Source organism: Poecile atricapillus, chromosome 3, assembly GCF_030490865.1.
Source record: "Poecile atricapillus isolate bPoeAtr1 chromosome 3, bPoeAtr1.hap1, whole genome shotgun sequence".
In the NCBI taxonomy this organism is placed as follows: domain Eukaryota; kingdom Metazoa; phylum Chordata; class Aves; order Passeriformes; family Paridae; genus Poecile; species Poecile atricapillus.
Window position 1 is genome coordinate 54,740,624 of NC_081251.1, and position 114,415 is coordinate 54,855,038.

Sequence of the window (114,415 nt, forward strand, 5' to 3'; positions counted from 1 at the left end):
AACATACACCTGATCTCAAGTGATCTCAAAGAATTGATAAGGTAGGTCACTGACACTGAATTATTGAAGGCTTTAAAGAAACAAACTGCGGAGAGCTTCAGACAAACCTCATGATACTGGTGACCTCATGACTGGTGAAAAAATGGCAGATGAAATTCAGTGTTAAGCACACAGCAGCTGAGAAAATGAGAAAAACTCTCGTACTGCATTCACAGTGACTGAATCTGAACCACCACTGGACATGAAAGATCACTGCATTAATAACTATGCAACTGTTGACCCAGTGATTAAAACTGGAGAAAAACAAAACAAAACCAAACAAATCAAGCAAAACCGAAAAAACCAAGCAAACTATGAAAAAAACCACCAAAAAAACCCAACCCAACCAAAACCAAACCAAAGCAAACAAAAAAAAAACCCCAACCCCCCCCCCCCCCCCAAAAAAAAAACTCCAAGTATCAGAAGTCATCAAGGTACAGAGAAAAAGAAAATTTTTGTCCCACCTCCTGGTAAGATGTGAGTGCAAGGTATGTTTCTGATTTCCCCTTACCTGAGAAGACAGAAGAGAGTAAGAAAAGGTTTAAGACGGGCAACAAAAATGACCAAAATTCAGCAATGGCTTTCAAACACAGGACAATAAAAAGAGCTGTTATTCTTTGACCAGGGGCAAGGACAATCAAGAAGATCTGTGAAACTGTAAGTACCATGGTAAAGGTAAACATGTAGGGTTGTTCCTTGAGCAAAGAAATCCCTGCCAAAGGGACAATTCAGTTACACTGTGAAACCTACTCCCATAGGATGGAGTGAATGTCATGAGTTTATAGGGATCCAAAATTAAGAAAATTAGTGGAAGTAAATCTCATTAAACCTCATTACCTCAGTAAACCTCAGGCACATGGTGTGATTCCTGTGTGTCCCGTGCAGTGCCAGGAGTTGGACTTTGATGATCCTAGTGGATCCCTTCCCAGTCAGGATTTTCTGTGCTTCTGTGACGGCTATGGAACACAGGGAAGTGACAAGCTAACCAAGAAAGTGTACTAGGGAATTACGATCATGTTCTTGTTCTATGCTTCAGTCCTTCCTCAAGCATCCACTGTTGACTACCATCATAGACACAGGTAACAAAACTAATCAGAATTTGAAATTGGCCAGAGGCAGTCTTTCTTACAGCCTACACATTTTGCTGACAAACTCCAACTTTGATTCAGGGATGAGAGGGTGAGATGGCAAGTCAAAGCGCATGCCTACACACAAGTTGAAACCTCAAGAAAGCTTTCCAAGTCCAATGACATCATGCTGAAGCAGCCAGCACTGATCACTCTGCCAATCCTACTAATGGCATGGATGAGGTAAGTTCTCTCCAAAAATAAGCAGCCACTTCACACTCACTCAATAATGCTGGAGAAGCATTGGGTCATCCTTCAACACAGCATACAGACACACTTCCAGCAGCAAACGCTCCTACACACAGACCAAAACTCCCCATGCTCAGGAATGCCTTTGGGAGCATCCCTTGAGAACATCAGCTCCTCTTTAAAACACACTTGTTAGGAACAGCTATGCCTTCTGGGGTTACATGGATGAATATTACTTCTGGCCTTTTCCTCTGTACATAACATAGGTGAAGCACGCTGGTACAGATGGAAACACCGTAAGGGTGGACTTTTTTTACTGACTGCTCAAATAATGCTAAAGGGCTTTATAACAGAGTAGGAGGGCTAAAATTACCTAAAAGTAAGAGTATAGACAAGTTAAGAATAGCTACTCTAAACCAGATTGCTCACACTCTGCAATGAACCTTCAGGAAGTTATTTTGTAAGCTTAAGGACATTTCATCAGTACACAGATTTGTAAATCAGTGCCTAATACATGGACCTGGGATCCCAGTCCTGTCATCATCAGCATATCGAATTACGCAGTTTAGTAGTACAGTTCATGCACTAATTATTTTTTCCTAGAACCAAGTGTTTTTAGAATTTACTGTGCCACTGCCATAGATGCATCAGCGGGAAAAAAAAAATAGTTTGTTCCTAGCATTACCAATGGTTTATCACTGGTTGAGCACATATTTCTGTACTTGTTAAATTCCTCTTTATAATGATCCAAGAGGATTTGTTATAAGCAACTTAGAAATTCTTTGGAAAAAAGTCAGAGCAGAGTATTGCAATCCTGTGTATTCTATTCATAAACTCCAAACACCCATATTGTGATTGTACAGAAAAAAACTATTTATGCTGAGCTTTCACGATAATTTTCATTATTCCCAACAACTGCAGCATTCAAAGAGAAAAATTAGCCAATTTAAAAAGAGAAAAAAAGGAAAGAGAAAAAAACCCACTCAGCCTCACGCTGTTCTCCTTGCCTTTAAGTGCCGGCAACACCACCCACAGGAGATCATCTCCACATTCCAGGGTGGGGAATTTGGATATTTTCTTCTGATTCTTCCTAGAAGACCTGTGGTGTAACTGGAATGGACATATTTGTCTGCATGGAATGACAGACATATTTGGTCTACAGACTTGGCTGCCACATTTTCTCAACTTGTAGGGAACTGAAATAAATAAAAATCCTCTTCTGAAGGATTTCATGTTCATGTACTGGCCTATCATTATCTTAACAACACTTTAACAATATGACTTTTATTAAGCAAAAACCCCAAATATCAACAGAGCAAATCTCTCACATTTCCTTCTACCATCTAGCCAAGGCAAAAATGTAGGAAAATCAGGATAACCTCTCAGCAAAGATCTATGAAAAATGAAAACACATGATCTTGGTGGAAAAAATTAAACCATTTAAAAAGTATCTGCACAGTATGATTTCTGATCTACTTTTTTTCAAAAACATAACTCCTAACTATGTCAGAATTGTCTGTTCTCTCATTGCTAAACAGCATGAGAAGAAAAATACTTTTTTTTTTTTTTCAGCTCACAATGGCACATTAAAAGCACCAGCAGACATTTTTGCCAGTACTCCAAGGTTGCAGAATAACGCTTCAGCCTTATCATAATCAAAAAAATGCTGTTTATTTCAAGATCAACAGTATTCCAAATGGATATCACCTGGCTGCATCGTAGGATTTTGCTGTCATGGAAGCAAAATGCTGCACTGAACGAGGCCGATACACAGCAGACAGACAGGAATACTGCAGTGGACACCTCTCTGCTCTGTCTCACAGCCATGCAAAGCCCCATGACAGCCTCAGCACTACTTCACCTACTCAGGTTCCTGCTGGAAGAAACTCTCTTTGTGCAGGCTGAAGGAGACTCATGAATAAAGACAGCTTCTGGCAGACTGTAGCAGAGGAGGATCATCCAGAACAAGGGCTCAGAAGCTCATTTGCCTTATAACTAACAGAGCACAACATGGGAACATATTAGAATATAATCAAGACAACTAAATCAGGTAATACACACTATAAATTTTAACCAAGCCAAAAATCAGAAGGCAGCAGGACTTAAACCAAAAAATTCTCCTGAGACTAGGGGGAAAAGTGAGTAAGCAAGAAACCAGTTTCCAGCAGCTCAGGGTTTGGGACCTCAGCTGTTTCCAAGAAATTATGTGTTCCTTCATTTATTCTGATTATTTGGAGCGTGTGGTACATCTGCATCTTGATAACCAGCAGGAGATATCCAGTAATGCAGCCACGCCTGTGATTTTCTGCTGCACAAAGCTTTGTCTACTTTGTTTCGCTGTGTCCAGAGAACTCGACATCGCAGTTGTCCCTGCCTGATGCACCGTCTCAGATACATGAGTTGTGTACTGCATCACCAGACACTAGAAAAACGCATAAACTAAATACATGACGTGGTGCAGCTGCCAGGATGGATGGCGTGAACGCGGACAGGCGCACAAGGTGACCACTTCTCCAAACGGAACCTCCAAACGCCCTGACACCAAAATCCCTCCGGCTGGCTGCGAGCTCCAAGCACAGCTTTTCTCCCCGGCCAGAGCATGGCCAGCTTCTGCTCTGCTGCCTGAACAGAAGCGGCTCTTAGGCTGCCACCTCCCCGCGGAGCGGCGCGGGCGGAGCGCGGCCCCGCTCCGGCAATGAGAACCCGGGTAAAGCGCGGCGGGGGCGGGCCGGGACACCGCGCTACACTGCCCGCGGCAGCTTCCAGGGATTTCTGTCCCCGAGGCCGGGACACCGCGCTACACTGCCCGCGGCAGCTTCCAGGGATTTCTGTCCCCGAGGGCGGCCCTCGCACACGGGAGAAGCGAGTGCTGTGGGAATGACCCTCCGCTTGTTCCCGGCAGCGGACGGCAAACGCACATGGCCGCGTGTGGACAAGCGGGTGGCGGTGTCACCGCTCGGAAGGCACAGGGAATCCCATGGGAAAGCAGCACAGAGCTGGCTGCCCTGCAGGACCTGATCTAGCGACACAGCGTGTGAGCAGATTGCTCGCGGGAACCGAGACAATTTGTTTTCGAGAGTAACCGCATTACAGAGGCACAGGGCTAACACAGAGGGCAAGGCTCATTCGATAGGTGAAATACAGAGACTGTGGCTCTCAGTGCTAATGAGGGTTAGTTATTGTTTTTACAGTGCTACGGGGAGAAGGAAGGATCCTTTCTGTCATCCCAAAACGGACTATCAAGGAGTAATAATATCTGCGGGGCTTTTGAACCACCACCACTTCCTATGATTCATGATTGGCAAGTTGTATGCCCATGATGGTTTAAAACCTGCAAGTGAAGGCATTTGATACTGCCCAGTTTTAGATCTGGTTATTCCCCAGGGTGAAGGTAATTCCCAAAAGCCCTACAAGCAGAGAGGGGAGAGGTATTTCTACCCACCTCCTCACCCTCCAGCTGTGGGTCCGGCTCAGGCTGGAAACGAGCTCAGTCCATAGGGAGGGTACGGGCATGAGCTGTACCAGCCAGGAGCTGCAGAGAGGCTGCACCCCCAAAGCCAGCCCAGGAGAACATCTGCAGCTTCAGCAACAATCACCCACACCATGTCAACAAAGAAGATTCAGAAAGCAGGTGACAACACAAGCAAATGCTTTCTCAGGCCTCCAAAGGCCTGATGCCAAATCCCACTGGCTGGCTGTGAGCTCCATGCCTTCCTCCACGACCAGAGCATGTGTATGGTTGCTTTCACACTTCTGTTCTGGTGCCTAAATAAAAGTGGAGCTTATGCTGTCATCTCCCCATTGAACAAAGGACTCCTACTACCTAGTTTTATGAAGCTCATAGAAGCTTAATTATTTTTTGACACACGCCTTCCCTCCCACTGCATTTGCCAAAAATTACTAAAGTCTGCCAACAGACTCAAAAGTAATTAGGGGAAGACACACACAAGGTAGCAAGATTACCCCAGACAAATTTCCTTTGGAAACCAGGCTAAAAATTACAGCATTGTATTTATTAAAAGAATTCCCTGAAGCCATACTTGTAATTGCTATACTGCTGTTACTGGCAATATAGCAGATTTTTAAAGCAATTGTTGGAGGATCATATTTGGTTTCTAGAAATCAGATTAATTTCAACCTTTCTAGCCAGAAGCCAGCCATTTATAAACACTTTTCCCATCTGTTAAATGCGGATGATAGGTACTTACCTACCTCAGATGTGGTTTGTGTGCAAACACAAACAGTAGTATAAATATCTTTGAAGTATTGCTCTACATAAAAAAATATTATTATAAATACTGCTTTAAGACTAGCACATACACATTTTATACTTTTTGCATGGCTGCAACCTTTTAGAGATAGAAGCACAGCAGAGAACTAATCCTAAAATTCATTTAAGTGTGATACCAAGGAAATAATTTCTCTAGCAACTTTTCACCAAGGTAGCCTGCTGCTGTAATTTAACTCAATACTTAGGAAGACAGTGTGTTTTACTGGAGTTACATTGCTTTTAAGAATGTCTGACAAAGAAATAATGGGCTGGGGAAAGTTTCAAGCAGGCCTTTCTCAAGGTGCTAACTGCCAAAAAGTGCATCTCCTTATCCTTGAATTCATCTCAGTCATGCCACTGCTTAGTGAAAGGCCTGACAGAAATTCAGCCAATATTTCCAACACAACCAGATCCACTGACCTTCCTGCTCCCTACTGTCTTCTTGAAACCTCAGTGGAACGCTCAGAGATGCTGCTTGTTGACTTGCAATGTGAGATAAACCTGTCTCGCTGCTGCTCACACAGGAGGCATGGGATGACACCTTTCCTCCTGGCACCCATGGATATCCAGGGATGGTGCATGTGCTTCACACAAGGTGGGGAAGAACAGGAGGCTATGCAAAAATGAGTGCAAACCCTGCAGTCTTTGAAGAACAGGCAGTTCGAGAAAGGTGTCTACACCTCACAGAAGCATTGGAGACCTTTTCCCCTCCATCCCCCAAGGGTTTTTGAGAACAAAAACATCCTTACATGCTCCACAATATCCAGGCAGTGGTAAGAGGGACCATCACCTGCTTCCCCACTCCCTCCTCTCCCCACTCCCTGCTGCTCTGCCTGCACAGGGTTGCACACAGCATTAATCTGTCAGCTTTCAGGGTGAAAAAACTCCTGCATACATGTTTCCCAAGTCATCAGTCAAAACAACGGTGGCCTGCCAAATCACCCCAAATAAGCAACTAATACAGCATTGTCTTTTTAATTATAAAAGATTCTTACCAGCTTACCTGAATGCATTTTGGACTTCCCACTTGTGCCCTAATTTAATTATGAGGAATTAAGAGCCAGTATTTTCAATGAGCACTGAGAAGTCTCCTGCTCCTTTGCATATACCCAGCAACTGTTATGTTACAGATTTAGCAAAGGTGTATTGCAATTGCAGAAAAGTTCTAAATTTCTAGCCAGTTATTTATTTTTCCAGCAGGCGTTCGTTTTGCAGGACTTTAACTTATCAATGTCTCTTGTCATACACAATACTACAAGCTCTCTACAAAGATGTAAAGTGTGAAATCACAAAATAATTATCACTTAGTGTCATTTGGGTACGTTTTATGCACAAATATAAGAATTTGAATGAGAAAAGAAGTCAGAAAAAACAACATTTAATTACAAAAGAACATTAAAACATTTAAATTTTAAAAAAACCCAAACAATGGCACTAAACCAAAAACAAAGTTATTTAAGAGATCGTAACCACCACAGGTTGGTTGCAATTTTAGACTGAAACTGTTAGGAACAGCTGTTCCTATCATCTGCACTTTGCTCCTGATTAAAATAACACCTAGAGTTCCAGTAACGAGTAATCTTTTACAGAACTATAATGTATTATGGAAACACACGTCATTTTTGTATTACATGTCAAAAAAAACCTTGTTTTTATTACTTTAGGTTCATAAACATTCACCTAAGCATTGTACTGTTTTGTTACTCTAATCCTTACATTTGAAGAACAGGGGGTTTGTTCTATAGACGAAAGTAATTTGTCTTAGAGAATTTGCCCATAGTGGCACAGTGCTATTTTACCATGTGGGAATACCCAACAAGATGGAGCACCAAGGGCAGTACAGTCACATTAGAACAATTTCCTCTTTTACTCATCCTGCTTTTCAGAACCAACCAATGCAGTGCTTCCTCTTCATATGAAGACAGCCTTTGACTTTAGGAAACAATAAATGCACATGGCCCCAAAATTGTTCATATGCTGTGGATAACTAATCAGCAGATGTGCAATTTTTCTATGACCTTTCAGAGTTTTATCTTACTGCTTGTATATGTAAAAGGGAGAGTTCCAGTGGTTACTTTGTCAACACAGGGCCCATGTCCAAAGCTCAGCAGAAAGGTCCTTTATTCCTATAATCAGGTTTGATCATGTAAAAGAAATCAAATTCAGTCCTTGATTGTATGGAGAATACTCCCTATGAGGTCAATATAAGTATCTGTGTGCTTTGAAAGAAAGTATTTCATTCAAAGGATACAATTTCACAGTAGTTACTTCAGGTAGTCAGAAGGAAGAAGTAAGCACTTGAGCACAGCTGAGCTAGTTTACAAACAAATCGTGAAATAGTACACAAGCTAGTGAGCCCAAAGTGTTGCTGTGAGACTGGGGCTCTGGAGCTCCAGGCCACTGTTCTTTGTGTTGCAACAAGTCTCCTCATTCTAAACCATTATCAGTGAATTCCACAGGGAGCTTTCAGTCCTCTCTTGAAAAGGGATGGATTTGCAATAGTTCTCTGTTGGACCACTAATTTTTGAAGTGGTTTAGACAGCATCTATCAGCATCAGGGAAATCAGAAGTTGATTTCTAGCCTTGTCCAGTATAGACCAGATACATCAGCTGATGGTAGGTAATACCCACAGTAGACCCTTACACTGTTTTTGAGTGAAAGGTTTAGTGGTTTGCTACCTATGAAATTTAGACTAGCTTCTTTCCACAGTTATTTTATTTTTCCTTAAAGTTTTTATTATGCTAGTAATAAAAAAGTTTTGGCAGTTCACAAAACTCAGTCTAACAGATGCCCAAAAAACCTGAAATCAGTGTATTATAACGTGGCTCCATTACACTGTTGAAAAACCGAAAAGGTTTTTTCTAGTGCATGACAATATGCCAGTAAAGACAGTGGCAAGAGTAGTGAGCTTTAAAAAGACTCACCTTGTCACGTGATCCTTTCTTTTATTGTTCCTTTTCTTTGTAATAATCTCAAGAGCACAATCAACTCGAGTAAAAATAAAATTACTTAAAAGATCTAGCAAAAAAGCTGCATAGAAAGCATTTTCACAGTTGTTTTTAAATAGTTTTCATCAAACTTTAAATTAGGACTTCCAAAGACAAAATCCATTGCATTGCAGTTTTTTCCTGTGAAATTCACACTATTTGGGAAATTCATATGACTGGGCTAGGTATTTTTAATACTGTACCATTAAGAAGTGCTGATCAGGATTTGGTTCTCTATTGTACTAGCATTGAAAAGACCTATATGAACACAAAATGCTACACAAACAGATTGTAGATCTCTAATATAAAGCGTTTAAACACCTGTTTGAAAAATAAATTCTTCTTAAACAAGACCTACCAGATGGGAGGTAGCTTGGTGCCATTAAAATATTTAAGGTAATTATATATAAAATATGTAAAGTTCTCATGCTCATTTCAAACATGAGTGGGAAAACTGTGCTATCTTCCAAAACTTTGCTGCAAGTAAAACTGAAAGTTTACTGGTCGTAACTGTTGGGTCACCACAGCTTTATCTTTTTCTTTCTTTTTCTTTTTTTTTTTTTAAAAACTAGATGAAGTTCTATTAATATACATAATGGTTGAATGTTGAAAGGACACATTATCCCTTTGAAACATTCAGCCGTGCAACATAAGTCCACAGGTTGGAGGTTTTGCCATTAGCTGTGATCTTAGCTCTGCTTAGGTTTTATAACCCACTCAGCATTTGGGTTGAGCTGGTAAAGGTCCTTCATGTAGGTATCATCATCAAGGCAGCGTTCTCCTAGAAACAGAAAAGACATGTGGTTACACCAGAACCAAAGGAGAAAGGAAACAACTTCCAAAGTTTCTGTTACTGTTTTACTCCATGTACATTTTCTAAGTCTCTGTGGTGTTTAACAAAGGACAATGCACATAAAATTTGGAGGTGCTCTTACCCTTCCCATCTGCCTTGAGGAGGAAGAAGGGGCTGTTTTACCTTTGTGACACATTCTAGGTCAGATTCTTCACACAGACCATGCAGATGGGAACTCCCCTCTCCAACTAAAAATGGAGCAATGTCCTGATCCTCTCATGATTATATCCTAAACTACATTCACATTCACACAGAAGCCCATTAAAATTTGAGGTTATTTCCCCCCTTTTTAAATGCTAAATTTGTGCAAGGTTTCTCCTTGCTAAGAAGGTGTTACTCCCTATCCTCCTCCTCTTAATTCAGCTGTTCTGCATAGCACTTATAATAGCTGCTGTCCTAGGAAGGGAAAGTAGTACACTGTTCTTGGTGCACTATAGGCAATTAATTTATATCTAGTAGCTATGATGAAAATAGCATATGCTGATCCATCAAGATCTGCACATTCTTCCTGTTCCCCTACAGGCAAAGCATTATCTCATGCATTTGCAGCTTTACATCACAGCTCCTCTTCTGCTCTGCTATGCAATTGCTTGGGGTGGATGGCTCGTGCCAGACAGACATTTCCAGTACTTGCCTGACATGGGAGGCAAACAGAGGTGGAAGGTTGCAGTTGAGTTTGTATGCCAGCTCTTTGGATACCCTGCACAGAGCAGGCAAGAAGGCAAGACTCCCTACTCAACCAGGCACAGTCTCCTGCTCTCTCTAAGATTTTAATCCCAACCTCTGTGACCAGTGCTGCCCATGTTGCTGAATTAGCTCTTCTCCTCTGCACAGTGCAGCATGTTCAGGCAGTGAGAGCATGGGGACAGCACTTTGCCATGTCCCTATCCAGACAGTCCCAAGCACAAAGCAGTGGCAGAAGTCTCATGCAGTGCCCTGAAGTCCTACAGTTACTGACTGCTAAAGAAATGCCTGCAGATTTCAGCAGCTGCATCTCCGCAGGGACAAGATCACACCATAGCGCTTGTTACAGCTATGAGTGTAAGTGTAAGGACATGAGTGTGTCATGAGCCCCTCGAGTCTTGCTTTGGGCTCCCTCTACATGAGTCAGGCACCTCAGGAAGAGAGACAGATGGCAAAGGTCAGGACTGCAGGTTTACTTAAACCTGTATGGCAGGTTAAGGGCAGGGAGTTTCTCTTGCCTGAACTGAGAGTACTAGTAAGGATTAGTAAGGACTGATTAAAGTTGAAATTCTCTTGAAGGAAACCATTCAGATAGAGAACATCTAAGCTTTCTAAAGCATGTCACAACAAAACAAAACAAAACTGCACCTTCTCTAAGAGAAATACAATTTCTGTCACGGTTAAAGTAACAGTAAGTTGTTCCAGTTTCATTGGAATTCTGTTACAAAACCTTTTTTCCTGTAAATACTGCCCCTCTGTAGAATAAACAAGATATTCTTCTCCTTTAAAAAAGTCTTATATCTGGGACTGCAACCTGCTTTAATGGGCATAGGAAATGTACATAGATACTGGATTTGGAAGAGAACATGTAATACATTCATCTGGCACCCAACTATGTTGGTAAGTTATCTACCAGACTTAGTAAAAACACTAATACATACCTGTTGCAGGAAACATAGGTAAGTGCTATTTTTCATTAAGTCTTTACATGCAAAAAACATGCAAAAAAATTTTATAATAGTGATTAGAATAAAAGATAAATGCTAGAAGTAGCAATTTACATACGAAATTTAAATTGGCAAAGGAAAGAAGTACTGCATGTATTTTTATATCGCCAAATACGTTTAACAGGTCACAGTTAACGAAAAAGGTAAATGTAAATCCAATCTACTACTGCTTTCTAGTTCTCCTTTTGTTTTCCTGAGTATATGAAAAATACTGTGATTAGAAACTGATTTCTAATGCAAAAGTACTCTTGCATTTTCTTGCATAGAAGAAAATTTTAGAACTGTGTTCAGAATTATCCTTGGCATTAACTTTGCTGATCTGCTATTTACTTTAATCAAAAGGGTCTGAAATAAGTAGAGCAGGAAAGACTAATTTATCACATGGTCATCTTTCCGGCTGAGCATTTCCTTCCCCCCAAAAGAACCTGCAAGTGACACTCAAATGCAGAACATGAAGGACTGTAAGTTCACTTATTGTGCCTCAATACAATAAGATGAACTTCAAGCATCTTTGTATCCAACCTCTCTGTGCTTATTCACTGTACATACATATCAGGAACATCTATTACAGCTGCCAACTTCCTCTGGGATAGATAATAAGATAATACTGATATAATGATAACACAAACATCTCTGCTGCCTTCTCCACAAGGTTAACTGGCTGCCTTAGTGTCAGGGAGAATGAGGGACATGAATAAAAATGCAACCACAGTGAAGCCCATGGACAATGTGCCAAGGAATCTTATTCTAGGAAAAGTTGTTCAGAAGCCATTCTTACCAATATTTCCTCCTATTTCATAAAGAAAAACCTCTTCTTTCTTGAGTGTTTGGACATTTCCACTGTGGGGAACAGAACACAATGAATGAGGATATTCCAAAGGTGCTTGTGGATCAGCCACCTAGACATGTCTGGGAGAGGTTATGCTAATTAAGATCAGCACTGCAGCCATCACAAACCCTTTGTGTGCATGCTTACTGACAAAAACAGTGAACAAGAATACCCCTGCATGCTACTGCAAATGAACAGTCCTGCAAGTGAGCAATGCACTAGAAAAAGTAAAATAAGATAAATATGAAGAAACTGCAGCTTTTAGGAAAGAATTTCATTGTTATTAGCAAGTAGCTTGATATTTACCCTCTGATTTTTTCTTTTACTGCTACTGCACAAATAAGTATTTCCCTCAAATATGCCATGTTTCAGAAAAAGCCTTATGGTTGGGAGGGAGGAACCACATTTCTGCTGGTCTTAATTTTTCTGCAACTAAAAGAAGTAAAAGACAGTGGAAGAATAAAGTCCCTGTATTATAAAGGGATTCTATTATTCTCACTGCTAAATTGTAATAATATATACTAAAGCCCAGCTGTTGCAGCGGCCTCAGGGAGGCAAAGAGTTAACATTGTTCCACCCCAAACCCCTTGTGAAGGGCGGCCCAGGAGTTCTGATTGGGTTTGAGTCCCTGGGGGGTTCTCCCTTGCTGTGTTTCTAATGGTCCCTGACCCTGAACTCCACCCTCAAAGGTGTAAACCCTCGGGGGTTCTGTCCCTCAAAAACCCCTGCTGTGCCTCTGTTCGGGGCTCTCTGTTCTGGACCTGAGTTTGTTCTCATGCTGAATAAATGGTTTCATGAACGGGAGCCCGTCTCGTTGGTGTTTCATGCTGGTCCCCAGAACCCTGCTGCTTCCCTGGACAAGATCCTGAGGTTGCAGGCTGCAACAAATGGTGAGAGAATGCGTGGCATCCAGCGAAGCACCAGGAGAACAGCAGGACCCGGCTCCATGGACACCTCGTAAGTCCCCGGCTGATGGCTTGAGAGCCGGCGAGACCCCCGCCTTGGAAAGGAGGACTCGAGAGTACCTGGCAGGGAGACTGGGTTGAGAGTGCCTAGGGCATGGGGGAAGAAAAGGGATTACGGAGGTGTGGGAGCCGAGACCAGACGCTGGGACAAGCACCTAACATCACCCAACGAGACGTATTATGGACGATATCAACATTATGGACGATTCTATTAACACTATGGACGATTATGGACGATATCAACATTATGGACGATTATATCAACATTATGGACGATTATGGACGGTATGGATCTTCCGGTGGACTGTTTCTGTCTTCTGTGAAGTTCCTTTTTTTTTTTTTTTTTTTGGTGTATACCTTCCTGTACCTTCCCCTTTCCTCTGTTCCTAAGGGCAGGACAAAGGGTGAAAAAAGCTAAGATGGCTCGGGGTTGCTGCCGTCTGCCCGCCGTTCCGTGTCCTCCTTCACCCCCTGTCTCTCCATATTCCCCGTTCCCTGTCCAGGAAAGCCTGTCCCGGCCTCCCCCCCCATCCCAAGATGGCGCTGGCCACGCGGTCTGGGATCCCTGGTTTCCCGCCTTGCTCCTTCTTTTCCGGTCCCAAACCTTCCCTTCCCGAACCTCCCAGTAACCCCTGCTTGGCCCCATCCCTTTGTTCGGTGCTCCACCCCTGGGGGCTGTGCTTTTCCATCGTGGGCAACACCTCCTCTGGGGAAATCGAAACTGTAACCCAGCTCCGAAAGCCAGTGTTTCACCCAGATCATCTAAAGAGGCGACGCCCACATGGGAGCCGGAGCCGAAGCTGGAGATCGAAGAATTCTGCCCCTCGTGAGAGGAGATCTAAGAGCTGCACCCTTCCTAACAAAGAATCCTAAACTGGAAGAGACTGAACAAAAAAAAATATTATGTTTGTATTAAGTACCATCACCGTTTAATTTGCCCGGCGTGGTCCAAGGTTTAAGTGTTTCTTTTTAATTTTGTTTTTTTTCTGTTTGCCTAATGTGTTTTGTGATTGAGCTATTGGTGTCCCACAAAGCAAAGTGGGTGCTCTGTGGAAGAGGTGAGATTTTAAGGTGTATGTTTGGAAACATTTTAAGCTCCTAATTAAAATTTGGAAAAAAAAAAATAAAAAAAAATAAAAAAGGAGCAGATGTTGCAGCGGCCTCAGGGAGGCAAAGAGTTAACATTGTTCCACCCCAAACCCCTTGTGAAGGGCGGCCCAGGAGTTCTGATTGGGTTTGAGTCCCTGGGGGGTTCTCCCTTGCTGTGTTTCTAATGGTCCCTGACCCTGAACTCCACCCTCAAAGGTGTAAACCCTCGGGGGTTCTGTCCCTCAAAAACCCCTGCTGTGCCTCTGTTCGGGGCTCTCTGTTCTGGACCTGAGTTTGTTCTCATGCTGAATAAATGGTTTCATGAACGGGAGCCCGTCTCGTTGGTGTTTCATGCTGGTCCCCAGAACCCTGCTGCTTCCCTGGACAAGATCCTGAGGTTGCAGGCTGCAACACCCAGCTAGAAAATAACTCTCTTACAATGGTGTAAAACTCTAAAAACCGCATTTAGGAAAAAGCAGCTTCTTAATCTCAACTAGTGTACCATACTATTGCTTTAGCTGAATAGTTAGATATGATGAACATGTGTGTTAATTTTTTTTTTCAAAAGATAGATTAAAATTTCTCCCTTTCTAAATGGATCTGAATGACTAAAATGTAGCTTTTGTTTTAAATAATTTTATGTGCATGGCATTTGCACATCATTATACTCCAATACCTATTATGCTGTTATATATAAATGTATTATTTAAAAAATAATTTTCTTTCTTCTTTCCTCACTCCTCTGTTTCTTGGAGTTCCCTTCTGACTTGTCCCAGAAAATTACAAAACTATTCCTGACCCATCAGATTAAATAGCAATTAATTTTATACTAATAGCACTCATGTATTCCGGAAGGCTTCCTGAGCTTTAACAACATTTAAAAGGACTAATTCCTCAAGTGTGTATTTTGATGGCTAAATTCAGCCAAAAAGTTCATGAACTGACCTAGACTTTGAGTATTTTACAACTTTTTTCTTGATGTAATAAATGAAGAGACACTTTTCCCGACATGATAACAAAACAAAGACATGTTTATACCTTTTCTGGCTGAGAAACCTGGCTACTATATCACCAGCTTTCAGTTCTTCTGTCAGCTGTATTGCCATGGAAACTTTGGAAAGATGAGGCGCTTGCACCCGTATCACTCCCTGAGGAACATCAGTCTGCAAAGCAATAAGAGTGTTGGAACAAAGCTGCTAGCAGCTGGCTTTGATGAGCTTCTCAAAATACAGTATGGAATAAGTAAGGAAGTACAGTGCTCTGCACTTCACTATCTCCCAGACTTCACTACAAACATACGGTAACTACGCAGCAGTTCAGTAAATTACATCTGACCTTCCAAGCTCTTTTTAACAAAGGGGAGAACTTCAGAACAAAGGAGCAGTAGTATTTAATTATTTTTCAAAGATGTTAAGAGTAACAATAACAATTATGCTACATTAAGAACACACTTTGGCATGATAAGAGGCATGTGACACTGATACGGAAAATTCTTGCTGCAGGCATGAAAACCAGGCAATGCCCCTGCACCGACCCTCTGCTAAAACTTCTGGAAGAAACCTGTCCAGTTTTATTTAATCTGAACTTCCTGCCAAAAAAAATAAACAAAACAAACCCCAAAGTACTCATGGATCAGTCTACTTTAAAGGATGCTTCTTTCCTTTTTGTAAATGTCATTTTTTAAAAAAACGTATTTGCTACTGCAGATTTTTCTCTCTATTTCTTATTATCCACAATATATTCAGCTAGCCAACCTGCCCTATATAATAGTCTGACTATAAAACAGACTTGCATTTTATTTCAACTCACAAGTCCTTGATGATGAATATTAATCATATTAGCTATATATCTAGCATATAGCTAGAGAAGGAGGACAAAGGAGAGCTTCTTTGTTCAACTTGCAGGTACATGACATTTGAAGTTACAAAAGGCATAATTTATTTGTGAATAAGGTCCTAATCTCTGTTCCTTTAAATTTTTCTATCCCTATTACATTATCACTTACCTAAATATACTCATTTTGATAGGAAAAGAAAGTAAGAGTCTCTGTACTCAAGGTTGATTTTGACAGTTCATTCTCTCCTTTCCCATCCCACACCTCTCAATTTACCCAACTGCAAGGCTGAACATTTCTTCTTCCATAATCAATGAATAAATCCGGGCACCTGTAAATCTAGAATAGCTTCTCTGAAACCATCAGAGTTAAACGAGTATAGAACAAACGTGAGCAGCACAAACATGAGCAGAATCAGAAGAACAGCTTCCTGAGAAAGCTGTAGGCTCATTACTATTCAAATGATGAGTTATGATAAGGAATTTTAACCAAACAATCATTTTGCATCCTGTCTTACTATTTATTTATTTAAAATTACTATACCTCATAACTGTTTCTGTCTAAAGCAGTAAATCATCCTATTGAGAATTTGCTTTGTAGTCATTGTGGAATCAAAGATTCATAAGATTGCAAGAGATCTCTATGAGATTTCCCCTAGATTTATCTCTAAATCTGTCAAATCTGTTCTTTAAGGCCTCCACCTATGGAAACAGTGTCTGTAGCCATCTGCTAGGTAGTAAATTCCTAAATGTTTTTGCCTCTTTCCAAACTTTTGGGATCCTGGCAAAAAGAAATTAAATTTTTATGAATGAAATTATTATTTATAGATGTCCCTAACTGGTCTTCCATCAAATTCAAACTGGTAAATTTAAACTAGCTTTCATTTTTGTATACAGTTCTTTATCATTTTGTCTCAGTTGATTTTAGTGGAGTTACTCCAACTTTCAGCTGGATAACTTTTTTTTGCTACACAGCAGGCATATAATAAATTATTTAAAAAGCAGTCTGCTTTGAATATATGAGAGAAAGAACAAGAAACGTCCACAGAGCTCTAACATTATGGTCACAGATCAAACAGAATAATTACTTTGTTTATTCAGAGAGAATCATTATTAGCTCAGCTAATTAATGCATTTTGCCACTTTCACCACCTACATTTCCAGGAGAAATCATGCTCAGCTGCACAATATGTTCATGCTGCCAAATTACAGAGAGAACAGAACCTGAGCATCCCCTAGCCCATACACTGTGCAAGTTGGTGGGAAAGAAAATGTGGCCTAAAACCTCTAAGAGCTGTATGACAGAAGGACCTATTCTCTGCACAGCACAGTTCAAAATACTCAAGTGAGGGGCTCTGTATCACAACATATCAAGCAATGAACCTATGAGAGGATTGACAACACACTGAAGAGTGGGTCACCTATGCTACTCAGTTTGCAAGTTTCCTCCCCTGCCTCACAGGCCCTTTCAGGTCAGATTTAAAACACTGCAACCCCTGGCTGAATTAGGTACTTGCATTATTAAAAATACTGGAGACGGTATGTCCTTACTTGATGGAAAATCCATTGGCCTACAACATTTAGTCTGTAGCAGGCACAGCAGTCACCTGTGAGGTACTAATCTTCAAACCCTTCCTTTTCAGGGGGACTTGGAATCCATATATCACAAAGAAGAGCAGCTGCCTGGCTATAGGATCTGGGGTGGGTCTCTGCCAGTTTTTTCTAATCCACTTTTCATGACCCACTTAAATATTTTTCACTCTAGGTGCAGAGAGAAATGTGACTATGCAATATTTTCACTAATGAAGGAATATTACACATACTTATTAAAGATGCAAATTAGACCAAGCAGTTATGGGGCATGAACCTCATGAAGAACAAAATTGATTTTTGAAAGGTTCTTGCTACATGGAAGCAAGAAAGCTTTTTGAAGGCAAAGGCTGAAAGAAATACAAACCAGTTGTTCTCTTTGGGCTGCAAAATATTGCACTTAGTTTGGGACCAAAAACTAGAAAACTATACGGAGAGAAATTATTTAGCAGGTAACAATTTTTTTTAGTAAATAATCTGGCACTGCAGTGAGTGACATTCAGCAGGAGTCAGAACAGTTACTCTGTGTAAATTCAAACAGATCATACAAACAGAAGGGTCGTGGGATACAATGGTTTTTATAACCTGCAGTAGCTCAGCCCAGTGTGTTGTGTGTGCTGCTCACATGATAGCTCCCTTTTTTGGAACAACTGCACTATACACAGGAATACAATGACAGAGGGTATGAATGTGGCTAAAGGCAGTAGGTAAATTTCCAGTCCTGAGGGCATCTTTCTTTGCCTGTCTGCAGCATTATTCAGCCCAACACCAACATAAAGACTTAATCCCCAACACTGACTTGGTGCCATAGGTATGCATAACGTTAGCAATTAATCCTCACAAGCCCTCTAATAGTAACCACTCTCAACACTGTAGAGAGATCTCACCTGCAGTTTGCAGTAAATGTTTTTTAACCTGTCTCAAAAGGGGAAGTGTGATTGACAGAGAGGCCTCATCAGAGCTAAGATGAAATTTTATCCAAAAGAGCTGCTATTAAGACTGAAGATACTGAGTTATTTCTGGAGAATATGGAAGTGACTCAGGTTCTGTCCATCTATGCTCAATCATGTAGGGTGCTACAGCAAGTGTTAGAAAATAGAAACTTTCCCTCAGCTTTTATTCAGCAGCACACAAGGTAATTGGGTATTGAAAGTTTCAAACAGGTTTTGCTAAAGTGGGAAATTCACCACAAGTCTGGGTGCCTCACTTACCACCTGGAAGTGACATAGAGTTCAAGAACTGCACAGGAAAAGTCACCACGTTTTTAAATTAAAGCAGTATAAATTGAAAACTGGGGAGAAGGAAAACCCAAACAAATAAATTTTCCTTAAAGAATGAGACATTTTTTTACTTGAAAAATGTGTAAAATTGTCATTCACAATGAAGCCTTATCAATTTGTGAATATGATTTTAAGAGTATTATGTTCTCAAGCACACAAAATTACTGAATGCTTGCAGGAAGCATGAAGGATTTGTAAAAAATTGTACCATTTAATTTTGATGAAAATCTCCACAGAATTCTAGGGCTTGAAGAAAATGATTGAATAGTAACTTTACACTTGAGTAAGAATATTACACAAGGCTTCAGTTCTATCTCCCCAGTGGATTAGAAAAGCATAATTTACTCTAAAAGACCTCACCCCTAACCCCCCAGTGGATTAAAAAGACACTTTGCACTGAATTATAAAAAAAATCTAATATCTGAACTTGAAACAGCATTTATTTTTTTCAGTGTATTTGCTGTTATTTCAGTGTTGGACACAGGATGGCAGCATTAAGTATCATCACATCAACTCCAGTGAATTGAATCCAAAGAATTATTTTCTTATTAGACCAAGAAAATCAAATTCCAGTATTTAATTAGCTTTCTTTTAAAATTATATGTAAGTCATTCTGTGTAAAGAGTCCTTTATACAGACAGATGCAAAAGTAAGGCAAAGTGATGCCAGGGAATTAATTAATTTTGGACATTAAGATGTGTGTCAAATACTGCATTCAAAATGAGGTAGGAACGCTGAAATTTAAGTCTCCAGCAGATTCTGGATATATAGTATATTCATTTACCACATTCTATTTTCTTTGGCTTAAAAGCTTTCAAAATGCATTTATAAGAACATGACAACCCTTTTTTTGGTAACAGTCTGACATACACACACTTGGTAAGAAAACCAGACTGCTCAGAGCACTGCATTTCTACCAGCAACCACAAGATGACTCTACCTCACCAGAATATTTACTGCGACTCCAGCCCACAAGGGGGGACTTTCATACCACCCAAATATGAGATTCTCACACCACCCAAATCTGGTATGTTTTCATTATGGTATCAGAATACTTGTATTTGGAATTGCCTGTTCGTGTATTTAAGCTAACTTTGGAATAATGTACTTCAAATGCTTTATAATTAAGCATTTACAATACTATATTGTATAGGTTAAAAAGTTTCCAAAAAATCATAATTCTAAAAATTACCAACAATTCCAACATGCACAAGATGTATTTTTAAATTTTTGATGTCAGCGGGAACAGTTCAGCTAAAATCTTTCTGAACTACAGGAAAAATTAACACTATAATTCCCAGGATTTTTGTATTTGTGAAGACTGTTATGCTGAAATTTATGCCTTGACATCACTGATGGGTATGGCAGAAGCCAATTACCTAAAGGAGAGATATTGAACTGTGGGTTATATGCATTGGGGTAAGCTGGCAGTAGCCACTTGGACAATAGCTGTGTAAGAAGCAGTTCATCAGTTTTTCACCTTTGTTTCATCCTTTGGGGTTTCTTGGGATGGGCAGGTTGTCCATGCTCTAGGTAAAGACTGGGATAAAGGGTTCAGTAGTTTTGGAACTGCTGTAGATGGAAAAAGAATTAAATGCCAGATTTGTTTCCAAACACTTTTAAATATCGAGTAGGGAAATCTAGATATTTAGTTTTTAGGAAAACACATGGTCTGCTGTGATTTCCACTGGGAAACAACACATCTAAATGCGGGCTCAGTAATACTGAGTCTTGTCACAACACTTGCTCTCTCTACAGATACAGACCTAATGTCTATTTATTTCAGGTGCCCAAACTGAAATAACATGTGGGATATCATTTTTCAGTTCAGAAATATTCTGAAAAATATGTGAAAACAAACAAAAAGCCAGTACAATCCTCTAAATGTGTCATGTCACAAACTGTCAAAGCTACACCAACTTGCTATCTACTGAAATAAATTCTCAATTAAAAAAATGTATAAAACCCCTCTGCTATATCCACTTTTTCACTAAAAATTATGATCCTATTAATAAAGAGTTCCAGATGTACGTTTCCTTACATCATTAGAAGTCTTCTCCTGTTTCTCATGCTTTTCCCGGTCATATGCCATCTTTTTCAGAAGTTTCTTCATAGCTTTGTCCTTTTTCTCCTTCTTCTGGCTTTCAGTGTTTTGTTTTCTCACTTGATTAACAATAAACTTTGGAATCTAGATAAATACAGGGTAAGCATGAATAAATACATAATTTTCTTACCAAAACTTTGTAAATGGCCAGATTATCAAATTATCAAAAATAGTGTTTCTTTCCAGTAATAACTAAAGATTCAAATAATGTAAAACCATTTTAAAACCATTCCATTTGTGATAAAATATTCCACTCTGTGACTTCTCAGGGGAAGAGAGGTGAAATCATACAGTGCATTTACTTTCGTCAGCCAAAAACATTTATTAGACATTTACTGTGTAAAATGGTGATAATTACTTTTTCTCACATGCATCAAAGGTCAAAATTGTTTCAAGTTGCTGATGGACAACACACCTCCAACTTGTTCAGTTTGTCTGAGCTAGACCTTTGCTTAGACCATGAGACAACTTCATGCTTTATCAAAACATGTTTCATATAATATTAAGTTTGGCCCAAAAGGGCAATGAGTTCAAACACTGTTTCCTGCTAATATCTCTGAGCCAAAAAGAATTCCCCACAGAAACGTATATTGATAGACCAAATACATACGTCCCCCAAGGACTTATTTTTGAGTTCACTTGTAGTACGTACAATATTAAAACTCTGACCACCAGAGCTTAACATCAGAGGTAATATTTTTGTTTTGCTCCCTCAAGAGTTACCTATGAGCAAGAACCCAGCTGGATCGGTTTGATCCTTTTTTCAATCATGGACGTAATTTCACATGACTTCTCTATTTAGATACCCTGTTGTGAAATTTATCATTCTCTGCCCCCCATCCCCACCCCCTCAAAAACACACTTACTGTCCAGAGAAGTTTTTGGTACTGAATCATAAAGCGCATGACATTTGCTGTCCCGGCTGCCATAGCAAACTCGCTTGGTTCAATAGTCTTTGAGCCAAACCCATGAAACGTGAAAAGGTTTGGGGCCATCACCATCGCAACATTCTTTAACGTCATCTTATTTTTGTCTCGGTGATCAATTACCCTTTGGAGGAATTCAAGCAGTACCTGAAATAAGAGCAGAACTTTCAGCTAAATTCTGCATGTGAAAAGTGAAGCATGTGAGGAGCTGAAAATGAACATATGAGTGAAACATGATGTTGCATATTTTTTTGAAAAAGCTCTTAATTCCTAATAAAACCACATTAAAAGCAATCACTAATAGAAGTGTGATTATATTTATTCACAGAACGGTAATGCAAGTTTTGTTTCCTTCAAGTAATGAAGTAAAAAAAATTCTTGGTTTTGTGAGTAACATTTTCAAAAGCATTCATGTGACTTTGAGGCCCTGCACAGTAAGATTTGTTTCAAAACCTTTGTTATGTAGGTGCATAAGCAGCATCCCACAGATGCTTGTGAAGACATTACTGTTGGCATTTGTTAAACTGAAAGTGAACACAATAGTGCAGGCTGTCATGGTTATGGAAACATGGAGTGGCTAATTCTTTAAGGTAAGCAATTCACAAGTAAAGCACTGCATTGTGAATGACAGACAGCCAGTCAGAAACTGGCAATTTTCAATTAATTCGGTTCCAGGTATTTGTAGCTCGACTCAGGAGCCTTCTAGACTGCCTCCACACAATAAACAAACTCAAAAAGAAAGTCTTTGAACAATAAGACCTACTAGCACTTTTTGCCTGTAATAGATGATGTTCTGCATCCTACACAATTCCTGCATTCATTCTTGATTGTAACAGCTTTAACAGGAAGCATATTCTGAAAAAACATTCATAGCTTTGCTACAAAAGGACAAGCACAAATTGGAAGAATCCATGTACAATGTTACAAATAGTAACAGGAAGATTTCTGGTTTCTGGTAGATTTCTTGTTTCTGTAGATTTCTGGTTTATTGAGAGTACAAAAAACAGCACAGAGAAAAGTGAGGAATAAAAACGAAGAGCTAAACCCACTTCGTAAAAGGAAACTCACATTTATTGTATTCTAACACTGTTTATTTTTTGCACTGGAAATAATGACTGATTAAAAAAAAAAAAAGGGAGCAAAAACTTCTAAGAGAAAAGGTTGCTCACTGGGAGATTACTATTGCAATCCTGGAAAAATGTCAAGACACATTCTTAAAAGTCATTTGGGAGGAATTAGGGCCCTAAGTTGTTTGGTTTTTTTCCTCCCAAAGTTATGTGAAATATGGGGGAATAAAAAGAATCACTAGTTTCAGCATTAACTTTGAACTGAAAAAAAAGAAGAATGTTAAAAAGACAACAGCATTCATTACAGTGGATTCACAGAAACAGACAAAATATTTATGCAGAAAAATAGTATTAAAAATTCTAACCTTCAGGGTGTCTCTGTTTGCTTCAGGTAGAAGGATAACCAAAAGATTCAAAGCTTGCAGTTGCTGTTTCCTCGTTGGGAGATCTGCCAATAAAGCACACAGACCTCAGTATTTTGAAATTATTATTTATACTCCTCAAAAAGCATGGTTTCTAAGCTGAAACTTCTTGCAAAATGCTGAATGCATACACATGACTAATTATCGTAGTATGACAAAGGACTGGCAGATCCTGGTTTTCTGATACTCATTTCCAAATGTTCTCTTAGGATTCAGTTAGTGTGTGACTCAGCCGTCTTTTGGCAATGTTTTCTAGATGCCTTGTGATTCCTTCTTTATTTTGCAAAGCTACGAGAAGGAATAGCTGATGGTTCTTCCCTTTCTGAGCCTCTGCCCCAACACATCAAAGGGTATACTCAACACTGCTTTCACAGTTTCTCCGGTTGCCTTCACAGTTGCGCGATCTCCCGAGTCACCCCCACAGAATGAATACCACGTGTAACTGAGTAAGGCAGGTCTCCAGTGACATAACCAACACCGCTACAATGGCAAACCAGCGGGGATAAAACCAGAAGCAGAGAAGCTTAACACACATCCACAGCAGAGAGTGCTGCACCAAATGAGGCAAGCTGTAATTAAAGAAAAGTAAAGTTGCTTCTGCCTTTTACCAATTGCTCAGTGGTGCATCATTCACCCAAGCAGCACAATGAATGCTCCTCCATCACCTAGAAGAGCTCCTATGGTCTGGCAGTGCAGAAAGCCCCAACTCTCTTACATTTGTCACTTGTGATAAACTTCCTCCTGTCATGCTTTAAAGGACATGCTCTGGCTAGTCTTCTCAGGAGATTCCTAATGAATCAAGCCCTATATAAAACAAGTGAAAAAGGAGGTACCTGCACAAGATAGTTTTATCACACTCTTTCAAAATTCAACAGGGCTGTTCTCATGCATCCGGCTGGGATTCCAACTGAATTGCTATTTCAAATACATTTCATCCAAATCAACTTATGAGACACCACCAAACAAAAATAAAAGTATATTGATAAAATTTTAAAAAACCCATCCTGCTGACTACTTTTTACCATACTAAAAATTAATGATCCAAATAAATGAGTGGCAAATTGTATAGGCATTTAAAAAATCAAGTAGTGACAGCAATGTATCTACCTGCTTTAGAAAGACACACATTAAAAATAAGGCTTAAATTCAGTTTCAAAACACCCTATGTCACAATGCTCAAAAAGCAATGAGAATCAATTTTTCCTAGGAAAGTAAGCAAAAATACAATTGCAAAACAATTAAAATTCATTACTTAAATGAAGAGGTTTTTTCTGCTCACCTAAGTAACAACTGAATTTTAGTTCCTTACATTACATAGATTAGGAAATTAAATTGTTCAAATTATATTCTTTAAATATTTAATTCTAACCACACTACTTAGTCACAATATCACAAAAAACACTGATTGCTGTCACAAAGATAGTCCTTTTTCTCTACCATCTAATCTTATTGCATGTAACCAATAAGACAAACAATTTAAACAATAGGAGTCTATGCAGTGCTAAGTCTGTTTTGAAGCAAATCCTTTGGTTCAATATAGAAAGTGGTTTGGATCCTGTCACCTGAGTATTTCTGGGTAAGTAAAACCACATAAGCCTTCAGACAGCTCAGGAGCACAAGCAGAAACCCTCCTGGCTACAATCACTATCCAGTAAATGGAACAACCTTTTGGAGCTCTTTGCTGCCAGCACCATCTCAAGCATTCTGGCCAGTTTTAACTCGACACTCAGTATTGCAAAACCAACAACACTGTGTAGCAGGCCAAAGCTCCAGCTCCCTACTCCAACCAACCTGACAGCACTGAAAGGCAGCTCAGACCTGGGAGACTTGACACAGCTCGCCCTTTTTGAGAATATTTGTCAGTCTGCCTTTCTATGTGAATTCTCTGACCCTGAGTTTAGCTCAGTTGGTTGAAACATAGTGCTAATAATGCCGAGGCTGATGGTTTGATCCCCATATGGACCATTCAAAAAGCTAGACTTGATAATCCTTGTGGATTCCTTCCAACCCAAAATATTCTGTTATTCTATGAAAGCCCCTATTAAAAATGAGTCATTGCTCTGCCCTCAGAAAAGGGAAATAGAACTTGCAGCCCCGTGCTGACTGGGGAGTTAATGTATGTGGGTTCTCACTCTGGATTCATTATCACCAAACCACTCTCTTCCCGTCACAGCTGGTATGTTTGCTGTCTTGGTGACCAGTTGGCAAAGAGGACATTTGCACGAGAACTTGCTGATCTCAAGGGACCATGGATGATCAGTGCAGTTCTGACTATTCTGCTCTAATGTCTCCTCTTATAAATGGATAAAAGACCCTAAACAGTATAAATTATCATTTGTTTTACTTCCCAAAGAACTACTTATCTTTGTTCTGGTTTTCCTTTGAGGCAAATACTATTTATAAACTGATACTGTCATATACATTTTCTGTGTAATCCTTGTGTACCTCCTGACTACTATCAGAAACATTAGTAAGTGAAAATGTGCTTTCATTGTATGTGTAAGCTATTAAAATAGCTGTTACATGAAAGACATTATTCGCACATTAGCAAAATTATGCCTATCTTTTCTCAGGAGAACTCATATTGTTGTTATTCAATTTGTTTCTCAGCAAAGGGGCACTTCTCTGCATGGATATCAATTCTTCCAGCAGAGACAGAAAGGACACTACTCACTCTGCACATCTTGGAAAGCTTTGAGATATTCTACAGTGAGGAGCGGCTGAGGCAGTTCGCGGATGAAGAGTTTTAAAAGACTTGCTGCATCATGTTGCTTTACGTTTTCCCAGTTGAAAGTCCCTTCATAAAATTTTGCTTCCAGTTCTTGGCAAAGACCCTGAAATGCAACGGATACAGAGAGCACCAGTTTTTTATTTGGTTGCTGGAAGTCACGTGTTATACACACAGCAACACTTTCCACACTTTGAAAGGGGGGGAAGGATATCTGAAATATCACTTAACTCCAATTGCTGCTGGTCTTTTTCTACAAAGCAGGTAAATGTGGGATCAGAAGTACTGCAAGTAAACGCACATTAATAGGCAGCAGTCAAATCTCATCGGCCTGAGTCAGGGCCATATGGAATAAATATACAAGAAACAGATATCATACTCAAGCACATAAGGGTCATGACTTCCCCTCCACACAAATATTAAGACTTGTCTGATATACAGAGCAATTCTGAAACTGCTACCCAAGGGTGTTGCTGTAATGCATCCATGGCCATTTTCATTAAAAATTGAGGCAATTATGTGTGTTGACACACAACTTCTTATCAAAATACACACTAAGGTGAGGCTGGTTCTCTTTTTAAAACACGGGGAATGATTTGTGTAACTGAATAGCTGAACATCTTGCCTTCTACAGGGAATTCCACATTGCTGGGTGGATACAGCTTTGCCTAGCACAGGGTGTCAAACTTCATGTGGAAGTGGACTGCCCCACACATCACGAGGTTATGCAGCAGAGTAAAATAAAGAGCTCTAAAAGTCTCAGTGGAAGGTCATAACTCTGGGGCTGGGAAAGGATGGGATACTGTTGGCAGCAGACATTACCATATCCCTGCCCTGGTGCCATGGCAGTGCTACTACTGGGCTTTCACAGATGCACAAATTGAAACACACTGCAAAGACCAAGTCCTTCTTAGTCTATTGTGAAGTATCAGCCCTGATCTCACACCCACTTCATTTATTTCCTAGTCTGGCAGAGTGAGAAGCAAATTCAGCACAGGGCCAGTGGCCCTGAGGCACCTCTCACAGGTCCCTTCCTTCTTCTATTTCCTTCTTCAGTTATTCTGGACAGAAAAGGAGAACAAAGACACTGGCTTGTTTTGTAAAATATTTTCTGTGGAAAAATATGGCCATCATTATTTATCTGGACAAGAAGGGCACATTGAACAGATACTAGATACATATTTAAGATATCCTTCTCATTAAATTTAACTTTGTCCAAATGGAAAATAGATCTATTTACAAAGAAAATGTGGACACTCAGTTTGATTATAAAAGTGGGATATTCTCAGCTGTCCTCCAAGGAGATCTTCTTTGTCCACTGACTGTATTTATTGGACATTCAAAGGTGCAACAGTCATAATTCAGATGTCTAAAGTCAAGTGGGTATGATTTCCTGATCATCAAAAACAGCAAGCTTCAGAAACAGAGATGAAAATTCTCCTCCAGACTCATCACCTTCTCCATCCACATTCAGACCAAATCACTGCAGTAAACGCAGTATTAAACATATAGATACAATTATTATGTATCTATTATGTACATAATTGTATTATAGATACAATTATGAGAGGCAAAGGCAGAAATTTCAACTATGTGTCCTAGTGCTCCAATGCCTACATTTTAAAGTAACTGTATTTGACCATGGGCTATATCCAATGCATTTTTAACAATAACCCTAAAACCTATAGAAATAATAGCAAAGTATTTTTCTGTGTCTTTCTATAAAACTATATAATGAGGAATTTTTTTTTGTTTGTTTGTTTAAGAAAATTAAGGGAAAACTTCAATCCTTTAGTGTGATAAATTCCTTCGTTTTTAAAACATTTTCTATTGGAGTAAGTAAAAGAACTTAACATATTCACTAACAATTTTATTGCTTAATTTAAAGAAGTAGTTTCTGCAAATAGAGAGGTTAAAAATAAATGAAAGCCAAATAGTGAGTGATCCACTGTCTGGGAAATTGTATTAAGCTAATAAAATAAAAGAACAAACAAATAAAGAAAATCACTAAGAAATTACTCCTGTTTGCAGAACTGATGTGAAACAGAGAATAAAGAATGGATGAAAACTGAAAAAAAAAAAAAAATTAGTATCTTAGTTACTGGTAAATAAACAAACCCAATTTTCATAATATTCCCTTCTTTTAGTTGTTTCTAATGAACCAGCAGCTGGACCAAGTCCTATACAACAGAGGCTGGCAGACGTCTTTGGACAGCTGAATCCACTTAAATGGTTCTTTCCGTTTAGAGTTTAAGGCCAGTTCAGACCGTCTTTTTAACACATTGAGTCTTGGCATGAATCACACTGTATTTAGCTCCCTGCATTAAGGCAAATACTGGGGAAGAGTCTGCATGTAATTGGCACTCACTCTGCAAAGTGTTGGTGTGCACAGACGCGCCTAACAAGATTGCGCTCGGCGAGCCGAGCAGTTACATTGCTGTTCATAAAAATAAATGTGAGAGGTTCTTCAGTGCATGCTGCCTGCCTTACCCTGTAACACAGGTTAAGTCTAGCTATTAAAAAAGGCTCACAATGACAGAGAAAAGCTTCCTCCTGGGGTAGAAAGACCGTGTATGAACTGTTCAGATGATTGAACTGGTTCAGGGAAAAAGCAAAAGGCTAGAAAGCTCATGCCAAGAATTAATGAGACTTTGGCACAACTGAACTTGAAACATAGCTTTGACTCTCCTTCGAACTTGGACTCCAATCTTTCCCCAAAACTACACTAAGTGAAAGCATCATTTCCCTGGCTAGTATAATTTAGTTTTCTTTGTAAAGTGATTTTACTTTCTATTTTTGAAGATTTTCATAACAACGGGATGCTAAAATATGTTTGTATGACAAAATAAATTCAGCAACCACACATACATTTTGGGGGATACTAATAACCTGTGCAATGTTTTACCTTTACTCTTGTCGCAACTCCTGGTATTCTAAGAAGTCCCTCTGTTTCCAGAGTTGTCTCTTCTATCTGGGCAATCAGCTGTCAAACACAAACCAAACTGGCATAAACAAAGATGCCAAATAAAAATTACTGGCAGACAGTTCTGATATATTGAAGCCTTTATGCTTGTATCTCTCTCTCTCTGTGCATATGCAGTTGTGCACACAGATTTGTAACAAGCAGAGGTTGAAACACAGTTTGCAAATGGATTACAGTTGTTATAGAAGAAAACTTTAATGTAGTTCTTGCTCTTTTTTATGAATACTATTAAAGAGGAGTTTGTTTATTTTATTTTAAAAAAATGATGTTTTTTACCTCCTTCAAGCCCCCTCTGAAGACTGAAGAATTCTTTGCAAAAATTACTCTGGCCTCAAAATTATACACCAGTTACTACCCTTGTTAAAATGTCTCCAAATCCAAATAATTAAGGTAACATTCTCATGAATACTCTAGGACTTTTTAAGAGAACTAAGAACTTCTAGGCTTTAAAGAAGCCTCTGATTTGCAAATTCTGACATTCTCCTAACAGATTCAAAAGTTTGCAACCCTTCACAGGGGTTGCAGAATTTGCAGAAATTCCATACAAATACTTAAAACCCATATAATAATTTTTTCCTCTAAATAATATGCCTAGAAATATTCACTGAAGGATGGATTTAAGAGTATTTAAAACAAATCTGTAAACATCAAAAGCTGATGACATAATTTTAGCACAAATAGTTCCCACAATGTTTAACTAGGGCAGTGCCTTTGTTACATGCCTTCCTGCACCAGTGCTTGAGTGATAAAAATTATGCAACAGAGCTGTGCTTTTTCCAGTTACAAAAATTAAAGGGAGTTTACCTACCACTGCATTTATATAACAGATAAATGCCATAAAAAGGATTGGACAGAAAACCCCAGGAAGTTAGAAAACAGCACCAGAAGTGTCATCCTACTGCATTTTCCATGGTTAGAACAAATAAATAAGCACTAACTGGCCCCATCCAACTCACCCTGTACCCAGCCTACACCACATCACTGCCTGACACTCCCATCTGCTGGGCACAAAGGTGCTGTGGGCAGTGTTTGAGCTGCCATCATCACCACTTCTGGGGAAGGCAAGGTCTGGTGGCACAACTGGTGGCCACAACTCCTCCTTGGCACACAGCTGCCAGCCACAACCAACCTCCTGCCTGTGGGAAATCCTCTCTTCATCTCTATCAGGGCTGCTTTGCTTGGCTTCATTAGCAGGCCAGAGACTGGAATTACTGTTAGCAGAAACTTCTGATGACAACACATGAATTGGTATTACCACCAGATTTTCCAGTTGGAAAACGCCTGACTAAATTATGCCATTACTTTTAATTTAAATTTCTCAGTGAAATAAAAACTAGGTGTATTTTTATTTTTAATTAAGCAGCCTTCCTGTTAGCTTGCTTTGCTTCATTTCAGTGATAAACAAAATAAATTTAAAAAGCAGAATTAACAAAACTGCTCTCTTACACGTTATATAAATCCCCCATTCTTGGAAAGCACGTGCTAAAGAGAACAAGCAGAAGAAATGGAAAACTTTTTATTTTCATATTCTCATTTGAAGTAAAACCATACTCCAAATGATGCCTGTACCTTGCAAAACAAATCACATCTATAAGATATTAATGTTTATGTAGAATTTTTGATGTTGCTAGGACAGCAGAGTGATCAATGACCGTTTGCAATTTGATTTCTCAGTTTATAGATAGCATTTTTCCCAGAAATGTGTTTTTATGATCCTGGGGAAGCAATTTCTGGCATGAATGACACAGCAGTAGTTTTCAGACTGTGATGCAAAACTGCTTTGAGATTTCTATTTCTCAAAAAGCACCAAGCACATCTACAAACAGACTGAAAAGTTGATGATAGAGAACTGAGCTTGTTGGTATTAGGACAGGTCAACACAAAGTGGCTTCTTTTCTTCTCATGAAATGAGATGTGCAATGCGTGGGTAGTAAATCCAGAGTCTCCATCTTCTTTCCAATTATCACCCCCATTACCTTGACATGATATAGGCCAAAGCATACCCCTCTGTACTGCAGCAACAAGACTTCTGGAAAAGCCCCAGCCTTGTGAGTTTATTTCTTCAATTCAAAATATGTCTCATACAATGCAAAATATCACATTTACTGAATTAGTAAGTAAAGTTGCAAATAAAAGTTACAATAACTTAGATGGATTAGAGCATTACACCGAAAACTGCTACAGGAAGCAAATAAATGCAGGACAAAATGTTATGTTTTGGTCATTTTGCATTTATGTAAAAAGTTAACTTCTTCATGCCTATTTACCTTCTGAAAAATCAGTGGGATCTTGGTTCCTGGGACCTTCTTCTGATCTTGTTCCAGTAAAAGTGACAGTGGGACACCAAACAAGCCAGAGTCTGAATAAAGCAAAGAAAATGAGATATTATCCACATCTTTTCCAGTACATGTGATAGTGGCATAAACCCACATTTCTGAAGCAGTAAGTCTATTCAATATGTTCAGAGCTATTGACCTTTTTTTTTAAGTGTTTTAATGTCTTTGCCAATCAAGTTATTACACAAAACATCCTGTCTAAAAGGATTCATCATCTCTTTGTCAGGAGTCTTCTGTTTTGACTTCAAATTGCCATCCACATATTCTGCAGCACAGTAAATTGACCTGCATAAATGAACCAGCTGTGTAGTTCTGGTCTGCAGAATGGATGTGATGATGACCCTGCAACGCAGATTTTAACCACTCAATGCAACTTACTCTACTTGAGATGGAAATGGAATGAGTAGAATACCCAGAACTTGATCACTAAAATAAGACAAATACAATTATCACCCAGAGTTGCTGAACACTTCTCTCTACGAGGGTTTGTAGATAACAGCTTTTTAACTCCTGTAATTTTGAATTATATAGCACCAGCCGAACAGAGGATAGCCAGCTCACTAAAGGTTCATTTTTAAAAAAAAGCAAAAGTACAGTTAATTCTTGGTTAGAAAATAACTTTTACAATAGGGGTAAGGCAATTCAAATTTCTTTTTTAAGAGGAATTCAGTCACAGTTAATTTAGTCCTGATGAAAAACTAACCTTAGTCTTCATGTAAATGTGACTTTTATGTGTTATGGCCCAGTTGAACAGAAGTGAATAACCATTTAAAGATAGCTATGCTAATAATGACTACCCCAAAGTTTGCTGACACAGAGCTTCTCTGTCAGAAGTACTGATAACTGCTGTATGTGCAAGTTTTCTGGAGCAGCATAGAACAATACATGTAGTTAAAAACTGCTGCTTGGTATGATGCCACGCCAATACTGAACACAGAACAGATGCAATTACTAAAAAAAACTGTCAGCCCTTGAGAAAATGATATACATCAAAGAAAGATCAATTTCAGTGCCAAACCAAAAGTTCTTGTATCTCTGTCAGCATAAAAAAATCTACCTATAAAATAGAAGGGACTCATAAATACAGGCAATATCCATACTCCATAGCTTTATTATCTTGAAATTCTTGTCAATAATAAAAGTTTCCATTGAAATATAGTTAAAAAAAACAAACTCCAGGAGGACAATAAAAAGGCAGCGCTGGGCACAGCACAGCATTCTCCAGAAGAACGATGTTTTCATCATCTTTACATCCTCATGCACAAAGGTGAAAGCAAATAGACCCACCACTGGATAGATCAATTGGCCAAACAACACTTAAGGTGTGAAGAGGTAAGGGTCAGACACAGCAACATGGCACTGAAGGCAGTACATTGCAAAAGCAGATTAGCTTGGCAGAAAAGGTGATGTCATTGCCCACTTCATACACATTGCCATGAGTCTAGCCTATCTTTTTTACCTTTTAAAAAAGTTTTTAATCAATTCAACATTTGATGAATGCCTGCCCTTCAGATAATAATGCTGGAAGTGAAATTCAATTAACAATTAATTTTGTAAGAAGAAACAGTTATAACTAAGACCCAAAAAGAGAAGAAAGTGCTTTGTCTCTGTTTATCAGTAACAGCACAAGTACTTCTGCTAGAAAATGCATTCAAGCAATCAAGGTCTTGTTGATGTTTCTGTGTATGCCTTTTGCATTAAAAAAACTGTTTACTACTACAGGAAAATGAAGAACACATTCTGAAGAATCTATTGTACCTTGTTGTGTATCTCTCTATGCTCTCTGTTGCTTTCAATTATTTAAAGTGAGCTATTGCACTGTCACATTCACTGAACCTTGTTGAACAGAATTTCGGCCAAAGTAGTCTTGCGGTTAACTGGTAACACATCTCAAGCTCTTGCAAAGCATTTAGCAGAAGACAAAAATATGAAAACCAAACAAAACATTGAAAACCTCTAGCATCAAGAAATTGTTTTCCATGTTTTCTATGCTCCCTAGCAAAGCACTGTGTTTAAACAAATGCTCTGATGGCTTGCAGAGGAAAGTGACAGGTTGCAGCTGTCTCTGCCTCCTCTGCAACAGTTTAAATCTTCCACTTTATATGATGCCGTTCAGCATAACTGCATTACAGCCTAAGTAAATACTGGATGGGCAAGGCCTATATGACACAGGAACCATATGAATGTTTGTGCCAGACAGAATAGGAAACAGGTGACAAAGGCTCCCAGCATCTCTCGCCCATGGCAACAAAAGCACAGTAGCCAGGTAGACTCACCTGAATGACAGAATTGTAAAGGCTGAAAAGGACCTTTAAGATCATTGAGTCCTATTTTGAAAGTAGGACCTACTTTTAGGAAATCAGGAAAAGAACACCCACAAAGAGCACATGCTCATTCTCTTTGGGAATAAATCAGCACATACAAACTTCTGTGAAGGAATTCCTGCTGCACAAAATGTTACTAAGATAGTTACCCTTCACTCCTTAGATTATCTGCTCAGTGACTGTCTTGAGTTCTAATTTTAGACAGAGTTGGAGACATTATGCCAGCGAACTTGTTTAAAGCTTGCCTTGAGTTAAGGCATAAAATTAAATGTTATTCAGGTCCTATGTTAGTGCTTATATATTATAAATTTTCTGCTGGAAGATCATAAAGAAACGGGTGAATTTGTTTTGCTGGATTGAACGGATGTAATTGGTTGAGAATACAAAACACCTACTTACCTTTGGTTTTGATTTTTACAGCTTTTTGCTGCTTGAATTCTGTCCCAAGTATGTCATAGAGAGCAGTTAATTCAATCAGTGCTAAAGAACAGACTTTCTTCATATCCTGAGGGGCTAGGTCACCAATCTTTGTGGTACCTGTTTTGTCCTTCGGCAGTCTGAAATTCTAAAAGCAGAAATTTGCAGCAGGGTGAATAATCCAAGTCATGACAAATTACTTAGCTCAAAGGCTGTGCTTCCTTCAGGGTACAATCTTTCATCATGAAGCCTGCTGTTACTGACTAAATCAAGGGAGAATCCCACAAATCAGTTAAAAAGAATATGATCTTAAAATGATAGGAAGATTTAGGTTCCCAGTGGCTTCTGCAGGTCATCTAATTCAATTGCTGCTCAAAGCAAGGCTAAATTCAGTCTGATTGGATTGCTTGTTGTTGCTGCTCAAATGCATTTTCAAAATTCCCAATAACACCTGTGGGAACCTGTTTCAGTGTGGAATGCTCTCATGGGGACTTTCTTTACTATGCAGAATGAAATTTCACCATTAGTCATTTGTGTCCATTAACTCTTGTCCTTTTACTTGGCACCTCCAAGAAGAGTCTGGACTTGTCCTGCTTGCAACCACACACTCCTCCACCTTCTGCATCCTTTTCTAGTTTATAGTAGTGGAAATGGCTGTCCATGAACAATTCTATGCACATAAAATTGGGATAGAAATCCTTCTGCACACAAAATAATATATCTGGCTGCCATATAAACAATAATAAAGGAGTTCTTTTCTTAGGGAAGGGGGATACTTAACCATGGCTCCTTTCTGCTGCACTAGATACTCAGAGGCTGCAGTCAGAGATCAGAGAAAGGAATTTGGCTGAAAGGGTGAGGGACTTCCCAGTTCATTGAACTTTCTAACTCCATCTCTCACCATCAGGCTTCTAAGTATGCATGACTCAGAGCAGGAAGCTTGACAAGACTTTCTTCCACTTGGAAAGACATATTATACTCATGAATTATTTTCTTACCCTGTACAAACCCAGCCATAGCAGAGATGAATTGCTGGTTATGGTACACGACTACAAGGGCACATATCAAAACATCATTTACATAATTATAAAATAATACCGTATTATATTACAATATATTATTACAATATTATAAGATACATAGCCAGTTCCCCACCTTGAGCTTTCATTGACTTGCACAAACATGTCTGTTTAAATATAGCTGCCAATGATGAAGGTGCAACCAATATACTGTAGATTTAAACAGGTAACACCCTTTCCTATAATTTTGCAGCTCCTTTTGTAACTGAAGAAGAAATCCCATAGCCATATCTTTGAGCATCCTTCACAAACCTGGCCAGAAGTAGAGCTAACGTATTATGCATATATATATATATATGCATATATACAGAATTTAAAGCATAGCTTTTATCTCCTTGTTTTAGGCAGCATTAGAGAAACATGACTCAAACACTTTAGAATCCATCTCTGAATATCCATTAATGTCTGGTTTATAATGTTTAAACTAGGGTACATGGGGTAATTACTACTTGAAGAACTGCACGTCCTTATCTAAATTAAGTGTTTGAAGAACTGGGAAACATTATTTCAGAAACTGTGTTTACTCAGACATGTTTGCATACAGCGTTAGAAAAAAAAATAAAAATCCAGGAAAGAACAAGACAATTTCACACCAGCCATTAGTTTACAGGTTATATGTAACTGCATGTTCATGAACTGTTAGGCAGAGAGATCCTCCAAGATTCTGAGGATCAACAACAAAATCCCTTAGAGAATTTTCTTTTGATTTTATATGGATTAATTCAGAAAAAGCCTTTTTTTATTAGGAGTTGGAAAGAAAAACTGAGTTCAAATTAATCTTTAATTTCCTGCCATTTGACTTCAGACCTCTAACTTCTATAGATAATTCTGATCCTCATTCTCATCCCTCACCTACCTATCAGACAACTGATAAAGGTATCTTTAACTTAGATAGATAAATCAGATTGTTAAGCATAAATGTGGTTATTTTCATGTTATTGAGCATACTATTCCCAAAAGTTAGTTACTATAAGAACTTCTATCTCTACAAAGCTAAATATGACAATGTTCTTCTAAATCTAATTCGCTCAGTCTCAGATAAATATCACCAAACAGTACCTCCACCTAAAAAAAAAAAAGAGGAATAAATAAAAAACACCTACTGGGAGAAGAGTGTCACCCCCTCCACCTTTGTACATTTTGCCTGCTGAGCTGTCTTTGAGATTAGCTGCCTGTTCTGCAAATGATATCTCCAAATTTATGTCAGTGTCTGAAGATGGCATGTCTTCAAGCAGGCTCTTCCGCTCATCTGTTCCAAGACTGAACTTTGGACCTGAAAACACCATTAAAAAAAAAAAAAAAAAAAAAAAAAAGCTAAAAATCAACAGCAGCACAATTGAGCACCACTCTGCGTGAGAGTATGTTTTAAACCAAGTTTAAATTAATGCTGTGCAAGCAATGGACTTTCTGATTGCAAAGTCACTGTTCCTGTATTTTTTATGTCAGTTGAAAATTTAGTTGTTGATAAGGGTTCAGCTTTTGAAGGTTTTCTTCAGTAATTTTGCCAAGGCATGGGGTTTTCTCTCCTATTTATCTATTATGAAAAGATAGAGCAATCCACCTCAAATAAACAGCAGACTCCCAGAATCTTGCGTCAGAAGTTTCTTCCCATCAAACACTTTCCAGACTCAGACTGTAACATCCTGCAAACAAATCAGTAAATTCTTCTGCTCTTAAAATTTCAAAAGCAATAGACAATGTGACCTCTATGATCCAAAGCATTAATATCCGTGAAAAATGGGGAGTACACAGATTTTATTTTTGTTCCATCATTCCTGTTCTCACCTCAGTCTGAAGAGTCTAGATTCCTCAAAACAGTTTGGGCATGTTTCCATGATAAAGGGAAGAACTGAGTACACAACAATGGCCTTACTTCTCTTTCTTTGTTCCTTAAAGGAATCAAACACTAGACAAACTTTGAACATTTTTTGTGAAAAGAATAAAGAATCAAAAAAGGGAGAGGCAGTTCTGCTTTTAGAAAAAGAAGTTTCCCAATTTCACAGTAAATCAACCACTGCTTTGGTCGGAAGTTAAAATATATTGTGAAAGAAGAAGAAAATTATACAGTAAAAAGCACTATTTAATACAACACATAGAAGCCTAAGAAAGCTTTCAGTCTCTCATAATATCTATCCAAAAGGATACATCAAGAAATAGGTTCTTTTTACAATACATTACAGAATGACAGAAGGTTTCCAGGTACTACAAAAGAGTAAAGTCACAGAATAAATAAGGTTAGAAAAGACCTCTGAGATCATGGAGTCCAACCTAAGACCAAACAGCACCATGTCAGCTATACCATGGCACTAAGTGGCATGTCCAGTATGTCCTTAAATATTCCAGGACTCCACAACCTCCCACTGGAGTGGCAGTCCACTCCAATGTCTAATCAGCCTATCTGTGAAGAACTTCTCCCTGATGTCCAACCTAAACCTCTCCTGGCACAGCTTGAGGCTATGTCCTGCTGCTGCCTGGGAGAAAAGACCAACCCCCACCTGGCTACAGCCTCCTGCCAGGCAGTTGTAGACAGAAAGATTTCCCCGAGCCTCCTTTTCTCCAGGCTAAATCCCCCCAGATCTCTCAACCTCTTCTCATAAGACTTGTGCTTGAGACCCTTCACCACTTCTGTTACCCTCCTCTTGCCATGCTCCGGTTCCTCAGTGTTCTTCTTGAATTGAGTGGTTCAGAACTGGACACAGAAGATGCGTACCCTCTCCAGCACTGAGTACAGAGGAAAAATCACTTCCCTAGTCCTGGCACAATGGTTCTGCCTCTGGCTCCTACTCATACAACACAGCAGCCTGTTCAAAGCTTATATACCACAAGTGTAGGAAAAGTGATTGGAAATGGGCATGAGCTGTGAAGGAGAAGTACCAGCAATGCATATGTTTTGGTGTAAGTATGTTGTGTTACATAATACACTAATTTTTTTACACTGCTGTGGGAATTTTTTGTATGGCCTAGAGTAACTACCCTAAGCCAAGACAGAAAAAAGTTCCCAGAAAATAGTTACAGGTACAGTAAAAGGTAATTCTGAAACAGGGGAAAGCCTGCAGATAGGCTGATTAAGAGGAGTCAGGGAAGTGCTGCTCTACAGTGATAGTATCAGCAGTCTGTAAAAAAACTGAGCTGCAAGCACACAATCCAAACATATGAAGCAGGAAGTTCAAAAAATAATTACAGCAACTCAACATTTTTTCTAAATTGTATCTGCACCTTATTGAAAAACAAAAAAACTATTCTCTGACATTATTTAGAGCAAGTACTGAAAATAACCTCAGTCAGCCAGGGCCAGACCCGAGGACCTGACAGACAAATGGCTGAAGCCACCACAGCCACTTTCTGGTAAGGCACAGTGCTTTACACAACCACTCCCATGTCAAAGCACTTACCTAAGCTGAGACACTTTCAGGGAGAGAAGGTGGATTTGAGTTAATACTTTGACTCTACTTGTGATGTGACTCTACTCACAAGTGATGCTTTGAGAAGTAGAAGAGAACATTTTCATATTCTGCTGGTTGTGTGTGTTACTCATCTCTTGTTTTTTCCAGAGTGGCTTCTGCTCACTTTCCACAAACCCCAAAATGCCTAGGGCATACGCTAAAGATTAAACTGATCTTGAAACTAGAGCTGCTCCTTTTGGTAAAGAGATATCTGAGTTCTCAGTAAGCCAACATATCCAAGGTCAAATTCATCCCTGACTCTGATCCTTGGCATCCCTGCGTGTATATCCATATATATCATGTAAACTGTTTAAGTCACCCATACTGAATGAGAACAGTTTCCTGTACCCCCCCAAAACTTTTGTCATGCTAATGTGGCCAATACCTGACCTACATACTTCCTACCAGCTTAGGAGGGATCTGATGTTAACAAACAAAAAAAAAGAAGTAGCTCCTATTTCAGTCCTCTGGTCACAGAGGTGTCATGTAAAGCAGATGTCTCAGTAATGCTCTGCACATTTTAAAGACCTGAAAGTGGTGCTGTTGTAGGGAGTCTCTTCTTGGTTGTACAGCCTTGGTCCCATTGTTGTACATTCCTGAACTAGGCAGCAGCTGTAAGAGGAAGTAGCCTTGGTGTTCTGCCAACCTGCCAACCACAGGCAATATTTAATGAGGGAAATGCAAGTGTGATACAGAAAAATGTAAATATTGTCTATGAGGATGTGGAAACCATATTTTACATGAGTTCTGTACCCTTTCCTTAGTTCGCAGAGCTATTTAAAGATTACATAAAATTATAAGAATTCTTCAGAAATAAAACAAGGACACATGGCAAGTATCAGCTGCTATATCCCAGTTTTGCTAGAGAATCTTGAGTATACACCAATGGAGCTAAGCTGACAGATCTTAACTTATGATTGGAAAGTAGAATGATTTTTTTCTTTGACTGACAAAGCACTTCTCTAAAATGCTAGTTCATAGATGGTTATAAATTGGAAATAAAAAAATCTTGTAATTATTTCACTTACACCATTACTTTGGCTACAGGATCCTCATTTATCACGTAAAACGAAAAGCAAAACCAAACTCTGTAATTAAAAACCACCAGATTTCAGGGGTTTTCCTTATCAAGAAGCAAACATTACTGCTCTTTACCCTCATATTACACACAGTACACATAGTTTGTTCTTCCACTCTCTAGACTGTTATGCTTTGAAGCTGCCTTTATACAGAGGTTTTATCTATTATTCTTCCCCTGTAGCTAATCCTAAATTCAGAAAAACAACTGCAGTCACAGTAAACTGAATTTTGCTATTCCCCTATTTAAGCTAATAAGTATTTAGCTTTTCATATGTTTTATTATTCCCTTTTTATTTCTTGAGAGGTCTTAATGAACACAGTTATTTACTCCTTTTCACACAATTCCAAAGAAAATTACTTCTTTTCTTTTGTATCTATTGAACGTACTGCTAGCTTTGCAGGCCTTTAGTGAGTGTCATGGATTGTTAAAATGATAATGCCTTTTGAGAGGTTAACACTTAATTGTCTTTTTGCCTCCTGTAGACACACTCCATACCTACATGAAACAAAGGTAGTTATTATTCTATGAGTTTGCATATACTATTTAGTCAAGAAACAAGGTGTGTTGGACTGGTAAGAAATGAGAACAGGTTCACATTGCCCAGGTGTGCTCTAAGTAATGCCTTAAGTTTTAGCTTTCATATTTTCCAGATTCTGTACTGCCTTAGTGTGTGACTCTGAACTCCATACAAAGTGTTAGCAAGTTCTCTTCACAGTGTAGGTAGACAAAACAATCCTTTTCCAGCCCAAGAACCAAGGACACCATTGCAGCCTGGGGCCCAAAAAGCATAAACAGTGAATTGAGCAGAGCAATCTGGGAAGATGGGACTTCATAACCTGAAGCTGTAATTGGACAATTAACCCCAATGTGTAAATGGACCAAAACTTACAAATGTGTGAAAACTTGTAACCAGTCATCCATCTTGTGACCATCTTGGGTCCATCTTGCGTGTAGCCCTGGCCAGGCTCTTATACTGCTGAAGGTGTGTCCTTTAAAGGCCTTTTTAATAAATATCTACTTTATTCCTTTAACTCTGTCCAGCCTCTGTGCTAGGTGGCCTCTCAAGGCATCATAAGGGCAAACTATTAACAGCTTTAGTCTGGCAGAAGCACTTGGGAATGCAGCATTCACATATCCCATTAGGAACAGTCATCACCTTTGGAGTATGGCCAAGAAGAGTTTTTTTTTACCACAGCAATTTTAAGATGTCTCAATTTAGGCTTTTTTTAATAATGTCTGAGATGATGTTCTTATTTTTTCGGGTAAAACTGAACAATTTCTGTGTCAAAGAAGGTTTCCATTTTAAAATAATATCCTTGGATTTGGATTTCATAAATATTTAGTACCTCTGAAATATCAGGCACTGCTTTTTTGCCTTAAATTCATTCACTGTTTGTATAACACTTATTTGCTCATCATTCTGGAGGAAAGATCAAGCACTGAACCAGGTGCATGCTTTAAACACCAGTAAACTTCCATAGTTTGAATGCAGACTGAACTGATTTTTCCTTCCTCCTCCAATCTTGGGAGCAGAGCCCACTGTAGCATGTTGACTAGAGCAGGAGTGTACCAGGATGTAAGCAGGCTGTGTTTGCCATCCACATCACAATCTGTGCTGAGGAGAGCTAGCATATGGGATTTGCATTTCAGAACTTCCCATTTCTGAAGGGTTCATCAGGGCCATGGGGAAAAAAAGAACCAGATGTGATAAAAACTCTGTAATAATTGCTTGGTAATTTTCCAGCTCTGAATCCTACAGTGAAGTTTATTGACACAAGCACCAGGCATCTTTTCCTTCCCTTGTGCTGAACCAGCAGTCTGGCAGTCCTCCCGTTTTTTTTACTGCTCTTATTGGAGTGAGGTTTGCTGAGAGAGCGGGAGGGAAATACACACTTCTGGAAACACACAGATTCAGTGTTATTCAGGGCTGGTTTATATTCAGGTCTCCCACTCCAACTGCCATGAACATTCTGTATTGTCCATTGCTGTTTTCCAAGTCTAATTCTAAAGTAACAATTTTTCCAAAATGTTACTGGTCAGTATTCTAGAACTGAAGCAGAACTTTATTTGGTGGCTTAATTAAAGCTAACTAACTTGCAATAAGTAACTTGATCTGCCTACTTAATGTGGGTATAGGGTTCAGTGTAACATCTATGTGCTATCCAGTCCTCCAGAAGAAGCAAAAACCCCAACATATAAACAAAACAGAATAACAGTGCAGCATCTTAAAACTTAAACAGCTGCCAGTAAATAACCTGATCTCTACAGGGGTGGGTAGGATAGTATGACAAACCCAGTGCAACCCTTACTTTGAAGAAACCTAAAATTATGCAGGTCAGCCACACTTTTAATATTGGATATGAAGAAGAGCAGAAAGCTCTAACAAAATCTTTCATCGGAATTCATACTCTCAAAACAGAAACCATGGAGTCAGCTAAGGACTTCTGTGATGTACTATCCTGACAGTGAGAGGAAAGGGTCTTCCATGGGTACTGCACCCCTCTTCTGTGATCACACATTACTGAACACAATCTAGGCACACAGAACACCATTTCCATTTTCCTTGAAATGGTAAACAACCTTTTTTCTTTCAACCCTGTTCTTCTTTTAATTTGAGCTACAGATATATAGCCAGTTGTCACAGTTTCCTTGATGCTTGAGTCCAACCAGTTCTCTAGCTTTTTTTTTTTTTTTTGCTTGTAGTCCATTCAGTTTTATTCTTTGGTACGCACTGATGAGTTTATGCATAGACCTTCATTTCCTGTACTGTACAGCAGAGACAGACAGAAGTGATAAAATAAGGATCAGAAACAACCTGAGCATAAGCTACGAGAGGAGACTTCTCCCAGACAGCTTGATTATAAGTTGCTTCCTGATAATAAACAGGGTTTCTCAGGTGGCTCAAATGACACTACCTACAGGCACACTTGAAATTTTACACACCAACAATGCAGTCCAGAACAGGTTTCTTATTATAATTTAATTTTATTTTGCGGAAAACTTACTTAAAATAAGGACCCATGTAGTAGCAGGTGTAGTTGAACACCTACAAACCAAAAGAAAAATAAAATAAAGAAGAGAGTAACTTTGCATTACCTTTTGTTCCATCATATGTTTCATTTTTGTTTTCACTTGTTCTCACAGCTGAAGGTTCACTTCCATCACAGACCTAAGAAAGAACAATAAATATGCATGCCTATAAAAACCTAGAGCATGGTTGCAGGAACTCCTTTGACTCTGTGCAGGATTAAACACACTGCTACAATTCAGGGGTATGCAAAAGCACATCCCTGTGTTTCAGCAGAAAACCCCTTGCCAAACTCTAAGGGGATCTGAAACCTAGGTAATTAAAAAAGAAGTAATTAAGTAAATTCACTTCTTCCTAGAAGGCTAAGTGGGTGAAGGATTTTATTTTCCAAAGTGGCAAAGAATAAGAAAATGTAGTCTGACCTAAAGCTGCAGTTTGCACTGGAAAGCATATGAACAGGGAATCCGGAGCAGACATTTTGACTGACTCAGACCAAATTCCTTTCTCTTGAAAAAGCTTACATGGCTGCCTCCCCTAGAGAGCAATCCCATCCCTTTCGCAGGACAGCATAACATTAATATCTGTGCTTGCAGCTTAGATTTCCAGCAATAAAACCAGGACACTTCGAAGAGACAAAGAATGGGAAAGGATTTGAACCATCCTCTCCTTTCTGTTATGCTGCTGTACCCAGCCTCAAAATGTGACATTTTGTGAACTGGATAACATCAACTCTAGACAAAATATTTCAGAACATGTAGAAAATCTCTGCCCATATATATATATGGGTATACACTGATTCATATACATTTTTAACCACATATAATTTTTACTTTTTGGCAACTCAAATTAACAATGAATGTTTAGCACACTGTATTTCTAATTGTATTTTACTCAAGCAATTCATAACTCCATACTTACTGAGAAGACAAATGCAAGTTTTAAAGATTTATCCTACTAGCATAATCTGTATTTTCTTTTTTTCTTTTTTTTTTTTTTCTTTTTTTTTTTTAAATCGGGTATCTTGAGAGGAGGAAGGAGTTAGCACAATTGCCCAGAAAATTATCTCTGTTTCACAAAGCAGCAGAAGCAGACTGGGAAGTTGTTAAGGTACCAAAAGTCTAGTTTCTCTTTGGGAATATGGCAGGAAATTTAGGAGAAACATTAACACAATTGTTGTGTTGATGCAAAACATCAACACTATTGTTTTACCTTTCCTCCTGCTTTCCTCCAGATGAAGGGAGGCTACAGGATTTTCAGAGGCTATTATTAAACTGGAATGACTTCATACAGCTGCAGGTGGCTTCAGTCCTCTTTTGTTATATAAAAAGCTTTCTAATGATGGGTGAGTAACAAAGCAGTGAGACACTACCTAGGGAGGTAGTGGAAGCTACTTCCCTACAGGCTTTTGGTGACATATTTGGTGAATAACCACAAGCAATGATTTCTTAACAATTATCTTGCTTTGGAGAAAGGAATGAAGTACAATACTTGTATTACTTTATTTCTGTCAAGGAGACAAGTTTAGAAGGATTTTTTCCCACCATTATTTCTATATTCAATAAATAACCATTTGTTTTATACATCTTAAATGCCTAAAATAATTTGCCTTCTTAGTGGTGTCTTCAATATCAAAACATGTAGTTTAAGAGAAGAAAAATCTATCGAACATTGTGACATAGGATTTTCAAACATTACAGTAAGTAGCCTACATACAGGAACGTGAATATTTCTTGTGCTTTACTGAAATAAAAGGAAAAAAGAGAAATGATACTGCTTTAAGCTACATGGTATTTTACCTAAATTGCACTGCTATTAGATCTTGTAATTTTTAGGTAGTCAATTACAAGTCAGATCCCAGAAATCTTTTATGGAGTAAATATCTTTTCTGCAACCACAGGCAAAGCAGAACAGTGAAAGGGAAGTTGTGACTCCAGAATGTACCACTTCTCCCACTACACTTCAACTGAGTTTAGAAGGAGTTGCTGAAGGAGAGGAAGCTGTTGAGGGAAGGAAGAAACTAAATCCCCTCAAAATTCACTGTGCTTTCGATCACCAGAACCATTGCACTGAAAGGCACTGTCAGCATGAGAACAAGGGACAGAGCTGAGGTCAGGAAAACCAGTCATGCCATAAGGTCTCATTCTTACAGCTGAAGATCTCAGTGCTCTGAGGGAGCAGAGAGGACACACATCCTTCTCCATGGAAAAGGAATTCTAATCATAGTCTCCATTTCCCTCCTTCCCCTTTCCTGTATATGGGAATTATTTTCAATATCCCATGACGGGAAACTGGGACCCTTTGGGGCCTGTCAGAGCAACTTCCCATACACAGTTTAACACACACATAGGGCCTGAGAAGTTAGTATGGGGTTTACACCCCCAGGTGATATGCATAAAGACCTAGCCAAAACCAAGGAGGTTAGGCTAATGCCCCATTTTTTCCCATTTTTATAAACAAACAAATAAACAAAAGCACCAGTAAATAAGAGGTAACCACTCAAAGGTAAAAGTAGGCTTGTGGTAACTCTTTGGGTGATTGTTGTGATAAGTTTCACATCTGTGTGAAAAATAATTCTGATTAAAATGAGCAGTTGTTTTATTCATCACTTTTAAGTAAAATGAGTCCAATATACATACTTCTTTATAAATACTGAAATTGCTTAATGCAATGTCAAATCTGGACAAACATCATTCCTGAAAATTTAGTGAAAATTCCCTTGGAAATCAGTGAAGTTAGGCACAAATCTTCTGGAAATGTCCCTTTCGTGTGCCACCCTGCTCTCCCCCATCTGTACATGTCCCTCTCTTCTCTCTGCCAGAATCAAATAAAACAACCGACAGGAACTCACTTTTCCCTTTGAGTCATTTTGTAGCCTGAAGATATCTCTGACATCAGGAATCTGGTGCTGTTTGTTTCTTTTCCTCATGGTTTGTGTGACAGTCTCTACTCGCTTTTCCACTGCAGCTTTCTGGGTTCGAGTCAGTGTGGATAAAAACACCATGCTTTCCAGGGAGTCGCCAGAGCTCTCTCCAAACAGATTTGACAAACCTGCCTCCTTCAGCCATTCTTCTTCCAGTTCTCCCTCTGAGCAATTTGAAGAGAAAAAGGCATAAACATTGGCTTTCGATTACTGCCAAGCATATTGGATTTTAATGACATGACACGGTTAATATAATTCACAGAAAAGTACCAAGGGGATACACAATTAAGAATTACTTACACTGTCATGACTCGGAAAAAAGCTATTGTTTCTAAAGAGCCTCAAAAGGTTTAATATATGATATCAAAGCTTTTAAAGTAGTTAATCCAATACCGATTGCTATGTGGCAATCTCTATAATAATCTACAGCACTTCCATTAAAATCATAGACCATTTTATAAATGTACCTAAATAAAAATGTGTATGGGGAAGCCTGAAAGCCAGATCATTGCTGCTTCACTGATTTTTAGTTCAATACTCAGTCTTTTTACCTCTCTTACTGGCATGGTTCTGCCCACTTTTCTTGATACATTAATCCTACAGCCTTCCACTAGCTCAATTTAATGAAGGACAAACCAGCCTACACGAGTCACCTTAATGCTATTTTTTCATCAGTTCTTATGACATGGTCTCCAGCCTGCTGACAGCCCACAGAACAATTTTTGCTTTAGTCTTAGAGCTGATAAGGTATCTTTTATTGACAGATCACTGCACATGAAAGAAGAGAAAGCTATTAAATATTGCCACTGATGGCAAAACTTCTGCTTCTGAAATCTGTATCTCCCTAATTATATTTTCTATAAAATAGTAAGTTCTGTCTGTACACCAGTTGAGGTTGTGCTGAATGCCAACAATTCTCTTAAACGTTCAGGCAATATTTCCATTTATCAGATACCTAAAAATACTCCAGAGCTGGCATGTCAGCTTCACTATTGATAGCATTTTACCACTGTGCCCAGAGCACATCCAAGTGGGCACCTTAATGTTAACAGCATCTAGAAAGCAGACACCAAAATTTAAGTATGAATTTTGCTATGGCTGCGCGGCCACATCCTGAGCCTCTGACGAAACTCTCAGGTTTTGTTATCAGGGCTGGAAAGAAGGACTACACCCATGCTCCAGAGCAGCTGTGAGCAAGCTCTCTCCCCTGCCTTGCCTTTGCCTGGCCGAGTCCATCAGCAAGGTGCACCATCCCACGTGCTCAGAAATACTCATGCCCCAGAGAGGTGCTGCACATTAGGCAAGGTGTGGGGCCCAGCAATATATGCTCAAGCTGATAAATCAACTGTGCTGACTCACTCAGGCTTCACGCCAGCATCAGCTGCAGTAACCAGGGAGAAGAAGGCTACATATAAACCCAATGGAAATGGTGGGGCTGGGGGTGCAGAGCCTAAAGGTACAGCCACATCAGTGAGCTGCAGTAAGAGAAGAGTTTTGTATACCACAGAACAATGGGCTCTGATGCTCTGGAGAAAGCCCCATGGCTCCATCAGAAAACCCCATAGCTTCCCAGTCACTAGGGTAGGGAACCTTGCTGCTTTCTCCAGGGGCCATGTTGTTATGCTCTTCAGAGCAATGACTTTTCAAAGTTCTTAGGGAGGCAGAAGCACAAATCCCTTTGAAAGCTCATGGAGCACATTCTACTCACTCATGTGGAAGCCACACCAAAATGCAAAATTCACCATTTTAATTTACTGAGACTGTGGGTCTCATAAGAATGGGAGAGAGGCAGCTACTGAATTGTTAAAAAATAATTTTGGAGAGAAAACTGGAATTAAGGACATTACTCCTCCTTTATCTGAGAGGACATAAAAACAGAAAAAGAAAAAAAGTTGCCCAGCCTCCAAGACTATGCCCCAAGGAGTGGCCCATAATTTATGTTTCTGAGAAACAAAAATAGTACAACTGAACAATCACAATACAAGCACAGAAAGTTACTCACTAAACTTAAACCGGTTAATCATTGGCTTGTCTTCTAAAGCGTGAGGTTTCTATCCACAATAGCTACAATAACGAACAACATACACAAAGAGTGAAAGGGTAAGTTAGTTCAACAGTAAACTGCAAATAGCTCCGTTGTTGTGATTTGAAAGTACAGGCACCTTTCTGATATTCTCCAAATACCATTCAAAGGAAAACCAGCCTTTTTCTTGTCTCTGATAACTCTCTTTCAGGGCACTGCCTGTTTCTGATGATATGCATCAGAGGCAACAGAATTTTCAAAGCAGGTGTTCAGGAAAGTGACCTCCTTTTGTGATCTGTATTAGGTGGGTGCCATCTCTTGAAATAAGATTTAGAAAAAAATCCCTAAATCAGCAAGCTGATGAACATTGACAGAACAGACTTCATTACCATCTGGCTCTTTCACTACAAGTGCTACTCGTTCCTCGTGATTATTTCCTCTGGTTTCATGGATGTTTTCAAGTTCTTTCCAGTAGTCATCCATAGACAATTCATCCAAGGAGTCCTGGGATCCTGAGCGGTCAAACGACGCTCCATCAGGGATCTTCTTGGAATGGTCATGGTTCATTGTATACTGTCCAGACCGACGGCTATAAGAGTAAATCAAAAAGAAATTTTTGGTTAGCATCTTAAGATACAGGATGTATTAGTATGTGTTGTGTCAAATTATCAATGCAAACCACTGTCAACAAGCAAACCAAGACATTAATAATTACTTTTAGTATCTGGAATACATTTTCCATTTCATATTTCAGCTCTATGTATCTCCCAATCTGGAACAGCACGGGAGTTAGTGTTAAAAAGAAAAAAAAATTAATCCAAATTCCAGTTATCCTCATTACACATACCCTTAATTCAACTCTTAACAGTCAGGTCCAGAAAATTCATGCACATGTCTTCCTAGAATCACCACTTAAAGAATTTTTCAAAAGTGCTTTTTTGCCTGAGTAAATTCTTCAGTTTGACAGTACAATTACTGCTTCCCTTTGCTATTCTGCTTTTATTTTTTATTAATATTTACTCTGGCATCTCTGACCTTAATTACAACTGGGAAAGGACAATGCAGAATTACTGCAGTTACAGTTTGTGAAGTAAACTGGCGAGTCCAAATATTTAATAAAGACCATAGAAACTATTTGTTTCTATAGTTCTGCCTCTTTGACGGGAAGCTTACCATTTTTATAGTTTGACATTGCTGGTTTTTGGTTCACCTTGACAAACATATATTCTAAGGTTTCCAAAAGGACGTTTCATCTTAAGTATAGATGCAGCTACAAAGAAGAAACCAACAAGCTGAAACCTCTTGGTCTCATTTTGACCTCATTAAGTCACTGGCAAAAATGACCACTGACCTAGTAAAGAATTCAGCTTAAAAAGGACACAGGTTGCAATGATGTCACTGAAGTTACAGGTCACCCTAACAGTCAAATATATCAAATCAAAAGCCACAAACTGATCCAGACTATCAATTGATTACATGAGTAGTATCTGATTTAATGTCAGAATTATCCCTACTTTTTGCAGAGGTAAGACTACAATGATGATTTTCAGTAATCTTTTTCTAAACTACTGCTGTAATAGTGTATCAAAATTCTTCCTTGTATTAAAAAATAGGAACTTCTTTGTATTTCAGGAAGAGCTTCAGAGTCCTGTATGTTGGCATTTGTCTCCATATTCGAAAAAAGAAGACACAGTTTGGCATTAAGTACCACTCACTCCTAGAGAAAAAACATATCAAAGACCAAGCACTGTGGATTTATCACAATGTAAACACAGTAAATTAAATCCTACCTTTCTATCTAGCTGACTTGGCAAGTTTATATAGTATTAAAATGAAAGTCTCTTGTCCTTACATTTTATCTCGGCAGCTGATACTTGTTAGCTGCCCCTAGGTAAAATAGCCATGCCTTTCTCTCTGAAGATAAGCTCCGTGCATGTCCAAGTCACAAATCCTTTCACACCAGACATGCTTGATTCTCTGAGAAGAAAAACTAACCATATGGACTTTGCCTTTAAAAGTACAGAGCCTTATGGAAAAACTGAGTTTCTACCCGCCCTTTCTGCACCAAGTGCAAGTTAATAAATGACAGTCACCAAGATAATGTGCACCTCAACACCATTGCTTAACCTCCCCTTACTTCAGGGGGAAAACCAAAAACATTAAGGACTCATCAATGGCAATAACACCATCATGCTTGTAGTGCATGTTACCCAATAAATACAATTTCTCTGTGTAGCTACCTCAGATCTTAAACCTCTCCTGACAGGCATGTCCCTGTGCCGCTTGTGAATCCAACACTCATCATTGCAGAAGGATGTTCATGGAGTCACAGAAGTGTCCCCAGCAGGTAGCTGGGATGCTGAGTGTAGTCACAACAGGTCAGACTTTCCAGCCCTTGACCAGCCTTCCGTCCTCCTTCAGCTGGAGGTGCTCAGAGCAGATGGGTCTCCCTCACAAATAACACTCTGGACACTTGAACTGCTGCTTGAAGGAGGTCAATTTCAGATTATCATCACTCAGCTCCCTGTGGAGCAGCTCAGAAGCTTTTGGTGGCCTTTTACCTTTGGAACAACCTGCTCTCACTGATCTACCTCAGCTGAAATTTAACCACCACCACACACCATGAAAAAAATAAAACTAACAGACTGCATACATTACAAGCATGCACTTTGAGGAGCTCAGGCAGGCTGAGATGGGATAAGCTCCAACATGCTGTGGCTCTGTGCCACACCCACAGGGCAGAGCTACTCCAATCCTTCTACAAAGCCAGGCTTGTCACCTTCTTCAGACTAAGTTCTGTCTCTGAGAAGCCTGTGTCCTGAAATGCAGAGCTGATACTCAGCACAGAGCACTCAAGGCCATTTTCAGGTTACTATGAGCATTTGCTGTACATCACCAACACTCCCTTAACTCTCAGAGACAGTGCCCTGCCCTTCAGTCTCTGGTCACAGGGCTGCTCTGTTCGACCAAATGTAAGCGGCTTTTCTTGCAAGGCTCCTCCTGGTCTGACCTTTCCACCCCTCCTTAACAAACCAACACAGCAACTCCTAATTTTGAGCAGGCAGTACTGCCATGCCTTGTGAAAGCCCTCTCAGACAGTTTGACATCAGTGACCGGGGGATGCTGATGAGAAATAGTCATACCAAAACCTCACCTCTCTGCTGTGAATCTTTGAGTCTCTCCTTCAGTATCTGTGTTACTTTAGGCCCATACTCAGCTGCCAGCCTCAACCGCAGCCCCAGCAATGCTTGAGCTTCTCATGAGCCAAGTGCCACACCACTCCCACTCCAGTCACTGATTCCTTGTCTTCCTTCATCAGACTCAATAAACTCCTTATCCTCAGTTTCTGTTCAGATTGCAAATCCTTTCAAAGCCATCTGCATTTGTTCATAGCCACAATTCACATTTCTGTGGGCTAGGACAGAGAGAGGCACAGGCTTGCAAAGAACAACTTCTAAAGCTCTAGCTGACAAAGCAGATCAGATCTTTTTTTCACTTCACTTGGTTCAAGGTTTCCTGCCTTGCATACTCCACCAGAGAAAGATATTGGTGAAGCAGTGTTTGGTGCACAATCTGCACAGCAACAGCTCCAGGCATCTTCTTCTCTGTCTCTCCTATGAACCTTCCCCTGGGTACAAAAAGGCACAAATAGGACCTCTTGAAGATCACGAGGGCAGTCTTCACACCATAGGCTTGGTGCAGATGAGGAAAATAATTTTAAAATTCCACAGCATATGGAAAAATAGGCTGCCAATTAAGATTTTTATTTTTAGATATCTGTTGACAAGAGCAAGAACATGGGTTTTCTGCTGTGACCTTCCAAGAAATTCAAACCTTTTCCAAACTTATCCTTAGTAAGCACTTATATATTGCACAATAGAAATGCAGAGGTGGAAATGTTAAGACCAAGAACAACAGAGAGAAGGGGAAAAGTAATCAGCCTTAGTAATAATATTATAAGGAACCTGAGAGATCTTTTTAAAAATAATTAATGTCACATTTATAGATGCATTAAAATATTTTAGGATTATTTCAAATGCCCAATGTTACAAACTTTGAAATTTTGTAGAAAACTGCTTTCCAAAAAACTATCAGTAGGAATAAATAACAAAATACTATTTTTCATGGAAAAAAACCCAAAATACTATTACTGCACTTGAAGAAAATAGGTTACTTCTCCAGTACATTGTTGTTTTCAGGTGTCCAGCTTATATATTTAAAATTTGAAAAATGCAGCTGCTTTTCACAAGGATGTTAAAGGAAATCTCTTTTTTGTCCCTAGACAATGTAAGGTACTGCTAACACACAGTCACTTGAAGCAATTTTCAAGCATTTTACATTACTAAATACCAAGCTTACTCACCAGCAGTTTCTTCACCCCCAGAAAAGTCTTATTTTCATTAAGGTCTTCACTAACACCTCACTCAAAGTCCATTAAAATCTTATTAACATCTATCTCCACTTACTTGTAAATAGTTTACTCTTCAAATAGCTTTAGCGAGCAGTGCAATACTGTCATTTCCAGATGGCACAGGCAGTTCTGACCTCTGATACCCAGACACTAACCTTTGCAACCAATGAGATTTTTGCCTGTTTATCTCAGTACAAAACAGAGCCCCCAGGTATAAAACTCATTCTTCAATATAGTTATTGCAGTGTTTTGCCAGATTTAATCTTCTTGTCCCACCTACAAGAGATACTTTTTTTTTTATTGGAAATGTCAAGGATGCGAAACTAAGCGCTCCTGGTCTTCCAGAAGGGTGCCATTAAAAACAATTCTTGTAATGAACACCATTCATTACATTTACAAGGGAAAAAAAACAGATTTGGATTACTTCACTAAGTACTGATGTGCTTCATGTTGTGGCAAGTACTTGTAGGAGAAGAACTGTGTGCAAATTGATGCATATGCAGCTGAGATCAAAGGTACAAGGTGCTTATATAGCTTGAGTTATAAAATATCAATATAACCTAATATATCTATATAACCTGATACCTATATAACCTGAATCATAATTTTTATACCTATATAACCTGATAGAAATAATATTTTATACAATGTAATGGCTAGTATATGGCTAACTAATTGCTTAGTGCTGAACAGACAAAAAAAAAAGAAGAAAAAACTTGCCAGGTGGATAGCTTTAAAGATAGGTAAGTATAATACTAATGAAAAATTGGCAAGTACAAAGCCAATTAGCCACAAAACAAAGAATTTAGACCAGTTAAGACCAGACAGACTAAGGAACACTGCAACTGCACATGCTCCCAAGACAAAGTTGAAAAGTTCAGATGTGAGGAAGACCTTGGAAGCTTTCATCAAAGACCCCCAAGGGTCTCTTGTGGAGATGCAAGTGCAGCGCAAAAGAACTATCTAATAACCATGAGATCACACTGTGTAAATTAGTTTTGTCATATACACGATGATGTTGTAGTGACACAGTGGCACTAAGAAATACTGCATAATTATACCACAGCACTGGACAAAGGTGGGTGAGTTAGGAGAAGAAATCCCCCTCATCACCAGTGCTGCAATAAACAAATACCTGCTCCATAGACATCAGTCTATGGGGATTTATTTCCAGCCTAGCTTTCATGCATCAAAATGTTTTCTTCGCAGCCTTTCCTTTCGTGAACAACTGTGTCCTTTCTCAGCCTTTAAGAAAATATGACTCTTAACATTAATAATTGATTTATGCCATAATAAAAATGTGCTTTTTTCCCTCAGTTCTGTCACCCTGATTTTGATTTCATCAAGGCTCATTTTATAACAGTGCAGCTGTCTTTATTCCTTATCTTCTTCCCTGCGAAAACTAAATCTCCCATCTGTTCCACTGTCTTTTTAGCGGTTCATAACTGATATTTGTCATGTGTAAACTACAACAGCTAGAGGTGAATCAGTTTGTAAGGTGCACTTCCACTGGCATTTCAGATAAATTCAGTTTGCAGAAAGCTAATTTTGTCCTTAATCCCACTTTTCTCACTTGAGAATGAAGGACTATGTTGAGTTCTAAAACAGTGAGTGATGAGAAAAGATATAATTGTTGTCATTTTTGTAATGCTAACCACTAATTTTGGATCTGAATATAACCTTTCAACATCACAAAAACATAAATGTGTAGGCACTAAAACTGTATGGTGTTCTTATATACTACACTTATGTGTATGCATGTATTAGATGTGTAAATATACTGAAAGGCTGAAATACTAAATGCAAGGACACTCATGGTCATAAAAACTAGGGAATACAAATGTACTGTTGAACCAAACATAACAGATTAACCCTGCTAAAAGAGATGTGCATTTCCTCTAAAAGGACTATTGCAGGAATGCTCACTGAATTTAGGAAAAGACAAAGCCCAGCTACTAAATAATGTACAAGTATGAAGCGAAAAGACACCAGTTTCTAGAATCTGTTATTTTCTTCTTGGAAATAAATGCAATGATGGATGGAAAACAAGTGAAAGGGAGGAGACGGAAACACCTTTTCAGCCTAAAATTTAGGAATTTCTCTACACGGTCTTTTTTCTCTACCTGCTTTTACCAAATTTTGGAATTCAAAATTCAAGCCTGGATCTTTCCTGTATAAAAATTTTCATACCTATAAAAAGTGTCATGAAGGCAACAAGGGAAAAGGCCATCAACTTAATTACTGGGTCTTATCTTAATTTGGATTCAACTCTTCAGGGTTAAACAAATACTGTTGTTTTCCACAGTTTATGAGGGTTTTGAACACTGTCTTTATTTCAGTGTTCTACAAGACTAAGAGTTTCCCAAAGATTTGCTTTTATCAGCCAATTTCCAATACCAGTAAAAGTAAAGAAAATTGCATTATTAAGTGTCCTGGGTTTTGGGCAGTTATAACTTTTCTTCAGGGTGGCTAGGATGAGGCTGTATTTTGAATTTGTGCTGAACACAGTGTTGATAATATAGAAGGGTTTGTCATTGCTATTTTGTTTTTGTTTTTGTGTTATGGCCTTTTCTGCTTTTCATACTGCTATACTAGCAGGGATGTCAGGAAATCACAGCCAGAACAGCTGACCCAGACTAGCCAAAAGGATATTCCAGACCATTTGACATCATTCTCAGTATATAAAGCGGGGGGAAGAAGGAGGAAGGAAGGGACATTTGGAGTGATGGTGTTTGTCTTCCCAAGCACTCATTGCATGTGATGGGGTCCTGCTCTCCTGGAGACGACTGAACACCTGCCTGCCCATGGGAAGCAGGGAATTAACTCCTTGTTTTGTTTTGCTTGTGAGCATGGATTTCCCCATTAAAGAGTCTCTATCTCAAACCCATGAGTTTTCTAGCTTTTACCCTTCTGATTCTCTCTCCAGTTCTGCTGGTGAGGATGTGACTGAGTGGTGATTGATTGCTGGCTGGGCTTAAAGCACAACATCAAGTGATGTAGTTATTTGTCAAACTGAACTGTTACATATCCTTAAGCTGTACACTGAAAATACAATGTTTGGCCTTAAAAGTGTCTTTAAATCCTAGCCATTAACCATTGCTGTTGGAATTCTTGTACAGGCAATGTCTTGAGCTCTGCTGTCCTTCAGACACATTTTCTGGCACTGCAATAAACTATCACTTTACTTAGAGTTACACAAAACAACAAAAACGTATCTGACTACAGCTACATCACAGCAGCAACTTCTGAAATGTTGATGCAAAGAGAATCATAAAAGCTATTTAGCAGTATTACTGCAGCCATACATTGAGCTGACAATGAGGCTCACTGATTCTGGACATCATGCCAACACACGCTTAGATGTGTTAACCTGACGGACACACAAAGAGAGAGGGAGAAAAAAGGGGTGGGTACTTGGCTCAAAGAGGTGAAGCCTGACATTCCAACTCATGGTGTAAATCAGTACAGAAACAAGAATAATTCTCAGATCTCTGGAGTCTTTCACCACTGGACCACTGAGTGTTAAAGATTGAGATCTGACCCCACAGCATACTGCAAGACAGATAAAAGGAAGCTTTGCTGTTGCGGGTTAGTGATGGACTCCAGCACTATGGCTATAAATAAAACAGCATTCTCAAAGAACAATTATCTTGTTGACAAAGGAGTCACAAAGTACAGTATTCCATGTAAGTAATTTTAAGTTTAGTTAGTACGAAGGCTACCTAGATTGAAACCAAAAAAAATTCCTATGAATACTAGTACTGGTTCATTTTGAAAACTATTTACTGAGCAATAACATCCATGAGATGCTGTGCCCTTAAAAATAAATACAGGACTTCTTAAGTCCTGTCTAACCTAAACAACTAAGCAGACAAGGAGAGGGAAACAGTGTGACCTCCTATCCCACTTCTCATCCTGAATACTGAGCTACGAGAAGTGTCGGAGTAAGTCAAGCTCCTAAACCCAAAGCTCTCCCCATCCCTCCCCTCCTGTCAAGAACCCAAGCAGCACCAGAAGATGCAAAAAATTCTTATCTGAATTAATCAAGAAAGCTCTAATTCAATGGCTACAGCAGCAGCATGGCTTCAGCTCCCCATTCTTGGCTGGATCACTGGCCTGGGAACTCATTGCCAAACTTTCCTACAGCCATGGTGCCTACCAGAAGAGCATCCAAATTTTTCACGTTTTCTAGGAAAATCTGCAGAGATTTTTTTTATTACCAAATCACTTATTCTAATGGTTTCAACCCAATATTTGAGACAGTTTTGACACACCACCCCTTCACACAGTATCCAGCATTTTGCAGTGGAGTTTTGAGAATATTTAAAAGTCTTCTCCTGTTTAAAAAAAAATCAAATTGGAATTGATGTGGCCATCAAAGTAGATTATCCTAGAATAACTTTATTTTACATAACGCCACAGAATAGTGACACTACTTAAATGAAGATAAATTGTTTTTTGAAAATGAAAATGTCACCTTTTTACAAGACTTGACATATTAAAAAGAGAATTTTTATTGACATATTAAAAATCATTATTTTTACTTAATTCATAGTTAAAACCTGCCATCAAACAAAACCCAGTATTACAACCTTACATAAGTAATAGGTAATCCTTGAGAGCAAGACCAAGTCTGGATATTTGGTGTTCAGAACAATGCCAAAATATTTCTTACCACCCTTAAAGTGCTTCATAGCTTTTACAAGGCATCAGAGAAACTCCAGTCTAGGCTTGTATGGCTGCTTTTCATTCTATCTCCTAAATCTTGTCACCTGTAACAAGGTGCATCCTTTCTTTTCTACCTTCTGTGACATTTGCTCTTTCTGTAAACTGCAAACTCTCCTGCAATTCAGCCTTTTCAAGAGAATGATACAGAACATGGAAAAATAAGAGTAAGAAAGCAATAGAATTCACAGTATTTTTCGTGAAGTGACGCTTACCATTCCTTCTCTCCCACATCAAATAGTTTCTTTTTGGCTACTCTGTAACCTTATGGAACAGTTTGAATGTCAAACACAATCGAACTTCCCCCAAATCCCCCTTAAGCTCCAACGAAAAGTGAGCGAAGTAGGAACTGAGGCAAAGCTCTGTTTTCTTTCCAAAGAGTACAAAGTGATTGCAGGGAAGGTAAAAAACAGTACTCACTTTCTAAATGAGCATAAAAAAGGCTGAGAGAAGAGAATCAGGTCTCTCAGGATTTTTTGTAATACCATCAGCTGCTGTTAATACCTACTCAAAACTGCTCTGGAGATTAACAACATCAACAACTACAACAACAAAAAAACAACAAAGAAAACCAAAACCCAACAAAACCAAAAATCCAGAAAACCCCATCAACTGGCATTTTAAACACCTCCACGAAAAATAAATACAAAACAGGCCAAAGTTAGGGTTGCCAGACTCTAAGTTTAAAAAAATTATATATATATATCTACTGTGTTGCTTCCAGCTACATCCTCATTACTATTTATATAAGATTTTTTTTAACCTTTGCACACATAACCTTACTACTTTCCCAACCCCAGCCTGTCACTGAAGAAAACAGAAAAGAAGTTGTGGCAATGGCACAGGCTATTACACTTCACATTCTAATCCACTGCACCAGAAACGGCAGATTCCAGATATAATGCCAAAACTTAATCTGCCTGAACTATATGCAGCACTTCTAAGAAGATTAAAATATTTCACGACATTTCCTTTGACAGGACCTCATGCTCCTACAGCCATTTGGACTCTGTTTTCCACTTCCGATGGCATAAACCATAATCATGGTAAGCTAATAAATACATATACTCTACCTAAAATAGGAATATAAGTATATAAGAATATAATATCATATAAGAATGATATTAAACTATTAGAGAGCATCCAAAGCAGGGCAACAAAGATGGTGAAGGGCCTTGAGGGGAAGCCGTATGGGGAGCAGCTGAGGACATTTGGTCTGTTCAGCTCGGAGGAGACCACAGTGAGACCTCATTGCAGTCACAACTTCCTCATGAGGGGAAGAGCAGACCTTGATCTCTTCTCTGGGGTGACAGTGACAGGATGCAGGGGAATGGCCTGAAGTTGTGTCAGGTGAGCTCTAGGTTGGAGATCAGGAAAAGGTTCTTCACCCAGATGTGGATGGACACTGGCACAGAGTCCTCAGGGAAGTGGTGACAGGATCAAGCCTGACAGAGTTCAGGAAGCATTTGGACAGTGCTCTCAGGCACAGGGTGTCACTCTTGGGGAGTCCTGTGCAGGGCCAGGAGTTGGACTCAATGATCCCTGTGGGACCCTTCCAGTTCAGCATATCCTGTGATTCTGTTCCAATACATATCATTGGCACCCCATGCATGATGTATGAAGTTAAATGTTTTATTAACAAAAGAGGTGCTAGAACTATAACATATACACTTTTGAACAGCTTCCAAAGGAGTTATTTGCTATGTCATCTCAGGTTGTTTCAGGAAAAACATGACCTTGTTCCACTCCACACAAAGTGAGAAAGAATTCAGGACAGAAAAGTACAGCCATAAAGCCTCTCCCCACAAAATGACTGCACCAGCTCTGCTTCCTTGGTTTTGGGGGTACTGCTGCATTCCAGCATCCAAGCTGTTCGGCTCTATGTCTGCTTTTATCTCTATTCTACAACCATAATATGCAGAAGCCTGCTTGTTTCTCTTAGAAAATGATGATTCTCGAAGACACAGATTTGGAGATTATTTAAAACCCAAAAACATCACCACATAATGTATTATCAGACTTGCAATGCAATAATCACAATCTAGCTAAACTGAGAAGTATGACAAGAAATCGGTTTTGGTTTTACTTCTGTACTGACAAAATGAAGTCGACGGCATTGTCTCAGGTCCTGACACTCTGACCTTTTTCATTCTCATTTGAATTAAGACTTTTAGAGGCTTAGAATTCACATTCCGATTTTTTGTACATACATATCAATTTCTGTTCCAAATCACACATTTCGGAAAATCAGCTATTCCTGCGAGAGTAAAATCCACCAGAAGGAAAAACAAGGGGACAATGGAATGGGGATGACCTGTATAGGTAAAATCACAAAAGTGGCACCACATTAGGAGCTGGTTTGCAAGTCACGCACACCTTTGGAAAAGCTGGGACAGCTCACCCTGTCCCAAGTCCCACTGAATGAAAACAGATGTCAATTTCCAAACTCAACAAACACCCAGTATACTATTTCCCCTATATTCAACCCTGATTGTGTTTAAAGCTATAGTTTAAAAAAAAGGAAAAATTGCCTACAGCTAGGAAAATAAGAAAGGGAAGGGCCTCACTTGAATCTCCTTTGTCACATTTTTGACTCTGTCCCATGGCCAACTGACCTACCTTTCTCATTCCTCCCAAATGCCTTCTATACCACCTGGCTCCATACAGCCACAAGATGTTTTCATTTGCAATTTCTATTATTTTCATTCTCTACAATTAATATCAATGACAAAAATGTATGCAAAATATGCTCTTGTAACCACCGTCATGCTGCTTACTGGGGAAATACTCAAGCATATAATACACATTTTAAAAGTACACTTTTTTTTCTGTAATCTTCCAAGAGAATCACTGGAACTAATCTTATCCCAAAGAAGAGAATAAAGCCTATGTGAGATCACTTCAGGCTCCACAAATATCAAAGAGAATAAACCAGGAAGTGAAACAGATACAGTATTTGTAATTCCATTATTGAGAGGCAGAGAGGAAAGATTTAAATAATTTATTTTTCTTTTCACACTGGAAAAAAATAAGCATGACAATAAAGCCCGATTTAAGATATCCTGGCAAATACGAGAACCATTTAGTAATAGCCATTGTGCCTTTAAAAGCAATTAGTTCTCTAAAATCATTAGCTCTTACCATTTTAAAGGACCTCTTAGTTAGGCCTATAACCCTGTTACTTGCAAATACAAGGCTTACAGCACAATTCAGTAATTTTGTTTATGCTTGAAGGGAATTGGCATGCATTCATAGGCAATTTATTACAACATAATCCTTACATTCAGAATAAATTGTAAATTAATTTTAATGAGCATTCCCAAGCAAGGAAATTCATGCAGGAATCTAAAGATGTTTTGTAAGGAAATTGCTTTCATTATCCAAACAAACCACCAACAAAGACCCAATAGGACAAAGCAGATAAAACTGGTCTCAGAGAAGCTGGACAAGAGAGGGAGATGAGGAAGCAGGAAGGGCAGAGGAGAGCAGCATGTGCAAGGTGGGCCAGCACTCAAGGATTCTGAGGGATACAGGTCTGTTCAGAAGCAAAACATCAGAGAGATGCTTAACAGCAAGGGACTAGGAGAGAGGGAGGCCTCTAGGATGCTGCAAGGAATGGACCATGTAGGTTTAGTTCAGGCTGAGCAAAAGGAAAGTGGCATTTGCAAACAGCTTCAGAAGTGGTGGCTGGGATTTTACCTATTGCCAGAAGAGCTAACACACAATGCTGCACATGCCTCTGCACATGAGACAAACCTGCTCTGGGAAATTCCTTTAATAGGAGGTAGGCAGGGTGTGCCACAGCAGGAGCAAAGGGCATGCAGATGTGCTCTGATCCAGCTGTTTCCCCCACACCCCCTCCCCACAGACCCACTGCACAAAGAAGGCAGCCAAGAAGCTCATTCGCACCTCAGCAAAATAAAAGAGGCTGAAAAGTGCACACAGTTGCAATCCTAACTTCTCTTTCAGGGCAATTACTAAAGCTCTCTTTGCAAAGTCTCCTTCCTCATCAAATTCCTTCTTCTAAGCAAATATTCCTGGGAAATACCTGTTCCTGGTCTGCAACAGGTGAACTGTCTGCAGAAAAGTACTGCTGACCCATGCCAACCTGTGATCTGCTACCTATGCTAACGAGCACTTCCACCTATGACCAAGCAAGGAACTCACTGAACAAAACAAAATTACATTAATATACTCCTTCCCTCCTCATTTTTCTTGGGTAGTTCTTATACATGAGTGGGCAACCGAGCAAGCAGGAAGCAGCTCAGGATCACAGATTTTCTTATTCCCTCTCACCCTTTGTTGCCACCTCAGTTTTCTGAACATCAGCAAAAAAGGCATAAAAATGTGTATTTTTTTCAACCAAGGCCCCTGCAAAGTTTTGCTGGCACTTGTATACATAGGTATGTCCCTTCACCTACAAATTAAAATACACATGTAGGGCTCCCAGTCTGAATATACAGATGAATTTGTGTGCAAGTCTGGAAGGTAGCCTACCACAGGGCTCACTACTGTGCTACCTGTCCATAAGCTCTGAGCACCAGAGCTTGAATACAAAACTGAAACTTCAACAGAAAGGATTTGAAAGAGCTTTTATAAGAGCGTGATATAAACCAAACAACAGAGGGAAAACAGACATGAAAGGAACACTGGAAATTAATAGAAAATGAACAAAATATGCAAATTAAGTATCAATTTAACAGAAACAATCATTCAAAATAAAAAACAAACCCTAAAAAAAATCCCCTAAGTATTTTATTATTATTTGATCACTTTTTCAAACATTAATGTCCCATTTCCACTGCCAGCATTCCATATTTGTGCTCTTTACTCTTAAATGTGATTTTTTTTTTTTTTTTGTGTAAGCAGTCTCCATTCCAGGTGGGTACCTAAGCAGTGAGTGCATGAAAACTTAATATGGTCAGAGGAGACTGCTGTCATATTTTAAGGCAACAAGAGGGATTGTAGAAGTCTGGTCAGAAGGGGAAATGTGACAATCACTACTTGCTCTGCAGCTGAAAATAAAAAGTGCTACTAATTGAAATGAGGAAAAAAAGAAAGAGAAAACCAAAAGGGCTCTTACCAACTTTAGTTTAAATTACACTCATCAAAGAGGATGCAGATGGGGTTTTAGACTTGAAAATTATCTAGTTGATGTCTCTTAATACAAATTATTTAGGAAAATATTTTGTTTTCCTCCCTAACCAACATCCCTTTATTTATCAACATCTTAGAAACATGAAAAATACTGGTTTCTAAGTTAACATGCAGTGCCCTACATGGGTTTTCAGCTGATAACATTGTCCATGATAATTATTGTAAAAATATATCAGTCTATTCTGAAAGATATTATCAGTTATTTTAAACTACATGAATCTGTTTTTTCAACATCACTGCATCACTAATATTAGCCATAACTCTTCCTTTGCATTCCCAAACAAAATACTTCAGTGGAGGGCTAACTGCCAGCAAAAAATGCAAGTAAAAATTACATTCTACTCTTAACTTTCCCCAGCAGTCTAGAGGTTCTACCCCCACCTTTAACTTCAGACACATTCCTTTGCATAAACAGGGAAAAAATAGCACCTATTTGTAATACTAAGTAGCTACAATTACAGATCCCAGTAATAATCAAGGAAAATTAAATACAATACTTCACATGTAACATATTAAACCTGAAGTAAGGCACAATCCATATGCAGATGCTTCTATAAATATGAATTCATATTTTCTTTTGCCATGTGTACATACATGGCAAAATGTGTGTAAACGCTGTGTGCAGAAAAACAAGAGCAATGTTAAAGCACTTGTGAGTACTGCTACCCGTGATTTTTAGTTACAAGACCAAGCTCCTCCTGCTAGACAGTTGTACTTCCCATTATGAGACACATCTACAAATGAATACCATATGTTCTTACACAATATAATACGTACACAGGGAAATAAAAAACATTTGCTGCCTGCAATATTAAGTCATATATGAAAACACCATTTCAATTAAATTGAAAACATCGTATTATGACAGTGACCTAAGCCTGCAGTTTGGGGGGAAAGGGCAGGGAGTGGGTGGGTGGAGGATGGGAAGGCACCCTGACTGGGCATGACCTTGGTGCACAGAGCAGAGACATTTCCAGGCAGTGAAGGGAACCGGGTGTGAGGCAAACCAGAGCAGAAGCTGCAGGGTGCCCCATGAATCCTGCACCTGCATTGCCTCACTAATCTGCTCTGTCCTCAGCCCTCATGGCATCTCACCACACTGGGCAGCATCCTGCTGGCTTTCCAGCACTGAAGTAAGCGCCCATACACCCTAAAAATTAGGGAACCAGTACATAGCAACAGCAAAAGGAGGTGATGAGGGGACTGAACATCTCTTGGCCAGAGCTGGGTGACAAATACATCCTCTGAGTTCAGACAGGGTGACACAGTTAAGTCCCTTCCTATCAGCAGTATTAAAGTAAACTCCTTTTCAATACTGTCTGCACTGAAAATGCACACTTGCAATCTTAAAAATTTTTGTGGATACAAGAAATATTTGATCATATAAGTAGCCAATTCTATCTCAGAGGATAAAGAATAATTCCTTTGCCAAAATAAAGCACCTGGACAAAGTAATTTGTAAAGAACTATAGAAGTGCTGACAGACTGACACAGAAATGGAATCACACACTTGTCAGCATGAAAAGGGTTTAAAGCCTACAAAGAAAGTCAACAGAGCAATAGCAATTGATGTAGAAACTCTGTAACAGGAAATTTACAACACATTTTAACAAAAAGATGAAAAGGAGACTTTCAAAGAAGTACAAATGCCCGTATACCTAAATTATACTATTTTCTCAATTCTCAGTTCTCTAAATGCAAAACCGGTGTGTGTACTTTACAGCTTCTGCCAGCCTTGTTGAGTGTTTGTACCAGATGCACTCTTATCTCCTTCGTCTTTGAAAGTCAGCAAGGTGCAGTGAAGAATTTAGGGATATTTTCATTGACTATGCCCTCTAGGCAACTGGTTTAATTTTCCCTTTTTTGCTGTCTCATGGCAACTCACTTGGAAGTAAATCAGTTAGAATTTTTTGTACAATGCCCTCTCAGAATCAATATGACCTTTACTACCAGTATATACACTATTGTTTTAAACAATGAGCTAATGAAGCTGCCTCTTCACCAGGAGTGCCACAGCAGCGCTTCGGCTCCAGTTCCTTCTTTGCTCACACCAGCTTCGCTCCTGTGCAACCTAGAGCACCCCAGGGGATGCCCCCAAGCACGACACCTCCAGGCCACCTCACCTCACATAAAGCCAACAACTTCTTGCAGCAGCCTAAATCCGCACCCCAAAACAACCACGTGCCAGACCCTGGGATCTCCGCATCCTTACCAGCACGCTTCACCAAGGCAGCACAAGCAGTAAGGCAGCCAGCCTGTTGTACATCCAGTCCAATTCAGGGGAGGGCAAAGGTGTCTCTTTACCAGGAGAGATTAAATGGGAAATTGCTACCAGGATCATGTGATAACACTGAGCAGAGCCAACTAACGTACAACCCAGTGCAAAAGTGAACTCCCTGAGGCCACTGCAGAGAATAATTCTTTGTTCAGAAATAGTGATGGGTCTACATCCATGGAAACAGTATCAGTATCACCTCAGCACTGCACTTCCAGCCAACAGCTAGCTTTTCTTCCACCAGCAGACATACGAAGTAACACAATCATCTTTTGAGTAGTTAAACCACTTCCCAAAAAAATGTTGCTCATTAATCTTGACACAGCATAAGACTTGAATTCCCAGAACTGTACAAAGGATTTGGGATGGACCTTGTAATTAGCTTTTCCTTAATCCAAATTAATCTCAGAGGTAATTAGTATCCTAATGCATCCTATTGCAAGGCATCCTTTAAGGGAACCAGAGTATACAGGGTCACATTTGTCCACTAGCCTGCAGTAACTGGATACGCCAGGCATCTTGCTGTTCTTCCAAAGTATCAATCCAGAGAATCAGAGGCCAGCAGACCTCAGTGTACTTGGCTGAAGGAACGTGGCAAGATGTGTTCATCATATCTCAACTTTAACAATGTCCTCACTGTTAGGAAGAGCTCACCGAAGCAGATAACAAGCAGGCAAACTCCCACCTGCACAGCAGCAGCAGCTTGGTGATATGCAAAGCAGATGCTCTGAGAAAGCAAAACCTGTGCCATGAGGGATCCTCCACAATGGAAAAACACAAAGCAACAGCCTCTTTTGCTCTTAGGGTCACAAGCTTCCTCCTTAAGAAACAAAATGGATATGAATCTCCTGTCAGCAGCCTGGCACAGCCCAATGTCCCATGACAACTCACTGTAGCCCCACTCCTACATTCTTCTCTGATGGCAACCAGCTGGAAGCAAACTGGATGACATGTGGACTCATAAAGCTTGAAAAGTTTTTGGTGATGGTGGACTTCCTGAGGTAAAATTGCCAAGCTACTGTTTGACCCAGCTGGACTGCTATCAGTGATGGATCCATTGTACTAAAGGATCAGGAAAAAGACCTGGGAAACTCATGCTTTACACCTCCAGAGCTAGTGAGGTCAGCTACAGGGCAGCTCACATATCACTAAAGTCAAGTCGTCTTCTTGAAGATGACAAGGCACATTAGGAGTTAAAATTTTAAGTCATTTCCTTGTTTAAAGTACTATCAATGGCTTCTTGTGAGAGCAGCAGATTGAAATGGGACAATGGTTCATGTCTGGCTAGCTAATAACAAGGCATACAACAAAAGTAATAGTTAACAATAAAAATCAAAGCTTTAAAATACTACAGTTCCCTCACTAGTTACTGTGCAAAGTATTCATTTTACTTGCAAAAGTATCTTATGCTTTTAGGATATACTTACCTGGATAGTTAGGATAATTTTCCACCTTAAGTAAAAAAATCCAACTTCATACTAACATTTTGACTCAGATCAAGTTCATCAGTCTTCAGAAGAATCTTGCTATAACTTAAACTAAAGGCAAGTGACTAAAAGTTCTTAAAACCAGACAGAAAATCATTCCATAATGATGCAAAGACTATATTGGCATAAATGTATCTTTCAATTTAAAAAAAAAGCAATGCATTAAAAAAAGAAGGATAAGCACAAAACACTTTTAGCAATTCCAGAGTCCTTCAAAAGTAAGGTAATGACAACTGAAATAGAAACAGAAAATATTTTCTCATGTCAACAGTGTGGTGGTATAATGCAGTAAAAACACAATGGGAAACACAAGTGATGCACAATACAGTTGACCACCACCCACTGACCAATGCCCAGCCCATGCCTGAGCAGTGATCAGCCCCTTCTGGCCAACTCCTCCCACTTTATATACTGCACATGACACTCTGTGGTATGGAATATCCCTTTGTCCAGTTCAGGTCAGCTGTTCTGGTCTTGCTCTCTCCTGGCTTCTTACTCACCTGCTCACTGGCAGAGCACAGGAAACTGAAAAGCCCTTGACTTACAGTAAGCACTACTGAGCAACAACTAAAACATCAGTGTGTTATTGACATTATTCTTGTACTGATTCTAATACACAGCACTGTGCCAGCCACTGAGAGGAAAATTCACTCTCTCCCAGCTGAAACCAGGACAGATGTAACCTTGATTCTTCTATTTAATAAGAACAGTATCTCTTCCTAGTGATTTGTGCGAGCTAACCTACTTGGAGAAATCTTTCTTAATGATTGAAGCTCCTTTGGATCAAAATTGAATTACATTTTTATGCTTTTTATATTTCTTTATACTTTATACATTCTTATATTTATGTGACAAAACTTGGAGGGTGAGAAAGAAATAGGGGCTCAAAAAACCTCAGTGCTAGCATGATAGAGCACAATACAAAAGGAACCAACCTTGTCCAGAATCAGAGGCTGTACACCTGTGTCCACCCCCTGCTACATGACATGGGGGAAAAATGAAATGAGAAAGCTAAAGACCAAGGTAGGATGAAGAGAAGGTTTCTCAGCCTAGGCTCAGACTCATATGAATACAGCTACACAGCTGCTGGCCTGCAGTCTGAGCACAGAGCAGCAGAGATGTGCCACCACTCAGCACAGCCCAGCCCAGTAATCTGTCTTTCAGGAAGAAACCCAGCATTCATACAGGAAGAAACACTCCTGTTGCAAAAAGAGCCAAGAACGTGGCTCCAGGCTCCTACAAACTTCTACACACAAGCTGAGATTACAGTACTCAGTTTGAAAAGTTTGCAAAAACAGTCATTTAAGGTTGCTTATGCTGGGTGCTTTGTCACCCCATTTCATCTCTTTCCATCCTCTCCCAGACCCCACTTATCAGTGGCACAGCCCTGTGCTGACCAACAGTCTGGCTCCCGATGCATTTTTTCATGCTAGCTAACACTCACCTGCTACCTAACCTGATCTCACTTAGCAACTTCTGCAAAATCATACAACCAAAACTCAATTTATGCCTAATCTGAATGACAGAGATTAAGTTTACATATATATTTAAAATTAAGAGAAATTTTAACAAGCTATACTGAGGTCTGTGTTACTGAGATCTATATCAAATAGTTCTGCAAACAGACACGACCAAAAATATGTAAGTTAATGTTTTCTTTACACTCCCTAATACAGGATGACAAACCTTTTTGAAACAATCTCTTCAAAAACTCAAGCAAGACCAAAAAAGCCTAAACACTGTGACAAATCACACGAATTTTAATACCATACATCTTCATAAGCTGTTTTCTAATTTCAAGTCCAAAGTGCCAAATACCAGCTTTCACAGCACGAAGTTCATTGTTTCTCATAAACTTTCATAAGCAGCTCCCTACTTAGTAGGAGAAAAAAAGATTCTGTGTTAGTTTGTTCTTGTATGTGCCATTCACAGTAAGGAGTTCAAACAAATACAGCCCCTTTCCTAGTTTTCACCTCAAAGGAGAACAAACATCACAGTGTAAATACCCTTTTCAGAAAAGGGAAGACAGACATTGGACAGATGCTTGGACATTTTCATTAGCACATAATATTATCAATTATTTATATTTGTAAAATATCCTGGATATTTAATATCTTAGTCTTTTTTAGTCTTAAACCAGAAAATATTACTGAAATTCAAAGTTAGACTGTGTTTCCTATAGGAAATCATGCAAGCTATTCTGATTATACTTCTCACTCCCAATACTGTTTTCATGCACTACCTTGGGCACTAAGAAACCAAAGCAATCTCTCTAGTGCAAAGTTCAGAGCAAAGAAAGGTGTGTTTAAACAAAGCACAGATCAGCAAGCTTTTAGGAGCTTATCAGTGGATGACCAACCATAATTTAGAAACTGCACTTTCATTTACCTCATTAAAGTCTGTGGGAATCCAAGCTGGGCTTTTGTTTCTTTTGGTGAGGCAGGCTGCACAGTGACACGTGCAGATATGAGGGAAAGGCAGGTTATCAGCAGCTCTGCATGAGCAGTGCAGGTGTTCCCTGTAGTGCAATGCACCTGGATTCCAAGGATCTGTTCTCACATCACAGCCTGCCTTTTGCAGGTAGAGGCCGTGCACATGACTGAATCACTGAACAGCATGAGTCAGGACTAAATGAGCTGGAAACTAAGCTTACACCAGAGCTTTAGAGTGCTTGTTAAAGGACAAGTTGTACCTGAACTGACTAGGAACCTGCCAGTACAAACTTAAGTCATCAAATACCTTTTCAACAAAACTGAACCAACGGAGCTAAATTATATCAGATGAGCCTCCCACAGGATGTGGACATAGCCACTACTAGGACTCATAAAAATGAATTAACTTGTCAAATCACAGCCACGCAGTGATCACATTAAGCTGGCACAGAGGTAGGCTACTGCCAGAGGATTCTGTCAAACCCCGCTTTCCTGTGAGTTTCCTTTACTCCCCTTGTGCCAACACCACCACTAATGCAGTAACTTGCTGAGTTAGATCAAGGAAGAACTAATCTGCCCAAAAACAACACTTGCAAAAAATACTGCTTTCAGTTGATTTTTTTTTTAATCCAGCTCAACCTACTTCAGTCAACTCAGAAATGCTAATGTCAGGGTAATAAAAATATTAGGAAGGTGTAAGTGAGAGATGGAAAGAAACTCTACTTTCAGTGGTGTTCCCCATTCTTTTCAGCACCCATTTATCTCAGCCTGCTATGACCATGACCTGCACCCACCATCACTGCACATCAAAACTTCTGCTGGTTCAGAACAAGCCTTAGGAGACACTCTGAGAGGAAAGAAAAAGTTTCATCAAATATTATCTCTTTCCAGCAGAACACAAAGACATTTCTCAAGTCTACCTGAAATACAGGCTTCTCAGGAGAAGAGAGCACAGGCAAGCCACTGAGTTCAGCAGGACATTAAAGCCCACTCTCTTAATGGAGTTGTAATGATGCTAACAACCACTCCCACAATAACACCATGAACAGCATTCCCTTATCTAGCTGTGGCAAAGACAAGCAGGCTGAGAGACTTTAGAAGCTACATTAAGGATCTATAGGACCTCTCATCCTCTTTGCAACTGCTGAGAAAGAAAGCATCTTCCACTGGCCTGTGGTAACCATAGCTCTGGTATCCTGCTGTGACTCGCCACTGAGCCACAGCTCTGTGTGCATGACAGCAGTGACAGGGCTTCCTCTCTGTTCAGTGGTCAAAGCTTCTTGTTCCGAGCCTCTTGCTTTGTATCTGGAATCACAGCCTCATAACTACAGCTATAACCACAATTACTACATGAATTCTTGGGCTACCTCAAGCTTACAAGAGCTTTTTGCTTTATTTGTGCTGCTAAAACTTAACCTTGCACTTTCTTAATCCATGGCAAAGCTCCCTGTTATTTCTGGATATAGTATACTCCTGGACCTCTCTGCTGTATTTTATTAGAGGCAAAGAATTTCTGATAAAGATGATACTTCATCAGTGCCCTTGAGTCCCAACATTGTTAGAACAATTACACAAAAATCTGCTAAAATCCATCAACTGATTAAAAACACCAAAAAACTGAGAAATGTACCTTATTAAGCACATATTGCTAAACACTGACCAAACAATCCTCACACTTCATCCCAATTATTTGCCTGTTTTTCAAATAAGGATATGAATTCAAAATATCTGACTTCCCAAAGCCGGAGTAAAAGCTGTAGGGGCGGTTTAGGGACCGTTGGACTGGAAGAAAAAGGAGTTGGAGGAGCGATAAATTGAAGATTCGTACTGATGCTAAATCAAGCAAAAGTGCTAACTGTTCTGCTGTAGCTGGGCACTGAATTTGCATGACAAGCTATTTATTTATTTGTTGAAGACAACGCTATTCTTACTTTTTGTTGCTTTCTCATGTATGCTGTACCTTCAACCACTATTCTAGGTATGGTAAAAACATTCAGATTTGCTCCTCCTCAAATACTTCACTGCAAATACTCCACCCCAAACCATTTTAAGTTCCCCGAGCATACTGGGAGCCCTGTGGAGGAAACATTTTAACATTTTTATTCTCATCTTTTGGCCTAAGAAGCCCCCCTAGGAAAGAAAGCTGTTGTAGAAAAATGACAGCTAAAACATCTGAAATTATCAAGAAATCATTTCTAGTCTAACAGGATTGGGATGCTGTAACAGGAAGGAGAGGGAACAGTCATAGAACAAGAGAGAATATTTAGAAGCTTACCCTCACATGAAAATAATGACCAGGTACATAACTATATCCATGCATGCTTTTATTCTGCTGTAATACAAGAGAGCTAGAACAAAATAATACAATAACAATACAAAACAATAACCAAAGAATAAGTCCATAGCTTCAACTTTTTTGGGAGTGCAGAGGTGCTCATCCCATACGCCACTCGCAATATCATCAGGAATATATCTCAGAAAATGATGGCTAAAATTGTGCTTAAGGAATTAATCAAGTCTGTGTATTTTTTACACAGCCAAATACTAAGAAACAACACCACCCTTTCCCTTTTTTTTGCCTATTTATTTGGCTCTAAGTATTTCAATTCCCTGCCTGAACATGATCATTTTGAAACCACAACTCCAAGGCAGAGGCGGGTTCACTGCAAAACCAGTGGCCCTCACAAAATAGCCTGTTGGCACATTGCAAGTACTCAAAGCATATGAGCAGGGTATTTTTCTTCCCCTGGCAAAGGACATTTACTGAGGAGCCTGGAATGACAGTGAGTCATGCGTAGTCAAATCTGCAATACCACTCACAGTAGGGACCTCACTGTATCACTTACTGTAATTACGGCCTCCCTTCAGCTGTAGCATTTCAGAGACAAAAAAACCCGAAGGTGCACTTTTAGTAACCCCAGTGAAAAAAAGCACCAACAACAGAGAAGGGTGCTGGCACTGCAAATGTTACCCAAACATGTACGAGTAACCTTTTAAAGCCTTAGCTTTAAAGCTCCTGCTTCATTCATTTAAAGCTTTCAGCTCCTGCTTCATTAGTAACAGTTACAAAACAAGAGTAAAATATTGGCAATAATAATAATTCATAACATTTTTAATCTAGTGCCAATATCAGCAGATTCAAAATGCCATTAGTCTTACTCAAAAACAAATTTAACAATACTGCTCATCAAAGAGAAAGAACTTAAGAGAAACAATTAACTATTCCACTATGCCACATTTAGAATGCTGGAGTTCAGATTTACACGGCTCTTCTGGCACTTTGCTGGCCAATTCCACTCCAGTTTTGCATAAAGTCTACATGTTTATAACAGCACATCTAGTAATATATTGCATTATGCTCAGTATCATCCAGATTTGTACACATGCAAGCAAAAAAGAGAAAGCCCATAATTAAAATATACAGAAGGCCTTTATGTTTTCCATTCCTGATAGTAGGACAACCAGGACATCTCATGCTCTGTATGTTATTAAAATGAAAAAGAAAGCCTATACACAGGCCCTGATTTTCCTCTTTTGATATGTTGCTCTATTGACTGAGCCGTTACTCTTGCTTGAATCTATTTAAGGGTCTGTCTGACACAAAACAGAACTCAATGGATTGTTTGCCCTGGGAGTGAAGGACATTAAATCAAATTAACACCCACAACATAAAATAATCTAAGTCACCTACTCAACTGGGCTTAATTAAAATAATTATTTTATTTTTAATGTTTATCAAAACATTATTTAAATAATGTTGTTTTATCATCCTGACAGATGCTGAATGGATGCCCAAGTGCAAGAAACTGACCAATTCTGCACAATGAGGACTGCACTGAAAAAGCTTCAGCAGATCTAGGGCTCAAAAATTACATCCAAATTGAAGGGAGTTCCACCAGGTCTTAGAAAAACAAGATGACATGACTGCAGTATGCCCAGTTGGCTAAAGTGGTAATCGACAGCAATGAAGTGATTTTACCTGTATTGGTGACACTCACAAGACTGACACTGAACTACTGCATGTAACTCATACTGGGGGATGAAGGAGAAGCAGAATAGGAGGGCAAATGTAAGGATGGATACTAAAATGCTGAACAAAAGTGTAACAAAAAGGATTTTCAGACTGAAGAAACAAAGGCTGAAAGAGAATAATTTGCTCTGCCCACCAAGATAAAATCGAGTGGAAAGCTGACCATGCGTAACAGGCACTAGGAGGGCTTTTTAATCGGTTGGCAAGACATAGCAAGAACCAAAGACAGGAGCAAGATAAATTCAAAATAGAAATAAGGTGCAAACTGGAAGATGGCGAACCCCACGAAGCAGGAATCCAGAATCAAGGAAGCAGGAAAGGTTGGGATACCACATCTTGCTGCCACTAGATCAAGTTACTGGGATTAATACGTCAGTAACCAAGCAACACATTAAGGGTCTGCCATACACTCCATATTTATACATGCATGAAGTATGAAAGACACAAAAGCAATTCTAAATAACGCAACTTCGTGCCTTGCTGCTTGTCAGCTCCGCCTGAAGATGTTGGTAAGCACTGGGCAATAAACTCTGTTCAAATTAGCAGGAAAACCCAAGGCAGGAAAGATCTTTCTAATGCATTCAGACAAAGACTGTGCTCATGCAAAACCTGTAGCAGATAAAAAGACTGTGATGGTTTTGTAAAGCCTACTGTAGTGAGATAGATCTTTGCTCTGCAGATAGTTCTTTCTGCCTCTATACAAGCAAAGCAACACATGGAAGGTACTGTACTGAGCCATCCCCATACTGGCATCACGAAAGGGGTTAGGAATAACAAATGCTGTGATGATGGGGGCGGGGACCCGGAATCCCTTCTGTACAAGCAGATTGCAAATGAAATTGCAAAATGCTCCACCAACTTAAGGCAGTTGTGCGTAATCAGCTTGTGAGTTTGCTGCTTGTAGACTAAGCATTATATGTACCCCTCACAGTACTTTACTCCTTTATACTGGATTTCACTGGTTTTCAATTCCAAGAGTGAGTCACCGGTACAAAAAGAAGGGGAAAGGAATGAGAACTTTACTCTTTGAAATAAAGGAGATGGAAAATGACCTTGAAAAAAAGGCATGATTTCACGCTTACTACTACTTCTTGGCTTAAGATAGAAACTATTAAGACTTCAGATTAAGCTGAGCAAACATTAGAACAAAGAATGAGACAGATTATTCCAGTAAGGAAAGAATAAACTTGACTCGTACGTGTGATCTGTAATGTCTATTATGGTCAATATTCAAAAAAATCGTATCTTGCGGGCAACTCACAGCAGAAGCCTTTGTTATTTCTCCATGCTCTAAGAACATCTGTAATTTGGGTTTCTTACCAAGAGATGAAACAGCAAGTCAGTGATTTAGACCACAGCTGTCTGTAGAAAACACCAAATATTTTATGTCCCTTGCTTGTCCCCGAAGTTATGGTACATGCTACCACTACTAAGTCTGTAAAGCCCATATTTATAAAGATATATAAAATTAAATACTTCTGTTTATGCAGACTTATACAGTAACCCACAAAAAAGGGCACTTCTCTACAACAAAACCCAACTGAGACCGCCTGGTTTCACTGTCACACAGACCCAAGCTTTAGCTGGTAACTCCCATAGTCAGCAACAAAGCAGGACAGTGAAGCTCAAGGGCTGCAGGCCCTGAATAGCAGGTGTCACTCAGAAGAGGAGACCTGAGGTGGCAGCAAACCTCACTCTTACAACACTTTTCCAGAGCTCGCCCAGGCTTTAGTTCCATCTCACGGAAACTCAACTTGTTGTTCTCATTTTGCAAGTGAGTATCAGCAAACCAAATGCAAGATTTAAAAAAGGCAAGGAAGGGAGAATGCCCAGAACTGCAGAGCCTCTGAAGAGGAACCACCATGTCTAGGCTCTGTGAATTGGAGTCTTTCTTAAATTATCAGCAATACAGGCTCTTTCAAAGTATATGAAGTTAAACAGGTACTAGCTTGCAAAGCTTCAAAACTGAAACTGGTCTTCCATTAACTAACTGGTAAGTTAATGCAGTGCACTGAACCGGCAGCAAAAGTGCACATGCTGGTGAGCAAGCAGAGTGACTCAGTGGAAACAGATACAGGGAGGCTGTCACATGACAAGCTGGTGCAGCACAGGAGACAACATGGAACAGCAGCATCCCAAATAGGAGAGAGGTATGGAGAGGAAAGTAACTCTGCCTCCAGTGGCCAACACATTCAGAATCTATTACTCAGTTTGCAGTTTAGACTTGGCTCTTGAAAATGCCATGCAGCAGAAGTTTATCTGCCTCATGCACTGGTGTGTTGCTGCAGTTCAGTTACTTCTGCATGCACATGGCATACATTCACCTGCTATAAATCTACTCCTCACACACTGAATACTCCAGGCTTGGTCTCAGCCCTATAATCACATTCAAAAAACATTTTTACATACATATGTTTGCATACACACACACACACATTCACTCACTCTTCAGGACAGAAATAGTCCTGTAGAAGACTCTCTGGATGGCATTTGATTGCCTGAGGGTAAGCCCACACAGCCATATGGGGAGAATGATGTTATCTGAAGCACCTACATGTGGCTGGCAAATATGACACAGGACCTGTGGTGCTTTCTGCCTAAGTAGATGGGGTAAAATTCCTGAGGAATCCAAATGGCACTGGAAACCTATGCTTACAGGTTTGGATTTCACATGTATGAGGGTGACATACCTATGGTCAGTCACTGAGACAGTTTTGGACTGAAACCTATCTGATTCGCTCTTGGTTTCATCAGCCCATATAATAACAAATGGTTCCACAGAAAGATGGAAATTATTTAAAATTTTGTGCATGGATATCATGAAGAAAAGGAGATGATACCAAATTCCAAGTAGCATGACAGCCAATAGGGCATTACTGAATGTAAGAAGTTAAAACCCAAAAGTAAGCTAATTAAGTCAATATGGAAAAGAGAGCAGTTATTAAAGTTGAATTTGATAAAAAGTATCCTGCCTTTTTGATTTCCCCAATAAAGTTTTTAAGATAAATAGAAGACACCAGAAATAGCAGACCACAGAAATCACCCACAACCAATATTTTACACCTTATAAAGATAACCCTTTAACTGCTACAGCAGCTCTGATGCTATTTTATGCATCACTACCTTTAAGGCAATATTCCTAAATTGACTAACTTGAAAGTAATCACACTGAGGCTGTTCTAGATTCTAGCCTACTGAACCAATGGTAAGGTAAGCCTTTCCAAAACAGTATTTCACAGACTCTTTGTGAATTTAAAAGGCCAAAAAGACCCCAGAATAGAGAAGCAGCTCAACAGTCTATTAGTTCAGTACAATTTTAAGTCTTATGAAGCAAGAGTTCTCCTATGCCTGAAGAGAAAAAGATGGGTAGGAAGCATAGCTCTTTCTTTCCTACAATGTCACTATGTTTGGAGCACAGCCAACACATTGTTTTTTCTAGGAAGTACCAGTGTCACGGTTCCCTCCAAAGATAACGCAGTTTCTAACACACAGTGTTTTGAATGCCTATGAAAAAAATAATCAACACAGATTCTCTATTAATCTTTCCAAAAGGGCTGCTTCATTACAGCTCGTACCATATTACATTGGCTTCCTAATATTCTGATCCTTGTTAAAATTGACAGTTTTCAAATTAGTAGCGAGATGCTAACCTAGATAGTGAAAGTTGTTCTAATTCTGTTATTTTTTTAAAAGGCAAAATAGCTCAATTTCATATCAGCAACAAAATACAAAATCTGGACTGCAGAACTGGTCCACTTGCACACTGTGAAGAGCCTAATGGAGTAACTTATTTCCATAAAATATTACAGAATTATATGGGTTTGAGCATTATTAGTATCATGCAGCTCTGCACATCTTGGGAATGTTGACGAAGGAAAGTAGTTAGAATAACAGGGGGGCGGGAAGCGGATGGGAGAGAAATCCCACAGATTTCAAAAAGTTTTGCTTGTTTGTTTCTAAAAAGACCGAAAGAGAACCAGAAGTGGCCACTCCCCTCCCTTTCTGTTCCCATGAAAATACTCCCAATCTCTCTCACTTCAGAAGTGGGAAGACACTGAGGATGCACGGCAGGAGGGAGTGGGTCAACCAGGACCATAGAGTTGAGATCCTGGTTAATGAAAACAGGAGAAACAGACCTAAGGTTCAAATGTAGAGTGGCACAGCAGAAAGGCAGAGAGGGATCCTTTAGGATTTTAGTTTAATGAGCTAAGTGGCAAATGTGCATAGCCTGGAAAGCTGTACTACTGCTATGGTGGAACTCAGGCAAACTAACTGTGGGAATCCTGTTCTGCACAATTAAAACATGCACATTTGTTTGCTATAATTATGGAAATAAGACCACTTTTCCCATTTCTTTCCCCTTCTCTTAATCCCAAACCAGAAAAATTTGTGAAGGATTGCTATTACTTGCTTGGCAATGTCCCAGTTTAGCCAGGAGGCTGTCCGCAGAAGCAGCTGCAGAGGAGCTGGAATCTCATGAGATTGCTGCTCCTAATGGTGTGGCATTAGCATAGGAGACAAGTTTCTTAAGATACAGAGAGGAACTGTGCTCATGTGTCCTGAGCCTCTAGGGACTGAGTCTGCTGCTTAGAGCCATGTATCCAGACAGCTGTATGTAAAAAAAGGGGAACCACACATAACAGTCTACAGATACACAGATCTTTACTCAGAACTTAACCCAAGGAGCAGGGAAAACATTTTTGAACTTATCCCTCCACCTCCACGGGAAGTTTGACGGGAGTTATGAGAGGCAAAGAAGTACCACAAACAATAACAAAAAAGTTTCTGGATTTTGTGATTTCTTGAAAACACATATTTATTGAAAATACATATTTTGCATTCCATTGGAAATGGCCAGGTCTGCAGAGCCCTTACAGATGTAGCTAAGATGACATCAGGACTTCAAGTGAGGCTGATAAATAACATTAGTCATGGAGAAGGAAGTACCTCAATAAAAAGAGAACTTTGTGGTTCTAACATGGGGTAGGAGGTATTTCTCCGTTCAGTCCTTGCTTTTATTGTGTACTTTTGGTGTGATAGGCCACAGTGCATCTGTTATCTTTTGTCCAGGGTGACCCACTGTACTGCCTTCTATCTTCTTTTAATCAGACTATAATCCCTTTGATCACACACGCTCTTCCTATGCACACATGGAAAGAGTATGCCAGTTTCAATACCCTCCTAGTTTCAGCTGGCTTCTCAGCATTATTAAAAGTCCCATCTTTATCAATGGGACCTTTGTTTGACAATTTCAGCAAGGAAGAGGCAAGACTGAATGGGCCATAAAGACAAAAGTTAGTCCTTTACACAGCAGTCCCTCAGGTCATTGCTATGGAAAAGCCGGCAGTGACTTCTGCCTATATTAAAAGTGCTGTGAGGTACTAGGAGGTCCTCAGCCCTCATGTATGTGAAACCGGCTTCTTGCCCGTTATCCGTTTCAATGACAAATGCTTTAAAAAGTTTGTCTCGTTATTAACCACACCTTCCTCCCCTTTATCACATAAAAAAAAAAAAAAAAAAAAAAGGCAAGTTACGAAGATACAAAGTAGTAAAGCACAAGCAGATTATAGGAAAATCTACACAGAGCATGCCACCGACAGCCTGATCCCAGAAACACTGAGGTCCAGCGCCCCCGAGACCACGGGACTGCACTCGCCGCTGCGAGCCACAAACCCTCCCCGTCCCGAGCCTAAAACCGCGCCGGCTGGAACGGCTCGGCTTTAACACCGACAACGCACCCGGGCGGCCACGGGGCTGCTCTTGGATACAAACGCCTTAACAACAGCCGGCGGCTGCTGTTCGCGCTCGGCTCTCGGGAGACCAGCAAAACGCCCCGGGTTTCCTCGACGCGCGGAGCGTATTACAGAAAGCGGTGGGAAAAAAACCCAAACCAACCAACCAACCAACCAACCAAGGAAAAACCGTTCGGGAGCTGCAGGACACAGGGCAAAAATGGGCAAACCCTTCAGCCCCGGGGCCGGGGAAAACAGCTTCTCCCGCGCAACAGGTTCCCGCTGCGCTCCTCCTCCGCGGCGCGGCAGCGGGGCCGCCCCCGCCGAGCGCACCTGCCGCGGGCAGCGCCCTCCTTCCCTCCCTGCCGCCGCACCTCCACTCACCCGCCGGGGGCGTCGCCGGCCCCGCCGCTGGGGTGGTAGGCGGTGAGGACCACGCCGCGGGAGCCGGACCGCCAGCTCATGGCGCTCGCCGCCGCATCCCTTCTGGAGACACCGAGGCGGAGCGGGGCGGCCCGGCTGCGGCCCGGCGCGGCCCAGCCTCCTGCCGGCAGCGCAGCGGGGCAGGGCCGGGTGACGGCAGCGCTTCCTGCGGCCCGGCGGGGCCGTGCCCCTCCTCCCGGCTCGGGAGCCGCTCGGGAGCCCCGTGGGCGAGGGCGGCGGGCGGGGGCCGTGCCCGCCTTACAGCTCGGTGCGCTTGCCTCACGGCTGTGGGAGAGCCGCGGCCTCCGGGCAGGCTGGAGTTTGTGCGAAGGTGTCGCTGAGAAATCCGTCAGTTCCAGAAAAGTCGCTGTCCTTTCGGCCCCGAACTGCTGCGCCCCGAGGCTGCCGTGGGGCAAGTGCGGCACGGCAACAAGAAAAATAAAGAACGTGTTCAGCGTTTGCTTTGTGCGTTACCCATTTCACTGAATCGCAGCATTGTGCGGTGCTTGCTTTAGCTTTTCATACTCGCCAAAAAAAAAGTTTGTTTTTTTTTTTAAATTACAAGCTCTCGTAACAAAAATCACAACTAGGGATAATGTCAAGCAAGGACACTGCTGACTGAATTGTCTCAGAGCTGCTGGGCCTTAAACAAGCCGCCATTAGCTCCACGGTCACGCTCCATCAACTAGTGACAACCAGAGGAACACAACATTGGGTCAGCCTTTTTGGTGGGAAAAGCCTCCTTTGGTGGGAAAAGCCTCGGCACAGAGATGAGACTCACTGCCTTGGTATTAGTTTTGAATTGGTAGGCAAGACGTGTAATGCAACACCCAAACCTGTTTGCTTTTTCCATGGCAACATGTAAATGCACATATGCTATTTATGTTTGTAATCTGTGCCCTCGTTCACATATGCATATGATTTGTCTAAATTATTATCAGTTTGTTCTATAACTGAATGGAGCAACTTCAATATAAGCGTAATTTGCATTGTGTTCACTTTTTTCCCTTTTAAAACAAATCATGCAACTGCTTTGCTTGCAGTTAAAATGTGCCAGGTTTGGTGCTGAGCTCTGTGAGATGTTCTGAAATGCGTGGGTATCGAGTCCAGGACCTTTGTCTTTTAGTACATAAATTGGAACGCTGCATGCAAGGTTGTGAATGGACCACACCGTTTTCTGTGCAGCACAGAGTTGCCATGCAGGAGCAGCACAGAAATCTCATCCTACAGCCACTGAGAAGTTGGTTGCAGCAGAGAAGCAAACAGGCAGAATTTCTGGTCATGTTTGAGCAAGATCAGATTGTCCTCTAGAGTCTTTGATGCTTACAGTTGGTGACTTTGGAGGGATCACAGTCAGACACAACTAAATTTTGCCACTGATGATGGACTTCTACAGAGTGCCAAACAGGAAGTCTCAATTTCTTTAAAAAAACCACCCATTAAATTTTGAGAAGAGTCCCAGCATTACAAGCACAGGAGAACTTGGATGATGTTAATAGGCCAGCCATTACAGAGTCGCCTTTTCATTTCTCACACACCTGAGGGTCATTTGCCGCCTTAGTTTTAAATTCATATAAACTATTGAAAGGGAGTTTGATAAAGCCTGCCTCTTCCACGGTTTATTGGGTATTTTATCTGTAGGCATCTAGCCAAGGTGTTTTGGCTAAAGTATTTTTTGTATTGTTAATTTTATATCAAAATTTTAATCTGCAATTTAAAAAAATCTATTTTTTAAAAAGTAGACATTAGTACCAATAGATACCAATAGTATATATATTAGAAAAAGGAACAGGTTACTTTTTAACTATATGATTCTTTAATTGTTTAGTATTTACAATGCATAGGAAAGAGGCTGCTTCACCTCCACAGATGTTCTCCTTCTGCAAAGGGAATGGGAAAAAGAGAAGGCACAGCTTCAGTGCAGCTTCAGCAACAGCTTAGTACTATAGTTTCAACAGTTTAACTAGCAGTATGCACCAAGAGCACTGAGACAAATTGTCTGCATGTACCTACACACTCACAAAAACAAGGACATGAAACCACTGCAAAACTTAGCACTGTGGAAATGTTTTCCTGTACTCCCACTACTAAGGTATTCCGCTCTCTATACATCTCAGGCTGTGTCTGAAAGGCAAAAATTAGCCTAACTTCTCACACAAGCATGCAAACAAGACTTCAGTTTTCACAGCTCATGTTGGAAATACATCAGCACGTGGTGAGAAAACATCCTATTAACGTATGTTTGTACTCCTATCTGCTGGTTCATTTAGCTCTTTCTTTAAATGCACATGTGGTTAATTGTTAAACAGCATATGCAGAATGCAAAATTATTTTCTGAAGGACCCTTTTTTTTTCTTTTAAACTAAACCAGAAAAACTAAACATAAATACTAGGGTCCTTAGGACCTGGCCTTGTTTAAAGCTTCAGCTAACTGGTTGCATGCCAAATACCCCACTTAGTTATAAAACTCCCTTTAAAAAAATAACTAAAATAAAACAGAAACAAAAGTAAAACATTTAGACATTCCATGTCTAATAAGTGCTTTCCAAAGCCCTTTGCCCAAACTAAATATATATTAGGTGCTATAAAAACAAAAATGTAAACTGCTTTTTCTTTGATAAGCATCTTAAAACACATCATAATTAAGGCACACCACAACATGCTGCAGCCTCCCAGTAGAAAGAAGAATGCAGAAACAAGATGTAGTCAATGTGGCATCACTAGGGACTGCTCAAAAGACAATTTTGCTACAAATGGAGAGGGGAAGAACTTGCCTTGTTTGGGAGGGGGAGGGGTGAGATTAAGAAAGGCAAAACCCAGAATGAGTTTGTCCCACTAAATGGAAGAATAAGAAGAAAACTTAAGAAAGCTTTTATAAGTAAGTAACAAGGAAAGTGAGAAAAGGAGCAAGAAAGAAAAAAAGTCCAATTAAAAATGAGACCAGGGTTTAAATTAGTGATAAAACCGTAAGAGATATTGATACCCTTCTTATGTCTGTCTTTATTATGATGCACTTCAAACATAGAAGTGAATTTAGGAGCTAACTCTAGACACACCTTTTCCTCTAATTGATAGGAACAAATCTGGTCCTGTTATGACAGCATTACACCAGCAAGGTTTTCTTTGATCAAATAATTCCAAATTTACACTAGACACAGATAGACAATTTTGACCTACAGGTGTATTATTGCTGTAAACTGACAGAAATATCACTATTCCTTTCACTGGTATATCTTCTGCCTAACTCTGACTAAATAGTCATTAATTCCTGCGTTTGCAGTTAATATTTTTGTTCTTAATAAGGTCCAGGCATACTTATTTGGAAAGTAAGGTTATTCATAGAGAAGAGAAAGCTTTGGGGAGACCTCATTTAGGCCTTCCAGTACCTTAATGAAGCTTTTAAAACACAGGGAGAGTGACTTTTCACAAAGGCAGATAGAGACAGGAGAAGGGACGGTGGTTTCAAAGAGAAAGCAGGCAGGTTTAATTAGATATTAAGAAGAAAATCATTATTCAGAGGATGGTGAAGCACTGAGCAGGTTGCCCAGAGAGCTTGCAGATGCCCCATCTCTTGAAGCGTTCAAGGCCAGGTTGGATGGGGCCCTGAGGGACTTGATCTAGCGAGTGGCATGCCTGTTGACGGAAGGAGGTTTGGAATTACATCGTCTTTAAGGTTACTTCCAACTCAAACTGTTCTATAACTCTATAATCAACTAGGTAAGAATGCACCATTTGAGGCTTATAGGTTTATGTGCTAAAAGGAGGATATTGAGAAAGGAGATTACAAATCAGTCTATCTTGCTACAGAATCCAAGACTCCTTCAAAGAGCTTAAATACTTAGATTAAGATGTCATGCACTGCCCTTACACTCAATATAGTCAAGTCAGTCACCAAAGCCAAGCAGACCATGCAGGGCTCTCATGCTTAGTTCTCTCTTTGCAAAACAACTGCTAAAAAGAGAACTTCTCAGCAGTGCCATCCTTCATCACTGCTTTACAGGGTTTGAACATGCATGTGTTCAACATGTGCTTTTGACTCTTCACTGCAGACTGATTTATTTTCATTTCTAAAATTTTCACAAATAAAAAAATGAATCACACTGTTTTTCATATTTTGTATAAATATAGGATTATTCTTTTTGAATATATGTTAGGTGATTTTTCACATTCCAGTTCCTAATGATATGTTATTTATCAGCAGTTAAAAATGCAACCCATGAGAAAAATTGGCTAGAGGAAATAGTAATAGGTCAGCTGAAAAATTTAAACTCACAGGCTGACTTCAATGGCAGTAGATGGATTTGTTCCCGCTGAGGTCTAGAAATCCCCCTGTCCAAGAGCATTTTGACAACCACTGCAGTGCTAAAGTAAAAGTACAACTGGACTTTTAAAGCATATTTTTAATGCAGTAATGCAGGAGAGTTTCAACCTCTCCCTTCTATTCCAGCATTTGTTCAGATGGGTTTTAAACTGAGCAGAGAATGTCTCACCAGCTCACTCACCTAATTCACATTGAAATAAAATGGCAGCGTTTCCATTGTCCAAATTATATTTCCAGGGTTCCAGCCAGCAGCCAGAAAATGCATGAAAGGGAATGTTGTTTGTGTACTGTAAGATGAAATCTACCCCTTATTAAGCTTTGTGTTTCATGTATTGCTGTACTCCACTACCTAAAGAACAACACACGTGAAGAGCATTCTGCAGCTGTTAATAATCAATGCTAGGAATAATACAAAATGTAGATTACAGGTACTTAACTCTTGATGTCCAGGATTATGCAACTGATTTTACATTCTATTTACATCCATTTCATGGATGTCCATGAAAGAACTGATCTTTTAGAGGGTAAAATCCTCTGTCCTATGTTAGACCTCCACTTTAGCAAATAAAGAAGAAACCTGTGCCAGAATTGTCCATTTGTTTCCACTGATTAGAAAGGCTGACTACACGAGTAGGTCACATGCAGATGTGCACATCTGTCTGGTAAACTTCACCTTAAATGCTTTTATGTTGCCCTTCAAAATATGGAAGATGCAATGTTCCGTTACAGGGCGCACCATATGGCATACACAATGTGGAGGAGTCAGTATTTCAAAATGTACAGTACTGATATGTAGGAGCTGTTTCAGATCATCTTACACAGCCCTGAATGCCAAAGGTGGGGATGAAGTCACACATGTACACAGAAAGCAGTGACACCTTCCTAGCTTTCTGAGCCTTCACCTTCTTCCTCACTGCCCTCCACATACATATTTAAAGAGCTGATTTGTTTCCCATAACAAAAACAAAAGAAGACAGCAAGAAAAGGGAGTAACAGTTCTTAGGTTGTTCACTTTTCGTTCGAGTTGCTCTAAAATGTATCTGGTGCTCTCTGGTGGCAGCCTCGGTAATTTTTAATTCCATGACTTTGCAAAAGGTGAAACAGTAACTACTAGTGCTGCTTTTGAGATTATCCGTATGAAGACTAATGAGCACGTGAATTAATTCTACTTTATCCTGTTTGGTTTTTCTTGAATGCTTTCTCTGGAGAAATTCAGATCTTGCCCATCTGCTTACCTTATGTAAATCACAGCACAGGGATTGAGCAGCTGAAGTTCTCATTGCCTTATGTTTTTGCTCATGGTCAGACAGCTGCTGAATTTTACCCAGAGAGGTATATCTGTTTCTGTAGAAGTAATTTATCCATGTCTATTTGTAGTGTGACCTTGCACAAACCCTCATATTAATTCTTGCTTCCCTTTCCCTGTAACAGGGAGTCCATATAACAGGGCTAATAATATCTAGCTATTTATGAGGATTATTCACCATCTGTTAAATTACATTGAAAGGTATCAAAATATGCATAAAATTATTTCCCATTACATCACTAGATTTACTTTCATTTGGTGCATGATTTAATAGGGATAAAATGGAATGGATTTCTGCATCCACAGGCATAGAGAACAGATGATAAATCTAGTGCACTTTATAGCATCTCCACATGAGGTATAGGACTTTCAGGGAAAACTGAATACCACAACTGATGTTTCATGCCACTTTGGGAAGGGGGAAGTCAGCATGAGTGTTGGAGACTAAGGGATTTTCATTGGTAACTCTGAATGACCCCTTTTTTCTTGAACTACTTCCAATACAACTTCGATTTTATAAATCATTACTTCACATATGCCACTAGTCATGAAAAGGTTGTTGTAATTTCAGAATACAATCACCTTTCCCCTTCTTAATTCTCCCAAAGTATTACCTAAATGTGGTGCACACTGACTGGATTCACTACAGAGGTAGATACACTCTACTAGCATATGAATATGAAATAAAGATAGATAAAATAAAAAGTTTGGAGAATGGTATTTCATTTTTCTCTTCAATCATGTTTTACATTTATACAAGGCAGCTGTATAACCCTTAAAAAAGATTTTTCATCTGAGTTAAACACACTTCTGGTTGTCTTTCAGAGGGAGATCTTCCATCCTCTTGACTCCTTGTTGACTCTTTCTGCATCTGTTTCAATTGAACTGATCTTTCTTGAGTATAAGGACCCTGAACTCTGTAGAGCAACTGGGACCTTGTATCTCACAGATACTTAACTATATCACAGGCACAGTATTGTGGAAAACATCAGCTTTTCACATGGCTGCTTCTCATGTTGGTGAGACTGATCTGAACGTCATGCATTGTCTTACACATTTGGAGCAGACCTGCTGACTGGCTTGCACATCAAAACACAGAGAGAGAGCTCCTTCTGAAATGTCTTCTCAGGGATATGCACTGTGCTTCTGAATGGAAGGGGCTTTTATTCTGTTGTTGAGAGGCTGCTGTCATGACAGCCAGAAATCCTGGGTTTGTCTCTTTTGGACATTGCAACCAACACCAAACCACTAAAGAGGCAGGAGTGGAGAAGACTCCAGTAGCTCCCCTGCTTCTCTTCTTCTTTAGGTCAGGAAATAGACCTCTCTATCCAGTATTTGGGATGTAACAACTGATGAACTCATCAGCTGCAGTTTCATCAACAAAGATAGAGGGGGTGCTAGCAAGTGCAGAGAACATACTTGGAAATAAATATGATTTGTTGCTTTACAGAAAGGCTGTATCCATTGCTCAGGTTCAGAGACTGTGTCAGTTTCCACAATCCCCACCCCCCCATCTTAGATCAGGCTTCAGTAGGGTCTGGGATAGTTTTTTTCAGTCTGAATCTGGAAGCTGAAACCATGCTGTCTCCCACACGTGTTAGCTAAGTCAGTCGGCACATTGACTGGAAGCTCTTCTCTTCCTTACCCTTCTAATTTTGCTGTTGCCTGCAGATTTGATCACAGCTGAAGTTGTAGCACAAAAACATCTGGTGAAATAAAACAGAGCAGCCACAAAGAAGGGAGAGTTTAGTCAGTCAGAAAAGCTCATGAAAAATGTGACACAATCCTAAGCTGAGCAAGCCAGAGCTATCCAGAAATGTCATTATGTGCTGAGGAGAAATGCTTCAGAACAAAGAAAGGAACAATTGCGTGAGTCATGGGCTGTGAGAAAGAAAACCACTTGTCTTTAAGGGTTGAAGAATACCCAGTAAAACTTCAAGTTAACACAATGAAAAATATTCTTAGTTCTTTCTTACAGACAAAAATATTCATTTTGCATCTTCTTTCATCCCAAACAAATATTAGAAAAGTGTTTCTTTCACATTTTATACTGCAATCAAATTCAGCCACTCTTAATACAGAGTATTTCAAGACGTCAGTCTTATTTTTGCCGTTTTGAACGGAAACAATCTTCTGAGTTGAATATGGATTTTTAAAAATGGTTCATATCAACTCAGAACAGCATTTTCCAGAAATTTACAATCCAAAAGAAGGCCACCATACTTTAACCACATGTGAGGTCCAAACTGCAGTTTAAGATATACCATCTTAATGAGACAATATCTTTTAAAATCATGTTTGCAAGTATCATAGACAAATCAGAAAGAAGGAATGGAAGTTCTCACATTCTTGCTTGTCTTGTCTATTTCATGAGCTTACCAGGTTAATTTCATACAACCAATTGCTTTTTTGACATCTTTTGTATAAAATAGCTCTGACAATGACATTTAGCACTTGCGATTTTTTTTTTAAATGAATGTAAGTATATGATATTTGAAATTGGAAACATTATTGTGACAAGGATTGGGCAAATTTTGAACCAAAAAATTTACAAATATAAGCTGTAAGAAAAAACATTCTTTATGATAGTTCTTCTGATACTTTTTATTTACTCTTCATAGATATTCAAAAGTAACTCTCATGAATAACAACTACAAGGAAAATTAGCATGAATACTTGTGCAAAAATTTGCATAAGAAATAAATATTTGAGGTTTTGTTTCTTTTTGGCTGAAAGACAGTTAGAAAGCTGGAAAAAATACCAGTCATATACCAACAAAAACTCACAGCACTATTATAGCTGTTCTGTAGTACCATGTTCTAAGCAATAACTATAAAATTCATGAGTATCTCTAGGCTGATGCTTAGCCACATACGCAAGTCATAAATAATTTTAAACAGTGTCATATCTGTAGCCTTTAGGGCTTCAGTCCTCTAAGGGTACATTTGTGACAGTCACAAGTGACTAGATTTAATACATTTGCACTATTTTACTCATCTTTGCTTGCAAAGAAATTGTGATAGGTTTGTAGAGCAAGATTCAGGGAGAGCTGCAGAATTACAAGGCAAGAATATACTACCACGGCTGTGTATTTTGGAAGCAATTGCTGGAGTTACAGAAGGTTAAACTTGAACATTTGCCTACATCAAGATATTACAGTGTAGTTTCTGCAGGAAAAACATAACACTTGCAGTTCACTTGGAAGATATTCACCGCTAAAAAACTGTATTTATGTTATAGTGGTTAGATTTACTTTGATTTACTGTAGTATTTTACTATTTAATAACTCACGCTATGCACAATACTGTTCACCATATGTCCAGAAAGGGGGGAAAAAAAGAGGGAAGCTGAAGTAACTTTTAAATGAGGATGCATATGTGGAAAGCAATGCAAATTTATGTATATGTAAACATAAATATCATGGGGACATCTATGATCAAGTCTCCTGAAATTTCAATCTATCCAAGATAATTATAGGTTCACTGGGAGAAATTAATATGGTCACAAGCAATATCAGAACAGTAGTGAATGACACAAAACCGTCCAGAGAAGTGGGGGTGGTTTGCAGTAGGATGCACACGTGTATCCTGCAAGAGGGAAGAGTACCCAGGGAATGGTTCCAAGACATATGGCTGCCATAGGGAAGTGGGGTCAGAGTGAGCAGTAACAATGTACAGCTGCATTGGGGTTTGGTCTTTGATGAGAAAGACCATCTGCAGCTCTTGGCTGCCCTTGGTTACATTTTGGCACTTGAAAATCAATGGGAGCAGAGCTACTAACTTGCGTCATGGAAGAATGCATTTCTCTCAGGGACAGAAAGCAGTTCCCAGAGTCAGGGAACACTATCCCTTATACACTATCTCCCCCTTTCCCTGGGGAGCCTGTTTAGCCCTCAACCACCCTCTGGGTGAAAACTTTTTCCTGATACCTAACCTAAACCTCCCCTGATTCAGCTTCTGGTCATTCCCTCAGGTCCTGTCACTGATGACCAGAGAGAAGAAAGAGATCAGTGCCTGCCCCTTCTCTTCCCCTCATGGAGATGTTGCAGACCACAATGAGGTCTTCCCTCAGTCTCCTCTTCTCCAGGCTGAACAGACCAAGTGACCTTGGCCCTCCTCATACGGCTTCCCCTCAGGGCCCTTCACCATCTTCGTAGCTATCTGTTGGATGCTCTCTAATAGCTTAATATCTTTTTTATATTGTGGTGCCCAAAACTGCACACAGTGTCCAAGGTGAGGCCTCACCAGTGCAGAGCAGAGTGGGACAATCACCTCCTTTGAGTAAAGTATTTTTTGCTAAATATAAAAACAAATTGGCAGAAGGCACTATAATCTAGTAATATTTCCATCTCAGAATTTAGATGACTCCACCTATCTCTTATCACGGGACAAATTATTCAAAATATTATTTAAAATATATTTAAAAGCATCTCTTTCCTATCCTTTCTTGACCATTGAAGACAGTGTTGTACTACTTAATATACTGTGAATGAGACAGAGGCAGTATATAAAGAGAAGAAGATTGCATTTGTGTTAATGAAAAGTAACCTTTTTGAAGGGACACATAATTTCCATACAGACTAACATCTCTTTGTCAGTAATTAAGCATTTGAACAATCCCAGTATAGTAAATCAGCTGTATAAACTTCTGGTTTCACCACTTTTTCCAAGCACATTTTCTACCATCTTTAAAACTGAGATACTAGAAGGGAGCACTTTTAGTAATTCAAATATTTCCCAAATTCTCATTGAGAGGGGGACTCACCTTGTATGTGAGCAAGAATGACAATGAAATTTGGTAGAAAATATTACAAAGAAGGTACCTCTAATACCATTAATTCTTTTATTCTTGAGGGGATTTAGAACCTAATTATTTTACCTGTGTTTTGGAACATCTTACAGAAGTACAAGGGGATAATCATCTGTAGGATTTTTCATCACCTGCTGGCTGATGTACAAAAGCTTAAACTATACACAAGTACCTTCACTACAGAAGTCTTTACAATTTTCTCAGAATCATAAGTGTTATTGATAAATATCATAAAATCACGTTTCTTTTAGCTTAGCTGGTTAGGAACAATAAAGCAGTACTCATATGAAAATCCTATTGTTCATGTTTTGCTCTTCTGAAGCTGCAAGGTGAAGGACAAACCAGAAGCATGGCAAAAACAGCACACAGGCCACAAACAAGCAAACTTCAACTACTATACAAATGGTTTTTTCTCCCTCATTGCCATATATGCAGATATATAATGATCAGCATTCCAAATTTTCTGATTGCCTAATAGGCATTATCATAGATTGTTCAAGGTTCTCTTTTTATGGCAACAGATAATAAGGATCGATAAACAGACAAAAGGCAAATTGATAAATTATAAAGTAAATGCCTAAATCGTAGAAGAAGAAGAAGTTATTGTTCCATAGCTGAGATCATCAGTGTTTGTGAAGAAGGCAGCCTCACTTCATCAAAGGCTGAAAAGATTTGGGAAATGCAGTTAAAAACGTCAGGGCAGTAGAATACTGCAGGTTTTCTGCTGACAGAGCACATGCAGCAAAATTATGACCCCACCAGAGTCAGAGATTAAGCCTCTTCTGACTTTCCTGGACTAATATTTCAGCCCCTAGTTCCTGTCCTGCGAGCTCAGCATCTGCTGCAACACTTGGACTCCTTTACACTCATCTCTGAGGTGATGCAGGAGAAATAGGCACCAGGGTAGCTCCTACCAAGACTTCTGTCCCCATGCCCGGTGATGCTGGAGCTGGATGGTTCACCAGCCTGACTTTGAGCTTGTAAATGCTCTTCTGAGCAACAAATAAATAGATCCAGGAGTGAATTGTCTGCTGTTTGGGTTTTGGATTCATAAGAGATTTTCAATTTTAAGTATTTAGATTGCTTTTTCCTTGTGGTTCATTTGTTTTTTGGGGTTTTTTCATTTGGGGATGAACATAGGACAAGTATTTCCTCATTCTGCTTTCTTTTTTGCATTTTTTGCCCAGATCACTTTCTGATTTATTTCAACATCATTCTTAGTACCAGAGAGGTCTTTTAAGAAATAGTGCTATGGTTAAAAATTAGAGCACTCTCTTTCAGGTAAAAAACCCAGAACAGACAGGAGAATGGAACAGCAGTGTGAAATCCCACAAGAATTCATGTACAGTTATTCCTTGCACAGCTCCCACCAAAAGGAGGGAGGTGTCAGCTCCCTCTCCCTTTCATGTTCAGAAAGATATTTACAGATCAGGCTGGGCACTTGTCGACAGTACCCAAGTTTTGAGCACATCCCAAAGGAATTAGGAGATTTTTTGAATGGAAGCTTTCTCACTATGGCCTTCTACACTTTTATTTTGCCAGCTGGACTCTTGCAGAATGGGTACAGAGAAAACATACTAGTGTAGATTATTTTTTTCAATATAAGAGTACTTGTAATATTTAATGTTACCTGTTCATTATTTAGGTGGCTGTAGCAGTGTAAAGTGCTTTTCTATTGCAGCCACAGTAGGGCTTTTCCTAGTATAGCTGTGGTTTCTAAAAATCCACATTTCTCACTGAAATAGGCTAGTTTTCAAGAGCAGAAAATCCCAAAAAGCACTTCCGAAAATTAGAAAAATTAATCTTCAGCCACTGAACCTTCAGATATCTCTTAGTTTTAGTTTTACCAAAGCAACAGCACAAAAACCACATGTGTCTCTGACGGTTTTGTGGATCCTGGCCATGAATAAACAGTTAAGGGGAAAAAAAGCTGCATATCCACCAAAATAATTATCTTTTTTTTTTTTTCTTAGCCTGATTTTTTCCCTCCAGTTGCTTTTAATCATCACTAAAAATGAAAACAAAAATTGCTATAAAAGATTATTGTCACTCTAAGAGCAGATGTTCATAGGAGCAGTTTTCAAACTGGAGATTTTGCTTTTTCCTAGCCCCAGTTTCAGAGTTACCTATTTGGATAGCATCAGGTGGAAGCACCAGGTTATTATCTATCCAAAGTGCATTTCATTACAGTAATCACAGGTAGATTTTTTTTAAAGGAATCAGCCCAATGTATAATGTGTGCTGCAACGTTATAGAGAAATATATATTACCATATATGACCATAATAGTTTAAAATGTCTTAAGTGCTGCTTAATGTACTATTCACATGGGCAAAACTGGAATGTTGTTTTTTTCCCTTGAAGCAGGTACATAATTTTTCAGTTGTCAACAAGCTGTGAAATATTGTATAATATTATATGTTATAACTTTAGGATGTTATCAAGTTTCAAGTACCTGCTTTAATCAGCAGAATTCCCTACTTTTAACTATTCAGTTCAGATTATTGTAGCTATTTTAGTCAACCTAATTTCCCATTCTCTTGGCTGCAGATAAGTACCTTAATGAAAAGCACGGCCAAAATTTTGAAATAAAGCTTCATCACAGTTGCTTTGCAAGGACCCACATATACTGGATTTTGTATTATTCAGGTTTAGGGTACAGAAATGTTGGAATGGATGATTAAGTACTATTCTTAAATTACAGACATATTGTATAGTACAGAAGAATACTGGGAATATATTTACAAATCAAGAGCTTTTACTGTACTATGCTTGATGTATGCCAGAAAGACTTTTAGGTCATAAAAGTACACGGCAAACTCTTTAGCTGCAACATATTCTTACTGTAGCAAACAATGCGCATCAATAATAAAATAAGTATTGGCCTAAATTGTACAGTCATATCAGGTTTTCTGTTAAGAGACTGATTGTCCAAAACATCCAAACGCAATATAATGGAAGCTATGTTTATATTTAAACAATATTCAGATTTAAACTGTATTAAATACCATTTCTAATTCAGGATTTAGATGAAAATGCCTTGCTCATACAAGTAATCCTAGTGATTTGACTGCAGGCTACTGTAATCATAGGATCAATATTTAATAGCCACCAAACACTCATAGAGAGCATAGGAGGTGGTCTACAGGTGAAGACTGGGAACTAAATTGCTGAGATACAAACCTCAAAGGAGGAAAAAAAGAGTTGTATCGATGGATTGTTCACTGTCTCTTCCAGCAGCAGCACTAAGGGAATTTAACAGTAACTACAATTAAGAAACTGATTCAAAACAAACTGAAGGGGGTGGCATTTCACATAATGCGTCATTACTCAGCGTTATTGCTTGCCACAGGATGCTGGTGAAGCTAAAAGATTACACGAGTTCTCGGCAAGACCAGACATGTTTGTGGAAAATATATCCATGGACTATTGCTAAATACACAGAAAGAATATCTGGCTCAGGAATTGCCTGGCAGCATATGGCTGCAAGCTGGTGAAAATATTGAGAATATTGCCCCTTCTTTAAAACTCTTTTATGGGTGTCTTTTAAAGAAGTAGGATACCAAGGAGATGGACTTTCTGTCCAAATCAGTCGAGCTAATTTTATGTTCAAATAGGCCATAATTTAAAATAATTCTTGCTCTGTGCAACAATGAAAGTAATGGAAATGCATGCGAATGACAAAAAAAATAGAAATTATTATTCAATATATAGGACACTAGAAAAAAGTATCTTTTTTATACTGCTTTATTTAATTTTTATTTTTTTTCAAAGGAACACATTCCATTTAATTAAAGACTGAATTTATTGAACTTTCTCAGGATACAATTTCCTGATTAGATTTAAAACCATCACCTTTCAAGGAAATTTGGACCACATTTAACATGCAGCTGTCACAAGTAATTCTCAGGAACACATTCCCAGTCATGGATTTTGTAATGTACAGGTTGTCCTCCTCCAGTTTTGCAGAAATGAAGCAATTCTTCAACTCTAACCCCTGTAGTGAAACATTTTAAACACAGAGTAACACTGACAGTGTACTTATCTGCAGAACACAGGCCCCTTTCTAAATTGCAAGCCATCTTCCCTGCTCATAGTGGATGTTCAGTGTTATCTTAATTCAGTGAATTATGTATTCACAAAATAAACATGCCTTTAAATTTTAACAGTGCACTTTAGTCAGCGAAACTGTTGTGTTAGTAACACAACATAACCCTGATTGAAAATGTAAATATCAAAAATGTCAGTGGATAAACAGAAAGACATCTGCATCACTCTGAATTTCTGAGTGATATTTTGAGTTAATGAATAAAATCTGTCAAATGCATTTTCCTACAGCAAAAAGTAAAAATATTTAGAACACCTCTGGATTAGAAGACTTCCTTAAAAAAAAAAAATCTGTTACAGTTCTGACTGTAAAATATGAGTATATATTATCAGATCCATGTCCTTTGAAAAATTACATTTGAAGGCATCGTCAGAGCTCATAATACAGCTCATACTGATGCCCAAAGACTGTCCTCCTGATTGTTTGGTTTTGCTGTTATGTTTGAATCAGTAGGATTGAAACCTAAGAATGAATTTCAAATAAACTTCATTTACTTCAGGTTAAACCAAGATAGATGGAGCAAATAAAACAAATTCCCTTGAGAATACTCCCAAGAACTCATCTGTTTGAAGATTGTCTTAAATACAGTTTACACAGAAGATCTTTAATATTAGCAGAGAATTCCATATTTTGTTTCCTTCGATTTCATTCCTAAACACTTGATCACTATTCATACATTCTGCAGTGTCATGAAAATACCTGCAATATTTAATTTTATCTATTAAGACCTAGAGATTTTCACTTTGCTCCAACTATTTGTATTTGCATGCAAAGTCTCATTACTGGAAGCAGCTAACACAAAGGAGAACTGCAGAACCAAATGATTTTCTAAGTTAACAATCTCAGCATATCTTTGAGCTAATATAGGTTCAAAGATCCTCTGAATTACAAATTAATTCAATTGCACAAATTCCAGAGCTTGATTCCAGAAATGCGTGAGAAATTCAGTCTCTGTACAGCCACTTCATGGGGTGGGTGTTCCAGCCTGAAGAACCATCAACCACCAACATTAAGGAATTTTATTTTGTCAGAATGCATACCTGATAAGAAGAGTAGACAGAAAAGCATCCTTTCTATCCTGCTATTCGCAATATTTTGTGTTTTGCAAAATAGACAGCAGCTTTGCTTTCACTTCTCTCAACAGCTACTGGGCTAGAGAAGGTGCATTTTAGGAGATTTTGGACATAAATCCATTTTCCCCAGAAGCTGAGATTTCTGCTGCTGGAAATTCTGAGATGACTTTGAGTATTTCTGCCATCAATAATTAGAATTGTTTGCTATAATTGTCTGGATCAGAGCAAAACAGTTCCTAATCTGACACTCACACAATCCTTTCCCTTTCCCTGTGTATTAAAGATATTTGTACCTCTGAGTTGATTTACAGCACACCTACACACAGTAATGGGTAACAGTGGGTGCAAATCAGCTGCCTTCTGTAGCTTCCATTGTTCTTGTAAATATTGACATCTGTGTTTTCTATTCAAAGGATTTAATCTGAAATTATAATAAAGTTTATAATTTTGAAACGTACAGAATTATTTGCCTGATTTTTTGTTGGAGGCTGAGCTGAGATACAGTGTGTGCCCTTGTTTCTAATATTTAGTTCTAGGATTCAAGGAAACACTGAATTTCATATAATATGAAATTAATGAGCATGTTTTCATGGTGATACATGAGAACAAATGCTAAAGTTAGATAAGAAAAGTGTAAATGTGTAGATTAGAAAGTTTCTTAAATCACTGAGTGAAAAAGTAATTTAGAGAACAGGAGACAAGATGGAAGATTTAGGGTGTTGTCTCTTGTCCTTCTTCTTTCTTCTTCATGTTCTTCTCCTAGGGGTGTTTGGGTAGTAGTAGGTGATTGGATAGAGAATGCCGCAGTGCAGCACACAGGTGTTGGGTCATTGGGTCACTAAGAAAAATAGCTTGGTTGGCATCTGTTAATTGGGTAAATGGACATATAAAAGACCTTGAAGAAGATCTTTGTTAGCCATTTTACCCCTTTTTCTATCATAGTGCACCATAGCTCCTTGTACCTTGTAATGCTGATAAGAAAAAAATAAACAACTGAGACCAAATGAGAGAAAACTGCCTCCCTCTCATCAATCTTCAGTTCAAAGGGGAAAAGAACCCAAATCCAAAAGTCCTTATTGAGACAATTTTTAATGCAACTCTTTTTTTCCTCCTCTTTATCCATGTCTGAATTCCATTGTGTTCCCAAGCTAAACTCAGAAAACACACATAAAGGACAGGATCTTTAATTAAATTCTCCAGCTTCACAGCCAGCAGCGGTTACTATTCTGTGCATCACCAACTCAGAAGGAGATTTTTGTGTTTAAAAAAAAAATACAAATCCTCAGTCTTCTGCTTTCAAGGAATACTTTGTCATTTAGCAAACTTTTATGTCCAATACCAAATGTATTCAATATATAGGGGCATACCAGTAGCTATCAGTTAAAACAGCACCTACAATGCGACTGTGATCCAACAGTGTTCAAACCAGATTCTCATGGATGAGTTTTGGAACTCCAAGATCCACCTAAGTACCCCCACAATTTGAAGCTCAGGGAATAGATGAGGCAAATGTATTTGTGCATCATGAAAGTAGCAGCTGTCAGGAAATGCAGAGATGTCAGCCTGATACCCAGTTCCAAGGCAGGACCCTCCAGTTCCAGTAGCCTCAAAAGGCTCTATGAACTCCATGCTTGGCCTTCTGCCAAGAGCGGTGATTACAAAGTCCCATGACATGCAGTGCTTACTCATTTTTCTTATGTGCCCCAAATGCCCGCGTTTTTTCTTCATGACGAGTTTTGGATCCCATTCTTCCTAACTACAGAACTAAAAATAAAATGCTGGTGCAGAACAATGTCTGTCAGCTCTTCAGGTACTTACTAAAGCAGAGGACAAAAATAAACAAGACTGTGCTATATGTAACACATGGATACATAAAGAGGATTTTATTATGAAACACTATTCATATTTACTAAAACATAAAATGTAACAACTGAGCTTTTAATGGTGCAAGCAACAACCTACCAACATTTTTTTCTGTCAGATTAAGGAAATAGCTGTTGTCAGATGGCAGCACGATGCCAATAGTCGAACAGGAAGGATTACAGCATTCAAGTCATCTTAATCCTAGTGCATAAGCATTAATAGAGGCTTTTCTTTTACCACAAATGGCTAATGTAGCTAAGCTCTGACACTGGGCTGAACTTCTCACTTACCTAGGGAAACTAAATACTGTTGTTAGCAGTGTAGTAGATGGAGTAATATTTCCTTTAATAAAAATGTCATGAAGGATTTACAAATCTGATGTAAACCATTAAATTGCCAACACCATGAAGCACAGAACATTAAAATGGTGTCTCTACGTTAGCTCTAAAGATACCTTGAAAGAAAACATAACATCCTTTACCGCACTTAAATCTATCATAAACAGCAAATTATGATTTCCTATTTATCAAATTGATCTGGACCTTATACTCTGCTGTGTGAGGGAGTTCAAGGGAAGTTGCTAAGGGCACAGAGTGCAGGGGGAGTCAGTAAATACCAGGCAGCTCATTGCATGGAAACAACTAAGACATTTCAAAGTGATATTTACTTAAATACCTCTGTTCTGTCTTCATTTCATATCTGTCTGTCCAATAACATTGAAGGCCTTTGTTGATCCCATTTCTAGCAAGTACATGTACATGAGCATGCATTCATAATTCTTATTTTTAAAAGAATCTTAGAAACATCTACTTACATTATATCACTACTACATATTTTAATATTCTTTTATTTTCATCTGTTTTGATGAGTTTTACTGCTTTTATTAATATTACAACAGCAGTAGTTTTAAAATTATTTCAATTTTGTTTCAGTCAGTTTTTATTTACCTTACTGGGTAAATCACCTTTTCCTGACTTACCAGAAAGCTGAGAGACGGTGTGGCAATGTGGGGAAGAAAAGCTGAGGATAAATTTGCTGCTGCAGGTAGTTCAAAGGATTATCACACAGCCCAGTCCTTCAATTTTATTAGAAATTGATCCCTTAACTGAATTAACTATCCAAGCAGGTTTTTATCCAAATTAAGTTTCCTTCTTAAGTTTGTCTAGAGACAGATGGTAGCCTTTAAAGATTACTGGAGATATAAACCATTCTATCTTATATATGTAATTATAAATCAATACCATGTCCCTAATTTGTAGAGAATATGTGCTTTTCTGTGGCTATGAAATCTCCTGTCTCATTATGCCCAGGTCTAATAGCATTTACTGTCATAATAGCAAAATGTACCATTTATGGGAGATGTTAATCTGTTGCTAGCGCTGGCCACCAAATGCAGGGCCATATGTTTCTCTGCTGGGAAGAGAGGACTAAAATTCTTTTCACAGAACTAAAATTTCCTACAGGAAAAATACATGATAGATCAGTTCTCTTCTTGCACCCACCCTTTGCTGTAGTGTCCCCAAACCTGGGGTTTGGAGAAAACCTTAAAAATTGGACAGCATTATAGATTGGACTATAGGGGTTGGTTTCCACCTGTAGAGAAGGGGAGGGATTCTCTCATTATTGCTAGAGGAAATGTCAATTCTGCAGAAAGGAAATGAAGGTAAAGATATCTGTAAACAAGAGAATGTAGGTCTGGCTCTCATTACTTTGTGTAAATCCCTAGGCCATTTGATTTTATCTCAGAAATTGTGATAAAGTCCACTATGTCAATGCATGCCCATGTCACGAGTATAAGGATATTCACCACTTCACTAGCTATAGACATTCCAGCTCTGAGAGCAGAATCAAACACAATAAGAAAAGAAACTTTGTCCAGACGTGATGCAAGGAAGAAATAAACAGAATTTTTAGCTGATGATATGTGTCTTGACTTCAAGCTTATTTTTCAGCATACATGAAGTAGTAGCATTTCTGTTCTTAAAAACATTAAATTTATTGAATGCCTATCACTACTTCATTTCTGCTGGACATCTTTGTGTTGAGTTTGCCTCCAAATGTCATTCTTGACCCTTTTTTTGCTTTTTCTTGTATTCTGCTTTTCAATCTAGGTGGACATTTTTAATGGTATTGGCATGCATTTCTTTGTTATCACTATTTGTTACTACGCTCCCTAGGAAGAATATTTTTTACAACTGCAACTATATCCTGTTTTTTCTCAAAGTCACCAAGTTCTTGCCATATCATTGCTTAAGTCCACAAAATGTCCTGATTAAATTTCTGCATCTTATTGAGACAGTGCCTAAAAGCTCTTTCTGGGTTGCTGGCTTCTAGTAAGCAAAATATGCTTGTCTATATTATTTTCTTGAGTTGACTTTCTATTAATTTTCACTGCTCTTTACATTTCTGACATCTCAAAACTTACTTTATACAGCACTGTTTCTCATTTGATCTTTGTGGTACAGAAAAAAAAAATTATTGAAGGGATGCAACCCTTCCCTTCAAGCTGAGGGACTTTGATGGCCACACTGGCTTCTTTTGTTAATCAAGAGATTATGAAGGAAGCTTTGAAAGTACAATGGAGGAATGAGGCTGATAAAAATTATACTTATTACATGATAGAAATCAAGTATCCATTCTATTGATCACTCTTGCAGGAAAAAAAAAACAAAGAAAAAAAAAAAGAAAAAAAAAAAGAAAAAAAAAAAAAAAGAAAGGTAATATTAGGCTTTTCAATCTTTACTGCAGTCAGTTTTGCCAAGATGGTATGTCAGGAAGGACTGAAGGAAATAAGCATCTGAGGAGGAAGAGTGAGGGAATGAAGGGGTATCTGTATGCCACACGTGCTACTGTACTCCCTAAGAGAATGAGGAAAACAAGCTCACAGTTACTGCAGCCATCTCCTTTCCAGTGGAACAGCCACCACACGGGCTACCCAGCCAAGGCCATGCCTGGTTTGACAGGTAGCATCAAAGACAGTAGATGCTGTCTGGGAAATATCTGCCAACCATCCTTCTCCTTGGTGGCAAAGATCTCCTTCTGCCTCCAAACAGTACAAGTGTCTCTCTTCCTTTCTATTGCATTTGGCAAGCCTGGTGAAAAGCTGAAATGATGAGTGCCCCAGGGCATGTTCCTTGGGCTCTGATAAATTATAACAAAACATCAGTGATGGCTTCTAGTCAAAGATCTAATTAAATTCAATTGAGGGAAAACTTCTGGGTTGAAGCTCTTAATTCACTCTGAGAAATTTTTTGTGATTTATCATAGATTGGTCAAAAAGTGGTTTAAGCCATTTCAAACGATGATGAACAAATATATTTTTCTTGAGCCAAAAGCGCTGATGGAAGAGTGTGACTTCTTTGCAGAGCTGGAAATACAATCATTTAGTAATCCTTTTTAGTCAAAATTAGCTGAACTGACAACTTTAAATAGCATGTAGTTACTAATAGCATTTTGCTGACTGCATGCTTTTTTCTTTGCATGTCAGTTTTAAATAAAAATAAGAGTTCAGGCTTATACACAGATTATTCGCAAGCCTAAAGACCTTGAGTTCTCTGTTCCACAGCCTCACCACAGGTTTCTCAGATATTCAGTATCTTCTGAAGGAAAAGGGTTGGGAGCTCCATAAAGATCACTGACAAGTGCGCAGCATCTTCAGTTGAGAAAAGACATGGATTTATCTAAACCCTGTATAAAGTATGAGCAAAAAGTCTACAAGAAAGAAGGGGGGAGGGAGTGGAGCAATGCATCTGAACAGCTTGGGCCATAATATGCACCAGCCAAACTGTCTGTAGAGTTTCTTATCAGACCCTCTGGAATTTCTCAAGGTTGCTGAGACATAAGCTGTTATAAAAATAAGAAAACAGAAGCTGAAAAGCAAGAAAACAAGAGCCAGATAACAGAGGACAGTTGAACACCTGGACTGTAAGCAGTCCTGTGCCCTGAGGAGTGCGTGCAGAGCACATGGACAAGATAAGGGCACCAATGAAAAAATGAGTGTTTGTGTGAACAACAGTTTTAGAATGAATAAATAAGTGTATCATGTAAACAATAAATAGCTTTCTGCAAAATCATATTGGTTCATTGTTCAGAAGTCCTGAGAGCTCTCACAAGGGAGGAACAGCAGGAAGAAAATTCTATGGCAAGAAAATTCTATCTTAAAAGTCAGATATGTAGGGATGAAGTAAAAATTGCCAAATGTCAAGCAGGCTCCTGACAGTTCACAGGGCTTGACACCTAACAATATAAACTAAATTATGTATAGTATTCTTTGACAGTACAGAGAAAACAAGAAATTTAATGGCAATGAAGTTGCTGCACAGTTAGAATGAAGTCAAAAATAATGTTGGCATGGCCATCCCAAAACTTCCTGACTCAATATTCTGTCACAATAATGACAGCAAAAGCCTGAAAATCTGACAGACTAGTCCAGAAAAATCTGTGGATAATACTACCTTGTATTCAAGCAAGAAGCAAAGTTTTAAGTTCTGGTAAAATTAAGACAGGCAGAACAGATAATCATCTGTCCCAGATATTGAAATAATTTCCCTAAGAATTCAACAGTAAGTGATTACAATAATCTATCAGCTCAAGTGATGACATATTACCAGAGAATGCCAACATAACGTAACAAATATAACTCAGAAAGAGAAAAACTGAAAAACTGGCAACTTTACACCTGTTACTCTGAGCTTGACAGTGTGCAAGTCTTTCTTTAAGAGTTTCAAAGAAAAGCATATTTTGAGATGTGGCAGAAAATGGAGAACTGGGATAAAATACAAAGCATTCTTTGCCTTTACCAAGGTAAATAGAGATTTTAATAATAAAATAACTTATATTAAGGAGTTGGGGCTGCAGGAGACCTACCCTATATGGCCTTCAGTATTGCATTTGACACTGGAACACATAAGGATTATAACTACATACAGAGCTAAACAAATGTGAGAGTGGGAACAGTGCAAGTTGTAAACAAGGGAAAGGCTTATCTGAAAAAAGACAGCAATACATTACACTGAAAGAAACCCCAATGAATTAGGGGAGTTTTCCTATTAAAATTTCTCTGGTTTCCCTCCTAATGATCTTATTATTTGATATTTTCATTCATAACTTTGGCACAGAAAAAAGAATGTGAAATTTACTGATATTATAAAATTAAGGATATCAATTTAAAGGAAGTCCAGGGTATTATACAGAAAAAAAATTATAAATGAAAGGACTGAAAAAATAAAAAATCATACACAAGTGCATGAATTTAATAGATTTAATAACTACGTTTTATGCCATAAGCCAGGGGTTTCATCACTTGGAAATGACAGACACTAATTTGTCATAAGGCAAACATCAAACATAGTGTTGTACAGCAATAAAAAGGTATGAGTGGTTCTGTGTACATCTAGCTATATCAGGCTAGATAGGAGACTTAGTATCACAGGCATTGATTAAGTAAAATTGTAATGTCACTTCCAATCACTCATAATCAAGAAAGATGTGGCCAAATGTGGACAGCTACGTGGAAAAGAGCAGAATCAACTCAGCATGAGCAGCTAAGAAGCAATAATAAAATTCCTGTTTGTGAGTACTCATGAACATATATATCTTGGGTGGGAAAATCAACCTCTTTTCATGGACAATGTCAATACAAAGAAATATGTAGAAACCTTCCACTGGCAACTGTAGGTAGAAAATTAGAAATTAGTTTCTAAATTTCCAGAGGAGCATGGTTCCAGCACACCCATCAAGAAGGACAAACAGCCTAATCTTTTAAAAAGCTCAGTATGTTCATGAAGTGGATTAAACACAATAGCTTTTTTACAAGCCACAAGGTAGCACTCAGACAGAAAGTTCTTTTCAACCTGGCATCTTTATGTCTTTTGTTCCTACACCAGGGTATAAGGAACAATAGAGCGTGGCTACATTAGATATAAAAAAAAAAAAATACATTAAGGAGATATTAAGCTTCTAAAAGAAAAGGAATTCGAGAACTTCAGAAGTCAACAACATTACTTCAGGACTGTGTGTCCCAATATGAAAACCGTTTTAAGCTTGATGGGAGAGGAGGGGCTGGTAAGAATAGAAGACCAGCCAACAGTCCATGCAGACCATTTGTATGCTACTGCAAGAGCATAAGGAGCCATAAAATAATACCTGTGCTCTAACCTCACCTGCAGCACTCAGCAGAACCCTGTGTCCTTTACTTGACCATCAGAGATGGCCACAGTAGTATCAAACCCAAAAATCATCACAGTTCCCTGGGATGCTCTAAGAGAAACATGAAACTTCTGAAAAAATTCACAGGGAAACCCTTTGCCCTAGGATGGTAGCCAGAGATGCTAAACCAAGAGATCCAGACTGTGTGTTTTTGTAACAACAGCTTCAACCTCTGCTGGACCTCTAAGTACGAGGTGTTCTTTCCTCTCCCTCTTCATCCTCTCAGGAGGGAGGATAAGGAAAGGTGCTCCTTCCTCAAGATAACCATGCACCACCACATGCTGAGGTGTCAGAGTAGCATCAGTACAGTGTCCAAACTTCTTGAACTGAAGCTCCATTAGGAAAAATGCACCAGGCCAGTTAGAAACATTGCTCAGGCAGGATTCAGGCACGTCTTAAACCATGCAGACCCAAACCATGCATTTCTGAAAAAGCAGATTGTTAAGTTCACCCACATTCCAAAGCTGCACAACCTATGTGAGAGCTTTTGGTGAGTGTAAAGGTGTTGGAATCAGAGGGATGAAGTAAGATATAACTGACAATGTCAGGAGAAGTTTTTTTGATTTACTGGAAAACTTTTTAAAGATATAAGTATTTCATATAAAAAAGCAGGAATCTCATGATAGCTCCAAAATAGTCTTATTAGTTGCTGTTTCAACTAAAAATCCTATTGTATTTCATGTGACCACTTTCAGAGACAGGTTGTGAAAACTAATAATTAATTGATAAAAAACCCTGAACTTCCAAAATATCATTTCAAGCCTGGGATTGCACTTTTCTGCATGTGTACCTTAAGAATTTGCATTTCCTAAAATGAGCTACACCAGCCATGCTTCAGTTTGAATTTCTGCAATACAATTTACTGTGGAAATCTCCTTGGTAGCATCGAATGTTCACTCTCCTCATGAATGTCTTACATTCATAAGTCTGCATCTTTGTCTTCAGTTTGCTGGTGTTGCCTGGTGTTGTCACTGCAAACTGCTCTATCTGCTGCCATCTCCTTTGTTTGTTGTTCTCAAGAAGCACTGCTCATTTCTTTTTTTTGTGCACTGCTTTGCTCTCACTTGGTGCACAATCTTATACAGAGATAATTACATTAAGTATATTTATATGAAAGCATCTTGCCTTGCTGAGAACCTAATTTAGTATTTTTACGATTAGTTTCTTGGCTGATCCATTCCCATTCAGTGAGCCTGCTTTTTGCCTGACTGAAACTAATCAGAAGTTTATGACTCAGCAGAATGGGGTTTAAATGGTACAGAACCATGCTCTGTGAGAGTTAATTAGCTGAGGTAAGTATAAGAGACAAGAACTGCTACATGGTTTCTTCTAGCATCATGAGCATTGCATTTCAGTGTATTTACTTCTGATTTTCAAAAAGGGACTTTTTGGAGCAGTTGGAGAGTGCCCAAGGTTCTAGTATTATTCCTGCAGCTTTAGGATCCTGTGCTTTGCAAGGTGTCAAATTCAAAGATAGGTTCCTATGATGTCCACATTTCTGCTGACTGTGCAAGTCCTAAAGTGATTTGAATAAATTATCTACTTCTCAGTAAGACCTGAATTAAGGGCATAGTTACTGTTCTCTAAGGATCTGATTATAGTAATTCTTTGGGCTGCCCAGTATACTATTTTACTGTCATAGTCTAATCTTGTCACAAATTCTTTTCTTAGAAATTTATGAAGTACAATTTTTAATATTTAAATATTTTTTCTTAATATATATTAGCATAGTAGTTATTCACTTAACTGTAGCAGAACCTTAAAATTAAATTCATGGACTGGGACTCAATTTACACAGAATATAGGAGCTACAACTTACCCTTAGCATTTCTGCCTAGGGTGAGAAAAAGGCATAATGCTGATGAGAAGCACTTTTGCCATCACAGCAGCTACCTAACTATTCTTAACTCAGTCTGACAGCTAGTTTTTTTGGGTTCCTTGCTGTTAATTGGTTTTCATTGGTTTCATACTTCCATTCTCATGAATCGTAAAATAAATATTATGGTGTGGTATCCAGAAGCCTACTAAAATTATTTAACCAGAAATGTCAGACAACTTCATATCTATAAACTCATTTCTACATTACTGTTTTCTGGATTCATTTTTATATTGCTGGTCACTTACTAAAGGAGGCAAATAATAAGCACCTGGTAACACCTAATAATAGTTTTTTATGTCTGACTGATATTGACTGAAACATCCATCCCCTATCTATCATGATTTTGTGACATAAATGGGAAAAAAGTATGACATGATCTTGCTAAAATCAATCCACACTCACTACAGACTCAGTAAAGATGACCAAACACGCAAATCTTACCTGTCCAGCTGACGGGTACTTGTTTTAGTGAACATCTTTTGCTAATTTATATCCTGCCAGATACTGCCACTATTTACCACTCCAGTAATACTCAATGAAGTATCTATGCTCTTGTTTAGTACTGACCAATGGAAATCTATCCTTACTCATGTTCATTTAGGACTAATAGCCTTCAGTTTTTCAAATGTTACATTTACTGCGTCCCTTTCCAGCCATATCTCCAACAGCCCTACTTCTCATATAAAAGAGAATTGACTGACTTCTTAACATCTTCCCTAATTTTATTGACTTCTTTCACCCAGTACTAAATTACTCAAACTCTGCCTTCAGCTAGGGCACTGCCCAGGGATTTATCAAATTTTCAGGTATGCTTTTCACTCCTTTTCAATGCCTTGATGCTCATCCAGTGTGAAAAGAGCATCCTTAAAGTTTATTGAACTTGTCAGCCTTTTTGCATCTTTTCTCATGTTATCTACAGAATACTTGACAGTGATCAGGCTGTCACTGGGTAAGGAACGTAACTTTTTCACTTTGCTGCATTCATTCAGCTGTCTGCAATAATTGCTGTTGCCTAATTCCCTTTATATTATAAAGTGTTTGAGGCTGAGATTTTTTTTATTTTTAGTCTGATGTTTATAAAGCAAATAGAGCCATGAAGCTCTGGCTCAAAACCAGCAGGAATATTCCTCTAAACAAATGACTGCTCTTAGAGGAGAACAGAAGAGAGGCAGGAGTTTTTCCTTCTTGACTTCCTTTTCTATTTGCCCAGCAAAGTAACACGGTATAAAACCACATACATTTATAAAATTAGAGCTGTGATTTTGGTCAAACTTACAGAATAAGTTTAATAATTGCAGCAGTTAAATCAGTGAAAAAAAAACCAGGTAAAAATGGTGATGTTACATACTTCTCTCACTCAATTCATTTCAAAGTATTGTTATTTCAATAGTGTTTAAAAAATATCTACAGACTTCAAGTATTCCAGGAATCAAGTCTTAAACCATACCAATAAAAAGTTACAGTACAATTGATTGCCCTTTTTTCTACTCATTCCTATGACTAACTTGAAAAAGAATTAGATAATGAAATCAACTCTTGGAGCAGCCTTATATGAAAATGCTACACTAAAATATCATTACGTTCAGAAATTAAATTTCTGTTTGCAATTCTTGATACGTGTTATTTAAGTTTTCGATCAACTCTTTTGATTTACATCAAGTGTTCATACACGGGGAGAAACAGTGATTCAACAAAACACAAGTGGAACATCACCAGAAGTGCACACTTTTTTGCTTTTCCTCCACTCAGTGCAAAAATGTTGTATTTGGCGGCTAAATTCTCATTAGAATAGATGATGCTGGAAAAAACGGCTTAGTAATGCATCCTAACAGAAACCGTATTTAAAAAAAAAAAAAAATAAGTAAAAAGGCTAAACATGCAATTTGTCTAATCCATGCTACTGTAATTACACTACACAATACTGTAGGGACACCGACTTTTCAGCCTTTAGGCTGATGACGGGCGTTTTCCACAAACGCGCCTTGCTGTCCCGCGGAGCCGCTCGGAGCGCGGAGGGGAGCGGCTGTCGAGAGCCGGAGGCGGAGGGGAGCGGAGCGGGGCGGGAGCGCTCGGCCGGGCCAGGACAGGCTCCCGGCCGCCGTGACAGCCCCGCCACCGCCACTCGCTCCCGCCCCGCACCGCGGGTCCCTCCTGGGTGTCGCGCCCGGCCGGAGGAGCAGCGCCGCGGCCGCGCTCGCCCGCCCTTACCTCAGGTGCAGGTAGTGCACCAGCTTCGTCACCACGGTCACCATCTTCCCGGGTCGCCTTCCCCGCCTCTGCCTCGGGGACGGGAGGGACACGCGATGACAAGGGAGCCGCTATCCGGGCACTCCTCCGCCAGCGGCCCCTCGCTGCTGCTTCACCGCTCCCGGCCCCTCGGGCGGCAGCGGCTTCGCCCCTCGGCCGTGCCCTGCCCTGCCCTGCCCTGCCCTGCCCGCTCCGCCGCCGCCGCGGACGCTCGGCCACCGCCGCCCCGCCCGGGCAGAGGCGGGGCCGGGGCTCCCCCGCGGCACCGCCCGACCTCGCCCCCTCCTGCGGCCACCCGCCCGCGGGCAGCGCCCCGGCGGCGGGGCTGGGCGGCGGGGCGGGCACCGAGGGGCGGCTGGGCCGCGACCCCAGCGCATCCTGGCGAGTGGGAGCGAGGGGAGCGCCGCCCGCTGCCTCCGCTCCGCTCTGCGCCCGCCGGCGGCGGGGACACCCAGCTGGCGTCGGGACAGAGGCAGAGGGAAAGGGAGGTGCGGCGCGGGTGCCCCGAGGGAGGGGGAAGCCGGTGTCTCCCTCAAACGCTGCTCAGGGCGGAAGAGTTAAACGAGGGGCAAGGAAGGTGATGGTTAGACTGGACAACCTGCGTCGTCGTACGAAACTGATGTCTGCGCTCCATTCAGCTCAGCAGAGCTCGGGAAAGGAGAAGTTTGATTATGGCGTGTTAGCGTTTACTCGGGAGGATTTGTCATAGTTCTTTAATCTACCAGTAAGGACCAAAAGGACTGAAGCAGAAGGCAGCCAAATTCAGGCTGGGAGCAATAAAACATCATTGGCTTCCCATCCGGGTACTGAAACGTCGATATATAAAGCTCTACTGGATCTTGGATCTCTTGAAATTTCATCTTTACAGTGGATGACTTCCTCATATAAACCACATATAAGTAATCTTTATATCAGTTTGATTTGGGTTATGGAGAAAATTCTGGGGTCTTTATTGCTGTGAAGAGCAACCTAAATGAGAACAGAACAAGTGATTAGAATAGTAGACCCATGTATTCAAATATATGATTATTAATTACTTAATTTCCAGTTCACTGCAAATTAAGAGTATCTCTTCACCCTTATTCTCCCCTTCTTGTGCATCCACTGTGAGCACTGAACAAGACAAGACTCTTGAAAACGTTGTATTTGTTAAGAGTAATTCAAAGACTTTCATAATGCACGAACACATTACCTTCTGTGAAGAAAGCTTGCACACCAAACTGCATTTCATATTTTCTGACTCAAAATGCTTGATTGAATCACAGAATCCCTAGGTTAGAGGAGACATCCAAGACCGTCAAGTCCAATCCATGCCCTAACACCTCAACTAAACCATGGCACCAAGTGCCACATCCAATCTTTTTTTAAACACATCCAGGGATGGTGACTCCACCACCTCCCTGGCCAGACCATTCCAGTACTTTATCACCCTTTCCCTAAAAACTTTTTCCTGTATTTCCCTTGGCACAGCTTCAGACTGTGTCCTCTCGTTCTGTCAGTTCCTGCCTGGAGAAAGAGACCAACCCCACCTGACCACAGCCACCTTTCAGGGAGTTGTAGAGAGTGATGAGGTCACCTCTGAGTCTCCTTTTCTCCAGGCTAAACAATCCCAGCTCCCTCAGCTGTTCCTCACAGGATTTGTGTTCCAGGCCCCTCACCAGCCTCGTTGCCTCCCCTGGACACGCTCAAGGGTCTCAATGTCCTTCCCAAACTGAGGGCCCAGAACTGGACACAGCACTCCAGGTGTGGCCTCACCAGTGCCCAGTGCAGGGGGAGAATGACCTCCCTGCTCCTGCTGGCCACACCATTCCTGACACAGGCCAGGGGCCATTGGCCTTCTTGGCCACCAGGGCACTCTGCTGGCTCATGTTCAGCTGCTGTCACCAGCACCCCCAGGTCCCTTTCTGCCTGGGCACTGTCCAGCCACACCATCCCCAGCCTGTGACATTGCAGGGGGTTATTGTGGCCAAAATGCAGGACTCAGCACTTGGACCATTAAACTTTATCCCAATGGATTCCACCCATCCACCCAACAGTTCCAGGTCTCTCTGCAGAGCCCTCCTACCTTCCAACAGATCAGCACATGCTCCCAGCTTAGTGTCATCTGCAAATTTACTAATGAAAGACTCAATACCCTCATCCATGTCATCAATAAAAATATTGAACAGACCTGGCCCCAGCACAGACCCCTGAGGGACACCACTGGTGCCCAGCCCCCAGCTGGATGCAGCACCATTCACCACCACTCCCTGGGCCCGGCCATCCAGCCAGTTCCTAACCCAGCCCAGAGTGCTCCTGTCCAAGCCTGGGCTGCAGCTTTTCCAGGGAATGCTGAGGGAGAAAATGTCAAAGGCCTTGCTGAAGTCCAAACAGACAACATCCACAGCCCTTCCCACATCCACCAGGCAGGTCACTGGTCATAAAAGGATCAGGTTGGTCAAACATCACCTACCCCTCCTAAACCCATGCTGGCTGGGTCTGATCCCCTGGCCATCCTGTGTGTGCTGTGTGATGACACTCAGTGTAAACTGCTCCATTACTTTACCAGGTACTGAGGTCAGGCTGACAGGTCTATAATTACCAGGATCCTCCTTCCCACCCTTTTTGTGAATGGATGTCACACTGGCCAGCTTCCAGTCATCTGGAACCTCCCCAGTGAGCCAGGACTCTTGGTAAATGATGGAGAGTGGCTTTGCAAGCTCACCTGCCAGCTCCCTCATCACCTTGGGATAGATGCCATCTGGTCCCATGGATTTATGAATATCCAAGCATCTCAGGAGTTCTCTGACTGCCTCATCCTGGATAGCAGGGGGACCATTCTGCTCCCTGACACCATTTACCAGCCCAGGAGGACAGCTGTCCTGAGGACAAGCCATCTTCCCACTAAAGACTGAGGCAAAGAAGGCATTGAGCACTTCTGCCTTCTCCTCATCTGCAGTTACTAAGTTCCCTCCTGCATCCAGTAAAGAACAAAGGCTGGTCTTACCCTTCCTTTTGCCATTCATATATTTGTAAAAACATTTTAAGCATTTTTATTATCCTCTATAGAAGTTGCCAAATTAAGTTCAAACTGAGATTTAGCCTCCCAAATTTTTTTCCTACATGCCTTACTCCCTTAAATACTTCCTGAGAGACCTGACCTTCTTTCAAAGATAATCCATCCTCTTTTTGTTTAAGTTCCTTTAAAACCTCATTGCCCATCCAGGCTGGACATTTGCCTTGTTGACTTATCTTTCAGCACACAGGGACAGTCTGTTCCTGTGCCCTCGAGATCTGTTTTGAAGCATGGCCACCTTTTCTGAACTCCCTTGTTTTTAAGAGCTGCTTCCCAAGGAACTCTCTGAATAAGTCTCCTAAACAGCCAAAGTCCGCCCTCCACAAGTCCAGTGTAAAATTGTTATTGGTGTTCCTCCTGATTTCACCAAATATCGACAAGTATGATTTCATGATCACTGTGGCCCAAGTGGCCTCCAACCACCACATCTCCCACCAGCCCACCTCTATTTGCAAACAACAGGTCTAACATAGTCCCTCCCCTGGTGGGCTCACCCACCAGCTGTGACAAAAAGCTGTCCTCCACACACTAAGAACTCCCTGGATGGTCTCTTTTCTGCTGCATTAAGTTCCCAACAGATGTCTGGCAGGTTAAAGTCACCTACAAGAACAACAGCTGGTGATCCTGAAACATTTTCCAGCTGCTTATAGAATAAGTTGTCCATCTCCTCTTCCTGGTTGGGTGGACAACAACAGCCTCCCAGTAGGATTTCAGCCTTGTCTGCCCTCCCCCGAATTCCTACCCACAGGCATTCAACTTCATCATCATTAGTTTCAATACCTATGGCGACAAAAGCCTCCCTAATATACTTACTGACTCACTCTAATGAAGGATTTCACTGTGTAGATAACATTCAAACTACTGAAACTTATAAACAAAGATAACCCACAGTACCTGAAATGTTTCCAACCCATCAGGAGGTATTTGGCGTCTGTGGGCAGCTTAGAAGTAAGCTTAGTGCCACAAAGACACAATTTAAATGTTTGCTATAAATTAGAAGCTTAAGCTATTAAACTTCTGTAAACTATTATAATAAGCTATTATTGACAATATAATCTTATATTGATTATAAATTGATAAGCTATTATTGATTCATATATATATTCATATGCATATATATATATTTACTGTATTATATATATATATATACACATCTCTAGAATTAAGCTGGCTACAGTTAATTTCATTTCAGTTTTTCTAGAAAAAACTGCTTGAAAATCCCCATAGAGAGTAGGAATTTTAACTCAGTTTGTGGTTTCCTGTAGTCTCTAATCCCTTCTGTCTATGCATTCTTGACAGTATCAGATTTGTGAGAAAAGTTTATTTAGTTTGGGGGGGGTTTAATGAATCAGACAGATTACAGATTCTATACAAATATAGGAGATGATGTAGATAGTTGAAATAGGTTTGGGGTTTTTTTTTAGTAGTGGGTAAATATGCAACTTGGATATTTTTTTCTCATTGTATATATGTTTTTATAGCCCACATCCTCAAGTTTGTTGTTTCATCAATGCCATTATTTTACTCTCCATAAATTCTTTCTGTACTTCCTGTATTTCTCAGCTCATGTCAATCAGAGCAACAAAATATTTGCCCTTCACTTTCTAGACTGTTCTCATCCTCTGTGCTGTTCTCCACACCATTTTCTGCAAAGTAGAGTAGAGGTAGTGTTTCATCTCTAGCAGTGTTAGCACAGTTGACTTATTTGTTTTGTACTTAATGAAAATTGGTTATCTCTCAGTTGTGTTCCTTAAGTAATACTTGCTAATTCCATGCTTGTATTTATCCATATAACATTTTTTTCTTCCAGAAAGATCAGCAATATGATGTAGCTTAAAATTTCTATTAAAATTCAAATTGTTTGTTCCCTAAAATGTTTAAATTATCTTGCTAGACTAAAAATTCCTCTCAGATATTATTTTTTTCCCTTTTTTTCCCTGAAAGAATTTAAACTTTCCATGAAAAAAAAAAAATTCTGAAAAGTCTGTTTTACAATTTATAAAAAGACCTTCCAAAATATTTGAAATAAAACATAAACTTCAGGAGTTTTGTTTCAGTGTTTCTTCACTTTATTCCATTTTTTGACTTATTTTTTTTGCATCACGTTCCAGTGTATTTTAGCAGTCAAAAGGGTAACACATGTATTTTGATTATATTCTGTCAGAAGATTTTTACAAAAAGAAATTTTAGATTTTGAGTAATCAGCACTTTCTAGTAGAAAGCTATCCATCAGAAAATTTTAAATAATTCGAAGGACTAAAAATTTAGCCCACTATTTTCACCATGCTAGGGATGAAAGCAAAGCTTTTCAGGATAAAGTATTTGGTTCGTCCACAGTGGACAAGTGAGGCATAAGCTGTTAGAAGGGGGAAATAAATTCCTAATCCTATTACCTAAAAGATGGCTTATTCCCAGCTGATCATCGTATGTTCTTTTTACAGTATCTAGCTGACTTAATACAATTTCTTGAGGTTTCTTTCCCATTCTTACATTTTCCACTTGCAGTCATCATTGGGTGTGTACAAGTTGGCAAACCTCAGCGTGCCAAATGAGCATGTCGGGGTAGTGAGGTTGAAAGAGAAGAAAAGTGTATTAGGTGTAATTATGGCTAAAGAATCTGAAAAAGAGCTACCACCTTTTGAAGTCAGAGCTTTGCCTGCAGAGGAAATCCTTGGGAAAGGATTCGAGTAAGCTCCATGGAATGAAGAGGTACAGTCCGTATAAATATAGACTCCATCAAAATGCACTTTGAGTATTGTCAGAAGAGTTCACTGACTCTAAAATGGATCAGGTGATTATGATGAAGTGTCAGGAGGATATAGGAGCTCTCAGATGTCTTGAGCATCTCATATTCTGATACATAAAAGCATCCAGTTCCACCTGGAGAATGAAGCGTTCATAATTTAACACGATCTGCAGGCAGAACTTCAGAGAAGAGGTGAAAGAAGACTCTGGTGACAAAATTGAGTTACATTTGGTAGCCTGAGACAATTTGCCATTGTGAGGCTGGCGTGCTACAGCAGTAATTGTCATTATGAACCCTAGAATTTATGTGAGACATAGTTTGGATAATTTTAAATTTTTTAAATGGAGAAAGCAGGGTTGAGAACAGAAATGCACCATGAACTACTAACATCAGCAAGGTTCTCTCTGCAGGCTCAGAAAGAGCATTTGTGATTGCAGTAGAATTGTAAATGCGTGATATTTTTACTGTTGGTATAATCTAGTAATCTTATAGATACCTAATCTAATAAAAGCAGCAAAAATTTATTGTCATGTTTTTCATATCTTCATCAGATGTTCTGTATCATGGAAAATACACACACTTTATCATAAACGGAACTCAAATATGCTTTATAATTTTCTTTCCTTAACTAAATAATAATATGTTTTCAAAGGCAAAAATTAAATTATAGATGTGCTTTCCTAGAATTCCTGCACACTATCTATGTTTATTAAAAATACATGGAAATTTTTTCCTATACTCTTCCTGTGAAAATATACGGCGGTTTGAATTTTTTCATCTGCCATTAGTTGATTGTCAGGTGTAATTTTTGCCTTTTTTTTCCTTCAAAGCCAACCTGAATCACTCTGAAAAGGATACTCAAGCACTTAGCTATACCATTAATTTTCATGGAAAAATGCACTTTAAGGGAAAAAAATAAAAAAAAGGTGCAGCTTCAAGGTAACAGCAAGACATCAGTTTTCTGTGTTTGAAATTAACATAATGTTTTACATAATGATCCTCTCTGCTGATCATTAAAATAACATAGTTACCTCGGCAACTGGAACAGTCTGCAAATGTTATCTAGTGATACATAACACATTCTAAAAATACATACAACAAATAAGGTCTGAAACGTTATCATTTGGGGGAAAAAGTTTTTTTCAATAAAATTACCTTCTGGTCTAAGCAGATTTTTGTGAGAAAAATTCAGTTCAGTAGAACTTTATTTTCATTCAAAACTGACTTTATTTGCTCAAAACTTGAAAACCTGATGTTGTTTAATTTCCTAACAATAGAAAAACTGTAGTTGCTTTGCAATTACAATTTCCATTTTTCTATAAATGTTTCAATGGCAAATGTTCAGGCAATAAAATTTATTTCTAAAGCAAGGGCTGAAAGCTTAAAAAACTGCTGTAAAACATAGCACACCAAATAACTGACTGATGATTCAGGGGATCTAGGGATTTCAGTGCTTTAGATCTGAATGTCTCATTCCTTGTACCCTTGTGGGTCTGTCCTGAACAACTGAGATCTAACGGGACTGAAATGAACCAACATTGACGCCTTTCACCATTTTTCTTTTTCAAGCAAAACTTAATCAGCTGCACTCACTGATGGTGTTGGGTGTCTTAAAATGAATTTTTGTGTATCATTGATTCACTGAAAAGTTTTTCCAGGACTAGCTACCAGCACGTCTCCCAGTAGAATGGAAAATTGCTCTGAGGTAGGTAACCTGGCTCATTGCCTTTAAGTTCTCTTTCATTCTTTCTCAGTATTGAAGCTGCTACATTCTTGAAACACCTTCTTGCCTCTGCCTTTGTCACTCACTGCTTGCCTTTCTCTCTCCTGGGAGCATACTAAGGAACACTCCAACTTTTGTAGGATTTGCTGTAATTTTACAGAGAAGTTGTGTTAAAACAATCCGTCGTAATTCAGATTATTTTTAAACACTAAATTTGAGTTAATGTCAATGTAATTTGCTGTTGAATTTGCTTGTGTAATTTGGCTATAATCTACACATTTTCTCAGTCCATACCATATGGGATATCAAACACATTGATCTTTTCTGTCAATTTTAATGCTACTTCTTTGTGTGGAACCCCATTAAGGTTTACAAAGTGTGTCAAAGCACTTTTTTCAATATATTTCAAAAGCTATTGATCTAGATTCAATTTAAATTGAGAAGTTTTTGAAGACTGCTCGGACACTGGTAATTCTTAATGTGTTTGAGCATTCTGCCGTAACCCATGGGGGTTTTTATACACTTTCCTTTTGGGTGTTGAAAATCCGATGAGAAGATCCCTCTAAGAGAGCATCTGGATACTGTGGTCCTTTTATAAATATTGTTTCAGTAGAGGTGACAGGATCTTTGCTTTGGAAGCAAGAGTCAGCCCTTTGTTTACATATCTTTTTTGCAAATGTACATCAAATAATCTCCTATTAGGATTTCTTTTCCCTGGGATGTAAGGAACAAAAAAGGCTGCAACAATCTTAAGATTTTAAGACAGTGAGAGCAAGGATGTAA

At 39.4% G+C, this 114,415-nt stretch overlaps 2 protein-coding genes across 7 annotated transcripts; both read right to left on the minus strand.

Annotated features, from left to right (window-relative positions):
• Positions 1-6,714: 6,714 nt before the first annotated feature.
• ARHGAP18 (Rho GTPase activating protein 18) lies at positions 6,715-106,276 on the minus strand. 6 transcript variants are annotated; one of them, XM_058836474.1, is made up of 15 exons: positions 106,070-106,276; positions 48,014-48,213; positions 45,530-45,765; positions 42,750-42,822; positions 36,233-36,402; positions 34,033-34,198; positions 31,241-31,332; positions 28,896-28,973; positions 25,937-26,096; positions 23,206-23,288; positions 21,714-21,920; positions 20,785-20,931; positions 15,079-15,203; positions 11,936-11,997; positions 6,719-9,394 (listed from the first exon to the last, which is right to left on the minus strand). In XM_058836474.1, the coding sequence occupies exons 1-15, from the start codon at positions 106,111-106,113 to the stop codon at positions 9,303-9,305; spliced, it is 1,935 nt and encodes a 644-aa protein (XP_058692457.1). In that variant the 5' UTR covers positions 106,114-106,276; the 3' UTR covers positions 6,719-9,302. The 6 variants fall into 6 exon arrangements, with proteins under 6 accessions (XP_058692461.1, XP_058692457.1, XP_058692458.1 ...); XM_058836475.1 differs by lacking the exon at positions 106,070-106,276 and adding an exon at positions 68,068-68,139; XM_058836473.1 differs by lacking the exon at positions 106,070-106,276 and adding an exon at positions 78,258-78,743 and having other exon boundaries at positions 6,720-9,394.
• Positions 106,277-107,435: 1,159 nt separating this feature from the next.
• On the minus strand, positions 107,436-108,984 carry LOC131577665 (uncharacterized). The gene is given in 5 exon segments (XM_058835706.1): positions 107,436-107,557; positions 107,560-107,637; positions 107,640-107,783; positions 107,786-107,906; positions 108,832-108,984. Coding segments are annotated over 5 exon segments (618 nt in total).
• Positions 108,985-114,415: the final 5,431 nt, after the last annotated feature.

Coding starts and splice junctions, on each gene's coding strand:
- ARHGAP18 (XM_058836473.1), bottom strand. CDS start 78,337: ATGAGCTGGCGGTCCGGCTCCCGCGGCGTGGTCCTCACCGCCTACCAC. Junction 45,766..48,013: donor TGTAGTGAAAGAGCCAGATG/GTAATGAAGTCT, acceptor CAAATTGCTCAG/AGGGAGAACTGGAAGAAGAA. Junction 34,199..36,232: donor GGGGTGACACTCTTCTCCCA/GTAGGTGTTTTT, acceptor TTCTGCTTTTAG/AATTTCAGACTGCCGAAGGA.